This window comes from Globicephala melas, chromosome 17, assembly GCF_963455315.2.
Source record: "Globicephala melas chromosome 17, mGloMel1.2, whole genome shotgun sequence".
NCBI classification, from domain to species: Eukaryota; Metazoa; Chordata; class Mammalia; order Artiodactyla; family Delphinidae; genus Globicephala; species Globicephala melas.
In genome coordinates, this window is record NC_083330.1 from 68,663,192 (window position 1) to 68,807,370 (window position 144,179).

The 144,179-nt window shown below is 39.4% G+C and overlaps 1 pseudogene; it reads right to left on the reverse strand.

Annotated features, from left to right (window-relative positions):
• Window positions 1–50,301: 50,301 nt before the first annotated feature.
• Window positions 50,302–103,125, reverse strand: LOC132593725 (suppressor of cytokine signaling 2 pseudogene; annotated as a pseudogene).
• Window positions 103,126–144,179: the final 41,054 nt, after the last annotated feature.

The window sequence follows — 144,179 nt, forward strand, 5'->3', positions numbered from 1 at the left end:
CTGGGGCATCTATCTTCTCCTGCTCTCAGAGATTGGTTCTCAGGCCTTTGGACTTGGGCCGAATTACAGCACCAGCTCTCCTGGGTCTCTAGTTTATAGATGGCAGACTGTGGTACTTCCTGGCCTCCATAACCACGAGTCAATTCCTATAATAACTAAAGTATATCTATATATCTAGATAGATAGGTAGATAGATACTATTGCTCTGTGTCTCTTGAGAACTCTGATTAATACATGTCTCCTTTCTGACCATGCTCCAACTCTCTCCCACCTTCAGTCTCTTTTTTCCCCCCTTGTTCTGTGTGAAAATGCCCTCCACTAATCTCTGATGGAATTCCTCAAAGACATTATTTCTTGTTTGCTTCACATGTGTGAAGGGAAACACAAACAAAGGCAGACTATGAAAAAGACAGAATGCATGGTTGTTTTTATAAGGATTAACATGAAACTTGTAGGTGAGCAAAAACCAAGTATTCTTACCTAGCAAGGCTGTCCTCCTTGGGAGCACCTAAGCTCTGGGATCTGGAAGAAACAAAAACACAGATATCAGATGGAAGTTGTACTATCTTAGGTTTACATAGCCCATTAAAATGATGTTTGCCACAGCATCAAACCACATGACAATCCTGGAAACAGAGGCTCAGAGAACTGAAATGATTTGTTCAAGATCACAACCTTCATAACTTTCGTGGTTGCGTGGGGACACTGGATTGTCTCACATGAAATCCCAGGCTTTCTCCACCAGACCCCTTGGACCTCTGTTGGCCTGAGCCCATGTCACAGAACCACAGACACCTATTTTATGTTCCAGTTTTTGCCCTAGTCCTTTCTTTTATGACCGGACCCCCAAAAGGCTATAATTCCAGATGCATCTAGTGTAATAGCTAAGCATACTGTCTCAGGAGCCAGGGTTCTGCTTTCATAGCCTGTCTGTAACAATCACTAGCTGTGCAGTGTTCAGCAATTTCCTTGATCTAGTCGCCCCTTCTCTGTAAAATGGAGATAATAATATCCTAATATCACACCCTCATCTGAAGATAAAATGAAGTAATACATATAAAGCACTTAGAATTGTGCTTGGAATACAGAAATCACGACATACATGTGAACTCATCTTATGTAACCAAGGACTGTGTGGTGAGTTTTTCCTTCCTCGGTGTAACACATGGTTCACTTTGAACAGCAGGTGGTCAGATACACGATCTTGTTTTTCTTGGCTCTGTCCTGATGTGCTTTGCCTGACTTTTGAAGTACCCATGCCATTCCTCAGTCTGCTTTGGCAGATTCTTTGACATGGTCGGTCGCTACCTGATTTGGTCCCCTTTGCATCCCTATAAATCTCTCTCCTATCCTTGCCCTTGGTTTTCATCAAGGGCTGTATGGCAGGAATTATTTCTGGGAATGGCCCCCAAGATCCCATGCCCTGATCCCCAGAGCTTGTGAATTCCTCCTATAATTGTGTTATTTTATATGGCACAGTTAAAGAGAGGTTATCCAGGTGGTTCTAATCTATTCACATGACCCTTTAAAATAAGAGAACTTTCTTCAGCTGGTCGAAGAAAAGGAAGTCAGCACGCTTCGGAGCCTAAGAGCGCATGGACGTGGACGTGCTTTGTTTGTTTGAAGATGGAAGGGGCCACATGAGAAGGAATGTGGGCAGCTTCTAAGAGGAAACAACAGTCCCTGGCTGACAGCCAGCCAAGAAACGAGGACCTCCATCCCACACCTGCAAGGAACTGAATTCTGCTGACACCTGAATGAACTTGAAAGCGGGTTCTCTTCTAACACTTCCAGATAAGAGTCCAGCTGGCCCATAAGTTTGTGTCAGCCTTGTGATACCCTGAGAAGAGCACAGCTTAGCCTGCCCAGGAACCCCTGACCTGCACAGTACGAGGTAATATATGAGCGTAGGGTTAAAATGCTAAGTCTGTGACCGTTTGTTTTGGCAGTGATAGAAAACTGATACTGCCAGTTTCCTCTTCAGGAAAATATCTGTACTGTTGGAAGGGAGCTGAATCCAAGGTCCTTTCCCACTACTTAAAAATGCAAAATCTCTACTTGGAAGCTGAAACCTCCACGGAGTGTCTGGCAGTTAGGGCTGGGGAGACAGGACAGAAAGAAATGTGCAGGACAGACACCCTGCTTAGTAGGAGCCTCCAAGGTAGCGTTTTGGCACCTTGGCAACTCAGCTACTGCTATCCGTGTATGACGTTTGTAGAAATATTTGTAATGTATACTTGGGGTAGATGAGTTTGTAGAAGCGAGTGTTAGGAGTGTCAGCTGTGGAGTCAGATGTCTCTTACGACCACTGGCCTGCTGTGTAACCTTGGCTAAAACACCTTGCCTCGCCAAGCCTCACTCTTCATGTCTGTGGAACGGGGAACCTAATGGTCCCAATTATAATCATCTGCTGTGAGAATTAAGTAAGAGAATGTTTATGAAGCATTCCTTCAACGCCTGGTACCTATTAAGCGCTAAGTAAATGGTTATAACGTTATTCATGTATTTATTCAAAACTTATGTATTATTCATCTGCCCTATGCCAGGCGTTGCTAGGCAGAGGAGAACATTGATATCGATAAGGAATAACCTCCACCCTCAAAACTGTCTCAGGGTAGTGTGTCCATATGTATCCGGTTTTACTCATTCGGGTGTGTAAATTTTCACGTGTGTCTGTGTGTCTTTGGAGTGTGGGTGTTGTGAGCACTGCATTCCCTGAAACCACCAAAGAACAAAGTCCTGCCTTCAGACCTCGGGGGGCAGAGGGTACCAGACGTAGCCATCCGTCTTTGTTCTGCTGCTCAGAGGTAGGCTGCTGTTCATCCTGGGAACACTGACGGTAGAACTATTAAATCATCTCAAAGTGGTAGAGCTGGGAGGTCCCAGCAAGGCCGTCCCTCACACCCACCCCATTCTGGCCCAGAGAGGGGTGTTATGCGTCATACATGCCGACAGCCATGCCACAGGAAAAGGGCTTCCCGTGCCAAATAACGTTGCCCAGTTCTGCCCTCAGAACCGGGGAAGCAGAAAGTGATCCGTCAGCTTGATTGTCTGGGAGTCCCAGGGCTGCTCAGAGCAGACCCATTAGCTGAAAGGATAAATATTTACTCTGGGCTCATCTGAAAAACCCAGAAAAGGGATTCTGTTTTTTATCACTAATAAAAAACACTCCCACCTAAGCTTGGATTTAGGGTTTCTTGGTCTTTAAATCTTCCCTGCCTTGAACCCCTCAAACTTCCTGTGAGAGACTAGATTAGGATTTCCTCCTGGCCCAGAGCGGGGCTGCGGGCTGGAGGAGTGAACATGAGCACAAAGGGAAATGTTCTCACAGGAGAGCAATGTTTGCTTTTACTGAGCAAAGTATGTGTGGCCTCAGCCTGGCTCCTATAGGACACAGGTAACTGAAATATTTGCCCTTGGGAGAGAAGATGCAGAACGTTCTCTTAAAAGGCTCCAGCTGGTGAAATAAGAGATTTTAGATAAACAGCTTTTGAGGGACCCCATTTCCTGAGCTATGCTTTGATCACATGACAACAGCGCCAGTGAAAACACTTTTGTTATCCTTTCAAGGGAGATGTTCCAGAAAGAACACTTGCCTGGGTCATGGAGGTGAGGATGTGGTCAGGGTGAAGGAGGAGTGTGGAGGAAGGGTCTGGGCTGGGAGAATCAAAGGAGATGGGGTGGGAGCTGTTCCCAGACAAACCCGCGGTGTTTGTCATTCACATCCCCCAGCCCCACTTTCCCTTTTTACATCCCTCCCCCATCTCCTTTCTGGTAACTACACCGACCTGGCAGAAAGAGCTCAGACTGTGTAAGCAAAACAATTGTCTTCAAGCATAGGCCCAGTTCAGGGCCAGGAATATCATAGACACTCAGAATATGCTAAGTGCTTGAAAGGTTCCATCATTTTTCCGTCACAGGGATGTTCTTTTACCTCTCTGAGCCTCAGTTTCTCTATCTGTACTATGGGGATAATAACTCTACCTCGAGTGCGGTGTAAAGGCAAATAAGCAGATATGACATGTTCCTAGCACAGAGACCGGTGCACTCTGTGGGCCCAGTAAGTGTTAGCCTAAATCTTATCATTAAAGGGGCTTTGGAACTTGGCAACTGTGCTGGAACCAGATTATATGAAAACTGTTCCTCCAAAGGCTTACACAGGTACTCAGGCTAAGGTTTGCAAGAGATGCTGAGCACACCTGGACCAGGTGACCAAAATCATCCTCCTTTGAGAAGGCTTGTGTGCACTGTCACCGGCCTTCCAGCATCTCTGTCATAGAGACCAACTAGCTTCATTAGAGCGGGGCAGCGGCTTCCCGTGCACTCCAGGGCAGTTTTATATCCTGCAGCCATGAGCTGGAGCTTGTCGATGCAGTGATCAATGGGAAAGCCCTTCTCTGTGCTTAGTCTATCAATGAAATGTTTCCTCTCTCCCACCACAGGAGAGACTGCTGCACTAGTTCCACAGCATAGATTTGGCACCTATAGTACTATAGCAATCGTATTCAATTCAAATTTCAGTGAACGAATGAATGAATGTAAAGAAGTGATAGTAAATCTCTATAACCTTCCTTTGGATTCATAATATGCTTTCTGTCAGTCTCATTGGTCACTTGACTTCCACGTTGATGTAGCATTACTCCTAGCTGCTCTGCCATCATGTGAGAACTTCGAGCTATCGCGGATGTTAGCAAGACAGTTTGGCCTAGTCACGACTGGAGAGGTGTTTAGGGAAGAGAAGGAAGGCGTGACTCTCTGTCAAAGTTGTTGTTCCCTAAGAATGCTAATCTTGCCCAGATCTCTGTACCTGTTTGGTCTGTATCCATGTTCCTCCTAAAACCCAAGGAATCAGGATGCCTTTCCCACTTGTGATTCCACTTCAGGACAGCTTTCCCATCTCTTCCCACCTCATAATGAAAAATGTTCCCAGAGAGTGAAATAAATCTGACTCAGATTCCAGGAGAGACCATATCCTGTCTCAGCCTTGAGTTGTTTGTTTTGAGTTTTGATCCTGCCACTTATCAGAATGGAGAATGAGTATATTATTTTAATATATTTACGTCATTAACCTATTGATACATAGATTTATTTTCTCATATTAATATATTTATAGTTAATATTATTCAATATTTTCATTCTTCTAAAGATTTCTTGAGCGTATAATTTGTTCGGGCATTTTTATACACATAATTGGTGGGGTTCCTGACATTATGGAACTTATAACTCTAGAAGAGGATACATATAAACAAATAAGCCAATGTGCAACTAAGTTCAAATATGTTGGATGGCGAAAGAAAATAAACTGTGAACACTACAGAGCTCCTCTTAGAACTGTGTTTATTCTGTCACTCATTCATCAAACATTTAAGTGCTTAGCACACGCAAACATCCTTTTTTCGTGCTAAAGATAGGGCAGTGTGTAAGATAAAATCTTTGTCTCCAGGAGCATGTATTTAGCTAGGGAGTAGGAAGTTAAATATCAAATTATACAATAAATTAAGTGTTTTAAAGGAAAAGTATAGGGTGCTAAGAAGGTATAAAACGAGGCATTATAACTTAGTCTCCGGCTGTCAAGAAATTCTTCTTGGTAGATAGAGTAATGGCCACCAATGAATTATATTTTGCTGTAGACACACCCTTATGAGGCCCCCTTCTCATTGATTCTGGGCTTGGCCATGTGATTCGCTTGGGTCAGTGGGACACAAGCAAATCTGAAGTGCACAGAGGTGTGAAAAGCACTTGTGCACTGGAGCTTCCCCTCTCTTGTTGCTGGGAATTCTTCTGCCACCACATAAAGGAGCCCAGGCTGATCTGCATGAAGTGTTGTGGCCCAGCCAGCACCCAACTCCCACAGAAAGACGTATGCATGAGGACAGCTTAAACTACCAGTTGCAGAGGAGATGCCAATGACTGCAACTGCATAAGTGACCCAGGTGACACCAGCAGAAGACCTACCCAGTTAAACCCAGCCCGAATTGCTGATCAGAAGAATCATGAGCGAATTGATGGTTGCTATTTTAGGTTTAGGTTGCTTTGGGGTGGTTTGTTAGTCAGCAAAGGCTAAATGATATAGAAATAAATACCTATACGTGGGCTGTTTTATAGAAAAGTCTAACATACGAGTTAAGAGCTTTTGGACTGGGTAATGGATAGAGGATGGAAAGTGGTGAGGAAACTGTTATCAGAGTCTTATAAAATGGTGAAAAAGAATTCATCGAGTCTGGAGAAGTGCTAAGGAAACGGCTTTTGGAAGTTAGAAAACAGTTGATTTGTTTTTTGTAGCAGTGCCAAATTGTCATCTGAGTTAACTGGAAAAGAATAATATTCCTAATAAATTTGCTGATCTGGCTAAGGAAATTCCAGAAAGAATGTTGAAAGTGTCAATTGGCTTCTTTTTGCTGCATATGGTTAGGTACAGGAAGAGAGAGAGGAGCTAAAGAGGGAACTATTCATTTTGTAAACAGTGTAGAGGGACTGTAATGTGACCAAGACTTTCTGAGCTGGAAAATAAAACTCTTTCACCGCTCTTTTTCAAGTAGGACATGGCCTCAGGTTAAAGATTAAATCAGGGATATAGCTTCACAATTCTTTGTTAATATCTCTAAAACATTTAAAGTTATGCTTAATAGACCCTCTCAGCTAGACAAAACTGCTTCTAAGAATTTTAATGGCTTCTTCCTGTTGAAGCATAGTCCCAAAACAGCCCTGATAAGTCTAGTACAAGAAGACCATCTCAAAAAGGGATTGTGGATGTGGATTTTGACTACTAGAGTGGATGCAGCATGATACATAGCAAACCCAAAAAGGTTTTAAGGGAGTTATACAATCTAAGATGAAAGGAAATGGGACCTTCCTCCAAACCCCCATTTTTATTTGAATAAGAGTATTTATTCAGTATTCTACTACAGGAGAGTAGTAGTCTAAGGAACCTATCCTAGTGAGCACAGCCAGAGCAGGGAGGGGCCTGACAACATACACCTTGTGGTACTTTATAATTTCGATAAACCAGTGACTATTCTTTTTGCCTTCCGTTCCTTCCCTTTTTGAATGAAAGTATATATTACAGTTTTTCTGTTTCTGTTTCACCATTGTAGTTAGTTATTTGGTAGTAGATAACTTGTCTTTTTAATCTCTCATGTCTCTGCATCAATAAGGATCATAGCCAAGGAACTGCTCTCAAGGAGCTTCATCTGCATCTAGACTTAATGCAGATTACAAGATCAGAGACTTTGAGACTCATACCATGATTGAATGATATCTGGGGACTCTTGTTAGGGAGTTAATGTTTTCTGAGTTAGAGGGGCATGGATCATCGGGGCCAAAGGGAAAACTGTGGTAAACTCCTCATTTATCATGACTCTATGTGTGCATGCCCTTGGGTAGTCCTTTCCCACGTGACTCTTGGCTTGGCCTTGTGACTTGTTTTCACTGATGGACCATCAGAAGGTGTGATGCAGGCAGTCACTTTGTGCATTGAAACTTGCTTTTTCTTGCTACTGGGGAGTCTGCATCCGTGTGAAGAAGTTCAGGCTAGTCACTGGAGATATATGGCCCAGCTGAAAGCTACATATGCCAGATAAGTGCATCTTAAACTATCCTCAGTTGACGATCTAAATAACTGAAACTGCATCAGTGATGCTAGGGGCCAAGCAGAAGAAATGCCCAGCCCACATTGTGTACCCACAGTTTCATGAGAATAAAATAGCTTTTTAAGCCACTAGGTTTTGAGGCAGTTGGTTACTCAGCAAAGGTGTATACAGCTTTTCTGAGGCAGTGATATTTAAATTGGAATATGAAAGCTCAGTGGAGATTAGTTAGGCAAGGCAAGGAGAAGCAATTTTCCAGGTAGAGGGAATAGCATAGATGAAGAACTACTCATGTAGTGAGTTTGAGTTGCATGGAAGTAGATCAGAGTGCATAGAACAAGAAGAGTGAAAATAGTATGAAATAAGTTTGGTGAGGCAAGAGGTAGACAGATTAGGCATGGCTTCTGTATTCATTAGCTATTGCCACAATACTGCTGTATACTAAAACACCCCAGAATTCAGTGGCTTTATATAAACATTACTCATCATGCTTCTGCTATCAAAGTTAGGATCAGCTGCTGTAAGCTGGGCTCCGCGGGGCAGCTCTGCTTCAGGATGCTGGTGATTCTGGGCTTGACTCCTCACTGTGGTTTGAATGCAGCTCTTTTCCACATGGGTTTAGGCTTAGGCCCAGGCTGAGAGGCAGTAACTACCTAGAAAACTCTTTTCATGGTGACAGCAGAGGTGCAAGAGAGAAACCTAACCGCGCAAGCACGTTTTTGTTTATATCTCATCTGTGCATATCCCATTGGCCAAGGCAAGTCACATGGATGAACCTAAAGTCGAGAGCAGGAAGTACGTTTCAATCGCCAACATTTACAGTGGCAAACTTTTGGTCAAAGCAAGTCACACTGTTCATAACAGCACTATTTATAGTAGGCAAAAAGTGGAAAAAATCCAAATGCACATTAACTGGTGAATGGATTTAAAAACTGCATATCCATATAATGGAATATTCTTTGACAGAAAAAAGTATTGATACATGCTACAATATGTATGACTGTCAAAGACATTATTGCTAAATGAAAGAATCCAGGCACAAAGGACTGCATATTGTAGGGGTACATTTATATGAAATTTCTCAAAAAGGCAGATCAATAGATCAAAACCTGTATCAGTGGTTACCCGGAGCTGAAGGTTAGAGTGAGAAGTACTGCACAGGGACAAAAGGTTGATAGAAATATTCTAACGCTGGATTTGGATGATGACTACACAACTGTATTAATTTAATAAAAATCATTGGACTGCTCACTTACAATAAGTGAATTTTGTTATACGTAGATCATATTTCCATACTGGTATTAAAATGTATAGCTAATGGAACGAAAGATACCTTGACATTGTACTTATAACAATGACACCTTTTCGAAAGCACTATTAAATAATTACTTTATACAATGTAGAAATATTTTCAAAACTCTCGCTGACTGCTGTCTCTTTAAGCAATTGTTGAGGTAAAATTTTTTCTTCAAAAGTATTATGCCGAATTTTACAGTCATTTTCCTTAGTTAATCAACTTTGGCTGTAAATAATAAACATATTTTTATTTCGTTCTTTGAGCTACTGCATTTTAAGTTAGTGCATGTGGTCTTAAAAATTGGCACACATAAAAGCAGCTGCAATTAATGAAGTATGCTCTACTTACTGACTTTTCATATAATATGTACAACAGAAACATGCTCTTATAAACAGGTCGAGAACTGTAAAATGTTCACTAATTGCTGGAATTTGTTCTTCTGTTTGGAATAAAAGTGGATTTAACAGTCAGAATAGCTATTCAAGGGGTAATAGAAGCAGGAAGAGGGGACCTCTGTTATTAGCTAATCTAGCAATTATCCCCAAATCGGAGCTTATGTTCTACATGAATATCAACTGAGTTTGTTGAGGAGGTGCAGCTGGAGACGTGAAAACAGCTGTCTACTCTAATGCAAAATTCCTTTGGTTAGGAGAATGCACTAACATTAATCTAAGAGATGTAGAATGAACTTAATTCTCTAAGTGGAAAATGCTGAATTCTATCACAGGCCAACAGCAATCCTTCATACTTCCTTTCAAAGCACATGGAGCATGTGCCCACTGTGACGTTATCTCATTTACAGACTCTTCCAAATTATTGTTTACAAGTTAAGCATTTATCCTGAAACTAGGTGAACATGCCTGAGATCCTGGTCAAGGGTGAGCTTAGGAAATTGCTTCTTCTACATTCTCTTTCTATTAAGAGGTTTGGGAGGAAGTTAGAACTAAGAATGAACACAAGAGTAATTGAATGTCTCAACGTACAAAACGTCGTCACAGATATCACCTCTAAGCTAATATTTATACAACAAATATTCATCAAGAACTTTCATGAACCCCATTCATTCTTCTAGGTGTTCTACTCATATTATTTCATTCAAACTTCCTTTGAAGAAATTTTTGTTCAAGTCCTTAAGTAGTTCCTATACTTATTTGGTTCTCAGTTTTTGTGAAATCTGTATCATTACAGTGTACATTCAAGGGTTCAGGAACTTGAAGTGCTTATTTTTTTAGTTGAAGTATAGTCAATTTATAATGTTATATTAGCTTCAGGTGCACAACATAGTGGTTTGATACTTTAGATTATCCTCAGAGTTATTATAAAATATTGGCTACATTCCCTGTGCTTTGCATTACATACTTGTATGTTATTTTATACCCGGTAGTTAGTACCTCTTCATCAATCCCCTTCCTCGATTTTGCCCCTCCCCAACCTCTCTCCACTTAGTTTGTTTTTGATAACTATGAGTGTTTCTGTTTTCTTATATTCATTCATTTTGTTTCTTAGAGTCCACATATAAGTGAAAACATACAGCATTTGTCTTTATCTGACTTACTAAGTATAATACTCTCCAGGTCCATTCATCTTGTTGCAAATGGCAAAATTTCATTATTATTATTATTTTTTTACTATATTTTGGTGTGTGTGTGTGTGTAATCAAATCTTCTTTATCCAGTCACCTGCTGATAGACACTTAAGTTGCTTCTGTATGTTGGCTATTGTAAATAATGCTGTTATGAACATTAGGGTGCATACATCTTTTCTAATTGGTGTTTTCATTTTCTTCAGATATATATACCCAGGATTAGAACTGCTAGATATTATGGTAGTTCCATTTTTTTTTACATCTTTATTGGAGTATAATTGCTTTACAATGGTGTGTTAGTTTCTGCTTTATAACAAAGTGAATCAGTTATACATATACATATGTTCCCATATCTCTTCCCTCTTGTGTCTCCCTCCCTCCCACCCTCCCTATCCCACCCCTCTAGGTGGTAGTTCCATTTTTAATTTTTTGAGGACTCTCCATATGTTTTCTAGAGTGGCTGCAAAAATTTACATTCCCACCAACCGTATATTAGGGTTCCCTTCTCTCCACATCTTTGCCAACATTTATTATTTGTTGTCTTTTTGATTATAGCCATTCTAAAAGGTGTGAAGTGATATCTCATAGTGGTTTTGATTTGCACTTCCCAGATGATTAGTGGTGTAGAGTACCTTTTCATGTGCCTGTTGGCCATCTGTTTGTCTTCATGAAAAAATATTTATTCGGCTCTTCCCATTTTTGAATCAGTCTTGTTTATTTTGATACTGAGCTCTATGAGCCATTTATATATTTTTTTATATTAACCCTTTATCAGACATATAATTTGCAAATATCTTCTCCCTTTCATTAGGTTATTTATTTTTGTTGATGGTTTCCTTTGCTATGCAAAAGGTTTTAAGTTTGAATAGGTCTCATTTATTTATTTGTGCTTGTTTCCCTTGCCTAAAAAGATAGATGCAAAACAACATTGCTATGACTTCTGTCAGAGAGTGTACTGCCTATGTTTTTTTCGGGGAGTTTTGTTGTTTCCAGTCTTACATTTATCTTTAATCCATTTTAGTTCGTTTTTCTATATGGTATGAGAAAATGTTCTAAATTTCAATCTTTTATACGTAGCTGTCCAGTTTTCCTAACACCACTCATTGAAGAGAATGTCTTTTCCACCTTATGTATATTCTTGTCTCCTTTGTCACAGATTAATTGACCATAAGTGTGTAGGTTTATTTCTGGGCTCTCCATTTTGTTCCATTGATCTGTGTCTGTTTTTGCTCCAGTACCATGCTATTTTGATTCCTTTAGCTTTTTAGCATAGTCTGAAGTCAGGGAGCATGATACCTCCAGATTTGTTCTTTTTCTTCAAGATTGCTTTGTCAATTTGGGGTCTTTTGTTGTTCCGTACAATTTTTAGGATTATTTGTTCTAGTTCTGTGGAAAATGTCATGGGTATTTTGAGAGGGATTGCATAGAATCTGCTTTGGGTAGTATGGAAATTTTAATTAAATTCTTCAAACCTGTGAACATGGGATATCTTTCCATTTCTTTGTATCATCTTCAATTTCCTTCTTCAGTGTCTTATAATTTTCAGAACATAGGGCTTTCATCTCCTTAGTTAAGTTTATACCTGGGTATTTTATTCTTTTTGATGTGATTGTAAGTGGGATTGTTTTCTTGCTTTCTCTTTCTGATAGTTCATTATTATTGTGTAGAAAAGCAACAGATTTTTGTATATTTATCTTGTATCCTGCAACTTTACTGAATTAATTCATTCTAATGGTTTTTTTTGGTGGAGACTTTAGCGTTTTCTATATATAGTATTATGCCATCTGCAAATAGTGATAGGTTTACTTCTTCCCATCTAATGTGGATGCCTTTTGTTTCTTTATCTCATCTGATTACTGTGGCTAGAACTTCCAATACTATGTTAAATGGAAGTGGTGAGAGTGGGCATCCTTGTCTTATTCCTGATTTTAGAGGAAAAGCTTTCAGCTTTTCACCATTGAGTATGATGTTAGCTATGTCATAAATGGCCTTTATTATCTTGAGAAATGTTCCCTCTGTACAATCTTTGTTGAGAGGTTTTAATCATATTTGGGTTTTGAATTTTGCCAAATGCTTTTTCTGCATCTATTGAGATGATCATGTGATTTTTATCCTTTCTTTTGTTAAAATGGTGTATCATATTCATTTTTTGGATATTGAACCATTCCTTGCATCCCTGGGATAAATCCCACTTGCTCATGGTGTATGATCCTTTTTATGTATTGTGGAATCTGGTTTGCTAATATTTTCTTGAGGATGTTTGCATCTGTATTCATCAGGGATATTGGCCTGTAATTTTCTTCTTTTTTGTTCGTAGTGTCTTTGGTATGTGGGTAACTAAATGTGGCCTCTTAGAATGAAATTGGGAGCATTCCTTTTTCTTCAGTTTTTTGGAATAGTTTGTGGATAGGTATTAATTCTTCTTTACATGTTTGGTAGAATTTCCCTGTGAAGCCATCTGGTCCTGGGCTTTGTTTTTTGGGAGTTTTTTGATTACTAATTCAATTTCAATACTATTAATTGTTCTGTTCAGATTATCCATTTATTCCTGATTCTGTCTTAGAAGACTGCATGTTTCTAGGAATTGGTCAATTTCTTCTAGGTTGTCCAATTTGTTGGCATATAACTGTTCGGAGTATTCTCTTATGAGTTTTTTGTATTTCTGTGGTATTGGTGGTAATTTTTCCTCTTTCATTTCATATTTTGTTTATCTGGCTCCTCTCCCCCTTTTTTAATGCACCTAAAGGCTCATCCATTTTGTTTATCTTTTCTTAAAAACAGCTCTTGGCTTCATATTTTTTATTTTTTCTCTATTTCATTTATTTTCTCTCTTATCTTTATTATTTCCTTCCTTCTGTTGACTTGAGGCTTTGTTTTTCTTTTTCTTATTCCTTTAGATGGTAGGCTATATTCTTTTTTTGTTTGTTTTTTCTTTTTCTTTGTGGTATGCGGGCCTCTCACTGTTGTGGCCTCTCCCATTGTGGAGCACAGGCTCTGGACGCGTAGGCTCAGCAGCCATGGCTCATGGGCACAGCCGCTCCACGGCATGTGGGATCTTCCCGGACCAGGGCACGAACCCGTGTCCCCTGCATCAGCAGGCGGACCCTCAACCACTGCGCCACCAGGGAAGCCCGGCTACATTCTTTATTTGAGATTTTTTTGTGTTTTGAGGCATGATATAAACTTCCTTCTTAGAATTGCTTTTGCTACGTCTAATAGATTTGGGAAAGTTATGTTTTTATTTGTATTTGTCTCAAGGTTTTTTGTGATTTCCTCTTTGATTTCTTCGTTGACCCATTGCTTTTTTTTTGTAGTTGCATGTTGTTTAGTCACCACGTGTTTGTGGTCTTTCCATTTTTCTTCCTGTAATTGATGTCTAGTTTGATACAGTTGTGGTTGAAAAAGATGTTTGATATATTTTCTGTCCTCTTAAGTTTGTTGAGACCCATGGCCTAGCATGTAATCTATCCTGGAGAATGTTCCATACGCACTTGAAATTAATATTTGTTTTGCTGTTTGGGGATGGAATGTCCTGTGGATATCAAGTCCAATGCATGTATTTTGTCATTTAAAGCCACTGTTTCCTTATTTTCTGTCTGTATGATCTGTCCATTGATCTAAGTAGGGTGCTAAAGTTTCCTAGTATTACTGTATTATTGTCAACTTCTCCCTTTATTTACTTTAATATTTGCTTTATATATTTAGGTTCTCCTGTACTGTGTGCATATATATTTATGAATGTTATATCCTCTTCTTTTACCCCTTTATCATTATATAACACCCTTATTTGTCTTTTATCATACCCTTTGTTTTAAAGTCTACTTTGTCTGATATGGATATTGGTAGCTCTGCTTTCTTTTCATTTCCATTTTTATGGAATATCTTTTTCAGTCCCTTCACTTTCAGTCTGTGTGTGTCTTTATCTCTGAGACAAATCTCTTAGCACATAGATGGTCTTGTTTTTTTACTCAAATCATCTACTCAATATCTTTTGACTGGAGCTTCAGTCCATTAATATTTAAAGTGATTATTGACAAGCATGTGCTCAGTGCCATTTTGTTATTTGTTTTATGGTTGTTTTTATAATTTTTCTCTGTTCTTCTTTTAGTCTCTTGGGATCTGGTAATTTTCTTTAGTGTTATTTTTGTTTCTTTCTCTCTAGTTTTTGTATATCTATTGTAGTTTTTTGATTTGTGGTTACCATGTTGTTCATATATGCTGACCTACAACTATATCTACTTGTTTTAAACTTAGTCATTTAAATTCCAACACATTTTAAAAGCTTTACATTTTTTACTCCCTCCCCATCACGTTTTGTGTTTTTATGTTATATTTTACATCTTCGTGCCTATCCCCTAACTGTATTGTAGTTATAGTTGATTTTACAATTTTTGTCTTTTAACTTTTAACCTTCATACTAGCTTATTTAAGTGCTCAATCCACAGGCTTTACTATATGTTTGCCTTTACCAGTGGGATTTTTCCCTTCCTATAATTTCTCATTTTCTGTGGCACAACTTTTCTTATTCAATTAAAGGTAGATCCTTTAACGTATTCTTCTAATTTCTCATTGTTTAACTTGCTCTCTCTCTATGAAATTAGGTAAAACAGTTACCTCATCCCAGTCTTGAAGGTGTATCCTTGTGTGGAAGTGTCCTTACGCAGTCTGCATCTGCCCAGTGATTTGGTGGGAGAACTGTATCTGAAGTGAGCATGTACTGCACTGTCCCCTGGGGTGTACTGGCAGCCACTTTCTTGGTGGGAGATAAGGCTGGAGTTGGAGAGGCTAGAGGAAAAGCCAGGTGCAAGCCAGGGCTTCTCCTATGCTCAATGACAGTCATTTCCCTAATGGCGGCTGGGGTTGATGGGCTGAACCTAAGGGGCAGGATCAGGTACCCTGAGGGAATTGGGTTTCTCCCAGGAGTGACGGCAGTCTTTGCCTTGGTTGGGGGTGTAGCCAGTGACCAGAGGCTTGGGGCTGCACTTCTGTGCTTCCCCCCCCTTCCCATCTCTGGTGTGCACACCTTGGTTAGAGAGGCAGGGTTGGTGCCACACCACTGAGCTGGCCCTGCCCCCTCCTAAGTATATACAGGGATGAGTGCTCTGATGTCGGTCTCCACCCTGGAGCTACCTTTGCTCCCTCTGGAGTGTGTGCAGATACACAGGAGCTGTCAATGGCTATCTCCAGTCAGAGGCAGGGCCAATGTGTAAGGCAGCTCCGTTCTGTCCAAGTGTGCACACTCTTGTTGGCTGGCAGCCTCCACCCTAGTGGGGAGCAGTGCTGGAGCAGGAACCTGTTGTGAGCTGGGGGTCATCCCGGGGTGGTTTTGGCAAGCTGGCCAGAGCCCCAGGCAATGCTCAGTCTGCTGCCTCTGTGCTGTGAGTAAGCAAGTCTGTGTGCATGCCCTTCGAGAGTGGAGTCTCAGTTTCTTACAGCCCTCTGTTAAGCTCCATTGGTTTTCAAACCAGCCAAGGGGCTCATCTTCCCAGTGTCAGACCCCAGGGCTGAAGTGCCTAACATGTGGCCCAAACCTCTCATTCCTCAGGGAGGATCTTGGAGCCTGTGATACCCTGCTGCTCTTCTGTGTCCGCTTCTGGGGGTGTGGGCCCCAACCAGGTCACTTCTCATCCCCTCCCACCAGACTCTGTGTGGATCTTTCTCTACATCCTTGGTGGTAGGAGAGCTGTTCTTCTAGTCCCCAGGTCAGTTTCAGAGAGTCACTCTATATGTCGTTGTAGTTTGTCTTTTTTTTTCTTTTCTTTATTCTCTTAAACCTTTTTTGTTTTGTTTTGTTTTTTGGAATTTTATTTCATTTATTTTTTATACAGCAGGTTCTTATTAGTTATCTGTTTTATACCTATTAGTGTATATTGTAGTTTTGATTTGTTCAGGAGGCGAGGGGAGCCCAGCATCTTCCTGCTCTGCCATCTTGATCTCTCTCAGGTGCTTATTGTTAAATGACTTTCCCGAGATTGCAAATGGTCTGGGGAGCCAGGCAGGCCTAATGAAATACTGATTATATTGCCTCATAGCTCTGATTTGGGGCATGTTTCTTTAAATTTCAAAGTTTCAAAGTCCTCATCTAAGAGGAGATTTAATGATACATATTTCTTGAGTTTAAATGAGAAAATCCTCTCTTGCCTCCAGTTCAGCCTCCATCTACTGCTCTTCTTCCTGTAACAGAAAATTTTATTTAAAGAGTTTCTACATTTTGTCTCAAATTTTTCTCCTCCACTTTTTTCTACTTAATTTATGCTCACTTGTCAGTCACTCTATCAAGAGTTCTTACCATGATCACCAGTCACCTGTCTATTGCATGATTTCAGTGCCCTTCTTGTTCATTTCTATCCTTCCACTCCTGTCCTGTCAAATTCTAACCCAGATCATATCAGTCCTCTGCTCTGTGTGAAAAACTCCAATGGCTCCCATTTCATGCAGAATAAGATGCAAACAGTCTACTCACTTCTCTCTGGCTTTGTTTCCTACCACTCTTTCCAGGCTCATCCATTTAGACCTTGTTGGCATATTACTCCTCCTAAAATATGTCAGGAATCCTCCTCCTTCTCTCTTTACAGGGCATTTCATTTTTCTGTTTTCCTGAAATTTCTTCTCTCTGTAATTCACTGGATGATGACTCCACACCTTCTGATTCAAATGTCAAAATCTCAGTGAGGATTTCCCTAACTATCCTGTTTAAATCTGCAGCCCTTCTACCCACCAGCACATCCTCTCTCCCCCCCTCCCTCTCACCCTCTCTCCCCCTCTCCCTGTCCCTCTCTCTCCTTCCCCACCCCCCTCTCACGAACACACACACACACACACACACACACACACACACACACACAATTTAGGAAACGAAATCTCTAAGAGATTAAAGAACATTCCCACCATTATAATGGTTCATGTAGTTAGTGGCAAAAGTGAGTTTCAGGCCTCCAAACTTCTATTCACTGTAGAAGAAACATTGGGTTAAGAGCGAGGAGGGCCATGTCTAAAGGCCCTGCTTATTTGCAGGACCTATGTGATCTTAGGAAAGCCAAGTCACCCTGCTGGGTCTACACTCCCTCATTGGTAACTGAGAGCAAAGCATGGCTATTTGTCTCCTAAGCCTCTTCCTATGCTAAGCAATTTTTTTAAAGATCTCAGATGTCACTGGGAGCTAAAGATTGTCCTATAACTCCCTCGTCCACTCACGTAAGAAGTTGCATTACTTTTTTTCCAACATAGTGTTTCTGGTAAGTCAATGTCGCTGACGATCACAGGGAATAAACTACTTATCTCCGCAGTTATGTCGACTAATTTCCTTCTTCTGAGGCAAATTGGAGAAGGAGGGCTCTGGAATTGTCTTTAGCTCTGTGGTGAACTGCTAATTCAAAACCACAGGGTGCTCTTTGAGAAACTGCAGACTTGCATCTGATAACCATTTTATGGGAATGTGCCTCGGCCCTTTAGTTGTGGTTCCCCGCAAGATGCCAAGATGAGTGCCATGCTTCCAGCAGATGAAAGGTCCATGGGGGTCTGTGCCAGAGACCTCTGACTACATCACTTGGCATTGGCTGATTTCTGCTTATTTTCTGTATAAGTGAACGTCTCTGGGCTACACTCTCATTTGAATCTTTGGTATTTCAGTGAAATTCACATGTGGTCAAGTGGAAATGCTATCTCCAGAATGATATAAAGTGAACCAAGAGAATTAGATTCTAATGTTTAAGAAAAGACATAGAGAAGTTTTCCAATCATGGCCTTTATTTAGTTTATTTTTTAGGAAGAGCATTATCTTTGTAAGATGTCAGCACCTCTATAAGCACTGACTTTTGAACTTCTGCCCAGTAAAGGCTGAGAGGGAATTGTCAGAATAAAAAGGGAACAAAACTGAAATAATAGTTGTCAAATCCCAGGAATATGGTATGCACTTTTAAAATACAGTATTTTCTTTGGGAGGCATTAAAAATGGTGAAGAGCCCTGCTCTGGAGCTGGACTGCCTGGTTCAAATCATAGCTCTATCACTTAAAGCCCCAGGACTTTGAGCAAATCGATTCACTTCTGTGCTTTGGTTTTTGCATCTATAAAATGGAAATACTAATAGTAGTATATAAGGTTCTTGTTAAGAGTACAAAGGCATCTGAGATTATGAAACATTTGTGATTTCCCCTGTAGCACATTGCCTTCCATGTTCCTAGCTCCTAAAGGACCTGACTTTCTCACGCAAGAGGCAAGAGATATGTTTATTCTCTGTTTATTGATGGCTTACTCTGTGCTGATACACTACATGCCGGAAAATGGGGATTAAATAATACATCCCTTTGCCCTTTAGACATTTATAGTGGGGTACAGGAAACACACATAAAAGCAAATAACTAACTATTGCTTTTAAAAGTCTAGTGTTTTTATGGAGGAAGCATGTTAATAGCAAAAAAAATGTCTTGGTTTGCCGAGAAAACAATATTTGGACTCTATCTGAAATACACATTAGGGATTGGGCATTGCAGACAGAAAAAGCACTAACAAGATAGAGGCAGGAAAATACACAGTGTCTGGGAGCATATTTGCCAAGACTGCCTCATCTTTTGTTGGTCGTGTACATGTTGATCTCACCCATTATATTTAAAATGGCTGGCAGAGACCCTTTTATCTCTGTATTTTCCTAGCAGAATGTCTTATATGTGATATAAGTGCAGACAATGTATGGTGGCTTGGTTTTCATTGAAAATGTGATTTAGATAATTAAGTGCTATAGGATTTCAGAAGAAGGAGTAATTCATTCCATCCTGGAGGTTTCATGGACCAGTAAAGGATCAAGAGGATTTTTTGTGAGTCAGATTTTGGTAGAGAGGAATCCAATTAGAGCAAAGCACACGAGCAAATGCACTTTTAATCCCACGCTAGTTATAATTTGGGTTCTAGGAGTCACATCATCAGAGAGGTGTATATGCTAGTTCCAAGTTATTCACCTCCCCTTTGGCCAACAATCTTTCCCTTCACCTTGAAGGGCGTCCTATTCCCAATCTACAGGGATGGAAACACAGTATTCAGGTTGACATCTACCTGTCCTCACTAATTTGTCCTGGGAATGACAGTTAACCAATCAGACAAAATCACCCCAAAGATGATAGAATCATTATCTGAGACCCTCCAAAGTTTCACAACTTTCCAGTCACATTGTAAGATAATCTCCCTGCCTCCCTCCCCCTCTCTCCCCCACTCCTCTCTCTAGTTGGCTTATATTTTCTTTATGTGCTTTCAAATAAAAGATTCCACCCTAATACAAGATGAGAAACCACCATTTTGGGAATTACCTCCTTAGAATCAGAGGTTTAAGTATCACATGGAAGGAAATTCTTGTAGCTGTGACCTAAAAAGCAACTAAACAAAAAAGCCAGGATTGGACTCGACATAAATGATTAGTCAATGAGGCAGGATCTAATGTTGACTCTGTTTTATTACACATATCGGGTAGCCTCACACCAGCACCTGAAAGTCATACACACGAGCAACAACCTATGAAGACTAAATATGTAGTCCTGGTCTTTAGTGACCAGCTACGGGTCTCATTAATTTTTCATTCATTCATAACCCAGTCATGAGTTGATTGTTACGGCATTCATTCAACAAATGACCATATGACCAGTGTGAAGAGTGTGAGAGAGATTGGGTATCTCCTAGAGAATGGGAACGCTAACTGGTTTTAGAAATTATTCTCTTCAATTCCCTCAAGTCCCCTGAAGCATACCTCCAGCCAATGTTTCTGCCAACTACTGTTAAAATAAGTGTTGTATAATTGCTCCAGGCTATAGCGATGTTATGACATCTGAAATATTGTCAAAGAACTTTCACCAATTCCTAACTGCCTTCTGACCTTTACCCTCTGTTTCCTCAACCATGTACTTGAGAACCAACATCCAACCCGATGCTCTTTTAGCTACTTTGTAACACATGTAATACGTATCTTACACATCTCTGGCCAGACTTCATAACTTAAAAAAAAAATCCACAGAGTACAATATAAGTGGAGGAAAGGTGGCGCACAGTGAAGTGAGCAACATGGTGGCCCACTGCAGAACATCCTCAACTCATGTTAACACGGTAGAGACCTTTTACAGTGTGGCTCACCAAAGCTCGCTGCTCCAACCAACTGGCTGAGAGCACAAATAAGTAAAATATATATTAAGGGCATAATGTAATGTGTTGATATACATAAAAATATTGCAGACACAAAAAGCTTTCCACTAATCAATTCTGTATGGAGCGTCGTTCTAGGGATATACGTGTTTTAGGTGAAGGAATTGCATTAAGAAAAACTGGAGGTTAGACATCCCATGTGCTACCCGTTATGCCACAGAGCTGGTGCAATCCCACTTCTGGGTATATATCCAAAAGAAAGGAAATCAGTATCTCAAAGAGATTTGCAGATTCCCACATTAATTGTAGCTTTATACACACAATAGACAAGATATGGAAACAACCTAAGTGTGTACTGATGAAAGAATGGATAAATGTGTATGTGTGAGAGAGACACAGAGAGACAGAGACAGAGGAAGACAGACAGAGACAGAGAGAACATGCATGCTTGTATTTATTTCTCTTTAGAAGTGGCGGCCTTTCCTGAGATTTCAGTCTGTATGGTTCCCTGTAGCCTCAGGCCTTACTGGCTTGAAGAAAATTTATGATTTTGCACTCGACACTCTTTCCAGTGTTCTATATCTTAGGTAGACATGAAACTCTATTGTTCTTTCAACAGATATTTCCGGAGAACCCATGGTGTTTCAATAACAGCTTTATGCGCTGGAGTAACAGGTTGAAAGCTTAGTCTCTGACTTCCAGAAGCTCACAGTCTTTTGAAATAAACATGTCTCACATTTTAATTCAACTTAGTAAATAGTCTTAAGGGAATATATGCAAAGAACTATGACAGTATGGAACACAAAATGAATAATTCTACGCAGCAAGCTTAAACTGGGTGATAGAAACAGTTACACCTGAGCTGGATTTTTAAAGAAAAATCCTTAGCTCTGCTGTGGAGTATTTAGAAGGAAATTTCATGCAGAAGAAACAGCATTTGAGAAGGCACAGTGCTATGAAAAGTCTGTTGTGTCCAAGGAGTATTTAGCAATTCAATGTGTCAGAAGCACAGGGAGCACATGGCATGTGTTAAGTAGACATCGCATATGTAATAGATTTTAAAGGGAAGCCAGGTGGCTTATTTTGTTGTTATTGGTTTTGATGTAGTGCATATGGGACACACAGGTACTCAGGTACCGCTGGGTAGATTCAAGTATTTATGCTTAAACCGAGGGTCTCATTTTTCCTTCAATGATCAGTCTTCTCTGTTTTATAGAATAGGTAATTCATGCCCACTTTATCTTTCTTTCATTCACTGGAACGTCTCAATTCCTATCTCTTCTTTAATTTAAAAATTTAAAATTCAGTTTATATCACATGAAAAGCTGTGTTCAGAGCTTCCTGCGAACGACTGAAGGAGTTACCATTTCTGGCTGAGAGTCTTATATGGGAGTGATAGGCTAGGACTGAAGAGCTCTTTCTTCCTGTATAAAGGTCACGTGTTCTTCTTAGTCTCCACCTGACACGCTTCCCAGAGTCCTCAGATGGCCCGCTTCACAGCGTTACTTTGTGCACCTGGTCCCTGTAGGATTTCGAGCATCCTTGCTCTGTTATCTTCAGGCACAGCTTTATTTATGTCTTCTCCCATCTCCCAGGCCTTATTATACCCCAGGCGCAGTACCTGCCAGGATTGTCTTCTTTAAATCCTTAACATCAGTGACAGCCCCTGAGTTAAGTTTACCAGACACATTCACATTCATGGTTTTGACACTAATCTACTTAGGTGTGCATGGCAAATATCTAGTAAATACTAAACTTCATCTTAAAAACTCACATCTTTTGTCACTTAGTGTCAGACTTTTTCTCTAAGACACTGGGCTTCGCACTTCCAGCTGTTCTTTGTATAATTCCAGCCACCACTGAGCAGTCCACTCATTTCAATAGCCTCTCACCTCACTGCCTTTCTCCAGGTTTCCACACACTTTTGGTTTCCTTATTATGTCTTTTTCACTAACTCGAATTAGTCTGGAATGAAGTAAATGCAAGTTGTTTTAGTGGTTTAAACAGTTATGCTCCCATCTCCCTCCAAAATCAACAAAAACTACTGAGTCTATAAATTTAAAAGTAGAATTTAGACCAGTAATTATAGTTATGGAGTTAAAGAATTTTCAATGTTTTTTTTTTTTCTTTTCTTAGGCTTATCATCTCAGAGTAGAAATCTGAATTCCTGATCCTCTTTTTCCAGTAATTTCATGTGCGAAGTACAAATCTGTTTACCCAACATGCCTAATGACCATTACTAGAATAAATAAGGGAGTCAATAGACATACTCTTTGAGTCTGTCTTTCGAAACATAGTAACGTCACATGACACATATTCCCAGAGGAATCAGTTGCCTTTTTAAGCAAAAGATGGGTTTTTAAGACAAATGTTTTTTTATTCCCTCCACGCCACCCAGAGAAAAATGTAAGAATTCAGACAAGATCAACTCAAAAATGCATAATGTAGGGATTTACCATTTGGGTGGCGTAGGAACAACTCACCTTTGAAAACATCATTATTTATGAATTTGACTTTAGCTGCTCTGTGTACCTCTTTTCTTTTCTGGCCAAGTATTTGTGACATGAAAAATGGAATGGCATTTATCTCTCGTTTGATACTTTTAGAAGTATATGAAGTAGAAAGAAGCTGACTTCATTAAGTGAAAGGACATCACACCTAAGAATTCAGCGAGCAGGTCGCAATTACCCTCCTTGTTTTACCTGCTCTTCTACTGCACTCTGAAGCTTTTCTGTTGGAGATTATGGCAGTTGCAAAATAAAATATGAGTTCATCCTCCTCTTTCATCATTAAGAAAAATAAGCAAGTATGGTACCCAAAACAATGGTTTACATCAAATAAAATCATTCGGGGCTTTGTATATGTGTGTGAGGTGTGTGTGTGTGTGTGTGTATATATATTTATATATATATTTATATATATATATATTTATATATATGAAGAGAGAGAGAGAAATTGCCTACAAGGAATTGGCTCCTGTGATTATGAAGGTGGGCAAATTCTAAAATCTGCAGGGTGAGTCAGCAGCCTGGAGACCAGAAAGACCATTAGTTTAGTTCTAGTCTGAGTTCAAAGGCCTGAGAACCAGGAGAGCTGATGGCATAGTTTCTACCCAAAGACTGGCAAACTCAAGACCCAGGAAATGCCAACATTTCAGTTCGAGTCCGAAGGCAGGAAAAAAAAAGCAGATGCCCCAGTCTGAAGGCAATCAGGCATGAAAGGATTCTCTCTCGCTGGGGGATGGGTCAACATTTTGGTTCTAGCCAGGCCTTCAACTGATTAGGTGAGACTCACCCACATTAGGGAAGACGATCTACTTTACTCAGTCTGCTAATTTAAATATTCCTTTCATCCGAAACACCCCACAGAAACACCTGGAATAATATTTCACTAAATGTCAGGGCACCCCATGGTCCAGTCAAGCTGGCACAGAATATTAACCATCACACAGGGGAACCCATTAAGGAAGGATATACTCCTCACAGCTCACTCAGAAGTTTTTTAAGCCTTCAGTTCCCAGCAGCTGTTAGACTGAGGGCCTCTATGTTTCACTAGTTGTTAGCTGGTGGCTACCCTCGGTTCTTGCTGCATGGGCCTCTTCAACATAACAGCTGGTTTCAGCAAAGGCAACAAGAGAAAGATAATCTGTTAGCAAAATGGAAGTAGCTATCTTTTGTAACTAGATCACCGAATTAATAGCCTAACACCTTTGCCATATTCTGTTGGTTAGAAGCATGTCACTGGGTTCAGCCCATACTGAAGTCGAGGAAATTACATAGAGTTGTGAACACCAGGATGTGGACATCATTGGGGGCCACTGTAGAAGCCTACCTTTCACACAGTTGAAATGCATGTTGAACGTTTGAGTAAGGAAGAAATACAAACATTAGAACCGGGAAAAGGGGACTTGTCTCAAAGTTACAAAATCTGGATTTGAGGGAAATTTACAAAAAATCTTACTAGCTCCACGAGCTTGTGCAAATCAATTACTATCATTTAGCCTGTTTCTTCATATTAAAATGGGTATATGTTTCTATGTTGTATTCCCTTTTTCTTCTGGTAAGGGAACTTGGTTTTCTTTTTCCCTCCCATCTCAAGTCAAGTGATTAAGGTAGAGCTGATATAATTTCCCCATTCCTATAGGGATGGGCATAGGAATCAGGTCTGACCATGCAAAGCCATAATGACTAGTTCAGAATGGAACGCAAGATCCATTCTGTGTTCATGAGAAGCAGGTATAGGACGTTTTCTGAAAGTGTTGGGCAAGTGAAAGCCTTTTCTTCTTTTTAAAAATTTTATTTATTCATTTATTTATTTTAACTTCTTTATTTGGTTGCATCAGGTCTTAGTTGTGGCTCATGGGCTCCTTAGTTGTGGCAGGTGGGCTCCTTAGTTGTGGCATGTGGGCCCTTAGTTGTGGCATGTGAACTCTTAGTTGCAGCATGCATGTGGGATCTAGTTCCCTGACCAGGGATCAAACCCGGGCTCCCTACGTTGGGAGTGCAGAGTCTTATCCACTGTGCCACCAGGGAAGTCTTTTCTCAGTGAGGTTAAAGCTGAGAGAATGTGAGCCTGAAGTTGCCTGTGGCCATGTGGTTACTGATTGGAAAAGTCTGAAAGAGAATAAAGCAAACACAAAAATTCATTTCTGAGATGTAGAGAAAGAGGTGGATTCCTAAAGATACTGACACGGATCCAGCCTTGCCTGAAACTAGACAACCCCAACTCTTACGCGAGTTAATACATTTCTGCTTAAGTCTCTTTGAGTCGTGTTTCTGGCCATTGCCTGATCTATCCAGTGCGTAGAACACAGCTGGCTCTCAACAAATGTACGCTGACTAATGTATAAAAGAGCAATATTTGGAAGTTTAGCATTGAAATCCAAGGGGCAGGAAGTTGAAATATATTCCCCCCCACTGAGTCTTCCTGAGCCCTAAAATTCTATGATTGGCTGCTTCCCGGAACACTTCTTTGAGACTCTTCTCTTTTGAACTCATGTCCAGAATATTTAGGAATGGCTTAGGCTGCTCTTTTCTGTTGATTCATCCCTATCCCCAGGCTCACTGCTGAGTAGGTGGGCCAAACTCATAAAACTCTATCTCTCAGCAGCCCCGGGCACAGGAAACTGGCCCGTAGAATTTCCAAAAGGAAAAAATAAAAAAAGAAAGAAAGAAAATCACCCAGCATATAAGACCCAGAACAGGAAGCAAAACTAATGAAAGAATGTCCTGGGCTTTCACAGGAAATTATTCTCACTCCACCTGTATAAAAAGTAACAGATTTGACCCTTGATTTCTCCCCACCTCCTTCTCTCCCTAACTTTCCAATAGAGGCCACGAGAGTGCAGGAGCCAGACTGAGGCAATGAAAGACAGACCACTTTTCACGAAAACGATCATCAGAAACTATTTTGTCATAGCCAGAGGCTGCCACAGCCAGAGTCGTTAAGGCTAGTGAGTTGCTGAATTGGACAATTTTGAGTGAAGAAATTCATAGCAGTTACTGGTGATCACAGAAACACAGTATCTCTTTCGGATAAGAAACTAGAGAACTGAACAGAAAAAAATATATATGTTCAGGCTGCTTTTCTCTCTGTGTTTTTTACTACTCATCAAGGGAAGTTCAAGACATTTTACATCTAATACCTTGATTCGATTTTGATACTATATGACGGTTGAAAGGGAAAGGCCGAAAGCAATCAATGATCCTAAACCAACAAGGTCCCAGGCTGAATCCTCTGAAGAATTGGTTCATTCTGCATTTTTCTCTGCAGCCTAGGAAGCTAGAATTTGGCCAACCAGTCCAGAAAACAGGTTGCTATCCACCCCGGGTGGGTGGGGGCGCATTGTGAAAGAATAGCCTGTATCCATCACTGCTATGCAAAGAAAGAACAGGTTCACATGCAAGACCCAGCCAACCAAGGATCAAAGCATCAGACCCAATAGCGGGCCCAGGTGATAAGGGTAGGACCTGGGGTCAGTGCACAGCACAGGCACTGAAGTGAGTAACCACTCAGCCCAAACCTCAGGGAATTTCTCAAGTCTCATCCATTGTGACTCTGAGACCCTTGAGGCCTGGGGCCACTTTTCTCTTATTTTCACTCTCTCCAGCGTTTACTATGTGGCTTGGCAGGCATATTTGTTGGTTGAATGAATGAATGAATGAATGTTTCTGACATAAAAGAGAAAATATTTAAGACTCCATGATCAAAATGGAGCTAGAAAATATTTTTAGAGCACTTCAATGTAGAAATGATTCCTTGCCTCGGCACACTATTGCGTAGTTTTGGGTTTACAAAGTGATTTAGCATTTAATACATGATTTGATCATCATAATCCAGGATGTCAGACAGGCCAGATATATTATTTCATTTATTCACTCAATCAACATGTGTTAAGTTATTGTTACTGTGGTCAGTCTGTTAGTAATTTGGCAGATAGGAGTACACGTAAGATGTGATCTACTCTTGTGCCCTCAAGTTCACAGTAGAGTGGAGGGTGTATATATACACACACACTGGTACAGATAATGACACCAAAATATACATTTAGACAAATAATTACAATAATATATGGCGAGTGTTAATGGAGGAACCAAGAATGCACATGAGATGTTGAGTAATTTGCCTTTGGCAGCCAGAAAAGCTTCACAAAAGTGATGACATGTTAAATGAAGAAAAAGAATTTGGCAAATATCCAAAGATACGGGAAGACTTTGCAGAGAAAAAAGTAGGGCAAACACAGAACATCATTTGATACAGTAGAACAGAAAATACTTGCTGGTCAGTGGCAGAATATGAGACTAGAAAGAAAGTTGAGGGTTTCCCTGGTGACGCAGCGGTTACGAGTCCGCCTGCCAATGCAGGGGACACGGGTTTGAGCCCTGGTCTGGGAAGATCCCACATGCTGTGGAGCAACAAAACCCGTGCGCCACAACTACTGAGCTTGTGCTCTAGAGCCCACGAGCCACAACTACTGAGCCCGCGTGCCACAACTACTGAAGCCCGCGCACCTAGAGCCCGTGCTTTGCAACAAGAGAAGCCACCGCAATGAGAAGCCCACACACTGCAAGGGAGAGTAGCCCCTGCTCGCCATAACTAGAGAAAAGCCCGTGCGCAGCAGCAAAGACCCAACGCGGCCAAAAGTAAATAATAAATAAATAAATTTATAAAAAGGAAAAAAGAAAGTTGAGGCCCAGTCATCAAGGGTTGGGAAGCATCAAGCTTGAATCTTGCCTTCCAGGCCATTGGAGCCATTTAGAAATGTTAATGGGGGTGTGTGTATAAAACGTTTAGACATGCATTTTATTACCCAGATTTCCAGAAGAGGAATCTGAGCAACAAAGGTTAGATGACTTTTCCTGGGTTATAGGGAGAATAATAGGAAAGGCAAGTCTTTGCTGGATTGTAAATGGAATGCCAAATGTCTACTTCCTGCTCAATGCTTAATCATGAGAGACAATATTTGTCATGTGGAAAAAGAGTTGATTATAATCAGACTGGAAAGTCATGTACCTGAAAATCTTTAGAAGGGAAGATATAGGGGAAGGAACAAGATAGAAGAGTAGGTATGAAACAGTTGTTATCAGCCTGAATCTGTTTTACATTTCATTCCAGACCCTGCAAATTAGCACCAACACAATGAATCTTTGTAAATTAATGAAGGTAACAGCGGGAAAGAATCAATCAGCCACTCTTGTTCCAAAACCCTCCTAGGTAATAACCTGAAATGAACCTGGGAGTCATGACCCCGCACTTATAGCCTGCTTCATACTCTTTGAACAAAAACAATTAAATAATCACATTCCTCATGGCCCAACTTCCTGAATGTATTAATTAGATTAAAACACAACTTGTCAGGATCCCTTGAGAGGAAGGGGTTTGCTGAGTGCACTTTCTCCTGCCCTCCAGCTTCCAATGGCACGTCCTGCTTTCATATGGAGGGAGCCTGTACCTGCCCAAGCAAGCCTCTTTGCCACACACCTGATCATACGCCTTCTGGACCTGGCTCCCTTACACCTTCTCTTACCTGGACTCCTCCTCTGATGGCATTCTTCCTCCTCTACAGGACAAACATCTCCATTTCAGTTCTAATTGGGTTACAAATCCTCTCTTAAAGTATAGAGGCCAGTTGATAACTCTTCTTGGCTCGATTTCAACATTCATTCCATCCATCCATCCATCCATCCATCCATCCATCCATCCATCCATCCATCCATCCATCCCTCCCTCCCTCCCTCCGATCTCTGAGAGATGGGCTCAGATCCTGGTACTGTGACTTCCTATCTCTGTGATCCTAAACAAGTTATTTAATCTCTGTGGCTCAGTTCCATCATCTGTAAAATGGAAATGATAATAGGTCATACCTTGGGTGGCTTATATGAGGATGAAATGAGTTAATTGCTGTGAAGCAATTCGAATAGGGCCTGGCTCATTTAATGAGCAACTTCTCCTTAGTAGGATTTTGGGGATTCAAGTATGAAAATGGCGCTGTTCCTGCCACAAAGTACTAAAACACAAAACAGATCCAACCATACATCAGGTTGAATGCGGTGACAGAGAGGTACATGTGGCATCCTGAGAGCACAGTGGCTGGGATGCCTGCAGCTAGGCCAGGGTGCTCCCTGCCAGGGCTTCTGCGTGTGCTGCCACTGGTCTTGTGATGCTCTTGGGATAAACCTTAAAAACTGTATTCCCTCACTTCAGTCAGGTCTCTGCCAAGTAAAAAGCCTTTTCGGATGCTCTGACCTAAACTATCAGCACCCGCTGCACTGCGTCATTCTCTGTCCCTTTCCTTGTAGTATTTTTCCTCATGGCATTTATTACTAGCTGGCATTATGTTATGCATGTACCTGTTTATTTGTTTATATCAGTTGTTCTCAAAGTGTGGTCCATGGAGCCAGGAAACTTACTAGAAATGCAAATTCTTGGGCTCCATCCCAGTCCTAGGAAATCAGCATCTCTGGATGTGGCATTTAGCAAGCTGTGTTTTAACCGTCGCCTGTAGGTGATTTGGATTCTTCCTAAAGTTTGAGAACCACTGGCTTATAGTTTGCCTCCACGGGAGAATGACAGCTCCTTGAAGTGCAGACTTTTCTGTTTACTGGTGTATCCCTGGCGCTTAGATCCGCATCTAACACAGAATAGGTGTTTAATCAGTATTTGTTGAATGAACAAATGGGTGACTACATCTCACTTGGGGGCAGAGCCAAAGTCATTTCTCTATTGCCCAGCTCTATTTTCTTTCACAACCTGGCTGCAAGATATAATTTCAATTTTAAAAAGACCGGAATGCTAAAAAAAAAAATTACCAGTATGCTAATATAAAAAGTTAAATCATTTATGTTCAAGGTAAAAGACAGTGGATTTTTTGGATCTGTATGTTGATATACATGTATCTTTTTGCTGGAGAAGATACTTAGAATATGCTTAGTATTTATATAGATAGAGAAGGATATACATAAAAACAACTGTCAGAAGCTCATTAAAGCACCATCTTTTGAGCTTAAGTTTATGCTGAAGCTGGTTTCCTAATACTCGGGAGACACAGGGATAAAGAGTTTGATAGAAATCCAGTTTGCAGCAGAGTTTTGCAAAAGAAAGAATCCTCGGACTTCCCTGGTGGCTCAGTGGTTGAGAATCCACCTGCCGATGCAGGGGACATGGGTTCAAGCCCTGGTCCAGGAAGATCCCACCTGCCGAGGAACAACTAAGCCCGTGCACCACAGCTACTGAGCCCGCGTGCCACAGCTACTGAAGACCACGCGCCTAGAGTCTGTGCTGTGCAACAAGAGAAGCCACTGCAATGAGAAGAATGTGCACCACAACGAAAAGTAGCTCCCACTCACCGCAACTAGAGAAAGCCCACACACAGCAACGAAGACCCAGCGCAGCCAAAAATAAATAAATAAAATTTAAAAAAAAAAAAAAAGAATCTTCAACCTGACAAGAATATGTCTGTATCCACTACAAACAGCACAAGTATATCAATGGGAAAGGAGGCGGGAGGAAGGCAGGCATTGAAGATGCAGGCAGAGGGAATAGAGATGGATGCTGGTGCTAAAGATCTATGGCCTTATTTTTCTCAAGAAAGCAGGTATGCTCTCTCACCTGCTAACACCATAGCAACAAGCCCACATCATTGACTGCCCCTGCAGTTCTGAGGTGCATCCTTGGCAAGTTAAGAAGCCAAAGATAAGAGAAAAAGAAAGCTTCCCCTGGAGAGAAGGTTGAAGATGGATGGTTAAAGCACTCCATGTGGTGACCCGGTGCTCAGACAGCAAGTCATTCAAGTCCATTCCTGAAGAAGGAAGTGGGCAAACCCAGTCTGTGGTTAAATGTTAACGTGTGTGGGGTGGAAAGTCAGGGTGGGGCGAGGCTGCAAGTCACTTTAAAGACCAGCACCTTAGCAAATACCAAAAGCATCACAAAATGCAAAGCAGCTTGTTCTAAACATGAAATGTTTCCCTTCCTCCCAACATTTGATGTGTTTGATCTGAGCTTAGTTGCACAAACAGCAAGAGCAAGAAAAGGGTTGCTCTCTCAGGCCTTACTGTTAGCACCTTTAAATTGGGTTTAAACTTCCTTTTTTAAGTTACTTATTCTCATAATTTTATAGATGCCATAGGCTTCTAACGTATTACTTTAAATAATGGTGTATGAAAACTTCTTGGTGTTGGGCACTCTTTTTAGCAAGTATAGGCTAGGTTCTGCTGAATTAAGGTATCTACCTGATTAGAATGACTTATCTAAAGTTTACTTATTGTTCAAGCTACATGTTCAGTGAAGTCCAGGGAAGGGAATGCCTCAAGCATCCTTTCTAGGTTGGGTTGGCATATCCTTCTAACTGGACCCACTATTATAACCTATACAGTCAACATCTAGGCAGGTAAAATACCTGCCTAGCAACCTCTCACTACCTTTAAAAGATGACTTTGATCCGGAGCTGCAGATTTGGCAGTTCTCATTTGTAAGAGAGAAGACATTCTACGTGAGAAGAACAGTATAACGAAAGCAAAGAGGCTGGCTTTGAGTAGATTCGATATTTAAGATAGGCAAATATTTCTCCTTAAAACAGCAATCTCAAGGCATTTTTTTAGACACATGGGTCGATGGCCAGTAAGACACTGTGGTTCCTGATACCCTCCATCCCTTTTCTCTAAAGCATGACATTCCCATAGCAACCACGCCAGGACAACAGCTCTTTCCTTCTGCCTTTTGAAGGTTGGAGGTGCTTGGGAAGGTGGAGAGGAGGGAAGTGAAATGGAAGCAGCGTGCATGTAGCTACTGAGTGCCAGGGCCTTGGCCATCTGCCTTTCAGGCCATATTCATGCCATTCGTTCCTGAAACATAAGAAGTTTTATTTCCACTTTACAGAATACACAAAGTTCAGTTCATTTTAGTAAAATAAACAAAACCAAACAGAAGATTGATTCTAAGACTCAGGTTTGTTCAGTTTTCAAGATAATGCCAATTCCATCACACTCCTGTTACTCTAAGTGTGGTCCTCGGGACCCCTGGCCTGGGTACCATCTGGGAGCCAGTTAGAAATACAGAATGTCAAGGCCTTACCCAGGCCTACTGAGTTAAATCCACATTTTAACAAACTCCTCAGGTGATTCATAAAGATTTGAAAGTTTGAGAAGCCTATAATGTTTTATCTCCTCAAAGACTAGAGGACTAGTCATTGAACAGACCACGAGGACTGTTTGTTTGTTAATATCACTCTGAGGAATGTCAGTTTTCCAAGGTGAGCTAAAAAAAAGTACTTAAGTCAAATGCGTTTTTGCTTTTCATTCATATTCCAGAGCTGTTTAAAGTGGGGTCTGCTGAAAACATGTTTCTTAAACATTTAACTCCCAAATTACCAAAATACTAGTAAACGCCATAGAGGTCTTTAAAGTCCCATTCGTTTTTAATAGAAAGTGACAACCTGTTGGATGGGAGATGGTACAAGGTTGTGAAGTAAAATAATTGAAGCCTGAAAATTAAACCCTTAAAATTATAATGACTTTCAATCTCAGGATAATGAGATGGAGAAAATGTTTATTCTTTTAGCATCTGGTAGGAGATTTCTCTTAGGGAAAGACCAGCCAGTATACTGAAAAATATGGGTATCCCCTGCTATCTGAAAGCAGAGCATTCCTATGAAAATTTTCTGAAGCTGAAATGGCTAAAGCGAAGAAGCAGTTGCCTAAGGACACCTCTTACTAAAAGAAGCACAGAATAACTCGAGATAAAGCACAGATGCTCACAGACACAGGTCAGAGCTACGCTGGCTTGATGCTGAGACGCTGAATGTAGTTACTGCAGAAGGGGCTTGGTGGGGCTACCCTACCTGCTCAGAGTATGCAAGGCCTCTGTAACGCTCCGTGCAAAACAAGCACTGAATGTTATGTTCATTTTTCTCCTTTTTTCGCAAAAGTGAAATTCCTCTTTGACCTTCGGTTCGCAAAAACAGGTAGTAATATAGGTCTTTCGTAAACACAAAGTGGCGTAAAGCAAACTTTTGAAAAGCGGGGTATACCTGTATATAGAAAAAAATGCCCCCTTGACATAGTTGAGTTCCTAAGGGATGTAGGTAGCGCTGATGATGTGTCTTCCAATGTAGGGAACACTTCTGCTTTATAGGAGGCAAGGGGAAAAAAGGGAGAGAGAAGAAGAGAGAAAGATAGGAATTCTGTGATTCTTTGGGCTGAGTGACGTGACTCCTTACAGTGAAACAATGAATTCCAGTCCAGTGCTGGGTGTGACTGAGTTTCTTTTAGAAAATGATAAAGGGGCTTGGGGGTTAGTTCTGCTTTTAGGTTTCTGTGGGACCAGTTCAGAAGCAGGAGATGAAAATAGAATTGTTAGCTCTTGAGCATTTTGCTAAAATCTTGGAGAACACTTTGGACAGTCCCAGCGATGGAATTCAGCAGACTTGAGGAAATTCATCCTAGGAAAAAAAATGTTCTGACTGGCTGCAGGCTTGTACATCAGGCAAACATGTGGCTTTCTTCCTTGCGTTACCATAGTAACGTTTGGGAATTTTGTTGTTGTGGTTAGTAGATCACATCTCCACCAAATGTTGAGAGTCATCCGCCAAATAATGATGCAGATTTTTAAATAATCAGGAGTTCACTAGGCAGTATGCATTATGGGGGTTTAGGTAAAACAGGGACATCTTCAAGGGGGCTGGAAAGAGAGTCCTTCCAAAAACCCCCTTCTTCAGGGAGTGCCTTAGCATTATATGTCATTTGTTAAGCCCTCCTGAGCTTGCCAGTTTCCCTTATTTGCTTTGTTCAACAAGCCTTGTTAGTGTCTGGTCTCCACCTGGGGTCTGAGGTGGACCTACCAGGACATTAGCATCCCATGAGCCACTAATCACATTTGAGAATGAAAGAATTCAAAGCATTCAAAATCACACACACACACACACACACACACACACACACACACAAAAGCAGATGTAATTGAGAGCCAAGTTCCAAATATTTTAAGAGGGTTGAGCATCAGGCTAGGTAAATTGCCCAAAGTTCTAGCCAGGGCTGGAAAAAGACAATGAAAAAGGTCAAAAAACATACACAAATGGAAAATAGTCTTAGGCTGTGTAATGGATTAGGTTGTGTGCCCTGCCAAAAGATATTTCAAGTCTTAAAACTTAGAACCTCAGGACGGAAACTTATTTGAAAATAGGGTCCTTGGAGGTGTAATTACATTAAGATGAGGTCATACTGGTTTAGGGTGGGCCCTAGATCAAACGACTGGTGTCCTTAGGAGGAGTGGAGGACTCATACACAAAGGGACAAACACAGACAAGAAGGCCTTGAGAAAACGTTGGCAGAGACTGTAGTGATGCAGCCACAAGCCAGGAAAAGCCTGGATCCACTAGGAGCTGGAGGAGAAAAAGATAAGATTCTTCCCTAGAAACTTCAGAGGAAACAGTGCAGCCAAAACCTTGATTTCAGATGTCTAGTCTCCAAAAATGTGTTGATAAATTCTTTTCAGACACCCAGCTTGGGGTCCATTGTTACAGCAGCCCTAGGAAGCTATACAGGCTGGAGTGTCGTTTGGGGACCATATAGGCAAATACATCTAGAGGTGGGCAGGTTATATTTACTCATTTGTATTTCACTGACTGCCTAGTTCAGATGTCCTGTAATACTCACTACGCTGCACTGTAAACGTTCATTCATATGAACCCTGGACACTCTACTCCCTGATAACAGAGGTCATGTCTGTCTTGCTCAAGGTATATCCCCAGCAGCAAGCCCAGTGCCTGCCACGTAGTAGTTATTCAATAAATCTGTTCCGTTGAATCAGTAGGTTGACCTGGGTCACGGGCAGATGGGGAGGACAGAAGACAGTGTGCACAAAGGTCTTCTTGATGCTGAGGTTCCCTGCCATCAAAGCAGAAATTTGCTTCTTAGAATACCTGGCCTCTTGCATTGGCTCCGTCTTCCTCACTTCTGTTCCGCTTGCATTTGGATGTGGTGATATGCCTGTGGAAGCAGAGAAAACTCTGTACCCTGTCTGTGTGTGCACAACATCACTATCAGTATCTCAAACGATCTCTACACTTCTGTATGCCAAGGGTTACCACATACGCACTGGCATCCTCCAGGATCTGTAACCTGGATGCTGCCAGCTGTTGGGATTCATCATCTTGACTATTCACAGGCCTCTCCCTTTCAAAAGCCAGTGGGTCTGATGGATGAGATGGCCTCTCCCAGGGGCTCTGCCTGCCCGCGATGCAATTTTGCAAGTCTAGCAAGAACTGGCTTTCATTTCAAGCACATCTCAAGGATGGAGACCTTTAGAGGGGAAAACAAATTTGCCAAGGACGAAAGACTCCAAAACTCCAGGTAATAAATGGGGTCTGAAATAAGTTTTCTCTTCCTCCTTTCCAACACTCTGCCCTAGTCTAACGCCATTAAGTCTGTGCCTAGTTAGTGGCATTGAGCAACAAACACAGTTCACAGTGTATAAAGTATAGGTGTTGCTTTTGGTATTTTAGTATCTTCTTCATGGTTGCTACAGAAAATTGAGGTTTAATCAATCAATAGTTTCATCAGATAAGGAAAGGCCGTATCCAAAATAAATAAGGAATACAGGTGCTCGCCACACAGGAATTGTGTGCTGATAATGGCTGAGCTGTGCCCTTGTACAGACATGATGAAGCATAGCTGCTTCCTCAGCCTAGCGATGGGTCTTGACTCTTCCATCCAGAACTAGCATCATCCCAGCAGGAAAGACTCTTCAGAACTCCTCAAGGTGACCTTGATATACCCACTTAATAAGAAAAATAAAATACAGTCATAGTGACTTAGCCTTTATTAACCAATCACAAATGATATTTCACACTGCAAAAAAAAATCAAGTCATAATTTTACTTAGATACCGCCGGAAGATGATCAGATGCCTCCCATGTATTTCTTTCTAGATTTATAAATACAAAAAGGCAAAACACAGTAATAAATACATATATGCGTATCACACACAAATATGTGTGGGTGAATAATGCTTTTCCCACAGCTAATCAGCATCTTTATTTCAAAGCAAGATTCCTTCTAATAAAGTAAATTCACATATTATGCTCAGAATTCACATTTCTTCATTCAGGATTCTATTGAATCTTAAATGAGTTAATGTGTATGTGAACACTTAGAAGGGTGTCTGGTTCGATAAAGGCCATTCATTATCATGCTTGCTTGTATCGCTATTTATTCAACTAACTATAAGTGTTTATTGATCATCTATATTTCAACACAAGGAATAAGAAAGTGGCCATCTCTGCTTTTTTGGAGTTTAAAATGTAGAGGAAAGACAAACACTAAATATCATCACACTCTTTAATCCAGAAGAGGTGTAGTCCCACTGTGAGAAGAGATTTACATTGATATTCAATATAATTATGCCCCAGGCCTCCTTCTGAACTATAGGCGCCTTAAGAAGGGCAGACTAATATTGACTTGAATGTAGCCGTCAAGGCCCCCTTTCCATAGAGGAGTCATAGGCCAGTTAAACTGTCCTGGCTTCCTGCCATCCTTGGACCTCTCTACCCTTCTCCCTCGCCAGCATCTACTACTTTGTTGACAGCTCTCTGTAATTCAACTGACCTTTTGTCAAGCAGTGCACAGTCTTCCTCTCCCTTCTCATATCTAATATCATTATAAGAAACGTCATCATCTATGTTGATAATTCATCCATTCTCTTATTTTAACTTTCCTTCACCTCCCTGACTTCCCCAGACATCACACTCCACTCCTTTTCAGGAACATTTTCTAATATAGTCAATTGGAACCGCTCCATTCCTGAAACGAGTTTTCCCATATATAAAATTTTAAATGTCAGCCTTTCAGGCTTTGACCATGACTCCCTCTCCTCTGAGATTTCTCTCTGCCTTGTTTCCACCAGGCCTGCTCTTTGGCTTTACTTGTCCTCTAAATCTCTGAAACTTTCCTTTGCTCCAGAAAAATTCTTGTCCTTCTCTTAGTTTTCCTTCAGCCCCTATTGAGCCTAGGTCCCTTGACACATCTGCAGTGAATCCTTAATGTCCTTGGGCTACATTTCCACCTGTATGCCCAGGCATCCCACCAGAAGAAGGTGCCACAGCCCCATGAAATGGTACCATTACACTTTATACTCTTTAATGATATCAGCTAATCACACCGTGCCACATGGGGGTTCCTTTGTGTATTTCTGGACGTGTTCTCACCACTCTTCCTGAACTACATGCTTGTGTCCCCCACCCCTCCAAATCCATATGTTGAAACCCCAACCTTCGATGTGATGGTATTTGGAGGTTGGGATTTGGGGAAGTAATTAGGCTTCGATGAAGTCATTGGAGCCGGGACCGGGGTGGGTAATGATGGGATTAGTGTCTTTATGAGAAGAGGAAGGGACCAAAGCTCGCTCTCTCTGCCATGTGAGGAGACAGCAAGAAGATGGCTGTCTGCAAGCCAGGCACATGTCTACCAGCAGCTTAATCTCAGACTTTCCAGCCTCCAGAACTGTGAGAAATGGTTTTTTGTAAGCCACCCAGTTTATGCAATTTTATTATAGCAGCTCAAACTAACTGAGACATCCCTTAACCAGTCTTTCCAACTTTTCTCCATCAGAATATTTTTGCTTTGCTCTTTTAAGGACAGAATTTGGTCCAGGTCATCTGATTCATCTCATTCTTTGTTTTGTCAGATGAGGATTCAGAATATTCTTTATATGCTGATTACAGCAGAATCTGTTTTCTAGACCATATTTTTCTTCCTTTTGTATATTTCCACCAGTATATCCTGAACTGGACATCCAACATTCAATCTGTTATTACCTTGTAACCTTATTTTTTCTTCTGTGATCTTTCTACTACACTGTGTGACCAACCTCTGGATGCCATTAGATTCTAGATGCTTAAGAACCAGAATGACTAGTGGAAACTTTTGTCTGATATATTCAGAGAGCCTTACACAGAGATATTACCATTTAAAAGACAAATGAAAATCTTTTGACTCAAAACTTCTCATTCTCTCTATTAAGCAACTAGGGGATGATAAACACATCATATACCAGCATTTGGATTGTAATGAAATAACCATTATCCATCAGCCAATACTTGTTTTAAGATCAGGATGCTACATTCTAGCTATAAAGCAGACTTCTGCCATTAATGACTGTATGACTTTGTACAACTTATTTCTACTTTCCAAACTTTCAGTCATGTGGAAATTAAGGGAACTGGACTAGGTGATCCCTGAAGTTTTATTTCAACATAAAAGTCATTTAAAATTAGTATTTCTATCATTTTAGATATTTAGTAGAGTGTTTAATGTGGGTTCCGCACCGTAATACGTCCTGTGGAAAAGTGGAGAAAATATAAAATATTGAGTCTTAGACCCTGCTTTTGGGATAGAAATACAGTTTATGGGAGCACAAGTGAGGAAATCTGCATTCTAGTTCTAACTCTGGCACTAAGTTTTTGAATATCTGAGGGAAAGGTATTCCCTTTTCTCGGTACTGCGTCACTTTTCCCTTATATAAAATATGGATAATGAACAGTTGGTCTTTAAGTTCTATGATGCTATTGTCCAGCTACAAGAAAAAGATCAAGACATCAATTACTTCAAGAAGAAAACACAGTGGTACAAAATTTTCTCCCACAATCACTGAGCTGCTTCTAGTGAGGATACAGATGTTGAGTCATTTATTCAACCACCTCTTTTAGAATGCTTGCTTGAGCTCTGTGGGAACTGAGCCAACGCTTCAGTGTTCTTCACTCAATGGCTTGTCAGTTCCCCTTTTAATGGTAACGTTGCACCCTCGATGAAGTGCTAAGGCACTTTTTTCCTTGCAAGATGAAAAGAGGCGGCCACAGACCTGGCACAACTTTGGGCTGCAGACATCCTTCCAAATCCCTCTTCTCTGAGGAGCCAAAGGATTCATTCAGGAAATGGATGACTGCCCAGCACAGAAGAGATCAGGAAGATTATCTCCCCTTACCTCCCTCAACTTTCCCCATGCTCTTGACGTTTGCATTTTCATAGTTCTCAAAAGGTTTATTATCCAGTTTCTCAAACTTTCTTTCAGGAGTAGGGAGCATAAAATTGAAATCTAATTAATTCAATGAATAAAAGCACATCCTCACTTCTGAAAACTTAATAATATTGAGGAATATATGAAAAAATATACTGTTCAAAGATATAGATGTCTAGGGCTTCCCTGGTGGCACAGTGGTTGAGAGTCCACCTGCTGATGCAGGGGACATGGGCTCGTGCCCTGGTCAGCAAAGATCCCACATGCCATGGAGCGGCTGGGCCCGTGAGCCATGGCCGCTGAGCCTGCGCGTCTGGAGCTTGTGCTCCGCAATGGGAGAGGCTGCAACAGTGAGAGGCCCGTCTATAGATGAGGGGCTCCACCCTCTGCTTTTATTTTTTAATAAATTTATTTATTTATGGCTGCGTCGGGTCTTCGTTGCTGTGCACGGGCTTTCTCTAGTTGTGGCGAGCAGGGGCTACTCTTCATTCTGGTGTGCGGGCTTCTCACTGCGGTGGCTTCTCGTTGCAGAGCATGGGCTCTAGGCACGCGGGCTCAGTAGTTGTGGCATGTGGGCTTCAGTAGTTGTGGCTCGTGGGCTCTAGAGCGCAGACTCAGTAGTCGTGGCGCATGGGCTTAGTTGCTCTGTGGCATGTGGGATCTTCCCAGACCAGGGCTCGAGCCCGTGTCCCCTGCATTGGCAGGTGGATTCTTAACCACTGCGCCACCAGGGAAGTCCCACCCTCTGCCTGTAAAACCTCATCACTTTCCTGACATCTGTTCAGTAGCTTCCTGTTGTATTGGGTTTTGGGGCCAAAAAGCTCAGCTTCAAAAGCTTAGATGACCTCACTTCCCTGTCTTTCCTCTTCTTCCTGCCTCTTCACCTCTCTGCCACCAAGCGCATACATTCTTCCAACAGATCTCTGTTGAATGTCTAAGAAACTGCATGGTGTGATGGCAGTGGCATTGGATTAGGAAGGGGTCACTTGAGTTCATGCTCCAGACCCAGATCTGTGACCATGGTAGAGTTGTTCTTTTCTCTGTGCTTCAGTCTCCCCATCTGTAACATTTTATTCCTCGGCCCATAATTAGGCAACCCAGTACAAACTGTGACAACTCTAATTGACCAGAAACTTTTTGAAGACAGAAACGATGGCTCTTTTATCTCTGTATTCCTCACCTCTAGCAAATGCCTTACTCACAGAAGGTATTCACTGTAAGTTTGCAAAATGAATGATTTAGTGACTAATCCTGGGGCTTCCCACCTTGCTACAACTAAGGCTGCTGAGAGCTTATGAGAGACAGACATTGGGGATCAGACAGAAGCAATACCTCTAACTGTAGCACAGCACACATGTGCACATGCACACACACACCCCTCATGTAGGTACTCAACTGACTGCCCCTATCAACGAAACAAAACTGGCCTTTGCCTGTCTCACCTATTTCCATTAGACATATATTTCTTCTTTATAGTGATCTATCCTTATGAAAAATTATTTTCTGTGATTTTGCATAAGAATATAAGAAGGTTGAAGACAGGCCTAATGTTGTATTTACCTGGGACTCATGTCCTCTAGGAATGAGTCTATGGGTAGCAAAATGCTAGTGATTGTGGAAATTATGAAAAGAAATCTAGCAAAAAGGAGGCTATGAAAGCCAGCTGGGTCATTTCCCCTAACAATTCAACCTCCTTAACACAGGATCTACATATTTGACTCCAAAAAAATAGGGTTCCATCCCAGTTATCAGATGACCAAAACAAATTAAAGCCAAGCTCCTTCAACATTACCAAAAAAAAAAAGATCTTCTTCCTGGCACATCCTAAGGGATGTTGACTTACCATGTAGCTTAAGCATTGGCTTTGCAATTAGCTGGGTCTGGGTCCAAACTTAGCCCTGCCACTTTCTCAGTTAGTGTTTTCTTGAAAGTCACTTAACTTTTCTGAGCTTGAGTTTCCTCATCTATAAGCAGAAGCTAATGTAATAATAATATATTTAATTGATTAAATAGTATGGAAAATCAAGGTGGGACTTTTGTTAAACTCTATCATCTTTTATGTGTTAACGATCATCATGACATTGGAGACAGTGGTCTTGTTTTGGGGGCCCTGCACTCCAACTGGGGAGACTGGGTATAGTCTCATGAAAAGGCATGTTGAGGTGCAAGGAAACATTGCAGGGGATGACATGAGATGGCCGATTGCGTGCTATATGAATGGATGAAATCTATCAGGCTGTGTTTTCACAACTCACTGCTGTGCCTGGCTCTCAGAGAGCCATAGTTGCTTTAAGTAGCTGTCTAGGGGTCCATAAAATATTTAAGAGCTTTGTCTAGTCCCACACAGAGAGCTTTAAAAGTTTAAATGGACTTTATCCCAACCTCAGGTTTCAGCTGAACATCTATGCAAGGATTCAGTTTAGTATCTTTGAGAGATTAAGGAGTCTCCAGGGGGCTTCCTACTAGTCCCAGAATCTTGGTAGAGAAAAACACACTGACTCCATTTCAAAATTAAAGAGACAGATGCTCCGAAGTGATCTTCCACTGACATCCAGAGCAGGTTGGATGTCCAGGCCTGGTGCCAACATTTCTCTTATTTGGTAAATGAGTGCTTGGACATCTTCCTAACTTCCTGCAAAGGGACTGCACAGCTTGATCCTTTGCAGATAAGAGACCGTAAGCACATAATTGACATTGTTGAGTGAGACTGACAAAGACATATCTATAACAGTGATATAGTCGTAAAAATTATTTATTGAGAGGTACCATAGGCCACAGACTGTGTTAATCCCCCTTGATACAATATTACTGACAAGAGTGATCAAGAGCTTTGTGAGCTAGGTATTTGATTTCTCAGTTTTTAGAGAAGGTAACAGACTCAGGGAGGTTATGCGACTTGCCCACAATTGTTCAGGGCTAGTAAGTGTCAGAGCCCAGACTCCGGCCCAAGTATTTATAATAATATGTATTATTATAATAATAAAAATGTAAGATATCAATGACAAGAAAAGCCATAAATGACAAGCCACTGTGCTTGAAATATTATATGATTGAATCTTTGTAACAATTCCATTCTTTAAGTACCGCCATCCTCATTTTATAATTGAGGAAAATGGGCTTTGAGAATTCTTAGGTACATCGCCCAAGGTTATGTAGCTGGTGCGTGGTTGTCTCATTCCCAAGCGTGCGCCGTTTACACTATTCTGCACTGCCATTCAAAGAGAAAACGTGATTTATAATCTCCCCAGGCAAGAACTTTGCCATTTCAATCAAGAGCAGGCTGCCTTGTAAGACATCTGTAGGATTTGTCTGATAGTGGATGGGAGAAGTAGACTATTTGAGCATGTCTGGGGAAAGGGCATGCAGTGAGGGATTTCCTGTATCCAGAAGCCCTGCCATTTGGTTTGATGTTGAGGGTATTTGCCCAGATGGTTCTGAGGATAAAGAACAGCTTTTACTTCTGTGGTTTCAGAGCTCACAGCTCGAGTGAGGTCGATGACCATCAGATGTGAAGAAAACAGCATGGGCTTGGGAATCCAGTTCAGACCAGGGCTCACAAACCAGGGGCTTGCAGCCAGTCCCCGCTAACAGACAGATGGTTTTTATTTATGAAGACAGTGTGTGAACAAAATTGGAACTGCTTAACAACTTTTAAAAATCAAGAGATTGCATAAGAAAATCCAGATTCCAAGCTTCTTTTGAGGAAAAAAAAAAAAAAAACCTCAAAAGCTCTGGTGGCTCTGGGCCTACACACCTGCACAGCAGCGGTCAGGCCCCTTGAGAAGGATGGACACTCCTGTTTGCTACAATGTCCTCCCTGCCCACATCGCTCATTTAGGTTATTTGGTCCTGTAGATATTTGAGTTTGCCTCTTCTGTTCCAGAGCCAGCTCTGCTACTAGCTAGCTAGGGGGACACAGAGAAATCTCTAAATCTTTCTAAAAGTAGGAGAGAATTTGATGAGGTCAGCAGTTTTGCAAGTATTTTTGAGCCACGGATCACTTTCTGTTAATAAAACTTGCCCTTCGTATAATAATGCATAGATGTGGAATCTAGAAAAATGGTATAGGTGACCTTATTTGCAAAGCAGAAATAGAGACACAAGACGTAGAGATGTATGGATACCATATCCATACAAATGTATGGATACCAAGGGGGAAAGGGGTGGGGTGGGAGGAATTGGGAGACTGGAATTGGCACATATACATTATTGATACTATGTGTAAAATAGAAAACTGATGGGAATGTACTGTAGAGCACAGGGAACTCTACCTGATGCACTGTGGTAACCTAAATGGGAGGGAAGTCCAAAAGGGAGGGGATATCTGTATGCGTATGGCTGATTCATTTTGCTGTGCATTGGAGGCCAACACAACCTTGTAAAGCAACTATACTCCAATAAAAATTAATAATAAAAAAACAAACAACAACAAAAATTAAAACTTGCCCTTGAAACTAAGGGTAGTACAGGTAAAAGGGTATTTACAATGGGTGGAGAGGCCTGGATGCCAGTGCCATGCTCACCCCTACTCCTGGAAATAATCTTTAAAGGTGAAATGTAGTGCCCCCAGGTTCTAATCATTACAGACTTCACAGCTCTAGAATGACTTGTCAGGCTGCCTCAAAGCTGGGAGTGCAAGGATTGGGAGGTTATTCTTCACCAGCAGCTACATACTGCTCTTTCTTGTATATCTATGATTATTCATTGTCCTCTCATCTCAATTTTTTTCTGTTCCTTTTTCATTGTTTTCTTTCTTTATTTTGTTTTTTTCTTGAAAGGGCTTAATTCGTTGTGCATATCACGCAATAATATTTTTCAGTTATTTAAAATCAAGCTATAATTTACATGCAAAAACTTTACCATTTGTTTAAGAGTCTGTGAGTTTTAACAAATTTATACATACTACCACCATCAAGATTTCTTAGAAGAGTGTCATCACCCCCCAAATTTCCCCATGCCTGCTTGTAGTCAATTCCCAGTCCCTGGCAATCACCAATCTGTTTTCCATCCCTACAGTTTTGCCTGTGCAAAAGTGTTATATAAACAGAATTATGCAGTATGTAGCCTTTTGAATATAGCTTATTTCATTTAGAATAATGCCTTTTGAGATTTATCTATGTTGTCATGAGTGTCAGCAGATCTTTATTTTTTACTGTTGAGTAGTATTCCATTATATTGTTATAACACAATTTTTGCATCCGTTCGTCAACTGATGGCCTTTGGGGTTGTTTCTAATTTCTGGCAAAGAGGAATAATGCCATGACGAGTATCTGCATACAGGTTTTTGTGCAAACATCAGTTTTTATTTCACTTGGGTGTTTACCTAGGAGTAGGATTGCCAAGTCACGTATAGTATACATTTAACTTTATAAAAATCTGTTCAGTTGGTTTCAAAAGTTGATGTACCTTTTTGCTTATATATCAGCAATCTATGAGAGTTTCATTGCTCCACATCCTCATGTCCTTGGAATTGTCAGGTTGTGGAGTTTTTTTGTTCACTGGCTTGTCATTTCAGTAGGCGTGTAATAGTATCTCATTGTGATTTTAATGTGCATTTCCCTAATGACTAATAATTTTTAAAACTTTTATGTAATTATTTGCATACATATCATCTGAGCTGAAGTGTCTGCTCAAATTTTTTGCTGGTATTTTGTTGGGTTGTTTGTTTTCTTACTGTGGTTTTAAAGAGTTCTTTATATTTTCAGGTCCTTTATTAGATATGGAATTGGCAAAAATTGTCTCCCAGCCTATGGCTTCCCTTTTCATCTTCTTACAGTATCTTTAGAGGAGCATACGTTTTTAATTTTGCTGAAGTCCAATTTAACATTATTCTTCTTTTATAGATTGTGCTTTTGGTGTCATATTGAAGAAGTATTTGCCTAATCTTAGTTTACAAAGATTTTCTTCTAAGTTTTCTTCTGGAAATGTTATATTTAGGTATATGATTCATTGCGAACTAATTTTTGTATGGTGTGTGAGTAATGAATAAAGGTTTCTTTTTGCACGTGGATATATAAGTGTTCTAGTTCAAAACACCATTCTTTTTTCAACGAATTGCCTTTGCACCTTTGTAAAAAATAATTTGACCGTATATGTGTGAGTCTATTCCTGGACTCAATAATATTTTGAAATGAAGTATCTCCTACTTAAACATAGACATCATATAAATATATAGACCAGATTTCACTATGTGGCAGAGAGAATAAACAAAAAAAGGAGGGAATATAAAACCTTCCATGGTCTCTATGAATAATGAAGAACCTGTAGATTATATAAGCAAAATTAGAAACATCCTTACCTAGGCATGAGAAGATCTGGATTAGAGTGCCAGTTCTGCTACTAACTAACTTCAAGAACTTTTGCAAGTGATTTATAATGGTTATATGCCACAGTATTGAGGAAGGTCATGTACACAGTTTAGTCTAGTATGAGAGACACAGTATACCAAAAAAATAATAAACAGTGCAATGATTATTAAAATATGATCTCTAGGATCCATTCTAGCTCTAAATTAGGAATCCAACAAGGTCCAGTAGAATCAAGAGACCTAATTCTACTCCGGTGATGCCCACTAGCTGTGTGGTTAAGCAGTAACATACAACTTTTTGAACCTCAGTCTCTTTATGTGTAAAATGGGGTAATTATGCCCCATCTGCCAACCACTAAAAGTACTCATGAAGAGTAAATAAAATTTCTTGGTGAATGTATTTTAAAAATGCATGTTGTACTGAAGGAATATGAAAGGTCTTTATAATTATCTGGCTGCATGAAAAACAGAATGATGAAAGGATGTTTAAAATAACATCTGGGTAACAATTTGTCTTACACTTTGAAAAGTTTTAACTAAGTTATTTCTAACCAACTTAACAAAGAAAGGTCCTGAACAGCAAACAGACTGTTCAGTTTGGAAAAGGGTAGACTGTAAATATCTGTGGCAGAATAACGGACCGAGATCGTGGTCTGCAGAGAGCAGCAAGGACCGAGACACAACGGTGGGAAAACAGGTATTGTTCAAAGATAAACTGAGGCATGTTCAAAACTTTTAAGAGCTTATTGGCACAAACGTGGGTTCAGATTGGGCAGCACCAAACTGGAAGTGGTTAGGAGTGCTCTACTAATAGGAGGTGGGGGAAAGACTCTGATAGAGAAGAGAAAGAAGTAAAGAAAAGAGCGTATTTGATTGGCTATAGCATAAGCGGTTGCCTTACATGGGAAAGTCCAGTTGGCTTTTTGTGATTGGTTGCCTTTAGATTTCAACTTCTTATCCTTGAAGTATTTACAGTCTTAAGTTTTGGTTTGTTCACTAAACTAAGGCATTAGAACTACCTCAGTCTAATGGCCTCTTTATTTAATTAATTCAACAGCATGAAGACATTATCCATAGGTCGAAGGTCCAGATGAACTCATTAAAAACAAAAAAATAGTTTAAGGCAAACAGTATGTTGAGAACAGTTGTCAGAACATAGGTAGCATACATCATGGTGAGCAGAGGAAAAGCAATATTAATATTTGATGTTTTGAGTGTTTGCTATGTTTCAGGTACTGTTCAAAGCACTTGACATGTGTTAACTATTTCAGTGCTCAGAACAGTTCTATGCCAAAAGGTACTATTATTGCTCAATCCACTTCCATTGTAGATGAACAAACAGAGCAACAGGAGGTGAGGTGATGCACTGGACTTCCGCTGTTTGACTCTCCAGTGGTACACGCTCTCTCTCCTGCTCTGTGCACCATCTCCTCCACCTGTGGAGCAATATGCTTCCACATGCCCTTTGCCCTTTGACATCCAGTTGGGTTCAAAGCCACAGAAAGCCTCAGCTGGAGACCTGAGGGAGGAAGAAATTGTCATGCATCCCTCCCTGTAGAGTCATGTAACTGACTACATCCCTCAACCTTGGATGCTGAAAGCTCAGCCTCTGCACCGGTGCCAAATCAAATCTCAGAGACAGAGTTTTGGGTGAAATAGAAAAGAAGAGCTTTATTGCTTTGCCAGGCAAAGGGGGACACAGCAGGCTCCTGCTCCAAAAAACTATGTGTCCCAACCCAGGAAGCTTTGATGAGGAGTTTTATAGCAATCGGTTCAAGGGCAGGGTTGCTGATAAGGTTAGAGTGTGCACTCTTTTAACCTGGCTTTAACCTCTTTTAACCTGGCTTCTGGTGTTCTCCTGGTAAGCTTCTCTGGTTCTCAAGGCTATCAAATCATGACCTTCTCTCTGGAATGAGGATTGCTTCATCTTCCATTTGTTGGAGGTTTTAGTTCTATAAAGAGCTCAAAGATATTGTTCTGTGTATCCCTTGAGGCAGAACCAGGACCCTGCCCCAAGGCTGCACTATTGTTTCTTGGCATCCCCTCCCTTCCCTAATTAGCAACTGTTTGAATCTGCCCTTTGGAACTCAGGGAAGGTCATGGAGGCTGGAATCTGTTCCCTACACACGAGAAATGGGGGACACAGAAAAGCTTATGTGCCCAGAAGACCCCCAGGGCCCTGCTTGGTTTCACTTAGGGACACAGGGTCCCTTCTCTTTGGACAATTCTCTTTGCCTCTTCTCCTTGTCCCTTCAGGTTTTAGGGTGGTAAAGAAAACCACCTAGTAGTAACCCTGGGGTTCTGCACAATCCTTTGTGACTTTCTTACTCTCAACCCATACTTTGTAAATAGCTTTTACATTAAATTCCTCTCTAGTTATCCAATTTGAGTCTGTCCTCTCTTCTCTCACCAGACCCCATAGATAAAAGTAACTTGTTAGAGGCAATCCTGCTAGTAGAGCAGGAAGTTAAACCTAGGAATGTGACACCAGAGGCTGTACGCCTCTAAGAGAAAGTCAGCAATCCAACAGGCGCTCACTTGGTGTCTGAGGGCAAGATGAAACATTTTTCATACTTTAAACAGGCAAGAGTTAATTCTAACTATGATGAAGGCACTGCTTATGTGCCGAGTAGAGAAAAATCAGTAAAATTCTGTTCTCAAAGGGCTCGTGGACTAGCTGTGTAGACAGACAATCTTAATACAAGATCACAGAAGAGGAATGTAAGATCTCTGGAAGAAAGCAAAAGAACGTAGTGGCTGGAGCAAGCTTAGAGGGCATGTGACATCGTGTAAACTGATTTAGTGATCCTCTAAGCGTTTTGGATGAGGGCTTCCAAATGCAGAGCATTGCTTAGAGAAAGGCGATTATTTTCATTTAATGTAATAAGATTTTACTTAGGTCGTGACAGATATATGTTCTCTTTTAAAGTTATGAAATAATAGAAGCAAAAATAATATAATCAAAATCTACCCCAATCGTACGAAACAATATAACTATATATATGAATATCTTTCCTATATAACTGATTGTACAGGACATAATGTACCCTGCCTTTTTCATTTTAGAATATATGATGATTCCTTTCACACTGAGTTATTTTTATATTTTTGCAGAAGCGACCATAGTTTGCCTGCAAAATTGTGGGGTTTTTTCTAGTTCAGTATTTAACCTATGATTTAATTTGACAGGCGCCCAACTTTTCTGGAACATATCCTCAGCATTAGAGGAGTTTTGCCAGTATTTCAGGAAAATTTCCACGAAGCTGTGTCTACTTAAGACAAATGTTTCCAGGCACAATAAATTACAGGGCCACAAAAATACCAAGCATCTCCCAAAGACTGCCTTTTGGCCTAATAAGGCAGACTCAAGTCCTTTATCTCTACACTATTAGTTCGTGGATAACCCATGCTTGGGAGGCCCAGTCATGGGCTTAATAATAAAGAAGATGATAATACATATAGGAAACAGGGAAGGTTCATTGATTCAAGCATCAGCTTTTCATCTATTCATTCCTTCACTTACTTCTTCATTTATTCAACAAATATTGAAGAAGTGTTTCTACAGTTCAGGTCCTGGAATGGCTTTTGGTTTGGGCTGTGCTGAGCCCAAGCTTGAGATTGTATGTGATGTGCTTTCCAACGCTTGGTCTGTAGACTTGGTTCTGGAAACATCTGTGTCATCTGGCATTGAACACTTGAAGCATTTCAGACTAAATACTTTTTCACCAAGGCTACACCTCCCTGTCTCCATTTTCTTTATTGCTCCTAATTCTAATCTGTCACAAACTTGTCAAGCCAATAAGCAACATCGGTAAAAAGTTATAATTCCTTGTATCTTTCTTTGCTAGAAAGGCTAATTGTTAAATAACTTTTGGATTAAAGAATTTTTAAATTTCTGCTTAAAATAAGAATAAAGTTACAGTGTTTCATAGGCCAGAATTAACTCCAATGTTAAGAAATACATAATACCTTAAAATAGTTCCCTTATTTCTAGCTGTGTTAAGAATAATGACACCCCTCCCCCCGCAAAGATGTCCATGTCCTAATCCCCAGGACCTGCGAATATGTGATGTTACATGGCAAGGGTAGGAATTAAGGTTGCTAATCCTCTGCTGTGAGTCGGGGAGATTACTTTGGATCATTTGCGTGCTCCCAGTGTAATCACAGGAGTCTTTATAAGTGAAGGAGGGAGTCAGTAGTCAGAGTGATGCAACGTGAGAAAGACTTGGCTGATTTTGGTTTTGAAGGTGGAAGGGAGCCACGAGCCAAGGAATGTGGGTAGAATCTAGAAGCAGGAAAATGGACTCTTCCCGAAAGCCTCCTGAAAGAAAGCAGCCCTACATCTTTATTTTAGCTCAGTGACACCATTTTGGACTTGTGACCTCTAGAAGCCTAAGATTAAAAACTGTATGTTGTTTTAAGCCACAAAGCTTGTGGTAATATTTTACAGTAGCAATAGGAAACTAATATAGTAGTTTACTGAGAATTTGTTGTTTTTTTAAACCATGAATTGTTTATGAATTTTATAACATTTTGTATCAAGATGTTCATTTATTTTTACTCCTTGACTCTGGTCATGTAATGGATTACTTTGATTGTGAGATGTTAATCTAACCTTGCATTATTTGAATTTTAATTATTGTAATCAGCCTTTTTATAGAAGATTGGATCCATCTTGATAATATTCTGTTGGAGAATTTTGCGTCTATGTCCATGATCTTTGCCTCCTTTTGCACACTCACTTAAACTTCCTTGTACGTAATGCATTATTTGCAGACGTTGTTTGTGTCAATATAGTATAAAAGTGAGCATTTGGGGTCTTGCTTATGTCTGAATCCTATCGTTGCTATGTATCTGTTGTATGACTTGGGTTAGGTCTCTAGCCGAGCTTTATACCACAGTATCCCCAACCTAAGTACGGGTAATAATAAGACCTAACTCTTATGATTAAATGGATTAAATAAGATAGTCCAAGCATTGTTTCTGGAATGTATAAAAGACCAGTATCTGTTATTTTGAATATTAGTATTATCAGTACGAGGAAAAACTTCAAGGTGATTTTCAACTATTACACAAAATCAGTCCCAGCAATTTCTCACTCATACTCTGCTTTACCTAATCTCTATTTGAAACCTCCTCTTCGAATCTAGTATTAGAAGCCTGGCAGTTGGTGCTCTGTGTACCAGATTCAGTCAGAAACCTGATGCGAAAAGGAAACTGAGGAAACCTAGTCTTTCTTTAAAAACATGTAGAAATGCTTTTCTCAATGAAAGCCTCTATTCTGGGGGGAGGGAGCAGTTTCTTTCAGGTTTTCTGAATGCTGTATCACCAGCCACATGACGAGCGGCCCTCGTGGAATATACTTTCACTGTTTGGTAAAATACAAATGAAGTTACAAAATTGACTCCTAGGTTATTTCTTTAACTTCTCTCCGGACCTAGTCTTACTTTCATGCTTTGATCTTCATTTTGAAATCTGGAATGGAGAAAAAAAAAACATACATAGCTATATGAACTCTGATTGAGCATGACAACCTCATTGGTGATACAGGAGGAGAATAGATTCTCTATAAAGCAAAAAAAAAAAAACAAAAAACATATGACTTTTTTCCCCTCTGTAGAACAATCCAAAATTGTTCATTCCAGGTTTCATAAATCAACTTTATGATATCAGTGTCAGGCTTCTTCCATCTCCCATCCTTAGGATGTGGTTTAACCACATGATTCAAGATGGCCATGTGACGTTCAGCAAACAGTATCCACCTTTCAAGCAGCAAAATGGAGAACAAGGAAGAAGGAAACTTGTCTCTCCTTTTAACAAGAGTCCTCCAAAGTGGCACAAAACATGTAACTTGATTTTAATGGAAATATCTTAGATACATGGCCATAATTTACATAAAGGGAAGCAGTAAAGTGTAGTCTTTTATCTAGGTGGCAATATGACCAGCTGTAAATGAAGGTTATGTAACTAAAGAAGACTATACAATGGTTATTAGAAGGGAACTAATAGTTACCTTCCACACATATTAATATCTAGGTCTTCCAGACTCACTCACCTACTCCAGCACATGGCCCTGGACTCAAAGTTAGGAAGGATGGAATTGCCTGTTCACATTATCTTCTTTTTCTTAATTAAAAATATTACATGCAAATTTCCAAACCAGAGGAAAAAAATAATCCCAGGAGTCTAAGGTGGTACACAATGCAATTATTTTTCCCTTTCCCTGTTCAGATTCACAGACCTCCAATTCTATAAACATCTTCTTCAAATATTTTTTGTATTCATCCAGAAAATATTTTAACCCATGGAAATGTACCCCACAAATTTTCCTGACCTTTGTATTTTTGTTTAAATAACATTGTATTTTGTTTAAGCGTGCGTTCTTTAGAGTTCAGATAGCACTCAACTATGAAACTACCTTGCTCTGGTTCATCTTTATTCCTGAGTATACCTTTAATCATCTTTCTGATTTCATTATCATTGATCTGTTCAAATTTTCTGCTTCTTATTGAAGACATTTTGGTAATTTCCCCTAGATTTATAAATGTTATGGAGTCTCATGGAACATATGCTTAAAATTACTTTAATCTCTTTGTTCTTAATATTGCATAACTTCGATCTCTGTCATTCATCAGGTTAGCAAGTTAAATAGAACAATCTATCTATTTTTGTAATTATCTTTAATGAACTTTTTTTTTAATCCTCATAATTCTTTACTTTGTTAAAACATATCTTGGAGGTTTTTCTATATCAATATATGCAAATCTATCTCATTTTTTTCTTACAGATATATGTTATTTCATTTTAAAGCTGTGATAGAACCTTTTTAACTAGTTTCTTATTAGTAACTGTGGATCAAGTGGGAGAGTTGTTTACCAGATCTGTTTATTTTGCCTCTGAGGGAACGAGTAGGCTACATTTTCTAGATTCCCTTGTGAGTGGGTACGGCCATGCAGCTGATGTCTGGCCAATGGAATGTAGGCAACATTTACATATACCTTATCCTCACTTGATAAATAACATATGTAACTACAATTTCCCCCCTCTCTTTTGGAGATCTTAGAAGTCCAGTATTAAAGATGGTTGGAGCCACACAGTGGAATCAAGCCACATCCCTGAATTACTATTTGGAAGAGTGTCCCCTACCAATTAAGAATACCCTATATTGACTGCATGAGTGAGAAATGAACTTCTGTTGCAATAAGTTCTTGTGATCTATGGGTTAATTTAGTTTATCTAATTAAGACAGCATCCCTATAACTATACACAAACAGAGCAACAAAGTACATTCTTTTATCCAAGACTTTGGATAAAATCCATTTCTGGAGAACATTGTTGATCAAAATATATTCAGTTTCAAAGATATGTCTAAAGAGCCCAAAGCAATGCATGCCTTTACAACAATTCTAACAGTATTCTGCACTATCAAATTACTTGATCTTTGCCAGTCTGATTGTGAAAAGTGGTAGCTAATAGTTGTGAGCCAATAGCTGAGGCTGAGCATCGTTCCATGCTTGTGACTTTCATGAATTGCTTACAATTCTTTGGATACACGGACTGCCCACTTACGTCATTTTTCTGTTTGCTCCTGAGTTTTGAGTCATTTTCGTGGTGATTTTTAAGTGATTTCATACATCAAGATTTTAAAACAACCTAATGTTCACACATCATAAAAATGAACTCCTTTCTCTTCATGTGCTGCAAATGATTGTCTCTAATTTTCTGTTCATCTTTTGACTTGGATTATAGCTTTCCCACAAAGAAATCCTTTCAAATTATTAATTAGTCAAATTTATATTTTTTCTTTGGGTCACATTTTCTTATAAAGGCCTCGCCTTATTTTCTAATGATACTCTCGTGGTGGTCATATTTAACTTCAAATGCTTAGTTTAAGGTAAATGGAAGCTAGAAGGTATAGCTTAATCTTTTTTTTAACCAAATGACTCATCATTTGTCTAAACACCCCTTATTATTCTTTTCTCCATTGACTTCAGATGCTTTCTTTATCATATCATATATCATATTTCTTTATCTTTATCATATATCATATAGACTACATATGTCTCCACACACATGTAGTCTATTGATAGAATCCCTATTCCCTGTGATTGAACAGCTGTCTATTCACAGACCAGAACAAAACATTTACATTTGTAACAGCGTTAAAGCACACTTAAATATTTAGGTTAGGCTTAGATTCTCTTCATTCCCATTGTGCTGCCTTTGATACCCATTCTTATTTTTCTACTTACTTCTAAAAACCTCAATTGGTATTTTTATTGGACTCATATTAAACACATAGATTATTAAATGTATATATTAATAGAGAAGTAAAAGCTTTATATCGCTGTCCGTTTTTAAGAAAAACTTTTGTGTAAATTACTCTTGATACATCAGTCTCCTTAAAATTCTGTTCTAATTTTTGAAAATAGATTTTCATTTTTCTTTTCTAAGTGTAAGGTCATTTCACATACCAGTAATGACAATTTTATCTTCTTTCCAATATTTAAAATTATTTAGCCTTCTTGACAAGAGTCATTGACTACTACTTTCTAGAACAGAGTTAAATAATGGTGAGCTAGAAGTCAACTTTGCCTTTTAGCAAAGGCAAATTTTCCTTTTGCCTAATTTTAGCAGGTGATGTTCTTTTTCTGTTTGATTCAAGTGGAACTATGTCTGGAAAATATTCTTCAGAGTTACTGATTGGGAGGTACCCATTCCTTAGACTCAGGGTAAACAGTGTTTTCTTTTTATTTCTTTTTAATCCTTTTGTCACTTTTGGTTCCTTTTGATAAGTTTTGGAGAGAGAAAATATGTAAACATGCATCTACTCTTCACATTTCCTGAAGTCCAAGTCTTTTCATAAATCTTTTTGAAGGATTTTATTATTCCTGACATCTTTTACAAGAAATAATTAGATGGATAGCTCACAGATTGTTCTGGGATCCCCAACAGGAAGCCCATTTGTGTTTAAAGCTGAAATCACCCATGTAATTATATTTATGTCAGCCTGCAAGCAGAGAGTTTCTTAATTATTATTATTGATGACTTCTACAGAGGCTTTCCTGAGAAGCCCACATATGTTCTGAATCAATTGCATTGTCTCTAGTTAGTCCCCAAAATACCGTGACTGAGCCCAAATCAGGGAGCCTAGGTAGAGGCTGGCTTCACGGCTAATGAATCTCCTTCAGGGGAAGTCAACTGACTACCGAGAATCAGAAGTGGTGCTTTGAGCAGCCGGAGCCTCGGGCATGTGCTTTCTGCTCGTGAAAGAAGCAAAGATAGGATGTAGACCCTGTGAACTTTCTGTCTCTCAGTGGGAAGGAAACTGGGGGCACTTGGTTCCTCTTACTAGAAGGTGCCAGGGTATCTGGCCGTGACCTCTGTGCCTGAGAAGAGCAACACAGAAGTCTGGAGGGAACATGGAGCTGTCTGACGCTTGAGGTTTCCTGTGATAGAAAGTTAATTTAGGGCCTGAAATTCAAGGATGATCAAGTGCCCAGTAAGTCAAGGCCTCGTGCTAGGTGCATGTAAAGGGACTGAGACTCAGCCTCTTTTCTCATTGACTTTCTAGTTTAGTTGGTGATAAAAAGATTGTTTGAGTCAAGCCAAAGAGCTTCTGTTCAGCATTGCCTAAGAGGCACTAGACTGGTCACAAGTGTATGGATGCTATAAAGACGCAAGTATTTGAGTGTGAACAAGACACAGAATAAAACAGGTCTGTATTAGAATCCAGAAAGGAAGCTGGAAATGAAAATAGAAACAGTGTAACAAGTACTAGGATTGCAATAATGAAGAAGTAGTGTGAAAACATACAGTGCTAGATAACTCAGTTTGTATGGAGTAATCGAATGTTTCACCAAAAAAAAAAAAAGGTGGTCCATGGGATGTCTTGAAGGGTGTGTAAGAGATATGCAAAGAAGGCTCAAATGGATTTTCTAGATAAAGGGAATATGAACAAAGTAATAAAAGATAACGCCTCTTATGATCCGATTGCAAGCTGGTCACTATCTTAGGCAGTTTAACATGTATTAATTCATTTTATCCACACAACAACCAGCTGCAGAGCAATTTGAGGTCAACCATGAGGACCACATCGTGGTTACTGTGTGAGATGTGAGGTGGAGGGATGGACGCAGGAGCTGAGGCAAAGAGGCAGGTAGGATTCAGGTCATGGAAGCTTAAGCAAATATTTGGGTCCACATGCATGATGGTATAACAAGCAATACTGAAAAACATGCATTGAGGGTCAGTGAAGTGCTCTAATGATGCAGATACCTGCTGAGGAATGTTCTTATTTGTAAAATGGGAAAGATAATTATCTTTTCCCTGTCCACTTAACGTGATCATTTTGAGAACCAAAAATGAGCCTATAAACATGAAAGTGCTCCATGAAATATCAGGTCCTATGCAAAGGTGGAGGAGGATAAAGGGCAATAGGAGTTCATTTTCCGAGGGATACAACAGCGAGTTATTCGTAGGGAGAACTACATGGTGTCCAGATACGCTGAGAAGTTTCTCTTATCCCAGAAATGTTGGCTGTAGTCTGGACTCCCTCTGAAAGGAAAGAAAAGTGTTGGCCCTATTCAGGGTCCAAGATCTTCCTCTCTGAAGATAGTGCAAAGAACTTGCATAGTTCAATCTGATTATTTTCTGTTAAATATAAATGCAGGGTAGGCAAGCCACCAATCCATTTCAGCTTGGAGAGTGAAATCAGCACTCACAGAAACGGTTGCCAGCAAGCACTTACCAGGCTTCCAGACATAACTCTGTTAATCAGTTAACAAAATGGATTGTCGTGTCTCATACTGGTTTGGCAGGGGCAGCGCACAGAGTTCTTCTTCAGGCATTCTCCTCCTGGTCAATGGTCAAACTAACTTTCATTGAGGGTCTGTAATGTATAAAGTGCTGTACGTAAATTATCTGCAATCCATGCAACAGCCCTGTCCACAAGGTCACCTCCCCAGAAGGGAGCAGATTTGGAATTCAAAGCCCATGTCTGTCTAACTGCAAAATCTATTTTCTTTCTGTCAAACCACATTGTTTTGCACACTTACAAAGACTGTGGTTCCAAATTAGAGTCAGAATATCCAAGAGTTTTATTCCCTCTGTGCTTCTAAGTAAGATTTTGGATAAGGCTATCCAATGTCCTAGGTGTCAGTTTTTTTTACATCTGCAGTGAAGGGATTGGACATAATTATCTTTAGTATTGCCTTTGCCTCCAACAGTCTATGAGTCCTCGGTTCATAGTATGTCCATCAGTGCAGAAGGGATACAGCTCTGCTCCCCCGCCCCCATGCCTCTCCGCCAGTCAGCCAATCACTGAATCAAGCCTAGCAACCAGTGAGGTGACAGGTGTCCCAGCCGGGTCTCCCCAAAACCCAGCATGTGAACCTCAGCTAAGATTTTCCAAGTGTCCTTACCCACGAGGGATAAGAGAAGAACAAACACAATCTAAGGCAAACTTCAGCACATTAAACTGCACCTGATTGGGAAATGTACAGAGTTTTAAGATTCCTTTCAAATGAGACTTGAAAGGCTGACAGCCAGAAAAACTAAAATCTTAAGCAGACGTAAGATGGAGAAGACAGGTCTGAAAAAACTGGAGTGAAACTATTTGAAACTAAGAATTGGGAACAGCATCTGAGGAAAAGATGAGGCACACGTATAAACTCTTTTGCACAAGTAGGTATCTCATATAGAAAACGTAAGAATTTCTGGTATTCATGCAACACCTCCTCTTCCAAGAAGTTCAAAAGGCTAGGCAGTCACACCAGACTTCAAATGCAACTGCAGTGAAGTCTAATAAAGAAGGGATGTACTGACCTGGAATTCACTCCTCTCAGGGGCACCACTATCCAGAGGAAATGCTTTCAGCATGAACATTCTGGATGCACTGAACTGGAGTAAGATCCAGGATCACTGTGCTCAGGAAGGGAAGCTCCTAACGGCAAAAACTTCTCAGAAAGCTTGTTTCTTTCCCTCGCATCCTCCAGCCATTTTCTCCCCAGAGTTAAACGATACAAAGTCAAATGATGCCTGTTAATTACACAAGTGGTGACCACTAAAAGCAGGGAAACGCTCACTTCAATATATTTTGATGGAGAAACGTCTTGATGCTCTATTATTATGCCTCTCATACTGTTCGTCTTTCAACATCCTATAATGGAGGGTAGACATTAGAGGACAATTTGAGAACTAAAGTTTTAAAGGTATGATGGTGGAGGAAGGGAAACATGAACAAAGCACCTACTGTATATGTCAGGCATCCTATAAGGTGTATCCTGAAATCATCACACGACTTTATGGGGTGGGTACTATGCTCGTGCGGTACAGGTGAGCAAAGCGAGGCTCAGAGAACTTGATGTGAGCAGTTCAAGTCTAAACCTTTTATGGTATTACTGTCCTCACTGTTTAGTCCTGGGTGAAATAATAATGTAATCTCTCACCCTATCCTCAATAACTTGTGCTTTGGCAAAAGTGGAATTACTAGCAATTCCCCGAATTGGTCCTTGTCTCTCATGCCTTCATGATCTTTGTAAATATTTTTACCTTTGGTCAGATGAGTCCTTCCTGGATACCTCCATTGCCTGTCACCAGCCCTCTGGTGAACCTTTGCTAACTCCCTTAGAGGGAGTTCCCTATGCTCCCACTTCATGAATTTATTATACAAGGTACAAAATGGCATTGAAATTATCTGTTTTGTGTCCATAACCCGATGAGAATTAAACTCTCCTTTGAGGGCAGGACTGTGGTTTTGGGTTTTTTAAAAATTTACGTAGCTCTGTGGCACCCAGCATAAAGTAAGCACTCATTAGAACTTTGTGATAAGGGAGGAAGGGACGTTGGGAGGAGAAAATAGGAAAGGGAGGAAGGTTGGGAGGACCAAAAAAGAGGTGATGATGGAAAGTCGGGAGGATAGAAAAAGGGGAACAAGGAAAAAGGAAGAGCAGAGGAGGAGAAGAGAGGAGAATGAATGGAGAGAAGGGGAAAAGGAAGAAAAGAGGAGAATAGAAGGAGAGGTGACGAAAAGAGAGATGCAGACATAGAGAATGGACATGTGGACACAGGGTGGGGGGAAGGGGAGGGTGGGACAAATTGGGAGGTTAGGATTGACATAAATACACTACCATGTGTAAAACAGATAGCTAGTGGGAAGCTGCTGTATGGCACAGGGAGCTCAGCCCGGTGCTCTGTGATGACCTATGTGGGTGGGATGGGGTGGGGGTGGGATGGGGGCGGTGGGAGGGAGGTTCAAGAGGGAGAGGATATATGTATACATAAAGCTGATTCACTTAGTTTTACAACAGAAACTAACACAACGTTGTAAAGCAACTGTACTCCAATAAAAATTACCTATTAAAGCATAAATTATCCCAATATTTAGCAGCTAAACCAGTAAGTATTTCCTCACAGTCTTTGGTTCAGGAATTCAGAAGTGGCTCAGCCTAGTCGTCCTGGCTCAGTCTCTCAAGAGGTTTGAAAGTGACCCCTGGAGGCAGATCCTTTGGAGGCTCAGCTGTGGCTGGAGGATCCACTTCCAGGATGATTCACTCACATGGCTAGAGAGTAGGGGCTCATTGCTATAGCAGGAGACCTCAGCTCTTCACCATATGGACCTCCAAAGGGATGCATCAGAGCCCTCATTATATAGCTGGTGACTTCTCCACAAAGCAAGCGATCCAAGGAAAAGAAGAGGAAGCCACAGAGCCTTTTATGCCCTAGTATTGGAAGTCAAACGTCACTTCTGTAATGTCCTGCTACTTATACAGATCAGCACTATTGATTGTGGGAAAACATTACACAGGGCAGGAGGCAGGGAACATTGGGGGCCATCTTGGAGAGACGGTTAATTTAAACATAGATTTTTATGATAGAACCTGTGATCATCAGAAAACACTCCAATACCAATACAATTATATGCTTATAGTTCTTTTAAAAATATTAGGAACTACAGAAGGGGATCATGGTTTTTGGAGGTAAATATAACATAAATTATAAAGAAATGGATAAATGTTCTGTAACCCAGAGCATCATGTTTTCAGCAGATAAATAAAGGCTAATCCTGTGTCATATTCCAGATAAGCTGGGTTTGTTCACTTGATCAATTTCCCTGTCTCCCAGAAAAACTTCTAGACTCTCTTTATGGATGAAAAATCTTGCAGTATCCCTACAAAAGACCAGTATGGTGGAAAATAAATATGCAGGTTCTTTGGAGCAGGCAATAGTCACCTTGACTTCTGATTTCATGACCTATTGACGGAGTCACCTGGGTAAATGTCCTGAGTTTCCTTCAGCCTCAGGCCTCTGTAACTTACCTATCGGGTCCTATAGGGTAGTACTGAGATTGTGCATCACAGTAACTGTTAAATGTCGTGAGCAATTCCTGAAGCGTAACAGGTGCTATGTGTCTCACTCTTTCCCTTATTTCAGATGAAAAACGAAAACAGAAACTATATGGACAGTTAGAGGTCTTGTCAACCACAGTGACAAGTACCCAGATATTGGAGAATATCTGGGTGTTTATGATCACATAAGATAGAGCATCAGAACAGTCCTACTGTTTTTACTCTCTGTTGTAGGTGATTGTGGAATTTTGCCGAGAGCTACATTTTCACAATACAAAATCAGAAAGGACAGGAATAATGTTAATAGTGAAAAAGCCAAAGCAGCCTTGAACTTGAGAGTTTCAGAGGCCTTAGTGATTTTAGTATAATGCTTTCAACGCTGGCCTGCTCACACTAGTACCACCCGGGGAGCTCTTAAAGATAGTATGTGTAAACCCCTTTACAAGAAATTATCATTGGATTTTTCTTGGGTGGTTTTTCGAAGTTCCCCAGATGATTTTAATGGTCAGCCAGCTGGAGAAGCACTGGTCTAGCACAACTCTCATAGAACACATGAGAACACTGAGGTCCATGATTCCAAACTCTTACCAAAGCCACATTCATGTTTATTTATTTTTTTAAGTTATACGTATTTGGCAAACAATTATTGAAGTTATACTAGAAACTAAATGCAGGATAATTTTTTTTAACATTTTTATTGGAGTATAACTGCTTTACAATGGTGTGTTAGTTTCTGCTGTATCACAAAGTGAATCAGCTATACATATACATTTATCCCCATATCCCCTCCCTCTTTTGTCTCCCTCCCACCCTCCCTATCCCACCCCTCTAGATGGACACAAAGCACCGAGCTGATCTCCCTGTGCTGTGCGGCTGCTTCCCACTAGCTATCTATTTTACATTTGGTAGTGTATACATGTCCATGCCACTGTCTCACTTCATCCCAGCTTACCCTTCCCCCTCCCCATGTCCTCAAGTCCATTCTCTCCGTCTGCATCTGCCCCTAGGTTCTTCAGAACCTTTTTTTTTAGACTCCATATATATGTGTTAGCATACGGTATTCATTTTTCTCTTTCTGACTTACTTCACTCCGTATGACAGTCTCTGGGTCCATCCACCTCACTACAAATAACTCAATTTCGTTTCTTTTTATGGCTGAGTAATATTCCATTGAATATATGTGTCACATCTTCTTTATCCATTCCTCTGTCGATGGACACTTAGGTTGCTTCCACGTCCTGGCTATTGTAAATATTTGTTTGTTTGTTTTTTAACGTTTCATAGTTTACTAAAGCATCTTCAGTATCATTCATTGTCTTGATTTTCAAAGCTAACTTTATAAGTTAAATTGGAGAGAATATTAACTCCATCTCATAATAAGCAACCTGAGGCTTAAGGAAACAAGGCAGATGTTGCCAGGGATGAATCAAAAAAGCAGCCGTGGCAGAGGCCAAAGCAAGTCTTCTAACTCCAAATTCTTTATTTCTCTGCCTGCACACACACACGTGTTGCTCAGCTTCGGTAATGTATCGTCTCTCCCCCCTCGCAAGTCCTGATACAAAATGAAATGGTGTGAACTGCAGCAAAGGGAAACCAAAAGCTCCAAATTCAAGGGCTGTACGATCCTACTAAAGAAGGCCTCATACCTGGAAAGTGATGTTCTCTGTTTGAGCTTCCTCTCCTGTTCACTGTCTTGTAAACCAGAACCCTTTGCATCAGGTTTTAAGTGGAGAATAATTTTAGCTGCACGTTGGTTCATTTAGTCCCTGTAGCAAAGAGAGAGCAAGCAGATAATCCGTGTTCAAAAAGAAAACAAGAGGAAAGTTTTTCTCTTTACCAGGATTAGGAACACAGGAGGAGAGGAGTCAGGGGCCCTGGGTGTTGTATTAGTTCCCTGTGGATGAAGCAACAAATTATGACCATCATGTTAGCTTGAAACAATAGAAATTTATTCTGGAAGCCAGAAGTCCAAAACTGAGGTGTCAGAAGGAAGGCACTCCCTCCACCGTCTCTAGAGGAGAAGGCTTCCTGCCTCTTCCAGCTTCTGGTGGCTCCAGGAATTCCTTGGTCTATGGCTGCCTCACTGCAATCTCTCTGTCTCTGTCTTCACATGGCCTCACTCTCTTTTCTCTTTGTATTTTCTTCTGTCTCTTATAAGGACACTTGTCATTGGATTTAGGGCCTACCCAAGTAATACAGGTAAACTCATCCCAAGATCTACCTGCAAAGACACTTCTAAATAAGGTTCTGGTTGGACATATCTTTTGAGGGGCCACCATTAACCCACCACAGATGTATTTAATTATAAACAGATTTTATCTTTTTTCTGCTTGGATATTGCCGGTACATAGAACATTTCTTGATTATTTGAAGATTTATTTGTACCTCACCTTCTTTCTGAGCTCTCTTTTTAGTTCTTATTGTTTTTTAAGTGATGCTTAGAATTTCTAGGGAGACAATCCCATCATCTGCATAAACGATCATTTTCTTCCCTCTTTTCCAATTCATAACTGCATTTGACAATCGTACTTTTGAGACGAGGTTCTTAAAAAGCAAATTATCTTAAGAGCTGGCGTAGGAGTTACTGCTAACAGTTAAAGGAAATCAGATTTGCCGAGGCATAGGAACAAAGTAAGAATGTCAGGGTACTTCAGGTCACAGACTTAAAGAGCTGTTTTGTCTTCAAAATTACTTAATTTCTTCCCTTGGTTCTGACAATGGATACACCAAGGCTCAAATTACCTGAAGCTATTTGCCCAAGGTCACTCAACAGAGAAAGAACTAACAATACAAAAAAATAAATCTCTCCTTTCAATCTCCGATAGCCAAAATAACATTTTAAACTTGAAGATGTAACCGTGTTACTCACTTTAAAATCATTGACTGCATTGTTTCTAAGGCAAAACTTTACATGGCCTGCAATGCCCTCGGTGATCTAGCTCGCCTGTCCCTGCAGTCTCCTCAACTTTATGTCTCTTTTACAATTTAAATTATAAAAGTTTTTCACTCTGGTCTGGACACATTTCCCTCAATCTGCCAAGCTGGTCTCAGGGCTTCCTGGCTGAAGGAGAATTACATAAAATCATCCACATGTGTGCACTCTCCCCTTGCTAGCCCCTGTTCCCTGTTTAACTCCAGTTGCCCAAGAGAAGATAGGTGTCACCATCCTCCCTGGGTCAGATTAATGCCCAGGCTTTTCCCTCTCATCACAAATCTAAAGTACATTCATATCATGTATAACAACCGCAATTAATTAATGTTTTATATAATGTATTTGTTCAATGTCTGTCTTCCCCACTAGACTGTAAACTGCATGAAAACCAAAACCAAAATTTATTCATTATTATACACTGCACCTTGCACAGTAACTGGCTCTTAGTATTCGTTTAATTTTAAAACAGTTCAATAAAGGAAGCATTCGTGTTTATGCCTGTTTTGTGACACTATAGCCTTTCATTCTTCAGTCCTTCCAGTATTCCGTCGGCTTCTTTTCCTGCTATTGCTGTGTATCTCCTACGACTATTCTTTCTCCTTTTCTAACCACCTAAGGCAGAGTGGTTATTTTAGAAAGACACAATGCTTAAATAGCATCAAATAATAATTTTAAACACTTGAAAGCATCAGACAGGTTGTATAAAAATTAGTGTGGGCACAATCTATTACGATTCAGAATATATCTCAAGTGGTCCTTTTCCGGTGACCTTTATTTATGCTATAATGAGAACAATAAACTTAATAGCCAGCATGTATAAGATGTCTCCTTTATACAGGCACTTATTCTCAATTCGCACTTCCTTCCCAGACCTAAAGGATCTCATCTTTCTAGAGTATACTGTAAATTGAGGAATCAAACAGCATAATTCTTTCTGTTGTTTTGAAAAGATTTGCAGGTCATGAGCCATCTTCTAAAACTGACCTAAAGCTTAAAGTTTCCCCAAATGAGAATATCCAGCTACCCTACAATTATTGCAATTACATATTGTTCCTGTTTTCATTTATGCATATAAAAACTAATAATAAAATACGGCAAATCAATTTTTCATGAAGGCAGTAGCATACAGTAATTATTTCACTAAGAGCCTGCCAAATTATTTTCAGGAAGTACGTATAGAAAATGGTTGTGTTCTCAGCGTCTCTCTCATAGCCTTGAGTCTCAGGCACAAATTGCATGGCATGAAGGAAAACAAAATCCCATTCCAAACATCAGGTTTTTATCCTCTTGCAATGTGTGTAAAATGAACTCATGATGAGTTCCTGAGGGTGAAATCATTCTTCCTCCTTCTTGGTAACTTTCTTAAACTGTGCAGTGATTACTGAGTAGCACCAGATTTCCAAACCTAAAAAGTTATGCACGGTGCTTCTTTTTTGTGCCCTTATGTAGCCAAATGACCATATGGGATATGTTAACAAGTATTAACAATAATTCCTCATTATGCTGAATTGGTCATATTCCACGTGGAGGGAGTTTTATCTTTAATTCTAAGTGCTTATGTAAATGAGGGAAAGATAAAATGAAATCTAGTATATCCGTAGTATACATAAAATAAATAACTAATAAGGACCTACTGTATAGCACAGAGAACTCTACTCAGTGCTCTGTAATGATCTATGTGGGAAAACAATCTAAATATGAGTGGATTTATGTATATGTATAGCTGATTGACATTGTTGTACAGCAGAAACTGACACAACATTTTAAATCAACTATACTCCAATAAAAATTGTTTTTAAAGTACAGTATATCCAGTAGACCCAGATGGGATGGGGACAAAAACTATGTCATAGGGTTAAGAATTAAAGGAAGGACCTAGAGGTGATAACCTGGATCTGACAGGTGGACACCTGAAGGATGCCTGCACACACCTAAAAGATGATCATGTTGAAGAGGGTTAGGCTCTTTATTTTCAGTGTCTGATTGGAGCACAGGACCCAATGGATAAAAGCTATAGAAACACAACCTTTACTTTTCTTTAAGGAAAACTATTCTTTTTTCTTGATTAATTTTTAAATTTATTGAAGTATAGTTGCCTTACAATATTATATTAGTTTCAGATGTACAACATGGTGATTCAATATTTTTATAGATTACATACCATACAAATTTATCATAAAATATTGTCTATACTTCCTATGCTGCACAGTACATCATTGTAATGTTTATTTTATAACTGGTAGTTTCTCCCTCTTAATCCCCTTCATGTATATGGGGAGTTGAAGAAAAGTATTCTTAAAAGCATTGCTGTTAAGGATTTAATGGGTAGCTCAAGTGGATGGGGATTGGACATCCCCCGCCCCCAGCTCCGGCAGAAGCTGACAGTGTGAGCAGCCCTTTGCTGGGACATTCTTGGAGGAGATGTGTGTCCTACGGAAGGATACCCTGTTTCAGTGATTTTCAAACCATAGCCTGGCGGGGCAAGAAAAACGTGAAGAGGCAGACGTCTAGGTCTCCAGTTTTTGTTTGTGTGTGTGTTTGCATCTTTCCCATTACTTATGAATTTTCAGAGTAGTGTTTGTCAGTCACATTCTCTGGTCATCACTGAGAATTGTTGATTTTGTTTTGGGTTTCTTTTGGCTTTTGGTATCATTAGCAAATTGTAGATTGTGAAGTTTTTGATGTATTTGATGCACTAAAGTCATTATTCTTTTTGATTCCCAAATGTCCCATCCTAGGCCAGCGAGAGGTCCTTCAGATTGTCTCCTGTGTCCTTTAGATGTGATACCATTAGTCTCTGTGTGCCTCTTTACTCTGGCACAAGATATTCCAGGCTCATCAAGTATGTTCCCTGCCTCAAAAACGGAATCAACCATTTCTCCAAGGAGCCCCGGTTCTTTTTATACAGGAAGGGGTCTAGTGGGGCAGAACAGATCCATTTATATATGCTTTATATATAGGAGTTTGGGTAAGAATTCATTTGAAAATAAAGCAAAATTTTTGCTATAAAATGGCTTAAAAAATAGTCATCTAGATAATTTTTTAAATCCCCTCTTCTTTGAGAGCCTCCAGATACAACTAATTCCTAAAATAGGAATTCAGCATTTTGCTGGACACAGAATTCTTTGGACCTAGAAAGTTCGTTACAGGAGTTCCATCTAGCAATAGTTTACTATATAATAGTTGGAAAAAACTCTCAGTTGGTAAACAGATATTTTTTTAAACATTGAAAAATGTGCAGCTTTGGGGCCAGACAGCTAGTTTAGTTCTTTTGGTGAACACAGTTCTAGCTGCTTTTTAAAAAGCATTTTCATCATAAAATAATTCATACAAGCATAGACTTACATAAAATAATATCTGTGTAGCCAGAATCAATATTTTAATACTTTGCCTTATTTAATTTTTTTAAGTTATGAAACATAGTAGATGTATTTAGATCCTCAGGATATCCCTCCTGCATGCCTTCCCCAACTGAACAGTTAACCTTTATTGTCAATTTTGTGCTTCTCATTCCTATGATAATTTTTTAACACTGATCTTACATATCTGAAATCACTTGGCATATTTTAAACTGTATTGACATTGTACCATGTGGTACCTATTATTATTTAATCTGTTTTTGCTTTTTTCTGGAGGAACATTGCTTCTGAAACACAGCCTGCAAATAAATACATATAGTTCTTTTTTATTTGTGTTAACTGCTGTCTTATATTCCATTCTATGAAAATACTATAATTTATAGTAGTGATATTACTGGTATCACACTGAAGACTATTTAGGTTGTTTTCAACTTGTGTTATTACAAACACTGCTATAACACACATTTTTAAACATGGGTCTTTATGCTTCTGTAACTGAGCTGCTTTAGGTTACACACACAGAGAAATTCCTAGGTCGCATGACACACACATCTTCAGCTGTACTGGATATTACAGAATCGTTTCAAAACCAGTTACACCATGTTTCACTCCCACCAAAGGTGGATGAGTTCCACACAGTGACATTCTTACCAATATTTGCTATTTTAAAATATTGTCATTCTAATGCGTATTAAATATTATTAAGTGGAAGTTACCTGATTACTAGTGAGGTTGAGGACATTTTCATATATTTATTTTGCACTCAGATATGTTCATCTGTGAATATCTGGTTCATATCCTTTGCACGTTTTTCTCTTTGTTGTTTGTTTTATCTTACTGATTTGTAGATGTCTATACTGCAAATTAATCATTTGCTGGTTATGTTTCCCAATCGGTTACATTGGCAAATAGGATTGCTGTTGATTTTTTATATGACTATTGTGTACCTAGAAAATGTTATCATGTTTCCTATTATTTCTAACCATTATTTACACATTTTCTTATATTTGTTTTATGCTGACAGTTACATGATCTTCATTTAGGACACTTTTTGTCTGTTTTCAATTCATGTAATTGCTCTTTGCAGAATTGTCTTATTGAACAGTCAAGAAACATAAGCACAAAGTTGAAAATAGTTGGAAACAATAAGCACCCAAGCATAACAGACATATGCTTTTTTACCATTTCCTTGATTTTTGCCATTTTATTATATTACCATATTTCTTAAATTTTCTTTAAATTTACTGTTTATCCAATTAAACAGATATTTGATTTAAATTCTTCACCATTTATATTTATTACCTCTAGTTTATAAGTAAATATCTTTAGGTTACAAATTGACCACAAAGTACCACCTTAGATGTATGTTATATTATACTTTTATTGGCATTCCATTCTACCTTGTTTGTGTGGTGATATATGCTACCTTGTTTTTGTGATGGCATATGCTGTCTTGAGTCAAAATTTCTATATACATGAATGTGTTTGTAGGGTCTGTTTTGATCTATTTGCCTACCTCGCAGCATGTCACGCTGACTTATTTACTATAGCTTCACAACAAATTTTGATATCATGTAGGAAAATTCCCCTAAACTTGTTCATCCTCAAAACTATGTTAACTACTCATGGCTATTCTATATATATTTTAAAACCAGCAATATTAAATTCCACAGAGAAGTTGGCCTTGAACTTTATTTACAAACCAATTTGGAGCAAATGACATGTGTATGGTATTTCTTTCTATCCACAGATAGCATATATTTCTCAATTGATTTAGGCTTACTTTAATATTGTTTAGAAAATGTTACAATTAAATTTCCCAATAAACATCACGTATATCTTTTGTTAGGGTTGTTCTTTGGTTCTTATATTTTTTGATGACTTTATAAATAATATGTACTATTTATATTTTACTTCTGAACTGTCTGTGGCTGGTGTTTATGATGTAACTGTATTTTGCTTATTGATAACATAGAAAGTCTGCTGAACATTCTTAATTGTAAAAGTGCATATACCCTAGGTGGTTTAGTTAGACAATCATATTATCTACATGTAAATGAGTTTGTTTCTTCATTTCTTCTTTTATAATACTATAACTTTTTTCACTGTCTAGGCTAAGACAAAAAGTTATATTGACTAAAGATTGTGATAACAGAAAAACGTCTCTACATTCTGACTTTTAAGAAGATAGTTCTAACATTTCACCGTTAAATATTACCTGCTGTAGAGTTATGGTATATATTCTTTGTCAGTAAAGCAATTCTTTTATTCCTAAATTTCCAAGTGCTTTAAAAATCATGAAGTGTTCTGAATTTAACCAAAGGATATTTTGTTATCTATGTAGATTATTATACTTTCTCTTTCTTCATTAGTTTGTCAATAGATATTTTAATATTAAGCCATCCTTCAATTCCTAGGAAACTTTTTTATTATTTTGATATGCTTATATCTATGATTGCAGTGAAATTCTTCTATATTGGCTCTTGTACTTAATAGCTAATATTTCTGACACATATATACTGCGTAATAATCTGTATAAGATTATAATTATCTGTTGTAATTTGTGCAAATATGTGTGAACTCACTTGTCACCCACCTAGTGTTCTCCTTTTGGGAAGTTTTAAGCTAATCATTTGATTTCTTTAATGGCTAATAGGATATTTATGTTTTCCTTGTCTTCTTGAGTCAATTTTGGTAATTTATATTTCTTGAGAATGGTCTTGCTTACTGTTCTCTGAGAATCTTGGGTATGTCACTTTGCTGTCTTCTATTATTTTGGACAATTCTTAGCCTTAAGTCTTCAAATTTTTTTCCTGCTCTCTCTTTTCTCCTGGGAATTACTCATGTTTGACCATTTTATATTGCCCCATAGTTTTTGGATTCTCGTTTCTATTTTTTTAAATTTACTGTTCTTTTTCTCTTTGCATTTATGTTTCCATTGAACTATCTCCAAAATCTTCATGGAAGGAATATGCTTTGCAAGGATAAACTTCTTTGCTCGCTTGATATTAGGCTTGGACATACACCTTACCTTGGTGATGGATTGCGTGTGGAAGTGTTAGTTACCAGTTTTGAGCCTAGGCATTAGAGGCATATACTATTTCTGCTTGTCCACTTGAGGCTATGAAAAGAACATATCCTGGGAAGCCTGGTGTTGGATTTGACCCATGGTCTGGAGACAAGCCCATCTAAGCCCAACCTATATCAATTAAAACTCAACTGTCCTACATATGAGCTAGAAATGATGCTTGTTGCTGTATGGCACTGAAGTTTCTGGTGGTTTCCTAATAAGAATTATGTTAAAATTATGAAGTGGTACCCTGGATCATAGGCTTTGCATTTGTTTAACTTCAGTAGTTACTGCTAAAAGATTTTCCAAAGTTCTTGTATAAATTTATACATCAACCAGCAGTGTAACTGCTTGACTTTTTTGCCAAAACCTGGAGTTGTTTAGTCTTCATGGTGACAAAAAAAACCTACCTTTTTATTAAACACACAAAATACGAGAGTATTATGTAATTTTAAGTCAGTTTCTAAAATTTAATATACTCTAATAAAGTTGTAACAGCAGTAAATAAATATTTTGAAAATCAAGCTGGTATCACTCTATCTAGAAGAAAATTAAGTGAAAGTACTTTTCATCGTAGAAGGGAGATAACTGCTGATGTCCTAACTAATTCAAGAACAACTTATAAAATTTTCTAAAGTTGTTTCCAGAAAATCAGTGGCAGTGGGTTGGGACACACCTCCTACTTCAACAGGGTAGAGTCTATGTTATATGTTGGTTTTATTCATTGCAATTGAACTGCACCTGTACAGTGTGCCATTCTTGTCTTTAGCCTTAAAGGTAAAGAGAAAGTCTTTTGTTGCACGAGTTTGAAGTAACTCTGAAACAAGGCTCCCTTTATTATAGTATCCATTCACATTATAATATTCATTCCCATGAAAGAGTTCGTAACTGCAGTAAAAAGACCAAAAGAATATAGGATTTCCTGATCACCATTTTGGGTGGATTTGGTTAACTGTATAAAATGAGGGATAGGGACTTCCCTGGTGGCGCAGCGGTTAAGAATCCGCCTGCCAATGCAGGGGACATGGGTTCGAGCCCTGGTCCGGGAAGATCCCACATGCCCCGGAGCAACTAAGCCCGTGTGCCACAACCTCTGAACCTGCGCTCTAGAGCCGGCAAACCACAACTTCTGAAGCCCACGTGCCTAGAGCCCGTGCTCCGCAACAGGAGAAGCCACTGCGATGACAAGCCTGCGTGCCGCAACAGAGAGTAGCCCCAGCTCGCTGCAACTAGAGAAAGCCCGTGTGCAGCAACGAAGACCCAATGCAGCCAAAAATAAATAAATAATATTTTTAAAACAATGAGGGATAAATACTCAAAAGCATGATCTGTTTAACAAGATGTCTAGGTACATAAGAATGCAAAATATAAAATATTCTAAAATATTCACTGATCACCAAGCATATAAAATTGACGTTAAACTTATGTTAACTTGATTCCTTCCACTTCTTCAGTGGTCCTATGAAGAGCTCCTTATCTGCTGCCAGGGGTGGGACCTTTGACCTAATGGAAAGGCAAGTACTTCTGGTAACAAGCTCCAATAGCCTTTACTACGGTCCACCTTAAAAAGGGAAAAATCACTCAGGTAAAAATCTTTGGGGGACTTCCGTGGTGGCGCAGTGGTTGAGAGTCCGCCTGCCGATGCAGGGGACGTGGGTTCGTGCCCCGGTCCGGGAAGATCCCACACGCCACAGAGCGGCTGGGCCCGTGAGCCATGGCCGCTGAGCCTGCGCGTCCGGAGCCTGTGCTCCGCAACGGGAGAGGCCACAACAGTGAGAGGCCCGCGTACCGCAAAAAAAACAAACAAACAAAAAAACACAAATCTTTGGGGTAAGTTTAGGTACCTAGTTACCACTGCATGCACTCAAATTAGATAGACTTCAGCTGTTCTTGGAAAGAATTCCAGTGCAGTCACTCAAGTTTTGGTTCTCTTTTACATAGCTGCATTCAGAGGCATGAAGCAATGTTTAGGGAAAAAGTGATACTTACACCTGAAATTTATATTTTTCCAAGTAACCTTTTGGTATTATAGATGCAGGAAACCCTCAGGTGGTAAAGCTATATCTGTTCATGGTAAGTGCTATGGACTAAATTGTGTCCTAGCTAAAACCTAAGTTAAAACTCTAACCCCCAATGTGACTGCACCTGGATACAGTCTCTAGGAGGTAATTAAGGTTAAATGAGATCATAAGGGTAGAGCCCTAATCTGATCGGACTTGGCCTTATAAGAAGAAGAAGCCAAACAGAGAGAGAGAGCGAGCGGTCCTCCTCCAGTTGTCTCTTTTGCTTTCTCTGTATGGGGACTCAGGGAAAAGGCAGGCGTCTACAAACAAGAAAGTGAGTTCTCACCAGAAACCAAATTCTGCCAGACCTTCCTGTTGGACTACCCAGCCTCCAGAACTGTGAGAAAATAATTTTCTGTTTGAGCTACCTGGTTTATGGGATCTTGTTATAGCAGGCCAAGGTAATACAGTAAGTCTACAGTCCGGTGTTGATGTGTAGAGCAGTTTGGACAGGTAAAGATGAACAGTGTCATTCAGGAGGGGTTCCAGCCCATCGGCTTATCCTTGCACACCTGAACAAAGCAGTAGATCAGACACACCATGCTGTTAACTTGTTGAAACTTGGACTCGATTCATATGATTCAATTACAATCTAAATTTCTCATCTTGGTATTATATTTGCAGATTAGTTGGTACAGTTGACGTTTTAACAGATACTGTTAATAGGTAGTCTGAATGTGAACTATCTCTAGCAAGTTCCTTCTGGTGACTTTTTAAATTTCTCCTTGGCTTCATTAACAGTCATACTGCTCCAGTATTATTCTGTTTGCACTCTCACAGGCCCTTTCCCAGATGTACCACCTCCTGGGACCACTCCTCAGCTGACCCCAGGTCCCTCCCTGGCTTTAGGCCCCTTTTATGCCATTCTTGGAGAGCTCCAGGCACCGCAGGGTTATAGGAGAAGGGTCACTTTGGCAAAGACAGGTGGTCATGGAGCTGGGGTCAGAGAGGGGCATGCCTCTGGGATGCCCCAAACTAGTCCCTGCAGTGTGTCCTAAATGGTGGGGAAGGCGGGAGGGGACGGTGAGCTGCTCATTCTTCCTCCCCAGGTCCAGGCAGACTGATGGCAAAGTCACCCACAGCTCACCTGCTGCCAGCCTCTGCCTGGGCACCACCAGTGTGGGGCCTGAAGGTGCAGGAGTTCCTAAGACTGTGCACCCTGGGGTCCGGTGCCCACCTTTTGGAGCCCAGGCAGCCGCAGGTAGCTGAGAGCCAGTAGGCTCGTGCTGCACGGGGAAGCCGGAGGCCCAGGAGCGACGGCTGTGGCCTATGTAGTTGATTTTTAATTACACATATTGACACACTGCCAGTTTGGGCATTGTTTCTTAAATTCTATGACTTGCTTCTGAATTCACATTCTTTTTCTAGCTGAAATATCTCTCTTCTAATTGTTATTTTCATGATAATCTGTGGTTAAGCTCTCTTGGTTTTTATCTGAAATCATGTTTCTCCCTGATTATTAAGGGTAAGACAATCTTGGTTGAAGTAATTTTGATGTGCTATCCTGCCGGACCGTAAGGAGAGATTAACATCAATTCTAATGATACATTTTTTAAACTGATTTAACAAAGGTACAAAGAACAGGCCTTAAAAAAGGTCAATGTTTGAAACTGGTTGCTTTACTCATCCCAGAATTTTGAATCAGAAAAGGCTGTTCCAATCAGAAAAGGCTGCTCTAAGTATGTATATTAATTCAACAGATACTTCGTGTGAAATAATCATGCTTGACATAAAAGGGGAGAGAGTAAGACTATTCTGTGCTCAAGAAGAGCATATTATCTAGGGATAGGAAAGTATTGTAGAACAGGTGTCAGAACAGGTAGAGATAATCTACCGAGGATATTCAGCAAATCAGTGGCGTCAGGCAAACGCTGCTTCTCCTACTTACAGGGTATGAGATCGTAGATAAGTTACTTAACCTTGCTGAGATTCTGCTTTTTTTCCATTTTTTTCAGTAATGGATGAACATGTCATTCACTTGATAGGATTGATATGATCATTCAATTTAATGGGATGAAATCCTTGGCTCGACATAGGTATTTGGCCAACAGCAGTTTTCTTGAGTGGGACATTCAACGGGCAGATGCTAAAATGGGAGGAAACCCAAAATGGAGATCTTGGCTTGAAATACACCAATACAGGTCACCAACTGTTAAGGAGTGCTGCCTATTGCTAACAATTTTCCAGCACCATTAGTACTAATCTTGCAAAGTTTTACCTATCAAGTAACCCCAAATTATATTTGCTTTAGTTCCTATTTCCTTAATTACAAATACAGTTGATCTTCTTTGGGTTTTTGTTTGTTTAGGGTATTTTGGTTTCACTTATTTGTTTTATTAAAGTATAGTTGATTTATAATATTATATGAGTTTCAGGTATATAATAGTGATTCAATATCTTTATAGATTATACTCCATTTAAAATTATTACAAATATGGCTGTATTTCCCTGTGGTGTGCAATATATCCTTGTTGTATATTTATTTTATACATAGTAGTTTTTATCTCTTAAACCCATACCCCTATCTTGTCCCTCTTCCCACTGGTAACCACTAGTTATTTCTCTGTATCTGTGAGCCTGTTTCTGCTTTATTATATATATTCATTCATTTTAGTTTGTATATACCACATACATGTGATAACACACAGCATTTCACTAAGCATAATATTGTACTTTCTAGGTCCATACACATTGTTGCAAATGGCAGAATTATATTCTTTATTATGGCCAAGTAATATTCCTGTGTGTGTGTGTGTGTGTGTGTGTGTGTGTGTGTGTGTGTACCATGTCTTCTTTATCCAGTCATCTGTTGATGGACACTTATATTGCTTCTATATATGGCTATCAAATAATGCTGCTGTGAACATTGGGTTGCCTGTATCTTTCAGAATTAGTGTATCTTTATACACTAATTAGTGTATCTTTCAATCCCCTCACTTTCAGTCTGTGGGTGTCTTTAGCTCCGAAGTTTTTCTCTTATAAGCAACGTATAGATGGGTCTTGATTTTTACCCAATCAGCCACCTTATGTTTTTTGATTTGAGCATTTAGTCCACTGACATATAAAATTATTATTGATAGGTATGTATTTATTGCCATTTTATTTCTTGTCTTCCTATTGTTTTTGTAGTTCTTCCCTGTTCTTTTTTGTTTATTCCATTGTCTTTTGATGACTTTCTTTAATGGTATGTTTTCGTTTCTCTCTAGTTTTTGTGTTTCTATTGTAGGTTTTTTATTTGTGGTTATCATGGGGTTCATATGTGTTGACCTATACACCTACTTGTTTTAAACTGGTAGTTCTTTAAGTCCGAACACATTCTAAAAGATCTACATTTTTACACCTCTCTCCCACATTTTGTCTTTTTGATGCCATATTTTACATCTTAATGTTTATCCCTTTACTGATTATTGTAGTTACAGTCAATTTTATGTCCTTTAATATTTGTACTAGCTTATTTAAATGGTTAATCCACAGCCTTTACTGTATTTTTGCCTTTATTAGTGGGATTTTTCCTTTCCTATAGATTCTTACTTCTTTTTACAGCCTTTACTTTTCCACTTAGAGAAGAACTTTTAACATTTCTTTTAGAGTCAGTTTAATAGTGGTGAACTCTCAGGTTTTGTTTATCTGAGAAGTTTTTTATCTCTTCTTCAATTCTAAAAATCTTGCTGGGTAGAGTATCCTAGGTTGCAGGTTTTTCCCTTTCAGCACTTTGAATATATTATGCCACTCCCTTCAGGCCTTTAAAGTTTCTGCAGAAAAATTAGTCGATAGCATTATGAGGGTTCCCTTATGTATGACTTTGTTTGTCTCTTGCTGCTTTTAAAATGCTATCTTTAACTTTTGACATTTTAATTGCAATATTTTTTGGTGTGGTTATATTTGGGTTCATCTTGTTTGGACCCTCTGTGCTTCCTGTACCTGGATATCTGTTTCCCTCTTCAGGTTTGGGAATTTTTCAGCCATAATTTCATTAGATACCTTTTTGACCCCCTTGTCTTTCTCTTCTCCTTCTGGGACCCCTATAATGTAAATGTTGGTATGCTTGCTGTTGTCCCAGATATCCAGTAAACTGTTCTCATTTTTCAAAATTTGTTTTTGTTTGATGTTCTGACTAGATGATTTCTATTCAGTCTTCCAGATCACTTGAGCATTCTTCTGTATCACCTAGTCTGCGTTAATTCCTTTGAGTGTGTTTTTCATTTCAGTTATTGTATTTTTCAGTTCTGAGTTATTCTTTTTCGTTATCTTGTTCCTTGTTAAAATTCTCACCGTGTTCATCTATTCTTTTCTTTCATTCATTTAGCTTTCTTACTACTAAGGCTTTGAATTCTTTACCTGGTAAATTGATTATTTGTTTCATTTGGTTTATTTTTTAGGGGTTTTCTGTTGCTCTTCAATTGAGACAAATTCCTCTGTCTTCTCATTTTGCTTAACTTTCTCTATCTCTAGGACATGAGGTGAAACAGTTTCCTATTGTGGTCCTGAAGGGATGTCCTTATGTGGGGGCCTCCCTATATAATGTGTGTGTGCACAGTGGCTTTGGTGGAAGAGCTGGCCTTGAACGAACATAATTAAAATCTTTCCTCAGTGTGTGCTGGCACCTATCACCTTGGTAGAAGGTGGTGCTGAAAATGGAGGGGCTAGAGTCAGAGCCAGATGTGAGTCAGGGTTTCCCCTTTGGTCAGTAGCCATTATCACCCAGTGAGGGATGGGGACGGGTCCCATGTTGCTGGAGCAGAAGCCCTGAGGGTTGAGTCTGAGCTGGCTCTGTTCCCTCTAGGTGTGTGCTCTCCCCACCCCAGCATCTGCATCCTCACCCCAAATGGGAACAGTTCTGGAGTAACAGGAGGGTGTGGGCACTCACGGTGGGTTGGGGAGTAACAGGAGGGTGTGGGCACTCACGGTGGGTTGGGGCATTGGCTGTGGCACTTCTGCTGGGGTCAGAGACCCAGACGGCTTTGGATGCGCTACTTGTGTAAGCACCAGTAACGGCTGCCCCCACCCTACTCGACGCCGCTTCAGGTCTGAGCTTCCTTTGTCCCCCACAGCTGAGCTCTCCCTTCAGCCTTTGCTGCCCTCAGCCCAGTGTGGAGCTGTGCCACAGGGCACTGGGGCCTGGGTGGGCTCCTGGCATGGATCGGGATGGGGCTGTCGTGGTCCAGCCACAGAGATCAAGGCTGCTTCTGATGTGCTGCCTGTGTGCGTGCCAGTAATGCTGCCCCTGCCCCGCTCAGATGTGGCTTTGGGTCTGAGCCACCTTTGTGTCTCAAAGCCAAGCTTTCGCCTAGGATGTGGCAGTCCTTGCCCCAGTGTGGAGCTGTGTTGTGAGGCAGGCGGGGCTGGAGTCATCACTCAGCTCAGGCTGGGGCATGTGCAGTGTCAGTCGGGGGAGACCAGGCAGCCACTGGAGCGGCTCTCAGTCCACACTCTCCACCCTGCCTCAGGAGCAAGCTAGCATGCACGCTCCTCACGAGCGGAGCCCAGGCTTCCCACAGGCCTTGTTAGTCCAGTGGCCCTCCAACCAGCTAACGGGGCTCATCTTCCCTGTGCTGGACCCAGGCCTGGGGAGCTCAACATGTGGCTGGAACAGCTCCCTCCCCAGGGAGGGTCTCTGCCCGTGTCACAGCCCTTCTCAGTCCTCTCTCAAGAGGCACAGTTCTAGAGCTGATCACTTCTGTTCCCTCCCTACCCGATTCTGTATGGATTTTTTTTTTTTTTAATGGCTCTTTCATTTATGTAAATATACTCCAGTCTCTCCTCTTATAATTAACTCTGCCAGGACCCCGCATGCCTCTTCTTTTTCTTTTCATTTGTTTGTATGGGTCTTTCTCACAGCCTTGGTGGTTCTGGAGCCTTTCTGCCAGTCTCCAGTTGTCAGTGAGAATTGTTCCACATTTAGATGTGTTGTAATGTGTTTGTGGGCAGGGGAGGGGACTCTGCCATCTTAATCTCTCTTCTTCCTCTTTGTACAGGTATATTCAACCTCTTTTTTTTTCTTCTGGGAACTGCATTTTTCTTTTGTCTACTTTTTTTTCTAGTTTGGTGTTGGTCCTTTAATTTTTGATTTGTTACACTTAAGTTGTGTCTTCAGGGAATTAGCTTGAGCATGCCAGTAAAGGTAGATTATAGAAAGGCAGATAGAGGTAACTCAATAAATGTGGATGAGTGATGTCATGCTAAAGATAGTTTTTATAGATGAAGTTGCAAAGTTATTTAAAGAATTCACTGCATTTTCACACTGGTTAATTAGCTGGGATTTTAATCCAGGCCTGATTGACTAAAAATCCTATGCTTTGAAAGATTATACTTATTTTCCCATGTGTCAAGACACAGACTGGCAGTGGGGGGTGTGTGTGTGTGTTTATGATCACTACAGCAATCTTGGAGTTATCGTTCATGCAGGATTCATATTCTAGCCATTCATATATTAGTCATATGAATTTCAGCAAGATATTTAAACTTTGTAAGCACCACTTTCTTCACCTGTAAAAGGGGATATGGTAATAATTACCTCTCAGGACCTAACTTTTCACATATGTATGATTTTCATACAGATCAAATGTTGTAAAAAATTACACGTGTTCTCACCTCATATGAAAATTAAATGAAAAGTGGCAGTCCCTAGGAGGTCACGAGGCCCATTCTTTTTTTTTTCCTTTGCTTAGTTTGAGAGGCAATTCTTAAACATTAGTCAGATGACAGAGAAGAAGGTTTCCTTAGGTCCGCTCAAATCACACAGCAGCCCAATACAGTCTCCACCTAAAATATGGGTGGAATTTGCAGAAGTTTCTGGATGGATGTTCCTCCTGTGGAGAATTTATGACAACTTTTCCAAAACTTTCCCTCAATCTTTATTATATTCTGTTAATGAGTCAGTGGACTTTTGGCAGGAAGAACAAGTTTCCTTTGGTTCAAACCTTTCTATAGAGGGTTCTGATTAATCTATCTGATGGTCTAAAATCCAAATAACATATGCAATCTTTGGCTGAAAAAGCTCACCCGTGGTGTTATAACAATAATTCCTTCTCCTTGTTTTCATATATAACCTTTTGGAAATATTTCTGTTGGAGCCAACATTTCTATATTTTGGAAACTTGGCCTATGGACGGATGACGGCTCAAGTCTGCCGTTTATTTTCCTTTCAGGGTGTACTAGACCTGGAAGAATGGCTGTTAGACTATTTCTTTTTTTTTTTTTTAACATCTTTATTGGGAGTATAATTGCTTTACAATGGTGTGTTAGTTTCTGCTTTATAACAAAGTGAATCAGTTATACATATACATATATCCCCATATCTCTTCCCTCTTGCGTCTCCCTCCCACCCTCCCTATCCCACCCCTCTAGGTGGTCACAGAGCACTGAGCTGATCTCCCTGTGCTATGCGGCTGCTTCCCACTAGCTATCTGTTTTACATTTGGGAGTGTATATATGTCCATGCCACTCTCTCACTTCGTCCCAGCTTACCCTTCCCCCTCCCCGTGTCCTCAAGTCCATTCTCTATGTCTGCATGTTAGACTATTTCTTAAAGAAAATTTTGTAGGACAACCCCTTTTCTCTGTCTTCCATATCGGAGTGCATATTCATTTCAAGATGTTTTTCCTGACCCCCCAATTTAAAGTAGCTACACCCCCAGCATTCACTTCTGTAAAGGGCCAGAGAGTAAACATTTTAGGCTTTGCGGTCCATATGGTTCCTGTTGCAGCTACTGAACTGTGCCACTGCAGCATGAAATCAGCCACAGACAACATGTAAACAAATGAGCAGGGCTGTGAGCCAAAAAACTTTATTTATAGACACTGAAATTTGAATTTCCTATAATCTTCATGTGTCACAATATGATTCTACTTTTGATATTTTTCCAACAATTGAAAAATTGTAAAAATCATTCTTAAATCACAGACCATATAAAACCAGGCAGTAGGCTATGATTGTGCCTGTGGACTGTAGTCTGACCTCTTGTTCTAAAACACTGCTTTGTTTAGGATTTGTTTTACATCACTTGTTATTATTGAATCTATTTATGTACTTACATTGTCTCTGTACTATCTTGTGCTAGAGTCTAAGCTCTGTCTCTGTAAAAGAAGGGACATATGTCCTGTTCACCCCTGAGAATAGCATCACAGACACTCAGCAAGTATGTATTGAATGTATAGATCTGCAGCTTCCTGCTAAAGCAGTCCTTCTAAATAAGTCATTCATTTAACATGGAGAGCATATTGAATTCTTTAAGTGGTTCATATTTTTTTCCCAAATTTCACATATCGTAGAGAATTTCATGGTGCAGAAACAGTACAGAAAAATGTTTTCAGGCTTTGGAGTTATAAAGCTCAGCCCATTCTATCAATTAGTGTTTGGGATATTGAGTAACTTATTAAACCTGTCTGTTTTCTCAACTGTAAAAATAGAATAGTAATAGTAGCTGTTTTGTAAGACTTATGGTGGGGTCTCTTCTTGATCTTCCATCTTCCTCCCCAAGCCCACTCCCCACCCTTCTCCACCCTGTTCTGTGCCCTGGTAGGTCAACATGTAAGGACAACATCAGTGGTATGCCTTGTCCTCTGGATTCAAGTTGGGTTTTGCCGTTGTGGGGAGGGAGAAGAATGAGGTAAGAAGTATTTACTCTCTTAACTTGCTCCTAAGTTTCAAGACTGGCTGTGTTACTGGAAGAAAAGTGTCAGCTCACAAAATCACGAATTTATAGATGTGCTGTAATGGACCTAATCAGTGTAAGAACAACTATGCTACTATCTCCAGGGTACAGCGCTATCCTCCATGGTCTCTCTATACCTGCAGCATTAAAAATAGTCTCTTTATTCAAGTCTCAAATAATCCTAAATTCCTTCTGGGACCCTGAACTGACCTTAGAAGTTTAAAGAGAAAGTTCTTGAGAATAAATGGTAGCTCAAATTTAAACTATTCTTAGAAATCTGGTTTTGCTGTCTTTGAAATTATGTTAAAATACTGAATGATTCCTCTTGATTCAAGTTCCTCTACAGAGTTATGAACTAAGGGGTGTCTACAAGGTACATCCCTGCTTTGCTGAAACATTTTTTTTCTCACAAGATACTTAACATCAGGAAAATTTAGATCAAAATATGCACTTTCAAATTCTCTTGAAAAGGTCACACTTTCTGACTACACCAGGCTGGCCCACTTCATGGCCATGATAAACTGGAGCTGAGTGGCATTTAACCATTCCCAGGGGCTTTGAACTTGGCAGGCAACTTTGTCCCCACCACTCCCTACTGTGCCGTACTCCTAGTTCTGTGGTTTTTGTTAGCTACCTAGCCCCTGTGAACGTTTTCTTAGAGAATAAGAGGCAAAGTCATCAGCCCCCAGGGAGGCTGGGGGAAAAGGGAATAAGGAGCAAAATGGCGCATACAGCCATCTAGGAGAATAGGAGAGTGACAAGACTTGGATGGAGTGGGATTGCAAGATGGAGAAAAAAAGGTCCTCTTGGAATTCTGGGTTATAATTGGAAATTGTGATCCATGAGCGGGGCTATGTGTATTTATGCCACCCCTTTTGCTTTTCTGGGTAGATGTGGAAGAGATAGCAGGTTGGGCTTGACCAGGCTAGGGTTTTGCCCAGAGAGCAAGAGAGGCCAGAAAGATGAGACTCTTTGTAAGGGAAGGAATATAATGGTGGGTCATGGAATCTGGGGTGGTTAAAGAGGGAATGTGGACATGAAGGGGTGATGGACACTGAAGAAAAGGTGCCTCATGGTTAAGAACATTCCCTGTGTACCGTGGAGCCAGACTGCATGGACTCAAATCTTATCTTTATACTAGCTGGGTAAATATATATACTCTCTTATATATAATATATATAAAGTATAGAGTATCATTATATAATATATATTGTATATACTTTATATATGCAAAGCGTTTAGAACACTGCCTGGCTCATGGTAAGTGCCAAGCAGTGCTACAAGAATATTTTTCATGCCCTACATGGAATTCGATTTTAAAAATAAACCTTTAGGGGTTCCCTGGTGGCACAGTGGTTGAGAGTCCGCCTGCCGATGCAGGGGACACGGGTTCGTGACCCGGTCCGGGAAGATCCCACATGCCGCGGAGCAGCTGGGCCCGTGAGCCATGGCCGCTGAGCCTGCGCGTCCGGAGCCTGTGCTCCGCAACGGGAGAGGCCACAACAGTGAGAGGCCCGCGTACCGCAAAAAAAACCAAAAACAAACCTTTAACTTACATTTTTAATTAAGATATGTATTGAATGTCTGTAATGTAAAAAGAACATTAAGAGGTATTCTCTGGGGGCCGGAGAGATAAATCGGCTATGAAGCTGATCAGAGATTCACAGAGCATCTTTAGGGCATATAAAGGGATAAGCCCCATAAAGGAAAACACAGAGAAGGCTCTATATGGGGGAGGTGGGGGTTGTCCTTACTGACATGGTCAGGTTGGACACACAGCAGGAAGAATCAAGTGGCTACTATGTGAAATTCATCAGTAGGTGCTGAGCCTGGGATTTCATGGATTTTTCTAACACTGCCTTTGAAGCAGAGATGGGGATTTCCCCAAAGGCTTATTGATAGAATTTCTAATAGTGTGCCAGTCTAAGTTGGGAGATATTTTTGAGCAGGTGGAACTTTTTTTTACTAAGTAGTTTTTGTTTTGAAGAAAAAAAACTATAGGGCATGTGTGGTGGCAAACATGTCAAGCAATAAAAATGACTGTAGAGTGATGATGGACTTTGCATCCAACCCTCAGCGCCTTTCTAGAGCAATGATAGTTACCAGTTGTTTGTGTCTCTATCAAAAGATATTCTTTTCAATAGGATTATGTATATTTATACACTTTTTTTTTTCTTTACGTCCAATGAAACACACTGCCCTGAACCTTGTGATTTTTCAGTAGTGGGGATTATTCCAAATATGTCCAAAGTTGTCCACATTATAGATGTGCTGTCTATAAAGCATTTCATCCATCCCCCATTGGCATACATTCACCTACCTTCTAAATGTTTGCTCTTAAAACCAACATGGCCACAAAAGTCATGGTATATAATTCTTTTGTACACGTGCTGGTTGCCTGAAGGATGAAAGCAAAATTGTTAGATGATGTGTGCACTTCAAAGGAAATTATGTTTTTAGGATATTCGGAAATGCGGCCAAATTGCCCACCAATAAGATTATGTTAATTAACGCTCCCACCAAGTGTGGGAGAGGATGGTTGTTTAACACAGTCTTACCAGCGCCAGAAATATTTCATTATGTCCACTCCATAAACATTCTTTTTGTTTTATTACACTTCTCTAATTTTGAGGGAAGTTAAACAGCTTTATGTTAAAAGAAGTTGTGTTTATTTTCTATTGAACATTTGTGCCTTTGTCCATATTTATATTGAGCTAGTGTCTTTTGTTAATTGATTTGTAAGAAAATTTTATTTAAGAACCTTATTCATATTCATCTATCATATTTGCTGCATATATTTCCCAAGTTGTTTATATTGTACTGATTTTATTTATAGTATTTTTCACAAGTAGAAATTTAAATTTTTATGAAGTTATATTCAATGTTATGTGAGTTCTGAATTATATACCTTGCTTAGAAAAAGGTGACTGCTGCAAGTGTACAAGAAAAAAAATCTATTTTCATCTTAATTTTGAATTTTCATCCATCTAGATCAAAATTTTTGTATGTGATACATTAGTATCACTAATTAAATTAGTGGTAAATTTGTATAAGTGATAAATTTTGGGTTTTTCAAATTTAATTTTTATTTAATATTAGAGTACAGTTGATTTACAATGTTGTGTTAGTTTCAGGTGTACAGCAAAGTGATTCAGTTATATATACACATATATCCATTCTTTTTCCAATTCTTTTCCCATATAGGTTATTATAGAATATTGAATAGAGTTCCCTGTGCTATATTGTAGGTCCCTGTTGATTATCTATTTTATATATAGCAGTGTGTGTATGTTAATCCCAACCTTCTAATTTATCCCTCCCCCCACTTTTCCCCTTTGGTAACCATAAGTTTGTTTTCGAAGTCAGAGTCTGTTTCTGTTTTGTAAATGAGTTCATTTGTATCATTTTTTTTAGATTCCACATATAAGTGATATCATATGATATTTGTCTTTCTCTGTCTGACTTACTTCACTTAGTATGATAATCTCTGGGTCCATCCATGTTGCTGCAAATGGCATTATTCCATTCTTTTTGATGGCCAAGTAATATTCCATTGTATGTATGTATCATATCTTCTTTATCCATTCCTCTGTCAATGGACATTTAGGTTGCTTCCATGTCTTGGCTATGGTAAATAGTGCTGAAATGAACATTGGGGTGCATGTATCTTTTCAAATTATGGTTTTCTCTGGACATATGCCCGGTAGTAGTATTGCTGGATCACATAATAGTTCTCTTTTTAGTTTTTTAAGAAACTTCCATACTGTTCTTCTTAATGGTTGTACCAATTTATATTCCTACCAGCAGTGTAGGAGGGTTCTCTTTTCTCCATACCCTCTCCAGCATTTATTTTTTGTAGACTTTTTGATGATGGCCATTCTGACCCGTGTGAGGTGATACTTCATTGTAGTTTTGATTTGCATTTCAATGATAATTAGTGACGTTGAGCATCTTTTCATGTGCTTTTGGCCATCTGTATGTCTTCTTTGGAGAAATGTCTATTTAGCTCTTCTGCCCATTTTTTGATTGGGATTACTTTTTAATTTTTTCTATATAGAACTGCATGAGCTGTTTGTATATTTTGGAGACTAATCCCTTGTTGGTTGCTTCATTTGCAAATATTTTCTCCCATTCTGTGGGTCATCTTTTCATTTTGTTGATGGTTTCCTTTGCTGTGCAGAACTTTTAAGTTTAATTAGGTCCATTTGTTTATTGTTGTTTTTATTTTCATTAGGAGGTGGATCCAGAAAGATACTGCTGTGATTTATGTCAGAGAATGTTCTACCGGTTTTCTTCTAAAATTTTATACTGTCCACTCTTACATTTAGGTCTTTAATCCATTCTGAGTTTATTTTTGTGTATGGTATTAGAGAATGCTCTAGTTTCATTCTTCTATGTGTAGCTGTCCAGTTTTCCCAGCACCACTTATTGAAGAGACTGTCTATTCTCCATTGTATATTCTTGCCTCCTTTGTCATAAATTAGTTGACCATAGGTGTGTGGGTTTATCTCTGGGCTTTCTATCGTGTTCCATTGATCTACATTTCTGTTTTTGTGCCAGTACCACCCTATTTTGATTACTGTAGCTTCATAGTATAGTCTGAAGTCAGGGAGCCTGATTCCTCCAGTTCCATTTATCTATCTTTCTCAGAAAAGTGATAAATTTTGTATGTGATAATTTATTCTTTTCTTAGTAGGTTGTCCCACCATTATTTATTGATTATTCTGCCTTTAACACAGATTTGATTTAGATTATCATAATCTAAATATCCACATTATTTGAGTCTCAGTCAAGACTCTGCTTCTTTCCTTTATTTCTATACAATGCACAAGTACCAAACTCTTATTTATGGAAGTTTTATAATGTGTAAAAATGTAGTTTGTTCCCTTTTTCAAAATTTCTCTGCTTAATAGTTACTTGACTATAGATTTATCATGTTTACTTTTATAAAAACAATTCTATTGGTAATTTTATTGGGATCACATACAATTTATAGATTAACACAGGGTAAATTAGCATCTTTACAATATTGCATTACCTTAAATAGAACTGGGCATTAATCCCCATTAATTAAATTGTATTTTATGTTTCTTGGACCACTTTAAAGTTTTTTCAAGTTCTATGTCCTATTAGAGCATTTTAAAGTTTATTCATATAAATCTAGCACATTTCTACTTACCTCTATTTCTGGGCATTTATTTTGTAATTTTTGTTTAACTGAATTTCTTTAAGTACATCCTATTTGAACATAGTAAAGCCAACGGGGTTTTAGGTATCAATTCTTAAATTCTCCTTACTAAATTTTTCCATTATTTGTAACAATTTTCCCAGTTGGTTTTGGGCTTTCCAGGTTTATGCAATTATCTATGTATTTATAAATTAAATTTTTCCTTCTGTGTTAGAACTTTTGTACCTCATATTTATCATTCTTCAAGTCATTGGAATGAATTTCCCACAGAAGTTTAGGTAATAGGAGTGATAATCAACATCCTTGTTTTACGTTTTAATTTAATGGGAACATTTTTGTGTTTCACTATTAGGCATATTGCTACTTAAGTATTATATATTCCTACTTATTAAACTTGTTAATATTGACTTTTTATCAAGCACTTTGTCAGCATAATCAAACACAATGTTTCTCTACCTTGACCTGTAATTAATATGGAAAACATATTGATAGATTGAATTTATTGAATGAATCACTCCAGAAGAGTATCTCTCAATCTTTTAATAAGCTGCTGAATTCTATTTGCTAACACATTTTAGGAATTGTGCATCAGTATCCATTAGAGAAATCCAGCTGTAGTTTCATTTTATTATGTTGTCTTTATTAAGTTTTCTACCAATGTTTTCCTATATTTGTAAAAACCGGTTAGAAACTTTCACCTTCTTTATGCTTTCAAACAACTTAAATTGCATTCCTTAGATACTTCGTAAAATTTACTTCTGAAATAAATTGGTGCTGATGCTTTTTTGAGCTAGCTTTTGACAAGTTTCTTAATATCTTTTTTTGCATTATATATATTTTCTAGAATATTATGCTTCTTAGTCAAGATTTCAAATTAATTTGCAAAAGATGAAGCAAAGTGATCCTCATTTATCTCCTCAGTATACATGGTTGTTTATTCTAGTGTCTTATTTTTATATTTCTGTCTTCTTCTTTGACTCAGTATTATATCTATCTCCATATATTTTTCAAAGACTTGATAATTTTTCTGAGTTCTAGCATACATGTTTCAAGCAGGTAGTTGTACTGGTAATAATTCATATAGTCTGTCATTCATCTTATGTTCATTTACCACTTATGATGTCCTGAGCACTAAGCACATGTTGTAGAATACAACAAGGCATCCAACGTTCCCTTTACCATCAGAGACTTTAGCCCCATGGACCATACATGACTAATTAAAGCATAAGAGCAGCATCAACCTGGAAATTGATGAGAAAATGGAGAGACTGAATGTCTCTCAACTAGAAAGTAGCAGAGCAGTTTCTTAAACACGGGTCTATGGGACATCAAGATAAATCCTATGTATTTAGTGAAGTATTTAAAAATATATTTTTAGACATATTCCTTATGAGATCTACTTTCTGAATCTGTAGATATCTGAGAATGTCTTCCTATTGCTTTAACACACACACATTCTCTCTACCATATTGGTTTGATAATAGTTTTTGAATCATAAAGTTCATTCTTCATGATTCCATGATTTTCTGGAAGTCCTAGTCAGGCTTACTTATGTTCCTCTGGAGAAAAACTGTTTCTTCCTAACCCACTACTCACTACATTAGACACTAAGAATTATTTTCATTATCTTTACCATTCTAAAATTTCACAAAATATGTTCAGTATCTAGTTTCTTAATTGTATATAGAATATGGTATATGGTGATATTTCAGTCTGTCTCTATATTCTGGGGTGTTTTTTTTTTTCAGCTCAGGAAATTATATTTATGTCTTTGATTTTTCCTTGTTTTTTTAAATTTTTTATTTTTTTTTGGTTGTTGATGTTTCTTGCTCTGGAGGTAGAAAAGACTAGGTCATTGAAAGTGCTCCCCTGCTTTACAGAAGTAGGTCCTGGATAAACCATCATTTCTAAGTCATTGCTGAATTCACAGAAGATTAGCAAAATGATCAGAGGACTTGGAATATCAGTACACTATAAGGAAAAGCTAAAGATTCCATTGTCCTAGGGGTAAATTCTGATATCACCACTCCAGAATTCAGGATACTGTAAAGAGAATAGACGGTTAAAGATGAGAGATGTGAAGAATCTAGTACAAAGATCTAAAATGCATATAACAAGAGTCACAATCTGACTAGACATATAGCTTAATAAGCTGTTTATACTTGTGGCTTAAAAGAATCAAAAACATATCTGCACTTTAGGCAGGGACCAGCAGGGATGGCTTCTTTGTACTCTTCAGCATCAGCTAGAACAGCTAACCTGGGAGCTGACAATCCCATTTTCAGGATGGCTCACTCACACAGATGGTAAGCTGGGTTTGACTGCTACTAGGGAGTTCAGCGGTGCCTATGACCAGTAATCCTAGGTTTTTCTCTGTGTGAAAAAAAAAAAATCCTAGCTTTTTTTCAGTCAGCTTGACATTCCCAATTAATTGGGATTCCTTACAACATAGTGGCTGTGTTCTAAGAGAATAAGAGTGTATGGCATTGTAGTGATCTAACTTCAGAAATCACATAGCAACAATTCCACCATATTCTATTGGTCTAAGCCTGCATTTTCCAATGCAATAGCCACTAAACACATGTCGATTTAACTTTAATTAAGATTAAAATTCAGTTCTACAGTCATCCTAGCTACATTTCAAGTATCCAATGTGGCTAGAGTTATTGTATTAGACAACACAGATAGAACATTCTGCAATTATGGAAATGTTCTGTTGAACAGCCCTTGTCTAGGAAGCCACTGAGGTCCATTCAGGTTCAAGGGGAAGGAGCTAGAATCCACTGCTTGCTGGAGAAAGCATTCAAGGTTATAGTAGAAAAAGCAGCATGTGGGATGGGAGATATTGTTATGCCTGTCCTTGTGAAATATGAATTGATGCAGCAAATTCTATTACAAAAAATTATGTAGAGAAAAACTATCAACTGGTAATGTGTAATATAGCTTAATATATGCATATCCTATGACCCAGCAATTCTACTCCTAGGTATATATGAAATAGATGTTGGATGTGCACACAAAAGACAGGAACAAGAGTAATAACATTACGTTTTATAATAGCCCCAAAATGGAAACCATCCAAATATCCATCAGTAGACAAATGTTCAAGTAATGACTTAAATCTTGGATCTATGTTTTCTGTGAAAGTTGGAAAACCTCTCCAAACTCTACTTTTAAGGTGATTCTATCCATGGGATTGTTGTGAAAATTAACCAAGATCACATATGCAAAAGCATACAGAGCATGGTCGGCACTCAACAAGTTCTCCTCTCTGTAACACCAGTGACTACCGTAGTCACTTGGTAGGCACAAGGTCTTTATAAACATTGTGGAACTAATGAATTCATGTAATAATCCAATTTTATCCATCTGAATGTTTGTCTACAGCTCATAGAGGTGGATTCTCAGAAGTAGTGTTAGAAGAGACTCCCCTTTGAGGTCAATGACTAGCTATCGTGAGTATTCAATATTTGTGAATGGGTGGATGGATGAATCCTGCCCTTTCCATCGCCTGTACGTAGAAATCTAACACAACTCAAGTTATTGAGATTCTATCCTATGTTTAAAAATCCCACCACTCCCCACAGGAACTCTTCTTAATTACTGAGCCCATACTTGGCAAGATAATAATGGAATCTTAGAAAAGTAAAAAGAGGAAGAATGGTTAGGGATCTAATAGCATACAGTGGCCTCTACCTCTGGTCTGGGAATAGGAGCTGGAAATCTCTTGAGAAAATGACACCCACATGGAATTCCAGCGCTTCAGGTTTCAGCAAGGGAGGGAGACCACAAGTATGACCTTCCTGTTGGTATTTGGGAACCTCCACTTCAGGTCCAAACCAGAAACAGGAAGCTTAGTGCTTGCTAAGCAAGAAAAGGGAATTGACTAGAAAACGTTCCAGCTTGAGCCTGGCGTTGGAATAGTTCTTCCTTTGTCTAGGATATTTCTTTCATTCCTGCTAATGGTCCCAACCTGCTGAAAGGGAAACATTCCTTTCAATAGCATGTAGCAAAAATGTCTCAAACACTTACTCTGTGTTGCAATCTGAACCCAGGTATGTCTGTCTAATTGTAAGGTCTATTCTCTTTCTGTATAAGCATTGTTTTTTATTTGGTCTTAGAGAGGTAGATGAGACACTGAAGATGGAGGGTAAGACAAATACAAATTAGATAACAGTTCAAAGGTGAAAGGATTTGGCACCTCCGGGTTCAGAAAAAGTGGTCTTGGATATTTTTTTAAACGTCTTTCCCATTTCAGTTAAATTCACACCTGAACTGCACATGAAGGACAGAAATGGACATCCCAAGCAAAGAAAATAGTTTGAGCAAAGACATGAAGGGGTGAACAAATGAGATATTTTGTAGGGAAGGTAAATCGTACCTTTGTTCAGGGCCCAAGGGCATATTGAAGGAAAAGGAGCAAGGTTAAAAAATACAAAAATTTATTAAACACCTACTTATGGCCTAAAACCTATGCTAAGCTCCTCATTTGTGTTATTCATGTTCCTTAATTAGGGAGATTAAGTTAATTGCACAGGATCAAACAAAAGCCATGAAGCTAGAATTCAAAATTTGTTCTGACCTTTTCCGAGGACAATACGTTTTGTATGAAGAAAGGTAAAGCTTAGGGCACTTTGGGGTAGACAAAGAAGGTGTCTTAAGTGCAAAGCTAAGCATCTGTAACTGGTGAGGGAAGTGTAAAGCATGATTCCAATATGGAGGAGTCTGACTATATGCTGACAGTTGTCAGTGGGGTGAGCAGGCTGGGGAGTGAGTTACACACAGGGCCTCAGATCCTGGGAAAGCTGGTTCATTCGTTTGCAAAATGCTCAGCAACACTGTATGTGTGCTGGCTCTGGTTTTCATTATTTGCATCAGAAAATTGGAGTGGAGGCCCGGACAGGGTCACCACTGGAATCAGAACCAGAACTGGAATGAACTCACAGGGCACTTGGACTCTAATTATGTTCATGTCATCACTTGCTACTCTACCTAGGCTTCTAACCTAACCCCACTATTTCTTTTCTGTGTGATCTTGGAAAATTTGAAAGCAGATTAATTTATTGTTTTCATCTGGAAGAATTTTCCTATTTGGATACAGATATTTTAAAAATTCCTCCTAGCATTTCTATATTCCATATAATATGCACACTCTATTCGCTTGTCTAGAAGCCGAAACAAGGCAAATATTCACTGTCTTCTCACCCCTGGATCTCCATAGCATTTCATCCTATTTTCATGAACCTTAGTGCAAGCTGCCTTTAATGAATAAGATATCCTTGAAGGCAGAAATTGTCCTTTATATTTTAAAGCCCTGAAAATATCACATCTATTTTAGGTTGCTTCTAACTTTCAGTATTATAAATATTGAGATATACATGTTTGTACCTACATCTGTATGCATATCTGTGACTTTCTATTTCCCTAGAAGTGGAAATTCCATTACCTAATGTTTTAGATCTTTAAAATATTTATCCAAAGTATCCTCGAAGTTTCCATTTTTACCCCCCTAACAAATTAAAATACGCTCATGTACTCTAAAAAGTGGGTTAGAAAGGCATTGCTTTAAAATTTGACAGAGGAAGGTACAACAGTTCACAGGGTGAATGACTTACTGCGCCAGCAATATGCACAGTGTCCTCACATCCATCCCCTGGCTCCACCCACTGCTCTGCAGCACTGGGGATTACATTTCTGAGGTGCCCTTGTCAACTGGCTTCCAGGTAGATGTGGCCATTGGGTGACACTGGTGGAAAAATGAAAAGGTGGCAGTGGGGAGAAGGCAGGGATTTTCTCCCCTCTTGCTATGTTTCAGGCAGTGATTCTGATAGTATATTATAGCTACATCTCCTCTGAAGTTAGTTCCAAATGCTTTCCAGACAGACCCTTCCTCTTGGGTTCAATCTCCTACATGGTAGCCCCACCACAGTTTAGCTCCTGCCTGACTGCTTCACCTTCTGTGCTCTGATATATCAGCATCTCCCTGTGCCCTCCAAGCCCCTTGTTGCCAGTAGCCTTGTGCTGCTACTACTCTTTGGCTGTCTCACCATCTCCTGTTTGTCTTAACAACTTCTCCATACCTGTGTATTAAATTGCCTCTATTTATCTTCCTAGTGTGGACAGTTTTCTCAATGTTCCCTGGGCCGATATACTTACCAAAATATGCTTCTCTATAAATGGTGATAAGAGAAGCAGAATCCAGACCTGCTCATTGAAATCTGGTTCTCCTTCTGCTAGATCATACAAGCAGTATTGGTATTTAAAAGAGGGCTTTAAGTAAATGGTGTAGACGACTGCTATAGAAGGCCAGGGCAGGAGGTTACGGTAATGGTCTGAACTGGTCATAGATAGCTTAATGGAAAAGGTGTTAGCTAAACAGTGTCTCAAGAGTGTGTCTAAAAGCAGAGCATTCTTGGGCAGTTAAAAATACCATCATAACTAGTGCTGCTGGGACAGGAATAAAGACACAGACATAGAAAATGGACTTGAAGATATGGGGAGGGGGAAGGGCAAGCTGGGACGAAGTGAGAGAGTGGCATGGACATATAGACACTACCAAATGTAAATAGATAGCTAGTGGGAAGCAGCTGCACAGCACAGGGAGATGAGCTCGGTGCTTTGTGACCACCTAGAGGGGTGGGATAGGGAGGGTGGGAGGGAGACGCAAGAGGGAGGGGATATGGGGATATATGTATATGTATAGCTGATTCACTTTGTTATGCAGCAGAAACTAACACACCATTGTAAAGCAATTATACTCCAATGAAGATGTTAAAAAACAACAACAACAAAAAACTAGTGTTGCTGGATGGCCCCAATCCAATTCTGACCTACATCCTCTTTTTACCATCCCTAGGACATTTGTTTTTAATGTGAGAGAATATTTTGAAAGACTTTTTAAAATTTGAAATTGCAAAGTATATAAGATGAGAGTATTTCTGATGTTATCTTTAACCTTACTTTACTATTAGCCTTACTTTACTATTAATCTTACTTTACTATTAGGGATGTTTTGATTTTCCAGTTACCTAAAGAGACAGCACAATCTCTTACTAGACATTTTTACAATCTCTAAACATTGTAATCCAGTCTTGGGTATGGATGAAAGAAACGAACAATCACAGAATATCTACTATATAAGACTTAGAGCTTTCTGAATCAACAATCAGTAATGTCTTTATAAGAATACCATATAAGAATACCATAGGTATTCATTTCACAAGCCCCTCCCTTTCCTAGCTTGAGCATTTCTATTCTCCCATAACAACCTTTTAATTCTCTGTCCCCAGTTTCTATTCAAAGGATCTTGTTAGGCGTTTTTCTTTTTTAACAGTGACTTCTACTTCATGTAAAATGAACATTCCATAATAGAACTCCAGTGACCTTCACAAGGTTCATCTCTACCAAAAAAACCTATAAATATGGTTTTTTGTGTAGCTTCCTCCTTGATCTACATTTAGACAGTAATTGATTCTAGCTTTCAAATGCTTTCGTTCTCTCTTTCAGAACAGTAAAAAGTGACTAGCCTAAAAATCTAATTGACTGAAATGATCAGTTTTACCACAGTTCACTACACTCACTCAGAAAGCTGCTCTGAGTGGCAACTTGAAAGAGCTGTCCTTTGAAACTGTCATTTCACAAGACTTCTAAGTTACAGTTGGGCCATAAATACAACAGGTTAAACTACGGCATCTGAGAAATTATATAGGTGAAAAATTACGAGGATATGATCTTTCCACTCAGGCATGTAAAGATTTAATCTCCCAGATTAAAAACCCAGAACACAGTGATTGTGCCAAGATAACAGCTGGGAGGATGCTTCAGGACTGGGTTCCCAGGGTGTTTTCAGGGGACCAGATCTGTAGTCTACAGAGGCAGGTGCTACACAGGGGGAGCCCAGAAGCCCTTTCACCATATCGGGCCAGCTTTGAGCTTATCTGTGGCATCTTGCATTCAAGGAGCGGTTCCCCATCGTCTGCTAAAGAGAAGGGAGATGAACCACCCACATGGGAACCATACTGCGTATTGACAGGAGAAAAAAGTCATGAAAGAGAAAGGCTAGGAGGCTTAGCTATATAAAAGAGGGATCTATTCTATTAACATGACAGTAGTGGGAGATACTAAAATACCAGTTGTTTTGATTTCTGTCCATTAGCTAGATAGGCAGTGTTCTTCCCAGTTGGTCTCTGGAATCTCTCTTGATCCTATTCCCTTATGCATGTCCATTACCACTGCCCTTCTTTAAGTCCTCATCATTCAGACTCTACCAGGGGCTTCTTCTCAGCAGGTCTCTCAAAACCATTGTTTCTTCCTTCTAGTCCAGCCTTACTATTGCAATCAGAGTGGTCCCTCTGAAACAGAAATACACGGCCATTAAAGAATGGCCGCATATTGCCCTTAAGGTCCAGTCTAACATCCTAAACCTATAATTAAGGCTTCTATGAAATGGCTTCTGCTGACATCACTGGCCAACGCTCTGCCCCAGATGCCTTATACTCCAGTCACACAATACACATAGACAGCTCTTTCTTTGCCTATGTCCACATCTGCTTTGGAGACTTCTCTAATGAAGCCTTTAAGATGAAATAACAGTCATTACAGACTTCTTACATGGCAGTTCCTGGGTCCATAGGCACAGGTCCTAAACAAGGCAGGCAGAAGCTATATTACCTTTTATGATCCAGCTTGTAAGTCTCGTAGCATCACTTATGTAGCATTCTATTAGTTGAAGTATTCACAAAGGTCTGTCCAGTTTCAAGGGGAGGGAACACAAATACTACTTCTTGATGGGGGTTAAGGGAGGGGGCATGATTCTGGAAGAGCATCAGAGACAAGAAGCATTATTGAAGACTTTTTTGTAAAACACAATTTGCTGCAGAGAGAGAGGGAGTACAGATTACTCTTTTAAGAAGTTTGCCTAAGAAAAGGATAGAAAGATAAGAGAACAAAGCAGGATCAAAGTAAATTTTTCTTTGACCTGGACATGAAAATGTACCACTGGCAAATGGAGTAGTTTGGAAACAAACCTGACAGTCTGATTAAGAATCTGCACTTTTTTTTTTTTGAAGAGTTTGTACTTTTAACCACCTTGCTGAAGAGTAAGGGTCACCAGACTATAGCCTGCAGATCAAATACAGCCCACTGCCTGTTTTTGTAAGTCTGCAAACTAAGAATAGATTTTTCTATCATTTTTATTGGAGTATAGTTGATTTACAATGTTGCGTTAGTTTCAGGTGTACAGCAAAGTGAATCAGTTATACATATACATATATCCACTCTCTTTTTAGATTCTTTCCCCATATAGCTCATTACAGAATATTGAGTAGAGTTCCCTGTGCTATAAAGTAGGTCCTTATTAGTCATCTATTTTATATATAGTAGTGTGTGTATGTCAATCCCAATCTCCCAGTTTATCCCTCTCCCATCCCCTTGTCCCCCGCTAACCATAAGATTGTTTTCTATATCTGTAACTCTATTCCTATTTTGTAAATAAGTTCATTTGTACCATTTTTTTAGATTCCATATATAAGCAATATCATACGATATTTGTCTTTCTCTGTTTGCCTGACTTCACTCAGTATGACACTTTCTAGGTCCATTCATGTTGCTGCACATGGCATTATTTTGTTCTTTTTTATGGCGGAGTAATATTCCATTGTGTGTGTGTCTCTGTGTGTGTGGTGTGTGTGTATACCACATCTTTATCCATTCCTCTGTTGATGGACATTTAGAATGGCTGAAAAAATATCAAAAGAATCAGATTTGACACATGAAAATTCATGTATCAGCCTCCATAAATAAACGTTAGTGAACAGAGGCATGCTCCTTCATTTATCCATTGTTTATGGCAGCTTTCGTGCTGCAGTGGTGGAGGTGAGTGGCTGCAACAGACCATATGGCCCACAAAGCCTAAAATGTTTACTATCTCACTCTTCATAGATGGTTTTGACCAAACCCTGGTGTAGTATCTCCCAACAGACCCATTTCTGCCTTTATATACAAGGACAACATGGGTTTCTTAAAAGTGGAGTGTCCCGTACATGCACAGCATGGTAAATACCCCAAGATTTCATGACTTCCTCACTGGCTTTCTATAGGGATAGGAAAAGCGTGTCTAAGTGTTTACCTTTATTCCTGGTCAATATTGACTTGTGCTTTATTATTTAGATAGCATCTTACTCATATGTTTTTGCATGTTGTAGCTACTTCCTCATTTGTCTTTCTGATCTTAAGTATCACTTGCTCAGAGAAGTCTTCCCTTATGAACCTGTTTCAAGCAAGTCCACCCCTGCCCACTTATTCCCCAACACTGCATCTTGAATGTTCCCTTCCTATTAATCACTGCATCCGTCATTATTCCATTACTTGGCTCATCTGTTTCACGATCTGCCTCTCTAATGCCATAGTATCTATTCCGTGGCCACAGGGACCCCACCCATCCTTGTACTCCCATAGGCAATGTTTACCTTATATTTCACCCATCCGGCATGCTGCCAGCTCAATGAATACATTTATGAATGAATGAACGTTTTTCCACATTTACGTTATCTACCAGAAATAGAAGGGGACTTGGATTTCAGCATAACCTGAAGCAAGTATCTCTCAATCTCTATTTCACAGAAGACAGTGATTGTTAAAGGAGGTTAAATAGTCTATGGACCCTGCAGTTGGGATTTGTGGAACAGAGAAAAATCAGGGCATTTCCAAAGCTGGCAGGAGAAGAACTAGAGAATGAGGTTATAGCCCAGAGATGGTGGCCAGGCCACCAGCATGGCTGCACTGGAGGGTCCTTGTAAAAGGGCTGCAGAGATGGGGGATGAGTTGGGACTGGATCTGCTGACTCAGGGCTTCTGTGCCCATGGGGGCTGCTGTTTTCTGTTTCACAAGGGTAGGTGATAAGGCAAGGAGGGATGTAGTTAGGTTGGAGGGGACTCATGTCAAGGACTGAAGAGGAAGAACAAATAGACTGTGACTCCTCACTCCCACCTTCTATGACCTTGAAATCCTGGAGTCATCTTTCCCCTTTCCTTTTCTACCCTTAGGTCCTGCCAGCGCTACATCAACAAATCTTATATCTGTCCCTTTCTCACTATGTTCATTCTCACCCTTATAATTCAGACCCTCATTTCTTTTTTTTTTAATTGGAGTATAGTTGATTTATAATGTTGTGTTAGTTTCAGGAGTACAGCAGAGTGATTCAGCTATACACTTACATATATTCATTTTTTTTTAGATTCTTTACCCATATAGATTATTTCAGAATATTGAGAGACTTCCCTGTACTATACAGTAGGTCCTTGTTGGTTATCTGTTTTATATATAGTAGTGTGTGTATGTTAATTCCAAGCTCCTAATTTATCCATCCCCGCTCCACGTCTCCCCTTTGGTAACCATAGGTTTGTTTTTGAAATTTGTGAGTCTGTTTGTATTTTGTAAATAAGTTCATTTGTACCATTTTTTTTAGATTCCACATATAAGAAATATCATATGATATTTGTCGATTTACTTCACTCAGTATGACAATCTCTAGGTCCATCCATGTTGCTGCAAGATGGCATTATTTCATTCCTTTTTATGGCTGAGTAATATTCCATCATATGTGTGTATATATATATATATATATATATATATATACACATACACACACACCACACCTTCTTTATCCATTCATCTGTCGATGGACATTTAGGTTGCTTCCACATCTTGGCTATTGTAAATAACTGCTGCAATGAACATTAGGGTGGATATATGTTTTTGAATTATGATTTTCTCCAGATATATGTATAGGAGTGGGCTATTTTTAGCCTTTTAAGGAACCTCCATACTGTTCTCCATAGTGGTTGTACCAATTTACATTCCCACCAACAGTGTAGGATGGTTCCCTTTCCTCCACACCCTCTCCAGCAGTTTGTAGACTTTATGATGATGGCTCTTCTGACTGGTGTGAGGTGATACCTCATTGTAGTTTTGATTTGCATTTCTCTGATAACTGGTGATGTTGAGCATGTTTTCATGTACTTTTTGGCCATCTGTATGTCTTCTTTGGAGAAATGTCTACTTAGCTCTTCTGCCCATTTTTTGATTGGGATGTTTGTTTTTTGTTGACATAGAGCTGCATGAGCTGTTTGTATATTTTGGAGATTAATCCCTTATTGGTTGCTTCATTTGCAAATATTTTCTCCCATTCTTTGTCTTTTTGTCTTGTTTATGGTTTCCTTTGCTGTGCAAAAGCTTTTAAGTTTCGTTAGGTCCCATTTCTTTACTTTTGTTTTTAATTCCATTTCTCTAGGAGGTGGGTCAAAAAGGATCTTGCTGTGATTTATGCCATAGAGTGTTCTGCCTATGTTTTCCTGTAAGAGTTTTATCGTGTCTGGCCTTACATTTAGATCTTTAATCCATTTTGAGTTTATTTTTGTGTATGGTGTTAGGGAATGTTCTAGTTTCATTCCTTTACATGTAGCTGTCCAGTTTTCCCAGCACTACTTATTGAAGAGGCTGTCTTTTCTCCATTGTATATTCTTGCTTCCTTTATTGTAGATTAATTGACCATAGGTGCATGGGTTTATTTCTGGGCTTTCTATGCTGTTCCAGTGATCTATATTTCTGTTTTTGTGCCAGTACCATACTGTTTTGATTACTGTAGCTTTGTAATATAGTCTGAAGTTAGGGAGCCTGATTCCTCCAACTCTGTTTTTTATTCTCAGGATTGCTTTGGCTATTCAGGGTCTTTTGTGTTTCCATACAAATTGTAAAAATGTTTTTTTCCAGTTCTGTGAAAAATGCCATTGGTTATTTGATAGGGATTGCACTGAATCTGTAGATTGCCTTGGGTAGTATAGTCATTTTCACAATATTGATTCTCCCTATCCAAGAACATGGTATATCTTTCCATCTGTTTGTGTCATATTTGATGTCTTTCATCAGTGTCTTATAGTTTTCAGAGTTACAGGCCTTTTGCCTCCTTAGGTAGGTTTATTTCTAGGTATTTTGTCCTTTTTGATGTGACAGTAAATGGGATTGTTTCATTAATCTCTCTGATCTCTTGTTGTTAGTGTACAGGAATGCAACAGATTTCTGTGTATTAATTTTATATCCTGAAACTTTACCAAATTCATTGATGGGCTCTAGTAGTTTTCTAGTAGCATCTTTAGGATTTTCTATGTATAGTATCATGTCATCTGCAGACAGTGACAGTTTTACTTCTTCTTTTCCAGTTTGGAGTCCTTTTATTTCTTCTTCTTTGACTGCCAGGGCTAGGACTTCCAAAACTATGTTGAATAAATGTGGTGAGAGTGGACATCCTTGTCTTGTTCCTGATCTTAGAAGGAATGCTTTCACCTTTTCACCATTGAGAATGATGTCAGTTGTGGGTTTGTCATATGTGTCCTTTATTATGTTGAGGTAAGTTCCCTCTATGCCCATTTTCTGGAGCGTTTTTATCATAAATGTGTGGTGTTGAATTTTGTCAACAGCTTTTTCTGCATCTATTGAGATGATCATATGGTGTCGTCTATTCTTCAGTTTGTTAATATGGTATATCACACTGATTGATTTGAGGATACTGAAGAATCCCTAGGATTCTTCAATCCCAATTGATCATGCTGTATGATCCTTTTAATGTATTGTTTGATTCGGTTTGCTAGTATTTTGTTGAGGATTTTTGAATATATGTTGATCGGTGATATTGGCCTGTAATTTTCTTTTTTTGTGGTATCTTTGGTTTTGGTATCAGCGTGATGGTGGCCTCATAGAATGAGTTTGGGAGTGTTCCTTCCTCTGCAATTTTTTGGAAGAGTTTCAGAAGGATAGGTGTTAACTCTTCTCTAAATGTTTGATAGAATTCACCTGTGAAGCCATCTGGTCCTGGACTTTTGTTTGTTGGAAGTTTTTTAATCAATCACTGTTTCAATTTCAGTACTTGTGATTGGTCTGTTCATATTTTGTTTCATCCTGGTTCAGTCTTGGAAGGTTGTCTCTAAGAATTTGTCCATTTCTTCTAGGTTGTCTATTTTATTGGCATATAGCTGTTTGTAGTAGTCTCTTATGATCCTTTGTATTTCTGTGGTGTCAGTTGTAACTTCTCCTTTTCCATTTTTAATTTTAATGATTTGAGCCCTCTCCCTTTTTGTCTTGATGAGTCTGGCTAAAGGTTTATCACCTCATCATTTCTTAACAAAACTACTACAAGAGGTTTCTACTCCAGTGTCTTCTCCAGAGTATCTGCAAGGTAAGCTTGTAAAGGATAAATCTGATCATCTTTCAGTGGCTTTACAGTGCTCACCAGAAGTGATAAAAATATCTTAAGTATGGACGCACACACCCTTTAGATGTTGCCTGCAAGTCACCCCTTTCAAACTTAGTTCCTTCTCTCCTTCCCCAAGGCCAGTCCCTTTAAATGCTCCATTCCTGACACAAAATAGGGCCTTTTCCTTAGTCTTCTCTTTGCCTAGAATGTTCCATATTTTCACATGAAATGCCTCCTCCTTTTCTTCCAAGATTCGGCTCAAATATGAACACCTCTGGGAAACCTTCCCCAAGGCTCCCTAGGGAGAGTTTATGGTTCTGTCCACTCTATTTGCTGTCTCTATGCCCCTGCTTGGTTGTGTGACTCTCCTGTTATGTGTTCTGTGTCTCTAACTCTCTCTTTCTCTCTGCCTCTCAGGGGGAAATAACATGTGATATGACAGTTTTCCTGTGTCAAATCTATCTTTGCCCTCCTACACAGTTACACTGTGCTGTGTTTCAGACTGCCAACAATCTTAGTATTCTTTTCTGAATCCTCAGTCCTGAGTATATCTCCTGGAACGCAATTTTTGTTGGAGAGAAAAAGAAGCAGAGGAAGGGATAAAAAAGAGAAGCAATTCAGGAAAGCAGTGTCTGTAGAAGTGAGTCAGATTGAATTAGTAGTGACCATGGAAATGGTTTTAATTGGCTACAGGGCCTGTGCTGAATGGTCGAAACCAATAAGTCAGGGAAGTTGATGCTGGAAATTTCAAAAGAGGCCACTGCCATGGGTTGGATTGGTGGTGGAGAAGCTTTGTAGTCTGAATTCAAATTGCTTTGTTTCCCTTTTAAAGCTTTGGGAAAATTGGGTATCCACTGAGTGCTTCCACCTCTTCATCTGCCAGCTGGGATAATAATATATTTACCTTGATTTTTAAAACTTAAAATATCCCCTTAAAGATATATAAATGAAATAAACATTTGTAAATTGTTTAGATCAGTGTCCAGTACATAGAAAATAGTCAAAGTTAGACTACATAAAAACCACAAGCAATGCTAAGATAATCAGACTGGGTCGTAACTCAGTCTTTTCACAATTGAGAAAACAGGCCAACATGATGATCAGCTGCACTGGGATGGCAATAAGCCCTTCTTAATCGAAGTCCAATGTCTTCCTCCCAGAAATCACCACAGCTGAAAGGGCAGTGAAGGGGGATAGGAAAGGGCTATGGAGAAGAGGACAGGATTAGTAAGTAATAATTGTTACAGAGAAAGAAGCATGTACCGAGAGCTATTTCATTTGCTCCTAGCATCCACCCAAAGAAGGTGACATTATTCCAGCTTGGCAGTTGTGGAAATCAAGGAAGTGGCCACTTTATGGAGGCTGAGGGGAGAAAATACTCAGTAGCACTGCCATAAAGCCCTTTCCAGACAGGCTGGCCTGTGAAGATACAAACCCCATACCTGCTGTAGAATGCCAAATGCTGGTGGGAAAAAAAAATGACTAGCAATGCAGTGGGTAATGAGAATACAACCTCTGAGTTAGTTAAGAGAAACATTATTCTAAGTCATTGTTGTAATAATTAAAAGGGAGAGTGGATTGCAAAATACAAGTTGTTTCAAAAAAAGAACATAAATTGATAGTTGGGCTAGTTGCATAGTCCTGGTTTATATGTTAAAATGTACTAGCTTTGAATAGCTTCTTTGAAATGCACAAGGGAGAGAACAGAGTGTAACTGCTTTGAGAAGACTTTCTATTTCTTTCTTTTTTTTCTTTTGTGTCTCTCAAAAGTTTTTAGAAGTGTCTTTAGGAAAACTCGGCAGTTGACTTAGAAACCATCATTTTTTTGAAGCTCAGTAGGCATATACTTTCTGCATATTATTCAGAATTATTCTGTCTCCATCATTTATAAGCCCTTAAAGCATAAATCAATGTTATCACTCTCCTTCTAAAAGATACTGGTTTCTTAATCCTTAGGCCACTTAGGGAAGTGTCCTGAAACCTGCACATGTGCAGTATTGCCAAAATACAGATTTAGGATGTTTGTTTTGTAGGTTATACCAGACTAATGTATACGGAGTTATCTTTGAGACTATTAATTAGATCAAGTTATGTTTACTCCATTACTGAATTCCCAAGAGTATGTGTGTGTGCAAAGTCATTTCAGCAGTTCTGGGTCTTGTTTCTTGGCCTCAGGTAACACCTTTTTTACGTTTGTTTTTCTGGAGACTTCAGTTAGTAATGGGTTCACATATATGCCTGTACAAGATGTTAAGAGCTAAGGCTACTTGGAAGAAATGCAGCAGGTGTCTATAAGTAAGGAAGTTATGAGGGATACAGAGATTTGCCGCATGCTGGTGCATGGTTTTAAGCCTAACAAACACTTCATCAGGTTCTTGTGAGGTCTGGGCTCATGTGAACCGTGGCAGAGTATCCAGGTCATACCCTCAGTGGTACTGACAACTCTAAAGATAACGAGTCAGAATAAATGAGGAAAACCATGTTGCAGCTAGTGCCTTAGTGTACATTCCTGGGGCCAGTGGGCTAACATTAGGGTTTTAAGTGCTAGAAATGGTTGCAAGTGTTTTCTGGAGAGATGAAGAGTGAGAAGCAGCAGAAGAGAAGGAGAAGCCTAGAGAAGCTGGACAGGGAATGAAGGAGATGGAACTCAATCATGTGCAAGGAGGCTGTGGGTCAGTGGTTAGAGAAACCTGCGGGTGGGGAACCAGGGTCTTCTTTGACAGCAGAATATATGGGTCTCACGGGTTTAAGGGCTCAGACCCATTCTGAGTGGGTTTTTTTTTTTCATGTCTTTGAGTCAGTCAAAAACAGCTAACGCAATCTCCACAGTTTTTTCAAATACTCCTTTTCACTCTGTCACTATGATACTCTATTCCTATAAATAATTATGAAATATCAATTGAATGGTTATCCTATAGACAGCTGTTGAAACATCTATTTACAAATAGAAGCATTCTACAAAGAGGCAAAGGGACTGATATGAAAAACAACAGTATTTGGAATGGGGGGTTCAAATCCTAGTTCTGCCACCTACAAGGTATTTGGTTTGGTGTTGGGTAAGCCATCTTTACCTCTCAGCCTGTCTATTCCCTTGTAGAATGATGAAGATTAAAACATACATAATGTGTTTAGAACAATTCTGGAACACAGTGCACACTCAATCAATATTAACTTCCTAACATTCAGATTCCCTCTACTTGGCTTTTCACTGATGTTAAACAAGTATCAATGCCAAGTTAATAAAGAAAACGTATTCACTGGTTTGCTTCAGTTGAATTTGGTCCTGAAGTTCTAAGGAAATCATCACAGTTAAACATTGTAATCTACAGCCAACATGCCAGGATGTTGTCTATTGATGAAGAGAAAACTGCTCTGTTTTTAAGGATGGGGCAGTAGAGAGAATTTATTGAGAGAAAGTTTTCTTATAACATCTGCACAGTTCTAGAGTTTGAGGAACTAAAAGGGAGAACAAACTGAATTTATAATGATTTCCCTCAAAATGCATTCAAAGAGAAAAAAAAAAAAGATTTCTTGAACAACTCTTATTTATAGGTAGACAGTCTTCAGACCCAAGAAACATAAACTCTCACGTGAGAGGCTAATACCTAAACACCTAAGATACACAGCCATTGAGGAAGCTTACACAGAAGTGGAGGAAATAGGCTCAAGGAGTCACGTATTCTGACCCTCCAGAAAGTTTCAGCTCATGAAGGGATATCAGCAAATAGATAAGACTCTGGAAAGTCTCACAAGCCATTGGCTACTGCCTTGTGACTATACTGTACCCACCTTTCACACTGGCGTCCTCTTCCTTAGCTGCTATGAAACTTTCTGATTGGAGAAGAGGAAGATCCAACATCATCTGCATCCTCCTCTGCCCTGTGAAGTGGCTTTGTCATCAGCATAGTGATGGGGACCTCACTACCTCTCTAATTCTTCATAGTGCTTGGTTTTTTGTGGTGTCTGTCTACCTCCTGGTCCTGGTTAGACTCCTAAAATATCAAAGATAAGAAAGGCCTTATATGCAGTTTAAGTATGTGCTAGTGAGCATTTAACAACCAGCTCCACAGTGTTTTATGTGTGTGTGTATATTTACATTTATATATAAACATATATCCTTTATGTCTATAAAGGATATGTAGCTCAAGTTAATAAGTAGAAATAACATTATTATAAATTCCCTATAGCCAAATGATTCTCGCTGAATATTTTCAATCACTGTACTGAATGCTTCATTATAGCTAACCTATTTTCCAACTGACAAATTATCATCCAACATCCATTTACGTTAATGAATAAGACAAAGTGAAACAACAAACTTGGATGGAACTTCTTTCATTCATCAAAGACATTGAGTGCTTTCTTTTATGAATTGGATCATGGTTTTCAAATACTGGGAGAATACTTCCCTATTTTTTGTGCAACTCAGCTGTAATGCCTATAGATATGACATTTTAACTTTAATCTGTATTATATTTTCCATCACTTTCGTAAGTCAATACAATCAACAAAACAATAAACCAAACCTTGATTTGTAGTATTTGCCGATTTTCATGGTGTAAATACTCCCATCTGGCAGATAACAAGCTATAAAATGACCCCACTGAATGGGAAGCTGGGAAAAGATGGCAGTAGCACAGCTATTTTATAATATTTATTTCCACCATAGAGATGCAATAGCTATTCATATCCTAAAGAGAACAGATAAAATAGATGAAGTCAAATATTAGAAAATAATGAATTTGAGCACTTTATATTTTAACGTAACATGTTAAATGTGCAGTCTACATAGTTTAATTGCCAGTGATGCTGTGTTTAAAACCAGCTCACAGCATTTCTAAAAATAAACCCATCCGCTCTCAGATTCCACGTGGGCTCCAGCACACTACTGCTTCTATAAAGCCTAGGACTCAAACTGCTTGTTTTACAGATGAGAAATTGAGGCCTTGGGTGTAAATGAGAATGGTCCAAAAACTCAGTAACTTCACTGCTTTGGGTTAAGTCAGCAGAGCTATGCATTTGATTCTCATTACTACTTATTCTGAGTGTTCCTAAGTATTAATAGTTTGACTCTCCAAACCTCAGCTGCTTTCTGCATTTTATAGAAATAGTATTTCCAAAATGATAATAATTCCCAAATAATAAAGTTGTTATAGGGAATAAAGTATATTCCAAGTCATACACTTAGTGGATATTTAGAAAGTGCTGCATAAATAATGGTTATTATTATTAATAGAAGGTTATTACGAGCAACAAAGGCAACTCGAATACCAGTTCCACATGACAACCCTTCAGATATCTGTAGACAGTTCTCACATTCCACTAAATAAAATCATCACTAAACTGTACAACCCAAGCCCTTTCAAAACCTCATTATTCAACTTGTGCTAGGCTTAGCACTTGGTGCCAGTAACACAACTTCTAATTAGAGTAGTTGCCCTCTTTGATCTGATCGTCTACCATTAAAAGAAGTGTCTTGAATTAAAGTTTGTTTGGTTTTGCTTTTTGTCCACATCTAGAATTAGTTTCAAGTCTGAGCAGCATTTCAAGAATGGCACTGACAAACCAGAACGTGTCAAGAGGAGGCTGTTATGATAAGGGATCTAGAAACCCTTGTAATTTCAGAGAGAGTTGAAGGAAGGGGGCCTGTTTGTCCTGGAGGAGAGAAGATTTGAAAAGAATTAGATGGAAAATCACATAAAACAGAGAGCTTATTTGACTGCCCCTGGTTGTAACCCCAGTTTGTCATTTATGTCCTCATTGAGTTTTGTGAAAATGAAATATTGAATGAAAGAACACACAAGTGAATAAATGTATGAGCCGCAAATAATGTAAGCACTGCTTAAATGCAATTGGGCCGTTTACTATAGTCTCTTGAGCCTGAATTTCCTCGTTGGTGACAATGGGATGACAGCAGCCTCCTCGATAGGTTGTTATAAAAATTAGTTATATAACACAGCATTTGCCACATGCCAGACACTTGATAAATGGTTGGTTGCTATCCTTATTCTTGTTCTCCAGCCTTCTAACTAGCTGATCATCACTTCCCTCAAAGAACTGAGGGGAAACAGGGAGAGAGCTAGGCAGTATGTTCCAGGGGTCTGTGGGCAGCAGAAAAAGTCACATATTGGAAGCTCTGACATTATAAAAAGTTTTGGGGGGCTTCCCTGGTGGCGCAGTGGTTGAGAATCTGCCTGCCAATGCAGGGGACACGGGTTCGAGCCCTGGTCTGGGAGGATCCCACATGCCGCGGAGCAACTAGGCCCGTGAGCCACAACTACTGAGCCCGCGCGTCTGGAGCTTGTGCTCCGCAACAAGAGAGGCCACGACAGTGAGAGGCCCGTGCACCGCAATGAAGAGTGGCCCCCGCTCGCCGCAACTAGAGAAAGCCCTCACACAGAAACGAAGATCCAACATAGCCAAAAATAAATAAGTTAATTAATTAATTATTTTTAAAAAAGGAGTGAAGTCTTAATACACATAACAATTTGGATGAATCTCCAGAGAACTATGCTGAGTTAAAAAAAAGCTAATCACAATTAAAAAAAGTTTTTGGAAGGAATGGGGGGGTGCACAGAAAAGTGTTGTTGGGTAACATGACAGGCTTAAGTGGCCGAATGGCTTACCTGTGATTCCTACATCTCTAAACCTATAACAAACTTCAGTAAGTCTCAAAATATAATATTATGAGATAGATTTCTTCTGAAGGCTGGTGAGAGACGGAGTATACACCCATGTCCATACATGGGTCTGAGATATTTGGGAATGGTGACAAGGGAACTGCATGTAAAAACTGAAAAGTTACCTCCTAATATCTATCCCTTGACAATGTGTGTTCATCTAAAAGATTATTTTTGATCCTCTCTAGTATCTGGCTAAAGAGATAAAGGCAGAATTATTTTCTAGAATTTCTTCTAAGATTCCTTTAAAAAGAATCAATAAGGTTTTTGGGTTTTTTTTTCTTTCACTTTTTAGGAAATCTTTCTTCTGGTCTACAACTAGGATTTGATGCCTGGAGTTCCAGCAGCAGCATTCTGGGAATAGGAAGTGACGCTAGGAATGGAAGGAGTTGCTGCTTACCGGACAGTCAGCATCCCACACTGAAAGGTAGGACCCTCTTTTACATGACAGAGAAAGGTACTTTATCCAGTTTCCAATCCCTATTACAATATCAGACATGTTCAAAAGTTAGGGAGAGGACTCAACACTTTTCCTAATGGTTGAGTCCTAGAGCATTAAGACAAAGTTACCAAAATCTCTAATGGGCAGAGAAGCCCCCAAGTGATACCTGAGTTCATTAATAATTAACAGTGGGAATTTGGCTCCTAAGCCCATGAATGCTAATCAAGTTTCTTAAGCGTCTATATTAAAAATATAGAGGAGAGAAACCCGCTGACTCACGCCTTTGGTCACATCAAATTATTAGGAATTTCCCGAACCAGAGATTTTACCATATGGCCACTTCTTTTATAAACAAACATTTATGTACCATTTATTATGCACCAGGTACTATTCTAAGCACTCTAACAATATTGATGCATAGAAGAGGGGAGATCAAGAGGGCAGAGTAGGAGGATGTGGAGCTCACCTCCTCCCATGAACACATCAAAAATACATCTACATGTGGAACAAGTCTCACTGAAAACTAACTGGAGACTGGCAGGAAGACCCTTGTACAACCAAGGCTGTAAAAAAGATCCACACGAAATTGGGTAGGAAGGGAAGAGAAGCAATCATGTTAGAACCTGGGCCCCTGGAAGGGAACACAGAAGAGGAGGGCCAAGATCCTCCCTGGGGCATGAGGGTTCAAACCACATACTGAGTACCCCAACCCTGGGGGCCAGTGCTGGAAAGTCAGGTTCCCTTAGGTGGTTTGAAAACAAGTGGAAGTAACAGGAAAACTGTAAGAAACCTAGACTCCACTCTTGAAGAGTGTACACACACTCCCAACACAAGGCATTGGAAGCAGACTGAAACTGCATGGGGCTCTGGCCAGTCTCCCATGACCATCCCAGTCCACACCAGGGCCTGCACCAGCGCCTCTTGCTCTATGGTCAACTCCACCCTAGGGCTAGGGCTGTAGCAGCGAAGGGGAGTGTGCAGTTGTGAGGGACAAAGACGGCCTAGACCCAGAACAGCATCTGAACAGGATCGGAGAAAGAAATTACTGGTCTTTGCTGAGGCAGTACATCGACGGCAGCCCAGAACTGTCACCGGGGCCAGGACTGCCACAGCCTATGGCTGCTCCAGCTGTTCTTGCTCCAGGACAGCACCCCTCTGGGGAAGGGTGCAGTGCTGGGTGGTGGGACAGCCCACACTCAGAGGAAATGGAGCCAGCTGAGACTCAACCCTGAGACTTCTGCTCCAGCACCTTGGGACCTGCCCCACCCCCAACTGGGTAATGTTGGCCACTGAATAGAGGAGAAGCCCCAGCTAACACCTGGCACTGGCTCCAGGCTGTCCATCTCCAGGTCCACCTTCTAGTGGTGATAGCTGCCAGCACACCCTGGGGGAAGACATGACTCATGTTCACATCTGATCCAGTTCTCCTACCAAAGCCACTGGGCACACAGACTATATAGGGAAGCTCCCACACAAGGACGACCCTTTAGGACTGCAACAGGTAAGTGTTTCACCTAATTTCTTAGTGAGACAAACTTGAGCAAAATGAGAAGACAGGAATTTGTTTCAGTTGAAAGAATAAGAGAAAACCCCTGAAAAAAACAACTAATGAAACCATAAATAATTTACCAGATAAAGAGTTCAAAGCTTTTGTATTAAGAATGCTAATGGAATTAGGGAAAAGAATAGATGATGAACACAGCAAAAATTTCAACAAGGAAGTACAATACCTGAAATACCAAAAAAAAAACCAGAACTGAAAAATACAATACCTGAAATGAAAAACACAATAGAAGGACTACAGGAATAGAAGCAGACTAGGTAAGAGAGAATACATACATGATCTGGAAGATAGAATAATGGAAATCAATCACAACAAACAGAAAAAATTTTTAAATGAGAACAGTTTATGGGACCTCTACTACAACAAAAAGCATATCAACATTCATATTAAAGGGGGTCCCAGAAGAAGGAGAAAAAAGGGGGTTAAAAATATATTTGATGAAATCATGGCTGAAAAATTCCCAAACCTGAAGAAGGAAACAGATATCTAGGTTTAGGGGGCACAGAGGGTCCCAAACAAGATGAACCCAAACAGAACCACACCAAGACATAGTATAATTAAAATGGCAAAAGTCAGAGAATTCTAAAGGCAGAAACAGAAAAAGTTGTATAAAGGGAACCCCCATGAGGCTATCAGCTGATTTTTCTGCAGAAATTTTGCAGGCCAGAAAAGAGTGATATGATATATTCAAAGTGCTGTAAAGAAAAAGCCTGCAACTTAGGATACTCTACCCAGCAAGATTATCATTTAGAATTGAGGGAGATAAACATGAAAATGTAAAATCTGACATCAGAAACACAAAGTGTGGGAGAGGGAAGTAAAAGTATGTAGATCTTTTAGAATGTGTTTGAGCTTAAATGGCCACCAGTTTAAAACAATAGATACAGATCAACAAATAACCCCATGGTAACCATAAATCAAAAAGCTATGATAGACGATACACAAAACAAATCTCAACAAATTTAAGAGGGTAGAAATAATACCAAGCATTTTTTCTTTTTGGACCACAATACGAAACTAGAAATTAATTATAGGAAGAAAAAGGGGAAAAACACAAACATGTGGAGACTAAACATGCTACTAAAAAACCAATGGGTTAATGAATCAAAGAGGAAACCAAAAAATACCTGGAGACAAATGAAAATACAAACACAACTTTCCAGAATCTAAGGGATGCAACAAAAGTGGCTGTAAGAGGGAAATTTATAGCAATATAGGTCTATCTTAAGAAACAAGAAAAATCTCAAACAACCTAACCTACCATCTAAAGTAATGAGAAAGAAACAAACAAACCCCAAAGTCAGAAGAAGTGAAGAAATAAATAAAATAGACCAAAAGAAATAGAAAAAACTCAATGAAACCAAGGGCTGTTTTTTTGAAAATTTAAACAAAATTGATGTCTTAAGCCAGGTTCATTAAGCAAAAAAAGAGGACCCAAATAAACAAAATAAGAAATAAAAGCAGAGACATAACCCTCATTACAGAGATACAAAAAACCCTAACAAATTGCCACAGTAATATGCCAACAAATTGGACAACCTAGAAGAAATGGACAAATTTCTAGAAATACACAACCTTACAGGACTGAATTAGGAAGAAATAGACAATCTAAATGGACTGATCACTAGAGGTAAAGTTGAATTTATAATTTAAAAACCCCTAGAAAACAAAAGTCCAGGTCCAGACAGTTTCACAAGGGAATTCCACCAAACAAATAAACAAGAGCTAACACCTATCCTTCTCAAACTAAACTATTCCCAAAATTTGAAGAGGAGGAAACGCTCTCAAACTCATTCCATGAAGTAAACATCACCCTGATACTTAAACCAGACAAACGACACTACAAGAAAAGAAAATTATAGGCCGGTATCTCTAATGAATATGGATGTAAAAATCCTCAAAAAGTATTAGCAAATTGAATTCAACAGTGTATAAAAAGGATCATACACCATGATTAAGTGGGATTTATGCCAGAGATGCAAGGATGGGTCAATATCTGCAAATCCATCAATGTGATACACTACATTAACAAAAGGAAGGATAACAATCACATGATCACCTCAACAGATGAAGAAAAAGCATTTGGCAAAATTTAACATCCATTCATGATAAAAGCTCTCATCAGCGTTGGTAAGGAGGGAACATATCTCAATATAATTAAGGCCATCTATTATAAACCCATAGCTAACATCATACTCAACAGTGAAAAGCTGAAAACTTTTCCTCTAAAATCAGAAACAAGACAAGGATACCCACTCTTGCCACCTCCATTTAACATAGTATTGGAAGTCCTAGCCACAGCAATCAACAAGATAAAGAAACAAAAGGAATCCAGATTGGAAGGGAAGAAGCAGTAGTCACCATTTGCAGTTGGCATGATACTATATGTAGAAAGCCCTAAAGTATCCACAGAAAAACTACTAGAACTTGTAAATGAAGTCAGTAAAGTTGCAAATATACCAGATTAATATGCAGAAATCTGCAGCTTTTCTATACACACTAATCGTGAACTCTCAGAGAAAGCGAGCAAACGATCCCATTTAAAATCACATCAAAAAGAATAAACTATTTAGGAATAAATTTAGGGAGGTGAAAAGACCCATACTCAGAAAACTATATGACATTGAAGATGGAAATTGAAGACGATACGAAAAAAAGGAAAGATATCCTATGTTTATGGATTGCAAGAGTTAATATTATTAAAATGTCCAAACTACCCAAAGCAATCTACAGACTCAATGCAATCCCTATCAAAATAGCTATCATATTTTTTAAAGAACTAGAACAAATAATCCTAAAATTTATATGGAACCACAAAAGACCCCGAATTGCCAAAAGAATCTTGAGAAAAAAAGAACAAAGCTGGAGTATCATGCTTACGGACTTCAGAGTATACTACGTAGGCACAGTATCAAAACAGCATAGTAGTGGCACAGAAACAGACACACAGATCAATGGAACAGAATAGAGAATCAAGTCATAAACCCACACACTTATAAGGTCAGTTAATCTATGAAAAAGGAGGCAAGGATACAATTTTAAAAAGACAGTATCTTCAGTAAGTGGTGCTGGGAAAACTGGACAGCTACACTTAAAAGAATGAAATTAGAACATTTTCCCATACCAAAATGAAAATAGACTCAAAATGGGTTAAAGACCTAAATGTAAGACCTGAATCCATAAAACTCCTAGGAGAAAACATAGGCAGAATACTCTTTGACATAAATTTTAGCAATATGTTTTTGGACCTGTCTTCTCAAGAGAAACAAAAGCAAAAGTAAAAAATGGAACCTATATAAACTTAAAAGACTTTACACAGCAAAGGAAACCATCAACAAAATGAAAAGATAACCTGCTGAATGGGAGAAAATATATGCAATTTATAAGACTGATAAGGAGTTAATATCCAAAATATATAAACAGCTCATAAAACTCAGTATCAAAAACCTGATTATAAAATAGAAAGACACTTTTCCAAAGACGATATACAGATGGCCAACAGGTACACGAAATGATGCTCAACATCACAAATCATCAGATAAATGTAAATCAAAACCACAATGAGATAAAACCTCACACCTGTCAGAATAGTTATCATCAAAAAGTGTACCAATAACAAACGTTGGTGAGAATATGGAGAAAAGGGAACCCTAGTTCACTGTTGGTGAGAACATAAATTGGTACAGCCACATGGAAAACAGTATGGAGGTTCCTCAAAAGACTAAAAATAGGACTACCATATGATCCAGCAATTCCACCTGAAGAAAATGAAAACACTAATTCGAAAAGATACATGCAACCCAATGTTCACAGCAGCATTATTTACAATAGCCAAGATACGGACACAACTTAAGTGTCCATTAACAGATGAATGGATAAAAAAGATGTGATATATATACACCTACATACACATATGTACCTACGTACATATAGACACATACATGCGTACTCGCACACACGTGCACACACACACATATACAATGAAATATTTCTCAGCCATAAAAAATAAAATTCTGCCATTTACAACAACATGGACTGACCTAGAGGGTATCATGCTTAGTAAAATAAGTCAGAGAAAGACAAATACTGTGTGTTATCACTTATTTGTGGAATCTAAAAATCCATTGGGGCTTCCCTGGTGGTGCAGTGGTTGAGAGTCCACTTGCCGATGCAGGGGACACGGGTTCGTGCCCCGGTCCGGGAAGATCCCACGTACCGTGGAGCGGCTGGGCCCGTGAGCCATGGCTGCTGAGCCTGCGCGTCCGGAGCCTGTGCTCCACAACGGGAGAGGCCGCAACAGTGAGAGGCCCGCGTACAGAAAAAAAAATAAAAGCAAAATCATGTCACACAAACAATCCTATCCTTGTTTCCCTACTATGAAAATACTAAAACAGAAAAAGGCATAAAGAAAAATGGAGTGTAAAACTTGGAATCCACAACTCAGGAAGTTTAAAAGGCAAATCAGAAATGATTGCAGCCGTCCCTGATCACAGCATACTTCCTCCCTTCTAGAGCTAATTCCTTCTCATCACATCTGCTGTAGAACATTCCTCTAGGGTATATTTGGCCACCGTGTGTATTTGAATCATCACTTTATTTCCTATCCAACTGTCACTGTAAATGTTGAAGCTGAGGCCCAAAGAGAAGAAATGACTTTCCCAAGTTCAACAGATACGAATATCCAGGTTTGGGAGCCTCACTTCTGTGTTCCCCTCACCACGTCATGCTGTCCTTGAAAAAAAACAAAGGCGCATTTACTACAAGTATCTAATTTTGTTATTTTCCTAAACCATGGAATCATAGTGATTGAATTCACTTGAAAACTATGGCAGAAAAACGTAAATTTAACTTGAGTCGGTCTATTTTTAATGCATTCAGAGATTACAAATGATCTGTTTTCTGAGAGTAAACTGAAAAGTATTCCAACCTTATTTAGCAAATAGGAACTAGAGGGAACCTATAGACAGGCCATGGCAGAAACCCCATTTTCTTCTCTTCAAGCTGAACCCCTCATCTCCCCGTATTCCTAACACTGAGGGATGAGTTTGTATTTGACAAATGGCTGCCTGGTAGAGAGGCCCCCCCATCATTACCCAAATCCACTTAGAAGAGGAATGCATCCTCAAGAATGGGGCCTGGTGAAAAGTGCTTAGACACAGTCTGGGCTGAAGCAGGGCCCTTCTGATTCCATTTATCAGTGGTGTGGTGGTGTCTTTTGAAGTGGCTTCCTCCAGTCTTGGCAGCAGCTCAGAGAGCCACCAGCGTAGGAGGAACTGCCACCCACAGCCTCCATGAGGCTCTTCAAGGAGGGGGCACAGCTGGAGCTGGGCCTTGCTGAGATCAGGCTGCACCAGGGAAGAAGTGGAGAGAAACCTGCTGACTCCTGCCTTTGGCCACTTCCAAATTATTAGGAATTTCCTGAACCAGCGATCGCATGCATAGTTATTTTTTCTGGGATAAGAGAAATCATGAGACCTTTTTCTAAATAAGAGGGAAGAAAGAATTCACTACCATGAATATTTTAGGGACATTATATGCACAAGCTACAAATATTTTTCATTAGCCCCTACAGTTTCACTTTCCACTCTTCTCTACTGTGTTCCCTAGGAGGCTGACTTCATATAAACTGTATCAATGGGCTCTCTTGCCATCAAGCTGCCAGTTGGCTTTGGCCAGCTGGAGACACTGGTAAGAGACGGGAAGGGCTAGAAAGAAGTAAGGTCAAGCTACTTATGACTGCAGCCCTCTTTTTGCTAGATCACTATGGGTTGGTTGAGTCCCTTTTCCAGTACTCAAGCTCCTATCAAGCAATACTCTTCATAGAGCAAGAAAAAGAAGAAAAGACCACAGTGCATCTTCTCTACCATCTGTTGAAGTCTTAGTAAGACTGTTAGAGGGCCATGGGGTAGGCACATGATCTAAGCTAGGCCAATCAGATTTTTTCCCTTGGGAATTCAAATCTTAAGGCAGATGATAGATGGAGAGAGTCGGAACCGATTGATGCCTGTGTTGGAGCATTCTCCCAACCCCCGCCCCCCAAAAAAGTCCAGTGGATCCTTAGATTCCAAGACTACACTGGTTCTATTCTATTTTTTAAGTCCTGGTTCTTCAGTATTTCCTTAAATTTTATAATTCACCCACATTCAACTGAAAAGGAAGCTAAAACTAAAGAAATTGAAGCTCAGAGCATTGTAGCAACTTGTCCAAAGTCACACAGCTAGTAAGGAGAAAACACGGGATTCAAATTCAGGTTTGTTTCCAATATACCATATTGCTTACAGGAAGGCAGGATTTACGAGAGTTCATGACCTATATATACAAAGAGACTTGAGAGACTCAGTCTTGCTATTAAAAGCTGAGTAAGCTCATGGAAAATGTCTGCCTAGTGCCCAAGCATAGGGAAGAAAACAAAATAAAGAGCAATTTAGAAAATTTCTATGACCAATAGAATTCTATTTGGCACAGTGTATGGCCTCCTGAACAGAAACAAATTATCAACATATGAAACCATGGTCATTTTCAAAGGACATTTCTTCCTCATTTATAATTCTTTCTTCTTACAGTTTTCACTGCTTGCTCTCTTCTGAGAGTAACTGGGTAAGGAAGCAGATATCTATACCTTACTGACAATGGATTTGGTAGTATATGGTATCTGCTATAGATTGAATGTCTGTGTCCCCTAAAATTCGTATACTGAAAATCTAACACCCAAGATGATGGAATTAGGAGGTGGGGCCTTTGGCTCCGCTCTGATAAATAGGATAAGGGTCTTATAAAAAAGGACCCAGAGAACTCCCTTGCCGCTTCCACCACGTAAGTACACAAACAAGGAGGCACCATCTATGAACAAGAAAGCAGGCCCTCACCAGATGCCGAATCCGCCAGCACATTGATCTTGGACTTTCCAGCCTCCAGAACTTCGAAAAATAAATTTCTGTTGTTTATAAGCTATCCAGTTTATAGTAGTTTATTATACCAGCTGAACAGACTAAGGCCAAGTCTCTTTCAATTCTTACAATTATCCTGTGCATAGGTCATTTTTGTCCCTCTTTTCAGATGAAGAAAAAAAGGCACCATTGCCCAAGGTTATATCATAGTAAAAGGCAAAGCAAAAACTTAGAGTTTGGTCCATGTGCTCTTTTTAACAGCACTAACGTTTTTCAACAAGGATGTTATTTCGCAGACATCCTTGAGGCAACCACAAAAATACTGCCCTGGTTGGGAACCTCAAAATCATGCAAGTCTATTAATGTATATTTCTATTCCTTTTTTCTTCTTGAAGCCCTACTTCATTTTTTTATTTCTTCCTAAGAGCAGTGGAAGACATCTTTGTTGCTGTTTTTAAGAAGTGATAGATGGGTATATCTAGCAGAAGGTTGGTTGTGGGGTCCTATATAAGGACAATCTGGTACCTGAATGTAGTGTCTTCCACTTTCTACTCAGCTGCATTCTGAGATGCCAGGGGTGAGAAGTCACTGTGCTGGAGAAGCAATTGGTACCTGGGAAATACTTCAGAATGCTCTAATTTGGTTGAAATTTGAATTCATATATTAGCAGCCTTACAAGGTACAAACTCAGTTACTAAACAAATATTTGAGTACATAATATATGCCTGGCACTGTCCTTGTCATTATGAATACAGTGGTAAACAAAACTGATAAGTCCTGGCTCTTACAGAGGAAAGAAAAGAGAAATTTAAGCAAGTGAGGAAATTAATAAAAAGTGTACTCAAATATGCTATATACGATATCTATAAAATAGTAACTTATTGATACTCTGATTTTAAAAATTAACTGATGGGATTTTCAACAAATGGTGCTGGGATAACTGGGATGTCCTCATGCAAAGACTAAAGCAGAACCTCTACCTCACACCCTACATAGTGATTAACTTAAAATGGATAATAGACCTAAATCTTATAAGCTGAAAATATAAAACTTTTAGAAGAAAACATAGGAGGTAGTCTTCATGACTTTAGGTGATAATTTCTTACATACGGAACCAAAAGCACTAGCAATGAAAAAATATTGATGAATTAGACTTCATCAAAAGTAAAATCTTGGGCTTCCCTGGTGGCGCAGTGGTTGAGAGTCTGTGTGCCGATGCAGGGGACACGGGTTCGTGCCCCGGTCAGGGATGATCCCACATGCTGCAGAGCAGCTAGGCCCGTGAGCCATGGCCGCTGAGCCTGTGCTCCACAATGGGAGAGGCCACAACAGTGAGAGGCCCGCGTACCGCCAAAAAAAAAAAAAGTAAAATCTTTTGTGATTCAAAAAAGATCATGAAGAAAGTGAAAAGACAACCCATCAAATGGGAGAAAATACTTGCAAATCATATATATCTGATAAAAGACGTGTATTCAGAAAACATAAAGAACTCTTACATTTTAGGTCATTTTTTAACTTGCTTAAATTTGCATTTTCTTCTTTCTTTGACAGCCATTTTAAAAATGGGCAAAGGGGGAGACCTTCAAGATAGCAGGAGAGTATGACATGGAGATCACCTTCCTCCCCACAAATACATCAGGAATACATCTACATGTGGAACAACTCCTACAGAACACCTACGGAACGCTGGCAGAAGACCTCAGACCTCCCAAAAGGGTCTTGGTGCTCCAGCCGGGTGTCAGGCCTGTGTCTCTGAGGTGGGAGAGCCGAGTTCAGGACATTGGTCCACCAGAGACCTCTCAGCTCCACGTAATATCAAACAGCGAAAGCCTCCCAGAGATCTCCGTCTCAACACCAAGACCCAGCTCAACTCAACGACCAGCAAGCTACAGTGCTGGACACCCTATGCCAAACAACTAGCAAGACAGGAACACAACACCACCCACTAGCAGAAAGGCTGCCTAAAATAATAAGGTCACAGACACCCCAAAATACACCACCAGATGTGGACCTGTCCACCAGAAAGACAAGATCCAGCCTCATCCACCAGAACACAGACACTAGTCACCTTCACCAGGAAGCCTACACAACCCACTGAACCAACCTTAGCCACTGGGGACAGACACCAAAAACAACGGGAACGACAAACTTGGAGCCTGAGAAAATGAGACCTCAAACACAGTAAGTTAAGCATAATGAGAAGACAGAGAAACACACAGCAGATGAAGTAGCAAGGTAAAAACCCACCAGACCAAACAAATGAAGAGAAAATAGGCAGTCTACCTGAAAAAGAATGATAGTAAAGATGATCCAAAATCTTGGAAATAGAATGGAGAAAATACAAGAAACATTTAACAAGGACCTAGAAGAACTAAAGAGCAAACAAACAATGATGAACAACACAATAAATGAAATTAAACATTCTCTAGAAGGAATCAATAGCAGAATAACTGAGGCAGAAGAATGGATAAGTGACCTGGAAGATAAAATACTGGAAATAACTACTTCAGAGCAGAATAAAGAAAAAAAATGAAAAGAATGGAGGACAGTCTCAGAGACCTCTGGGACAACATTAAACGCACCAACATTCGAATTATAGGGGTCCCAGAAGAAAAAGAGAAAAACAAAGGGACTGAGAAAACATTTGAAGAGATTATAGTTGAAAACTTCCCTAACATGGGAAAGGAAACAGTCAATCAAGTCCAGGAAGCAGAGAGAGTCCCATACAGGATAAATCCAAGGAGAAACATGCTAAGACACATATTAATCAAACTATCAAAAATTAAATACAAAGAAAAAATATTAAGAGCAGCAAGGGAAAAACAACAAATAACATACAAGGGAATCCCTATAAGGTTAACAACTGATCTTTCAGCAGAAACTCTGCAAGCCAGAAGGGTGTGGCAGGACATATGTAAAGTGATGAAAGGGAAAAACCTACAACCAAGATTACTCTACCCAGCAAGGATCTCATTCAGATTCGATGGAGAAATTAAAACCTTTAAAGACAAGCAAAAGCTAAGAGAATTCAGCACCACCAAACCAGCTTTACAACAAATGCTAAAGGAACTTCTCCAGGCAGGAAACGCAAGAGAAGGAAAAGACCTACAATAGCAAAACAATTAAGAAAATGGTAATAGGAACGTACATACATATTGATAATTACCTTAAATGTAAATGGACTAAATGCTCCAACCAAAAGACATAGACTGGCTGCAGGGATACAAAAACAAGACCTGTATATACGCTGTCTACAAGAGACCCACTTCAGACCTAGGGACACATACTGACTGAAAGTGAGGGAATGGAAAAAGATATTCCATGCAAATGGAAATCAAAAGAAAGCTGGAGTAACAATTCTCATATCAGACAAAATAGACTTTAAAACAAAGACTATTACAAGACACAAAGAAGGACACTACATAATGATCAAGGGATCAATCCAAGAACAAGGTATAACAATTGTAGATATTTATTCACCCAACATAGGAGCACCTCGATACATACGGCAAATGCTAACAGCTATAAAAGAGGAAATCAACAGTACCCCAATCATAGTAGGGGACTTTAAAACCCCACTTTCACCAATGAACAGATCATCCAAAATGAAAATAAATAAGGAAACACAAGCTTTAAATAATACATTAAATAAGATGGACTTACTTGATATTTATAGGACATTCCATCCAAAAACAACAGATTACACTTTCTTCTCAAGTGCTCATGGAACATTCTCCAGGACAGATAATATCTTGGGTCACAAATCAAGTGTTGGTAAATTTAAGAAAACTGAAATCATATCAAGTATCTTTTCTGACCACAATGCTATGAGACTAGATATCAATTACAGAAAAAATCTGTAAAAAATACAAACACTAGGAGGCTAAACAATACACTACTTAATAACCAAGAGATCACCAAAGAAATCAAGGAGGAAATCAAAAAGTACCTAGAAACAAATGATAATGAAAACACAATGACCCAAAACGTATGGGATGCAGCAAAAGCAGTTCTAAGAGGGAAGTTTATAGCAATACAATCCTACCTTTAGAAACAAGAAACATCTCAAATAAACAACCTAACCTTATACCTAAAGCAATTAGAGAAATAAGAACAAAAAAAGCCCAGAGTTAGCAGAAGGAAAGAAATCATAAAGATCATGTCAGAAATAAATGACAAAGAAATGAAGGAAACAATAGCAAAGATCAATAAAACTAAAAGCTGGTTCTTTGAGAAGATAAACAAAATTGATAAACCATTAGCCAGACTCATCAAGAAAAAAAGGGTTAAGACTCAAATCAGTAGAGTTAGAAATGAAAAAGTACAAGTTACAACTGACACTGCAGAAATACAAAGGACCATGAGAGGTGACTACAAGCAACTATATGCCAATAAAATGGACAACCTGGAAGAAATGGACAAATTCTTAGAAAAGCACAACCTTCTGAGACTGAACCAAGAAGGCATAGAAAATATAAACTGACCAATCACAAGCACTGAAATTGAAACTGTGATTAAAAATCTTCCAACAAACAAAAGCCCAGGACTAGATGGCTTCACAGGTGAATTCTATCAAACATTTAGAGAAGAGCTAACACCTATCCTCCTCAAACTCTTCAAAAATATACCAAAGGGAGGAATACTCCCAAAGTCATTCTACAAGGCCACCATTACCCTGATACCAAAACCAGACAAAGATGTCACAAAAAAATAAAGCTACAAGCCAATAGCACTGATGAACATAGATGCAAATATCCTCAGCAAAATACTAACAAACAGAATCCAACGGCACATTAAGAGGATCATACACCATGATCAAGTGGGGTTTATCCCAGGAATGCAAGGATTCTTCAATATAAGCAAATCAATTAATGTGATACACCATATTAATAAACTGAAAGATAAAAACCATATGATCATCTCAATAGATGCAGAAAAAGCTTTCGACAAAATTCAACACCGGTTTATGATAAAACCCCCCCAGAAAGTAGGCACAGAGGGAACTCACCTGAACATAATAAAGACCATATATGACAAACTCACAGCCCACATCATCCTCAATGGTGAAAAATTGAATCCATTTCCACGAAGATCAGGAACAAGACAAGGTTGTCCACTCTCCTCACCACTATTATTCAACATAGTTTTGGATGTTTTAGTCACAGCAATCAGAGAAGAAAAAGAAATAAAACGAATCCAAATTGGAAAAGAAGAAGTAAAGCTATCACTGTTTGCAGATGACATGATACTATACATATTGAATCCTAAAGATGCTACCAGAAAACTACTAGAGCTAATCAATGAATTTGGTAAAGTAGCAGGATACAAAAGTAATGCACAGAAATCTCTTGCATTCCTATAAACTAAAAATGAAAAATCTAAAAGAGAAATTAAGGAAACACTCCCATTTACCATTGCAACAGAAAGAACACCTAGGAATAAACCTACCTAAGAAGACAAAAAACCTGTATGCAGAAAACTATAAGACACTGATGAAAGAAATTAAAGATGATCCAAACAGATGGAGAGATATACCATGTTCTTGAATTGGAAGAATCAACATTGTGAAAATGACTATAATACCCAAAGCAATCTATAGATTCAGTGTAATCCCTATCAAGCTACCACTGGCATTTTTCACAGAACTAAAACAAAAAAGTTCACAATTTGTGTGGAAACACAAAAGACCCCGAATAGCCAATGCAATCTTGGAAAAGAAAAACGGAGCTGGAGAAAAATCAGGCTCCTGGACCTCAGACTATATTACAAAGCTACAGTAATCAAGACAGTATGGTGCTGGCACAAAAACAGAAATATACATCAATGGAACGGGACAGAAAGCCCAGAGCTAAACCCACGCACATATGGTCACCTTATCTTTGATAAAGGAGGCAAGAATATACAATGGAGTAAAGACAGCCTCTTCAATAAGTGGCGCTGGGAAAACTGGACAGCTACATGCAAAAGAATGAAATTAGAACACTCCCTAACACCATACACAAAAATAAACTCAAAGTGTATTAAGGACCTAAATGTAAGGCCAGACACTATAAAACTCTTAGAGGAAAACATAGGCAGAACACTATATGACATAAATCACAGCAAGATCCTTTTTGACCCACCTCCTAGAGAAATGGAAATAAAAACAATGGGCAGAAGACCTAAATAGACATTTCTCCAAAGAAGATATACAGATTGCCAACAACACATGAAAGAATGCTCAACATCATTAGAGAAATGCAAATCAAAACTACAATGAGGTATCACCTCACACCAGTCACAATGGCCATCATCAAAAAAATCTACAAACAGGGCTTCCCTGGTGGCACAGTGGTGGAGAGTCTGCCTGCCGATGCAGGGAACACGGGTTTGTGCCCCGGTCCAGGAAGATCCCACATGCCGCGGAGCGGCTAGGCCCGTGAGCCATGGCCGCTGAGCCTGCGCGTCTGGAGCCTGTGCTCCGCAACGGGAGAGGCCACAACAGTGAGAGGCTCACGTATCGGGGAAAAAAAAAAAAAATTCTACAAACAATAAATGCTGGAGAGGGTGTGGAGAAAAGGGAACCCTCTTGCACTGTTGGTGGGAATGTAAATTGATACAGTCACTATGGAGAACAGTATGGAGGTTCCTTAAAAAACTAAAACTAGAACTACCATATGACCCAGCAATCTCACTACAGGGCATATACCCTGAGAAAACCGTAATTCAAAAAGAGTCAGGTACCACAGTGTTCACTGCAGCTCTGTTTACGATAGCCAGGGCATGGAAGCAACCTAAGTGTCCATTGACAGATGAATGGATAAAGAAGATGTGGCACATATATACAATGGAATATTACTCAGCCATAAAAAGAAACGAAATTGAGTTATTTGTAGTGAGGTGGATGGACCTAGAGTCTGTCATACAGAGTGAAGTAAGTCAGAAAGAGAAAAACAAATAACGTTCGCTAACACATATATATATAGAATCTAAAAAAAGAAAAAAAAACTGGTCACGAAGAACATAGGCGCAGGACAGGAATAAAGACACAGACTTACTAGAGAATGGACTTGAGGACATGGGGAAGGGGGAAGGGTAAGCTGGGACAAAGTGAGAGAGTGGCATGGACATATATACACTACCAAATGTAAAATCGATAGCTAGTGGAAAGCAGCTGCATTGCACAGGGAGATCAGCTCGGTGCTTTGTGACCACCTAGAGGGGTGGAATAGGTAGGGTGGGAGATGCAAGAGGGAGGAGATATGGGGATACATGTATATGTATAAGTGATTCACTTGTTATAAAGCAGAAACTAACACAGCATTGTAAAGAAATTATACTCCAATAAAGATGTTAAAAAAAAAGAATGGGCAAAGGGTTTGAATAGACATTTGTCCAAAGAAGATATACATATGACCAATAAGCACATGAAAAGATGGTCAATAATATTCATTAGGAATACGCAAATCATAACCATAATGAAATACCACTTCATACCCACCAGGATGGCTTTAAAATCTTAAAAAATAAAAAGAACAGAAAACAAAAAGTGTTGTCTGAGGGTAAAGAAATTGGAACTTTGTACATTGCTACTGGAAATGTAAAATGGTGCAGCCACTGTGGAAAACACTTTGGCAGTTCCACTTCTAGACATATACCCCAAAATGAAAACATATGTCTACACAAAAACTTGTAAATGAATATTCATAAAAGCCTTATTCATATTAGTTAAGAGTTTGAGATTGACATGCAGACACTACTATACTTAAAATGGATAACAAGGACCTACTGTATAGCACAGGGAACTCTGCTCAATATTATATAAACAAACTAAATGGGAAAAGAATTTGAAAAAGAATAGATACATATATATGTATAACTGAATCACTTTGCTGTACACCTGAAACTAACACAACATTGTTAATCAACTATACTCCAATATAAAATAAAAAGTTAAAAAAAAAGAGGTAACCAGCACAGCCATCAACAGATGAATCTCTGAACAAATTATGGTACAATCCTACAATGGAATATTATTCAACCATAAAAAGAATAAATTACTGATACATGCTACAATGTGGGTGAAGCTTGAAAACATGCTAAGTGAAAGAAATATGTCACAAAAGACCACGTGTATATGATTCCATTTATATGAGAAACAGAAAGTAGATTAGTGGTAACCACAGGCTGAGGGAAAAAGGAAATAGGGAATGATTACTAATGGGTGTGGGCCTTCTTTTGGGGGTGATGAAATGTTCCGTAATTAAGCAGAGTTGATGGTTGCACAACTCTCTGAATATACCAAAAAGCACTAAAATGTACACTTTTTTTTTTAACATCTTTATTGGAGTATAATTGCTTTACAATGGTGTGTTAGTTTCTGCTGTATAACAAAGTGAATCAGCTATACATATACATATATCCCCAGAGCTCCTCTCTCTTGCATCTCCCTCCCACCCTCCCTATTAAAATGTACACTTTAAATAAATTGGTAAATTTTATGGAAGGTGAAATATATCTCAATAAGTGGTTATTTAAAACAAAAACTGGTGGGGACATAGAATTTCGCAGTCCCCACCATTGCTTCCATCGTATTAAATGATGGATGTGTGTGAACAGTTTAGTAATAAAAAGGGTTTGTATGTTAACTGTGCATGTATTGTGTATGTGTCCGTGTGTGTGTGTGTGTGTGTGTGTGTGTGTTTTAAAAACCTGAAGCAAAAGTCTTTGAATACACAGTATAATGGTTGGGGGGAGCTCTGGAGCTAGACCACTTGGGTTCAGATTACAATGCCACCACTTTCAAACTACAGAATCTCAGACAGTCTACTTAACCTCTCCAAGTTCCAGATTCCTCATTAGTAAATAGGAAATAGTGCTTATCTTACGGGTGTGCATGTGCATATTCAATTAAGTTTACAGTAGCTCAGTTTATGTTAACAGTTATTGTTTTCACGGCTATTATTACTGTCTTAGCAGTCACTGGACTTAATCTGAACCACCATGGAGGGCTGACCGAGACAAAGGGCGTCTCTCCCTTTCTGTTGACATTGGAGAGATGGCTGTCCCCTGCTGCTCACATTTCTCTCCCTACTCCAACTTCTAGAACTAGCTCCTGTCCCCACTATACACCTACAAGTCACTGGGGATTGTTTTGCTTGGGGGGTGAAACTGCACAGACAGAGGAGGGATGGGGGCCAGCTGAGTCTCACTTCCACCCTCTCTCTTTCCCTCCTCCTGTCTCCAGAGATGGGTCTCATCAGCAGGACCCCTGGAATCTGCTTTATCTCTCACGGGATCTCCCAGGGGACCTCTGGAACTGTCTCTTTGGTACAGCTCTGAACTACCCCAAAGCATGTGATGGTTCAATCAAAACGGTTTTGCCCTACTTTGGAAAGAGAAAAGCCAAAGTGATGAGGAGGGAATAGCAGTGGTGAGAAGAAGGCAAGATCATCCTTGAAGCTCTTGGAAGAAAAGAAACGTGGATGGTAAAGACAAGCAAGTACTAAATGTGTCCCAGGAATGATCACTCCACCCACAGCCAATGCTTCGTGCCCAGGCCCCTGAGCCACCACGCCCGCTGCTCCGCACCCCTTCCCCTGTGGGAGCCAGTGACCCAGGCACTGAGCCACCATTCAGACTGAGGGGCCCACGCAACCCCTACTGTCCTTCTGGGTGGGGGGCTGGAGAGAAGAGGAAGGCAGGAAGCACTCCTCCTATCTCAAGTCTGAACCCTGAGCTCATCTTTATAATACAAAAGAGAAACTTTTGTTCCTTCAGCACTTGCTCTGGGCCAGACCCCGAATAAGTAAGTTACAGGGGAACCTAAGTTAATGATGGGGGTGAAGGGACAGATGTCTGTATAAGGCAGGCCTGTATCTGAGACATGGGGAAAAGCTGCCTGTGCAAATCAGGGGTGACTTCACAGAGGAGGCAGAAGTAGAGCTGCTGGGAGATCCCCACTGAGAATTAGTACCCCTTTTTGGCCTCCCATATGTCAGTATTTTATATGAATAAGCTAATTTAACCTAGATAGCTTGAACCCACCTCGGCTCGTGTCCAAAATGAGTCTTCTTTCAACGTCAATAAATATTTGTCTCTGTGGGGCTGCCCTCGAGGTACTTGAGGAGGGATACAAGACCCCTGGCAGGGGTATTACTTGTCTGGGGAGGAGGGATGGGATTTACAACCTGTTTTAGTAAAAGCACCATCTCTTACCAGATCACTGACCATCAGCATACCACCTGGCAGGTGTCACAGGCAAGGCTCACCTTTAGATCGGCAAACACGTCCTAAACACCTCTGTGTCGCAGGCTGGAGATACTGTGTTGAACAGCTGCCACTGGCCCCCTTCCCCTGTCCTCAATGCACAAGCAGTCTGGGCGATGCCTCCCAGACCCGCCGCCTTTGTTTGCCACGTGAGGCTCCCGCAGAGCCTGGGGAATGATTCTCACCCCACCTGTTAGCAAATCTCTCAGCATCCATCATGCACATCTGAGAAAACCCCTGCCCGATAAAGAAGGGATTAGGGCATGTAGGCTGGAGATAGGGCAAGAGGCTCTAAGTATCTGAAGATCAGCCAGAGAGGGGAATGTGATAAAGAATAAATGTCAGACAATTTTTAAAAAGAGAGAAAATGTACAAGTGGCTTTAGAGAGGTTTTCTGCATTGGGAAAGTTTATGAGCAAGGATTTGGCAAGCAGGCATCGAAGCTTCTTTTTCCTACATCTGTTTTCTTCCCTCTGCTCTCCGTCAGCAGAGCTGTTAGTGGAAATCTAAGAACTGACATCAGTCCTACTGCCGTTCCATGCGATGCCTAGCCCCAAGTTAGAGATCTTGATGAGGAAATAGTGAAGGAACACACCAAGAAGAATGTTAGCCAAAGATGCTGGTGCAATGCTGGGAGTGTAACAAGATCAGAGAGCTAGCCCAGCCTCTGGAAAACCTAGGCCCACCTTCTCCAGCCAAAGAAACCAACTTCAAGCACCCATCATGTGCAAAGCACATAGATTCACACCTCCATAAAAGAGTCTCCTGTTCAAGTTATACTAACACGTGTGTCTACCTTTACATTGACTGAATGATTTCTCAGTTTAAAACTAACTGGCTCTTTTCTCTAAGAGTTTCATTTTATGGAATCATGGCCATTTATTGAGCACCAGGAATTTGGCCAGATTCTCTACTTAGTTTATTTAATTTAACTTTACAACAGACCTGAAAGGTACGTATTAGAAACCTTTGTTACTGATGAGAAAAATTAAGGTCCTGGAGGACTATGGAAACTGCCCCAAGCCAGAGAGCTGAGAAGTGAAGCTATATTCAATTCAAGTCCATAATAATTTTAAAAAATCCCTGATTTTTTTTGTACAAAACTTGTTCTTTCTTTCACCATGTATTAAAATGAAATTCATAACTTTACATGATATAAACTAAAAAAAAGAAAAAAGCTTCTATGTTCACCCTGGACCATAAATGAAGAATACCTTTAGCAGTATTAGCTGGTATATCTTTTTTTAAGCAGCATTTTGGATTTTTAGTCATTTTAAGAATATTTTTATATTCTAAATACCTAGTACATTCTTCTTAGAAAGGATAGAGAATACACGTTATTTAAAAAGAAAAAACAAGATAAAAGGAAGCAGCCATTACAATTACAGTGCTGGCAATATCCTCCCCCTTGGATCACACCCATTTTTACCCTGTAAGTGGAATTTCTGGATGAGAGGATGTAGATATTCTGAGGCTTTTTGATACATATCAACAAATCACCCTCTGGAAACACTGCAGTCATTTTTCTCCAGTCTTGAGTTTTATCTCAGTGTTCACTTAAATTTCAATTGGATCACTAGAAACTAAGAAGAACTTTATCTGATTATTGTGTATATTCTTTATCATGTATTTACTCAATTTTCTTTTGATTGATAGGCTCATTTTTTCTTACTGACTTGTAAGTGTGGTTCATATATCCAGGATATTATTTTTTTCTGACGTGTTACTATATAACATTTGCCGCTAAGTAGTCTGATGTGCAAAAATACTATTTTCAATATTTACATGATCAATCTTTTTCTCTACTTTTTCTGCCCAATACCAGTATCTTAAATATGTTTACTTTTAGCACTTGTTACATTTTTATAATTTTGTTATTTTTGCTTAAATATTTGATATATCTAAAGTTTATTTTGGTGTGTGATGGGAGTTAGAAAACATTTTTTAGATCTTTAGTAAAATAAAAGACAAGTAATATTTAATGTTTATGCTTGTTATGATTTCTCTTATAAAGAAAAAACTCCTTTGCTCCAAAATTTGCCCCGGTTGCTTAGAAATTTGTAGTCATTGTGAATATAAGATACATAAGGGGGGGCTTCCCTGGTGGTGTAGTGGTTGAGAGTCCGCCTGCCGATGCAGGGGACAAGGGTTCGTGCCCCGGTCCGGAAAGATCCCACATGCCGCGGAGCGCCTGGGACCGTGAGCCATGGCCGCTGAGCCTGCGCGTCTGGAGCCTGTGCTCCGCAACGGGAGAGGCCACGTCAGTGAGAGGCCCGCGTACCGCAAAAAAAAAAAAAAAAAAAAAAGATATATAAGGGGAAATAGAATATGTGGGTCTTCCTCACAGGAAATGTATACATTGTCAGGGAGATAATAAAAATATAAAATAGCGTACTGTGGTAATTGTGAAATATGAATGAAGGTCATATGGATAGGGCAGCTTTGGAGAAGAGTGAGTATTAAGTTGAGCTTCAGATAATAAATAGAATTTGGCAAGATGGAATGGAGAAGAAAAGGCATGAAGGATAAGAGGAATTACTGGGCAACATCAGAACATAATAGCAGCAACAACAAGACCAAGCTGAGCGTCACTGAGTTGAAAAGGAGATGAAATTAACTATGGGATGTGTTGTAGCTGACGGCGAGCAGTTAATCTGGCTTCCTTTTACATTTACAATCATTTTGCAACAGAATTTGACGACTCTTTAGAAGACTAGATTATATTAAGCCAACCACTGTTCTAAACTAGGGAAAACCAAGAAGAAAATACAATTTGGACTTGGTACCAACAATCTGTATAATTCATTCCTGTTTCCCTTGCCCATCCATTCATTGCCATTCCATCAGAATTTTAGCCACTAGGTATTTTTTTACTCTTTCACTGAACAAGTATTTTCTGCATCTCCATGACATGCCAAGCACTTTGCAAAGTACTAGGGATATAAGGAACCAACCTGATCCCTGGTCTGGGAGATACTCATAGAATAGAGGAGAGACAAAAACATAACACATTCGAACAGGCTGAGTGCTATCATTCAGGAGTATTACTTAGGTTGTGAGAGCACGAAGGAGCCACTAATGCTACCTGGGGTTCTCCACAAAAGCCAGACAAAGTCAATGGCATTGAGTTGATCTCTGAAGGTTGAGTAGCAGCCTAGCAGTTTGGGAAGCCGTGGGTAGTAGGTGGTCTCATGGGATTGGAGCCCATGTTGTGTGCTGAGGAAGATCATCAGGGAAGCCCCTACTTTATAGCCCATTTCCCTCTGAGGGTGGCTTTTCACTGAAGGCATTCAGTCTATTTATATCTCTCCTTCTTTACCTATACATGCTTGAAACCACTGATTAGATATGAGAAAAACCATCCGTTGGATATCACCTGGGCATCTATGTTATAAGGAACATAATTATGACAGGTGACATTCATCGAACACTTATTACGTGCCACACACTGTTCTAATCATTTTTACTTATTTCATCCACACGGCAACCCTCACAGCATCTTCTTCCTTTACAGCTTTGGAAACTGAAGCCCAGAGCCATCAAGGAGATTGTCCAAAACTTCTGGACACAAAATTGTGAACCTGGGATTCAAACGTAGACATCCAGACTCCAGAGCTGTGCTATTGAATATTAAATCCCATCCTGCCTTGAGTTTGCTGGAATTAGGAAAAGAAACCACAGCTCTGGCCTAGAGTAACTCAACACTGACAGTTAATCTCCTAGAACATACAGATTAACCTGGAAGGGAACGCAGAAGAGTGAAAATGGTCATAGAAGAGTAGACTGTTAAATTTTATAGCTTTTAAGGTAAACACAATGCAGGAGTTCACACTAAGGAGTCACAAGGTCATTACATCATTTTTTTTTATTGGTCAAATGGGCTATATGTGCCTAGTCAGTTAAACAATATACAATCCCATTGATGGGTTGCTTTTTCTCTTCCACGTACTCCAAAATGAGTAAGAGTGGGATTTTTGGTTTATTCCTACTAAGATGCAGGTTAAAATGATTTGGTACTTAGCAAGGCTTCTATAATTATTACTTAAGTAAACATGCACCTTTTAGTTGAAACCTCAGAGATTGTTTAAAGCATCTTCACATTAGCTAGTTGGAGAAGCAGAGGATGCTCAGCAGGTATAGACTAGATCCAGCCCTCCCGGCTCCCCCTCCAGCCATATTTTCCCCCCCGCAGTGCTAACAGTTCAATCAGGTGCAATGGCTGCCTGTGGCATCAGTACTGCTCCAATCCTTGATCTAGAAAATATTCAGTTTGACCCCATCTAGATGAAAGCAGCATTAGGGTGAACAATCAGAAGTCATATCAGGATGGTCAGTGGTGTGCCTCCTTTCAGGATGGCCTAAGGCTGACTCTCCCATGTGGGGTACTTATTTAACATCTTTATGATTTGGCATCACCAGTTAGAGCTGAATTCTGAAGCAATGGCCAGTGGACCATAGCCAGCCCTATAATGTGTTTTGTTTAACTCATTATTTTAAATGAATGAATGATGAAGGAATATTATACTAAAATATTCAGAGATTTCCATAAAAAATCTGTTTTCTCAATTTCTTGTGAAAAGCAGAAGACCTGGCAACAACAGCCCACTTTTCTGCGTGGCACGTGGCAGTGATTCACTGTAGCTGACTAGAATCCATACCATTCAGATAGGACATTCCTTTCCCTATGCATGTGGCCTGTTTCACTCAAGGTATCTGTCTGGCCCCAGTTTGGATTTGTTTTTGAACACTGACTTAGAGCACTGGGAAGAATGACACCTGATCTTTACATACTCTCCAACATGTTTGTATGGCTAATTCATGCAGCAAGTGTTGAACAAACATCACATGTGTTTATGTTTCTATTTATGATTGTGTATAGTATTTTATTTCCAACGTAAATCAAAGCCCGTCGGAAGGATTTCTTTATCCATCGATGTGATTAAGGCAAGAAATTATATGTGAACTACCTAGTTCCCTGGGGTGAAATTCAACTACTCCTGCAATGTGCAAAGAATACTCATGTTTCCTAATGTTAATAATCAGAAAAGAAACCCTTGGGTTAAATGATTAACAAAGAAGATAATCCTTTAAATAAAACGTGGTGTCTACATGCAAAATGTATAAAAATTATACCCAGCCACTGGAAGAGCATCTAGATTCAAGGAAGATCTGATGTAATTAAAGCTTTTCCTGAGATATAGAAAAGCAAAAGTATGAGTGGTTAAATTAAGAAAGGGGTATCATATTTTTAAGCCATTTTTATTTTAATTAAATATAATAGACCTTTAGGCAAAATTAATGTGACATGTTTTCACATGTTTAGTTAGCCACCTGGCAAAATCTTATCATCTGTCAAGAGCCACATCAACGGCTTCTGTGAAGCATTTAAACAAAACTCCATCTCTCCTTTGCAGCTCCCCACGATGATCTCAATCTTCGGTGGTTTTACTTATTTTACTAAAGTATGATTATTAGTTACAGGGCAGTTTTTCAGTTAAGATTGTGAGCTATTTGGCAACAGAAAAGTCAGCCATTTTCTTTTTTCTTTTTCTCTCATACACTTAGCATAATGTCTGGCCAATGAAAAAAATTAATATTGTTGAAAGAATATGTGGATGAATAAATGTGTGAATGAATATTAAATGATTATGTATTAACCAAGCTTTGGGAGGCAACTATATAGCTGTGAAAACAGCCCTGGATATATTCAGAATATTTAGAACTGAATTTTGTGTCTGCTACCTACAGCTTTGAGTCATTGAACAAGGAATTTTACAGATGGACAGATATATCTCCTAATATATTTGCCCAATAGGGCTACTGTGAACATCTAACGACGCACTGCAAAAGTAACTTGAAATTGTTAAGTGCTTGTCAACTATATGGGCTCATGGATATGAAGAATTCCATCATTTTCAGAAACTGTTAACAGTCATTTACATCCTTTTTTTTAACACTACTTTTGGCTAAAACTTGCAAATATGGCCTATAAATTTTTGTCTTTATATTTGTCAGTGGGGGCTCTCGCAACAGAGAGGTTCCATAGTGTTCATACTGCTTCCATGGGTACCGTTGTGAAAAACCAAGATGGTGGTGCCTTTTTAAAGTCAGTCAGACTTGAAGTTAGATTTTTGTTGGGAGCAGGGGATGAAAACAAAGAATTTTGAAGAAAGAGAAAAGAAAGTTATTGGGGCTTTCCAATTAAAGAATGCAAAAGAAATCTAAGTAAATTCTTACCATTTATAATGGAAGAGGTGGAAAATGGATGTTGGCGTGAGGATTATGCAAAAATCCTTATTTACCCTTATAATGCTAGTGACCTTGGAGCCTCAATATTCTCATGTGTAAATGGGGAATGATGATAAATAGGCTTTCAGGTGTTGGGGATTAAATGAAATAACCTATCTAGAGCGTCTGGTACAGCACCTGGCACATTCCTTTTGGAGGGAATGTTCAGCCTCCCTGTGTATGCTGACAACACAGGACTAGATTGGCAGTCCCTGGTTAGCCTAAGGGAAGATTTAATGCTGCTTTTCATGTGGGACCCAGCCCCAGCCATCTTCAAGGGAAGTTACTGCATCTGGCCCCAGAAGCAGAGCTGACATTTTTGACAGGGCCTTAAGTGCAGCTCTCCCTGGGGTGTTGTAACTGAGACAAGACAGGGCAGGTGGCAGTAATTGGCATCACATCCACTCAGCGATTGGATATAACATGGATTACCATGGAATTCTTTTTTTTTTTAAGAGAGACTTCTATGAACCTTAGCCGGTTCTAAACCCTTTGATAATTATTTCTATCATCAATTACACAGCTGAAGGTTGAAAGGAAAGGCTGTATTTTCTTAGGAATAAGCAGATTTACCCTGTTGTTCCCAAAAAGAACAGTATGGTATTAATAGCTACCAGTTTTCCATTACTATTTTATTGCTCAGACTTAGAAATCAGTGCTTGGACCCACAAGGTACCACTCTCCTTCATTTCCTGATACACTCCTGAATGTAAACTCTAAAATTCCAGGTTCCCTGGACACACCATGCCCTTTCACATCTTAATGCCTTGCTTCTTGGACATCCTTCAACTTAAAAAAGAAAATCTGTTCCCTTTCCCGCTTCTATAACATCAAGCATCTTTAGGAGGCAGCAGAGACTAAACCTAGAACCTAGGGCACATTGTCCTTTCTAATCCTCAGTTTTGTTATGTGCAAAACAGGAGCAAAACCTATCATGTGGGACCAGAACATGTATGTCACAGCAACACAGAATGTGGCGGAAGTAACTACAGTGTGATTAGGTCTGCAAAACCAGCCCTGCCCTGCACCTTGAGACTGAAAGCGGCATATTGCTGCATAGTTTAAAGAGGTGATAGACGATAGATAAGACAGATAGACAGATAGACAGGTAGGCAGACATGATAGATAGATTCCAAAAGCAATACTTGAAAATATGGAATCTGCTGATGGTTTCATGGGGAGACAGAGGATATGGTTACTTGCCTCAGCATCGTTCACCGTCAACAGAGGGTCCTATTCAGCTCTGTCGATCTCAAAGCCTAATTATACTCTGAGTGGAAAAGGAAGAGAATATAACATTTATAAACCAAAAGATCAAATGAATAATAACTATTTTTAATAGTAATTATAAAGGTCTGTCTCTGTATTCATTCGGAGTCTCCAGAAAAATATATTTATAAATATATGTGTGTGCGTATAGACTTATTATAAGGTACTGATTCATGAGATTACGGAAGCTAAGTCCCATCATATGCCATCTGCAAGAGCAGCAGGGCCAGGGATGTAATTCAAAGGCCTGAGAGCCAGAGAGCTGATGGTGTCGATTCTAGTCCGGGTCTGAAGGCTTAAGAACCAGGAGTATGAACACAGGAGAAGACGATTGTCCCAGCACGGCAGTTAGGCAGACAGTGAATTCAGCTTTCCTCCATCTTTTTGTTCTGTTCAGGCTCTCAACAGATTGGATAAATAAGTGATACATGGCTGGGTTAATGCGGCCTGTCACATTGGGCAGGGCCATCTGATTTGCTCAGTCCACCAATGCAAATGCTAATCTCCGTAGGAAGCACCCTCACAGACACACCCAGAAATAACGTCCAACCAACTATCTGGGTATCTGTTGGCCCAGTCAGGTTGATGCACAGAATTAACCACCACAGTCTCCAAAGGCTTAGACCAGGAATCTGTGGAGAGTAATGGACTCCCGTAGGTACCCCTACTCCTAATTCTCAAAATGACGTCAACATGATTTCTTCTCACTCTAGGAGATATGAAACAGGGCTTCTTCAAATGATTGCCACTTTTCACCTCCTGTTAGGAATCGTTGATTTAACAAATATCTATTAAGTACCTACTCTCTGTCAGGTAATAGTAAGCAAAGAAGGAAAGAAGATGAGATAGAAGTAAGTCCCTGCTCTCAGATAGATTACACTTTAATGTAGGGAAACAAATTCACACCAATTAAGGTATTGTCAGTTAATGTACTGTTAACCATGAAAGATGTGTACATGGAACTATGAAAAAATAACAGGAAGATCTATTTTATATTAGAGTGGCAGCACAGAAAAAGCCTCTGAGAATGACTATTTCTTAGAAACAAAGAACTGACTTTCTATTAGGGCAACATGGGCTCTCTGCTTCATTTCTCCTTTCCTCCCTTCCTCTCTTCTCCTGTTTTTTTTTTCTTTTGCCTTTTCTTTTTGGTTATAAAAGAGAAAACATGAAAATGGCCCATTTCAAAAAAATCCTAGACAACAAGGCTTTACCTACTACTTCCCAACAGCAAAGTCCAAAATAATAAAATAATAGTCCCAGTGAAATTGGGCTGGGCTCATCCACCCTCAAGAGTAGGGAATGAATATTCAGATCTGGAAGCTACAATAGATTTGGTTGTTGTCAGGAAGATAGAGAAGCTGAAGAAGATATATTTAATAATAATCCCTAGTAGATAAGCAGAGCCATTTTCTAAATTATTAATAATAATAATAATTGTAGTAATAAGCATAATGATGATAGGCTATTAGCCATGTGCCAGTTCCTGTTTGAGGCACATCCTGTGCATAATGTCATTTAATGCTGGTAACAGTCTGTTTTATTCACATAAATATCCAAATGGCTTTGTCTAAAGAGCCATACAAAACTCTGAATTGGTCCTGGTTGGTAAAACTCTCAGGGAAGCCAAGTGAGAGGAGGACATGGCAGGGAGATCATCAGTGCAGGGGGGCTGGTGTCATGGTTCCAGGTGAGGACATAGGAAGGAGGATTCAGCCACCTCCAGGTGTAAAAGTCTGCAAGATGTCAAAGAGTATTCTTAGTTCCAGCACAGATTTCAATTTATGTGTTTAATCTTTCATCCAACAAAACCTATTTTGAAATCAAACATATGTTAATAATGATATATCCATAAGTATAACAATTAAGCTTTACAGCCCTATTATATTACCTTGAACAAAGATTCTGGGATCCAGAGAGGAATATCTAGTCTGTGGTCATCTAGTGCTGCCACATGGACCCAAGATTGGGAAAGAGTAGCCCATAGGCCATTTTGATCTAATCCAAATCTTTTGTTTTCCATATAGGAAAAGTGGAAAAGTGAGGCCATGCAAAGGGAATAACTTGCTCAAGGTCACATAGTATAAGCTAGGGTCAAAGCCACAATCCATACCAAGTTGTTGGACTCCTGGGCTCTACCGCCTTTTCAATGCATTAAGCTACCCTGTGTCAGAGATCAGATTGACCCTTGGGCCAGGTGCCCCTTCAAAGCCTGAAATTGGGTTAAATCCCCCACTGATCACAACTCACGAAAGACATCTGGAAAATGGTCTCACAGTGTAACAAAGTTCAGCAAAGGAGTATGCGTGACTCACTGCAAATCATCTCCACTTTCTGAACAGCAAGTCAGAGCCTAGGCGCTTTTCCTATAAAAGGGGAAACAGCATTTTTTCCGTGTGCAAGAAACTGTGATAATTAAATCAGGATCAAGCTGCTTTTCTCCCTCACATGTGAACTTTCACATCAAGCAACTCTCATCGTCACCCACAAAAAGAAAATAAAGCTAGATTTACCTTATTTCTATGAAGCGTGGGCTAGATGAATTGTGCACTTCCTATCCATTTTTTTAAAGGTTATTTTAAAAAGGCAAAAGGATTACCCCCAGAGTATTAAGATAGTTTCTCAAAAATACAAGCAAACAGTTAAAGTGTCAACAAGCAGTGTATAAAACAGAGAGTGCTCAAGCAGCCATCTGAATAAACTGGATTTTAATCCTGCTCTACGTGTAGCCTTGGGAAAGAAACATCGCCCCTCTAGGCTTTGGTTTCTTCCTCCGAAAAAGATGAGCTCTAATGTCTTTGTTGCTCTACCTTTCCACAAGTTTTTAATTAAGAATATGTGTAAAATAAATGAGGTTATTCCAAGGCAAAGGCGCACACGTCATCTCTGGACTGGAAAGTCAGGGTTCATAGCAAGAGATTATCATCAACAAGTCCACAAGGGTCTTCATAACCCAGTCAAGAGTCAAAGGATCATTGAGGGGAAATTCCATTCTCATTCCCAGGCTGTTTTCCTATGAATCCTCATCCAATTTAAGCACATAAAAAGGGCTTTTTCATATGTTAATATGTGCACATCCCAAGTTTAACACTTCCCACCAAAATAGAACACATTTGTACCTCCATCAGCTCTTCACAAGAGGATGTTTAAAATCCACACATTTATGAATTAAAAAGTACAAAGTACAGTTTGTATCATTTTTAAAGAGAAAAAAGGGGGGGGTGGTGGTTGTGAGTAGTCTAAATGAAACATCATGTCAGAAACAGAATATATAACCTGGCAACAAGAAAAATGTTCCTAGTACTCAGTGAAAATTAAGTTCAAGATGGTGTGTGTTCAAAAAAAAAAATGACTATATATCTATGGAATTTTGAATTTTAAAAAGTCTTTTCATAGGCTTCATCTCATTTGTAAGCACTTTTAATTTTTAAATTAACATAGCATATGGGCTTCCCTGGTGGTGCAGTGGTTGACAGTCCGCCTGCCGATGCAGGGGACACGGGTTCGTGCCCCGGTCTGGGAAGATCCCACGTGTCATGGAGCGGCTGGGCCCGTGAGCCATGGCCACTGAGCCTGTACGTCCGGAGCCTGTGCTCCGCAATGGGAGAGGCCACAACAGTGAGAGGCCGGCGTATCGCAAAAAAAAAAAAAAAAAAAAAAAATTAACATAGCATAAAATTAACTTTTTGTGTGAATACAGGTCTCTACATTTTTTTAACATCTTTGAGTATAATTGCTTTACAATGGTGTGTTAGTTTCTGCTGTATAACAAAGCGAATCAGCTATACGTATACATATATCCCCATATCTCCTCCCTCTTGCATCTCCCTCCCATCCTCCCTATCCCGCCCCTCTAGGTGGTCACAAAGCACCAAGCTGATCTCCCTGTGCTATGCAGCTGCTTCCCACTAGCTATCTATTTTATATTTGGTAGTGTATATATGTCCATGCCACTCACTCACTTCATCCCAGCTTACCCTTCCCCCTCCCCGTGTCCTCAAGTCCATTCTCTAGTAGATCTGCATCTTTACTCCCATCTTGCCCCTAGGTTCTTCATGTCCATTTTTATTTTTTTTTTAGATTCCATATATATGTGTTAGCACACGGTATTCGTTTTTCTCTTTCTGACTTCACTCTGTATGACAGACTCTAGATCCATCCACCTCACTACAAATAACTCAATTTCATTTCTTTTTATGGCTGAGTAATATTCCACTGTATATATGTGCCACATCTTCTGTATCCATTCATCTGTCAATGGACACTCGGGTTGCTTCAATATTCTGGCTATTGTAAACAGTGCTGCAATGAACATTGTGGTACATGACTCTTTTTGAATTATGGTTTTCTCAGGGTATATGCCCAGTAGTGGGATTGCTGGGTCATATGGTAGTTCTATTTTTAGTTTTTTAAGGAACCTCCATACTGTTCTCCATAGTGGCTGTTACCAATTTACTTTCCCACCAAAAGTGTAAGAGGATTCCCTTTTCTCCACACCCTCTCCAGCATTTATTTTTTGTAGACTTTTTGATGACAGCCATTCTGACCAATGTGAGGTGATACCATGTAGTTTTGATTTGCACTTCTCTAATGATTAATGATGTTGAGCAACCTTTCATGTGTTTGTTGGCAATCTGTATATCTTCTTTGGAGAAATATCTATTTAGGCCCTCTGCCCATTTTTGGATTGGGTTGTTTGTTTTTTCAATATTCAGCTGCATGAGCTGCTTGTATATTTTGGAGATTAATCCTTTGTCAGTTGCTTCATTTGCAAATATTTTCTCCCATTCTGAGGGTTGTCTTTTCATCTTGTATATGGTTTCCTTTTCTGTGCAAAAGCTTTTAAGTTTCATTAGGTCCCATTTGTTTACTTTTGTTTTTAATTCCATTTCTCTAGGAGGTGGGTCAAAAAGGATCTTGCTGTGATTTATGTCATAAAGTCTTCTGCCTATGTTTTCCTGTAAGAGTTTTATAGTGTCTGGCCTTACATTTAGATCTTTAATCCATTTTGAGTTTATTTTTGTGTATGGTGTTAGGGAGTGTTCTAATTTCATTCTTTTACATGTAGCTGTCCAGTTTTCCCAGCACCACTTATTGAAGAGGCTGTCTTTTCTCCATTGTCTATTCTTGCATCCTTTATCAAAGATAAGGTGACCATATGTGCGTGGGTTTATCTCTGGGCTTTCTATCCTGTTCCATTGATCTATATTTCTGTATTTGTGCCAGTACCATACTGTCTTGATTACTGTATCTTTGTAGTATAGTCTGAGGTCGGGGACCCTGATTCCTCCAGCTCCGTTTTTCTTTCTTAAACTTACTTTGGCTATTCGGGGTCATTTGTGTTTCCATACAAATTGTTAAATTTTTTATTCTAGTTCTGTGAAAAATGCCATTGGTAGTTTGATAGGAATTGCATTGAATCTATAGATTGCTTTGGGTAGCAGAGTCATTTTCACAATGTTGATTTTTCCAATCCAAGAACGTGGTATATATCTCCATCTGTTTGTATCATCTTTAATTTCTTTCATCCGTGTCTTATAGTTTTCTGCATACAGGTCTTTTGTCTCCTTAGGTAAGTTTATTCCTAGATATTTTATTCTTTTTGTTGCAATGGCAAATGGGAGTGTTTCCTTAATTTCTCTTTCAGATTTTTTCATCATTAGTGTATAGGAATGCCAGAGATTTCTGTGCATTAGTTTTGTATCCTGCTTACCAAATTCATTGATTAGCTTTAGTAGTTTTCTGGTAGCATCTTTAGGATTCTTTATGTATCATGAAGAATGTATCATTCTTTATGTATCATTCTTTATGTATCATGTCATCTGGAAACAGTGACAGTTTTACTTCTTCTTTTCTGATTTGGATTTCTTTTATTTCTTTTTCTTCTCTGATTTCTGTGGCTAATAATTCCAAAACTAAGTTGAATAATAGTGGTGAGAGTGGGCACCCTTGTCTTGTTCCTGATCTTAGTGGAAATGCTTTCAGTTTTTCACCATTGAGAACGATGTTGGCTGTGGGTTTGTCATATATGGCCTTTATTATGTTGAGGTAAGTTCTCTCTATGCCTACTGTCTGGAGGATTTTTATCATAAATGGGTGTTGAATTTTGTCAAAAGCTTTTTCTGCATCTATTGAGGAGATCATGTGGTTTTTATCCTTCAATTTAATATGGTGTATCACATTGATTGATTTGCATATATTGAAGAATCCTTGCATTCCTGGGATAAACCCCACTTGATCATGGTGTATGATCATTTTAATGGACTGTTGGATTCTGTTTGCTAGTGTTTTGTTGAAGATATTTGCATCTATGTTCATCAGTGATATTGGCCTGTAGTTTTCTTTCTTTGTGACATCTTTGTCTGGTTTTGGTACCAGGGTGATGGTGGCCTTGTAGAATGAGCTTGGGAGTGTTCCTCCCTCTGCTATATTTTGGAAGAGTTTGAGAAGGATAGGTGTTAGCTCTACTCTAAATGTTTGATAAAATTTGCCTGTGAAGTCATCTGGTCCTGGGCTTTTGTTTGTTGGAAGGTTTTTAATCACAGTTTCAATTTCAGTGCTTGTGATTGGTCAGTTTATATTTTCTATATCTTCTTGGTTCAGTCTCAGAAGCTTGTGCTTTTCTAAGAATTTGTCCATTTCTTCCAGGTTGTCCATTTTATTGGCATATAGTTGCTTGTAGTCATCTCTCATGGTCCTTTGTATTTCTGCAGTGTCAGTTGTAACTTGTACTTTTTCATTTCTAACTCTATTGATTTGAGTCTTCTCCCTTTATTTCTTGATGAGTCTGGGGAATGTTTTAACAATTTTGTTTATCTTCTCAAAGAACCAGCTTTTAGTTTTATTGATCGTTGCTATCATTTCCTTCATTTCTTTGTTATTTATTTCTGATATGATCTTTATGATTTCCTTCCTTCTGCTAACTTTGGGGGGGGGGGCGGTTGTGCTTCTTTCTCTAATTGCTTTAGGTATAAGGTTAGGTTGTTTGAGATGTTTCTTGTGTCTTGAGGTAGGATAATATTGCTATAAGCTTCCCTCTTAGAACTGCTTTTGCTGCATCCCATAGGTTTTGTGGGGTTTTTTTAAACATCTTTATTGGAGTATAATTGCTTTACAGTGGTGTGTTAGTTTCTGCTGTATAACAAAGTGAATCAGCTATACATAAACATATATCTCCTCCCTCTTGCATCTCCCTCCTACCCTCCCTATCCCACCCCTCTAGGTGGTGACAAAGCACCAAGCTGATCTCCCTGTGCTATGTGGCTGCTTCTCACTAGCTATATGTTACATTTGGTAGTGTATATAATCCCATAGGTTTTGGATAGTTGTGTTTTCATTGTCATTTTTTCTAGGTATTCTTTGATTTCCTCTTTGACTTCTTCAGTGATCTCTTGGTTACTTAGTAGTGTATTGTTTAGCCTCCATGTGTTTGTATTTTTTACAGTTTTTTTTTTCCTGTAAATGATATTTAGTCTTAGAGCATTGTGATCAGAAAAGGTACTTGATATGATTTCAATTTCCCTAAATTTACCAAGGCTTGTTTTGTGACCCAAGGTATGATCTATCCTGGAGAATGTTCCATGAGCACTTGAGAAGAAACTGTATTTTGTTGTTTTTGGATGGAATGTCCTATAAATATCAATTAAGTCCATCTTGTTTAATCCATCATTTAAAGCTTTGTTTCCTTATTTATTTTCATTTTTGTTGATCTGTCCATTGGTGAAAGTGGGGTGTTAAAGTTCCCTACTATGATTGTGTTACTGTAAATTTCCCCTTTTATGATGTTAGCATTTGCCGTATGTATCGAGGTGCTGCTATCTTGGGTGCATAAATATTTACAACTGTGATATCGTCTTCTTGGAGTGATCCTTTGAATATTGTGTAGTGTCTTTCTTTGTCTCTTGTAATAGTCTTTATTTTAAAGTCTATTTTATCTGATATGAGAATTGCTACTCCAGCTTTCTTTTGATTTCCAATTGCATGGAATTGGAAATCAGTCTGTATGTGTCCCTAGGTCTGAAGTAGGTCTCTTGTAGACAGAATACATACAGGTCTTGTTTTTGTATCCATTCATCCAGTCTATGTCTTTTGGTTGGAGCATTTAATCCATTTACATTTAAGGTAATTATAGATATGTATGTTCCTATTACCATTTTCTTAATTGTTTTGCATTTGTTATTGTTGGTCTTTTCCTTCTCTTGCATTTCCTGCCTAGAGAAGTTCCTATAGCATTTGTTGTAAAGCTGGTTTGGTGGTGCTAAATTCTCTTAGCTTTTGCTTGTCTTTAAAGGTTTTAATTTCTCCATCGAATCTGAATGAGATCCTTGTTGGGTAGAGTAATCTTGGTTGTAGGTTTTTCCCTTTCATCACTTTAAATATGTCCTGCCAGTCCCTTCTAGCTTGCAGAGTTTCTGCTGAAAGATCAGCTGTTAACCTTATGGGGATTCCCTTGTATGTTATTTGTTGTTTTTCCCTTGCTGCTCTTAATATTTTTTCTTTGTATTTAATTTTTGATAGTTTGATTAATATGTGTCTTAGCATGTTTCTCCTTGGATTTATCCTGTATGGGACTCTCTCTGCTTCCTGGACTTGATTGACTGTTTCCTTTCCCATGTTAGGGAAGTTTTCAACTATAATCTCGTCAAATGTTTTCTCAGTCCCTTTGTTTTTCTCTTGTTCTTCTGGGACCCCTATAATTCGAATATTGGTGCATTTAATGTTGTCCCAGAGGTCTCTGAGACTGTCCTCAATACTTTCATTTTTTTCCTTTAGTCTTCTCTGCAGTAGTTATTTCTATTTTACCTTCCAGGTCACATATCTGTTCTTCTGCCTCAGTTATCCTGCTATTGATTTCTTCTAGAGAATTTTAAATTTCATTTATTGTGTTGCTCATCATTGTTTGTTTGCTCTTTAGTTCTTCTAGGTCCTTGTTAAACTTTTCTTGTATTTTCTCCATTCTATTTCCAAGATTTTGGATCATCTCTACTATCATTACTCTGAATTCTTTTTCAGGTAGACTGCCTATTTCCTCTTCATTTGTTTGGCCTGGTGGGTTTTTCCCTTGCTGCTTCATCTGCTGTGTATTTCTCCGTCTTCTCATTTTGCTTATCTTACTGTGTTTGGGGTCTCCTTTTCACAGGCTGCTGGTTCATAGTGCCCGTTATTTTTGGTGTCTGCCCCTAGTGGGTAAGGTTGGTTCAGTGGGTTGTGTAGGCTTCCTGGTGGTGGAGACTGGCACCTGTGTTCTGGTGGATGAGGCCGGATCTTGTCTTTCTGGTGGGCAGTACTGCATCTAGTGGTGTGTTTTGGGATGTCTGTGAACTTATTATGATTTTAGGCAGCCCCTCTGCTAATGGGTGAGGTTGTGTTCCTGTCTTGCTAGTTGTTTGGCATGGGTTGTCTGGCACTGTAGCTTGCTGGTCGTTGAGTGGAGCTGGGACTTAGCATTGAGATGGAGATCTCTGGGATATCTCTCACCGATTCATATTACGTAGGGCCGGTAGGTCTCTGGTGGACCAATGTCCTGAACTCGGCTCTCCCACCTTAGAGGCTCAGGCCTCCTATCCAGCTGGAGCACCAAGACCCTGTCAGCCACACAGCATGAAACTGATATGAAATCATGCTACTCCAAAACTGACAGACTTTCTTTCCTGCTCTTGACTGAAAGACTCTCCACTGAGGATCCTGGGTATCTTTTCTTTTATACTTCACTGGACTTATCCACAGTAAACAATAATAACCATGATGATGATAATGATGATGTAATGTGTGGTATCTCTTGAAAATCCAAAGATTTTCTCATGTGAAATTTCTGTACTTCTTCCCAATTCTCAGTTTTGTCTCCAATGGTGCTAACTAGCAGAAGCACCTCTGCGCCGCCATCTCTGAGGGCTGCTGCCCACCTTTGCCCCAGCCCAGCAGCCCCTTGGCACCCAGGAAGTGGATCAAAAAGCCCCAGCAGCAGCCCAGATCTGCTCCAGCTGCTCATGGGCACCCCAGGTCTATACATTTTAACACAATGTATAGATTCGTGCAATCACCACCACAGTCACAATAGAGAACTATTTCATCACCCTCAATAACTCCCCCAAGCTATCCTTTTATAGTCATCTTCTTCCCCCACACCTGACCCCTAGCAACCAACTGATGTGTTTCTCAATATACATGGCATCATACATTGTGTAACTTTTGGAAACTTCTTTCACTCACCTATGGGATCCATTCAAGTGGTTGTGTTAATCAAAATTTCATTACTTTTTATTGGCAAATAGTATTTCATCCCATGGAGGTACCACAGTTTATCTATTCTCCCATGAAGAACATTTGAGTTGTTTATAGTTTGGGCCAATTACAAATACAGCTGCTAAAAACACTCATGTACAGAGTTTTGTGTGAACAAATGTCTCTAATTATCCAGGGTTAAATACAGTACTTAGGAAGAGGCCATACTGTATGCATAGGCTTAACTTTATAATAAACTGTTAAAGTGTTTTCCAGAGTGGCTGTACCACTCATAGGTATAGGAATGAATGGCACTTGAAGTTGACACACATTTTCTGCAACTGGCCCCACCCATCTCTTGGTTCAGCCCCACCCTCTTTCACATGTATCCCACCCTAGTGCCCAGCCAAACTAAAGGATTTGCATATCTCAGAGACCACCACCATCTCTCAGTTTTAGGCCTTTGCTTCCTCTGCCTGAGATGGCCAACCTTCCTGGAAAACTTAGTATTTTTGAAACACAGCTGAGGCCAAAATTCCTTGTCTACTTGACTTTTATTCAAGCAGGATAATGCTTTCTGCATTGCTCTCTCATCATGCTGCTTCCACCAAATCCTGACTGTGAATAAGGAGGAACAGTGAACTGTTTGATGTTCTACCTTCCTTCACTCATTCACACCTTCAGCAAATATTTATTGAGTACCTACTATGCTCCAGGCATTGCCTAGATTCTCAGGTTAAGCCCAATCTGGTGTCTGGCGCAAGATAAGCAGTCAGGAGAGGTATTCTGGGTGCGTAGCATAAACAACATGGCTAAGGTTACACATGCTTTAAAAATTAAAACCTAGATCTACTGCTCATTCCGATGTCTCTTAATTAAACACACCTAACCCCAGGGGTAAGGTGTGCATTATTCTAAAACTCTCTTTGGAGGGAAGGGACTGTTTCATTAATCTTTATATCACATGAGCTGATATGTGAGTGCTCAGTAAATATTTGCTGGAATGCATTGACTTGGTAGTGGAAACTGTATTTTACAGTGTTAGGTTTGCCATTTGATACGAAACCAAGCTGTTTTTTAAAAAATATTTTATTGGACAACCAACTTTTTGTTTTTATATTGAAAGATTTTTGTCCAACAAAAATTATGTCTCCTCATCATAGTCAAGGTTTCCTTAAACATAAAATAAAACATATCCTCTCACTTCATATTTCACATAGTAAGCATATTTCTTACATGGCAGCTCATTTTCTCTGGCATCTGCAATTTGCTTAAATAATTGACTAGAGTCTGCAACAGCAGTTTGTAATGCCTGTGGTAGTG